General features: G+C 37.0%; 5 protein-coding genes, 1 non-coding gene and 3 pseudogenes across 6 annotated transcripts; all 9 read right to left on the bottom strand.

Moving 5' to 3' along the window:
• Positions 1-15,117: 15,117 nt before the first annotated feature.
• LOC7484324 (disease resistance protein RPV1-like) lies at positions 15,118-16,543 on the bottom strand (annotated as a pseudogene).
• A 24,642-nt stretch (positions 16,544-41,185) lies between these two features.
• LOC112323408 (TMV resistance protein N) lies at positions 41,186-42,048 on the bottom strand. Its single transcript, XM_024581528.2, has 2 exons — positions 41,832-42,048; positions 41,186-41,735 (listed from the first exon to the last, which is right to left on the bottom strand). The coding sequence occupies exon 2, from the start codon at positions 41,699-41,701 to the stop codon at positions 41,201-41,203; it is 501 nt and encodes a 166-aa protein (XP_024437296.1). The 5' UTR covers positions 41,702-41,735; positions 41,832-42,048; the 3' UTR covers positions 41,186-41,200.
• A 13,738-nt stretch (positions 42,049-55,786) lies between these two features.
• LOC127904000 (disease resistance protein RPV1-like) lies at positions 55,787-58,202 on the bottom strand. Its single transcript, XM_052445388.1, has 4 exons — positions 57,861-58,202; positions 57,347-57,754; positions 56,539-57,273; positions 55,787-56,449 (listed from the first exon to the last, which is right to left on the bottom strand). Exons 1-4 carry the CDS (start codon positions 58,200-58,202, stop codon positions 55,787-55,789), a joined length of 2,148 nt encoding a protein of 715 aa, XP_052301348.1.
• Positions 58,203-62,785: 4,583 nt separating this feature from the next.
• Positions 62,786-80,133, bottom strand: LOC7485098 (TMV resistance protein N-like). The gene is made up of 2 exons (XM_052445387.1): positions 79,637-80,133; positions 62,786-63,594 (listed from the first exon to the last, which is right to left on the bottom strand). The coding sequence occupies exons 1-2, from the start codon at positions 80,131-80,133 to the stop codon at positions 62,985-62,987; spliced, it is 1,107 nt and encodes a 368-aa protein (XP_052301347.1). The 3' UTR covers positions 62,786-62,984.
• On the bottom strand, positions 76,823-78,554 carry LOC112323404 (disease resistance protein RPV1). Its single transcript, XM_024581518.2, has 3 exons — positions 78,254-78,554; positions 77,740-78,147; positions 76,823-77,665 (listed from the first exon to the last, which is right to left on the bottom strand). The coding sequence occupies exons 1-3, from the start codon at positions 78,479-78,481 to the stop codon at positions 76,835-76,837; spliced, it is 1,467 nt and encodes a 488-aa protein (XP_024437286.2). The 5' UTR covers positions 78,482-78,554; the 3' UTR covers positions 76,823-76,834.
• Positions 80,134-85,822: 5,689 nt separating the features above from the next.
• Positions 85,823-94,869, bottom strand: LOC18102885 (uncharacterized). Its single transcript, XR_008056792.1, has 3 exons — positions 94,853-94,869; positions 94,384-94,496; positions 85,823-86,293 (listed from the first exon to the last, which is right to left on the bottom strand). It is a non-coding gene; the product is annotated as an uncharacterized LOC18102885 (transcript).
• Positions 94,870-105,801: 10,932 nt separating this feature from the next.
• LOC18102883 (disease resistance protein RPV1-like) lies at positions 105,802-115,218 on the bottom strand (annotated as a pseudogene).
• Positions 115,219-116,804: 1,586 nt separating this feature from the next.
• LOC127903999 (disease resistance protein RUN1-like) lies at positions 116,805-129,333 on the bottom strand (annotated as a pseudogene).
• Positions 129,334-130,588: 1,255 nt separating this feature from the next.
• LOC7484301 (disease resistance protein RPV1) lies at positions 130,589-134,967 on the bottom strand. The gene is made up of 6 exons (XM_024581512.2): positions 134,922-134,967; positions 134,192-134,722; positions 132,809-133,883; positions 132,295-132,702; positions 131,459-132,220; positions 130,589-131,369 (listed from the first exon to the last, which is right to left on the bottom strand). Exons 2-6 carry the CDS (start codon positions 134,395-134,397, stop codon positions 130,737-130,739), a joined length of 3,084 nt encoding a protein of 1,027 aa, XP_024437280.2. The 5' UTR covers positions 134,398-134,722; positions 134,922-134,967; the 3' UTR covers positions 130,589-130,736.
• Between the last annotated feature and the right edge of the window lie 297 nt (positions 134,968-135,264).

Raw genomic sequence — 135,264 nt, 5'->3', positions numbered from 1 at the left:
AAACACCAAAAATTGTTTTCTTGCATTTCTGGATTTTACAACATGTTTGTAAAACTCCGAAGGGTATTGGCCAATATTCCAAAAAAAATACAAAAATCTTATTTTGGGAGGAATTCATCTATTATTCACCGCTAATGTTTGGATAAAGAAATCCTTAAAGGACGAATATCCAAAATATTATTGGGAGTAATAAATCCGCACAAATCCTTGAAAGAAGCCTTGATTATAATCGAGGACATTTCAATTTTTTATTCCACGGTTTACGAGATGTGAGAGTATAAAACACTAAGACAAAAAAAAAAGGTTTTTAAAGCACCCTAGATTTCTAAATTTTTGTCCCTCCTCCTTGCGATTTACGAGTCGCAAACTCTTGAAAAACTAAGGGGAAAATGAGCTTTTAAAGCACATGGAACTTCCTTGGATTTCTATCCTAATAATTTTAGTTTGAATCAAAACCTAGAAAACTGATGGGATTAGAAAACACCAACACCATAGCAATTATAAGAAAAACCAAACACCAAGCAGCTTACCTTAGGTAGGGCGTACTAGGGGTGCTAATACCTTCCCTTTACGCAACCAGTCCCTTGCCTTTAGAATCTCTGAAAGACCAGTTAGGTTTCCTAGTGACCATAATACTAGGTGGCGACTCCTTTATTCACAAAAACAAAAGACCCCGAAATCAATCGTGGGTCGCCGCGACGCCGCGCTCTGCCGCGAGGGTGCGACACTGGATTTGTATCTTTACGGTATAAAAATACAAACCAATATTAAGTCATTTTGATAAAAATATGCAGGAAAATCAACAATATTTTCAAGGATTTTTCAAAAAAAATTTTAATTTTTTTTCGATATATATCTATATATAATGTTAGGTGGGCTGGGCTGGGCCGGCCCAACTACCTGGGCTGGACTCAGCCCCCAATAAGGGTTGGGCCGATCTCGGCCCAGCAGGGATTGGGCCAATCTCGGCCCAACAAAGTCTCCTATTTTTGTCTGGACCGGACCTGGCCCAGACAGCAGGGATGGGCCAGAATAAGTTTGCAGGACTGAATTGAAAAAAAGACTGAAATAAGGGAGTTAATTGCCGATATAAATTGGAAGAAACTTGGCTGGAATAAAAAACGGGATAGGATCAGCAAATGACAGAAAAATCTACAACCATGAATTACGTGGCTGCCGCTGTGTTTACCTTTGCCTTGCATTTCGACAACAAACGACGCCGTCATGCTTTTACACATTAATGTGCGTTTGTTTTTCCTTTCTTCAGCCGGGGAAGCCAGGCGGCGCCGTTTTAAAACAGCCCCATTTTGAATTAATGAGCTTGGTACTGTACCCCCATCTGCAACCTTTTCCCTCCTCTGCAGCCGTTTCCTGCCATTTTCTTTTTTTTCTCCTGTCCTTGCACTGCACAAAACAGTCCCCCTTTTCACGCTAGGATGGCAGCTGCGAGAGGAAACGGCATTGTACCTCCAGTGCCAGCTGGGGAAGAGGACGCGGGCAGTCACGCAGAGGGAGCCTCGCCATCATCTAATGGTTGGAATTCCATCCCTAACACAGACGGCTGGGATGAGAGGGGTTTCAGAATTAGCCTCGAAGTGTTTTGCTCGGCTATATATATGGGGCTATGCAGCGAAAAAAGAGAGAAAAGAAAAACAAAAAAAAGGGAGAGACAGAGAGAGTTTAAAGACAGAGAGAAAAAAAGAGGAGGGAGAGAAGAGTTAAAGAAACAGAGAGCTACACTAGCTGAGGTTAGAGAAGCCGAAAATCATTGAGAACAGGAGGAGATTACCTTGGGTTGGGTCTATCCTACTCTGTCGAACCGGGGTTTACAAAGACTCTAAGAGGTTTTTGGAAAAGTTCCCAACGGCAGAAAAAGAGGAAGGCTTGCTTCGGGTCATTAGAAAAAAGGCGGAAGCTTTGCCATCAGTTACGTACTCATCTTCTGCAGGATCCGCAGGTATGAGTTTGGATTTGCCTTTGCTTTAACATATGTAAAGCTGCCGGTTTGGTTTTTTTGTTTCCTTTTAAAAATCTGTTTCTACTTCTATTTCGGGACGTCATTTTTCATCAGGCAACAAAGTTGTATGTTTTCTTATTGTTACGTCCAGAACTTTGAGTCTAGATTACTATTACTGTTAGAGCTGCGTTTTTTTTGCTCTTTTGTTGTGAGTGACTGCCCACCGGTTCGTTCTCCATTTTTGCAAACAAGATCTGCAGGTATATGTCAACTTCTTCTTCTTGGTTATACTCAAACTAGGCATCTGTTGGTTTGTTTCTGTTCCAAGCCTGTTTCTCCCTTTGCTCTGAACATGCGGTCTCTGTGTGGACAAAGTTTATATGCTTGCCCACTGTTTAATCTGTCATGGCTTTGAGTTCAGCTTATTGTTTAGGTTAAAGGCGTATTTTCTTTCTTTATTCACCTACCGCGAGAAACCATGAACTTCAAAGACCCTCCCCACTTTTTTTTTCCTCTGTTCGGGTACCTCCTTGGCTTTAAGTTTATGTATGGGAGAGGGGTTGTGCTCCTAAATGTCGTCTGTCCAGAGGATAAAGAAAACACAAAGAAAGTCCTTTTTTTACTTCAAGTAATGTCGCACCCGACATCGCGGCGGCCCTAAAAAATATTTACATGGAAAGAAACAGATTTCTGGCATCTGGTTCTTTTAGGGGAAAAGGTCTTGTTTGAGGAGTCGCCACCTAGTATTATGGTCACTATGAACCCTAACTGGTCAACAGAGATTCTATGACTCGGGATTGGTTACGTAAAAAGGAAGATATTATCACCCCTTAAACGTTCTGCCTGAGGCAGACTGCATTGCTGGTTTTGTCTTAAATTGCTAAACATTTATTCGCTTATGCTATGATGATTTGTTTATAATATTCCTGACTCTGGCGCCAGTGAATATTCGAGCTCGAATAATTCCAACTCTGGCGTTGGTAAAAATTCGTAACTACGAAAAATTAGATCAATATTTTTTATTCCCTACTCTAGCACCAGTGAAAAAATAAATTGATTTTTAAGCATGCACATATTTTTTTTATTTTTCTAGCTAAATAAAATAAAATACACCGAATAAAAATAATATAAATTTAAACCGGTATTTTTATTCCTGACTCTGGCGTCAGTGAATAAACCAATAAATTTACATTATTTTTATTCATGCATACACATTTTTTATTTTTTCTACCTTTTCTACTTTTCTGTTTTTTTTTTTTTTTTTTGGCTGGGCTCGACCCAGCCAGCCCAGCCTGGTCACTGGCCCAAGCCAGTAACCCGGCTGGGCCACATGAGGCACACGTGATCCAAATCGCGCGTGCCTGGCCTTTGTTAATTAATTTAAAACAAGCGGCGAAAATGAATTAGCAAAAACGCAAGGGAAAACAGAGCAGACTTACCTGATTCTTTAGCAGAGAATTTGCACGAGGTTGCCGAAGATGACGCTTCTGTTTTCGAATTGCCTCTTACTCCTTATGCTTGTATCTCACGTTGTATTTCTTTCCTGGGTCTCTGTTTCGTCTGCTCTCGTCCGAAAAATTATTCAAGTGCTCTGTTTTTTTAAACTCTCTCTACTCCCTCTCGGTTTGTTTATGTTTTTGTCGTTTTAAGGCCAGTATTGGTAAGGGAAGGGTTCACCTCTGGTATGGGGTTCTAAAAAAAACTTAAAGACTCGGCTGGTATCTTTGTGTTTCTCTCTTTTGGTTTCTCAGTAGTTTTTTTTTTCTCTGGTCTCTCCCTGTTTTTTTCGTGTCTGGGCTTAGCTTTCCCCTTGTCTACTGGGTTTTTTCCGTCTGGGATTTTTAGCCTCTGGGTATTTTTTTCCCCTTTTCGGTCGCTCACAGTTTTTCCCTTTCTCCCTTGTTCTGTCATTACTTCTCCTTTTATAAGACCAAAATCGGTGGTAACAGCCAGCCTCATAAACGCCCTGCAACCGACCCTTTAGGCACCATCAATGATGAAACGTAAGCGGTGACTACCAACGGATGAAACGTCTCTGCCATTAATGGCGGAGCCGTTGCTGAGGAAGAAGACGGTGAACAGTCAATGCGAAACGACTCCGTTTTCCAGCTCTAAAGGTTGCTTTCAATTTAATCCTTGTAATTCTTGTACTTTTGCAATCAAGCCCCTGGTTAAAATGTAATTGGATCCTTGCATTTCCGTGCCATTTTCAAGCTGGTCCTTGGATTTTAATTTTTGCAATTTAGACCCCAATTAAACTCCAAACTTTGATATTTCTTCAATTAAGTCCCTGATTTCATCAATTTAATTAAATCCAAGTCCAATTAAGTCTAAAACTTATCAATTCTTCAATTAAGCCCCTGATTGGATTAATTAAATTAATTCCAAGCTTAATTAAGTCTCAAATCTTATCAATTCTCCAATTAAACCCTTAATTTGATTAATTAAATTAATTCCAAGCTTAATTAAGTCTCAAATCTTATCAATTCTCCAATTAAACCCTTAATTTGATTAATTAAACTAGTCAAGAATTTAATTAAATCTTTAAACTTCCAATCATGTTGCCCTTAACCCAAATTTTAATTCATTCTTCATTTATTTTATTTTTACTTGTTTTTCATCATTTTTTTAGTAAATAAAATAATTAAAATAAAAAGGTCAAAAATTGGGTTATGACAGTTGGCCCCTCTTTATTATATTTACTATGCAAAGATATTAGAAAATTTCATTTTCTTTTAGCTTTGTGTAGTAAATTTATAAAGAAAAGTAGATACAGAAAGATCCATTGTTTTTTTTTTAGTCTTGAAAACCTTGAAAACAGTAGATTGACACACGATCTTTACAGAGAGATGTAGAAATCAAGAAACAAGTCATTTGGAAGACGACTCACTTTTTGTTGTTTTTTTTGTTGTTTTTTTTTTATAAAAAATGGATCAAATTCTTTTGGGCAACCTGCCCGATAATAAAAGAAACGCAAAAAGGGTTTCGCGAGTGGTCTAATTGTTCCAGGCGACCTGCCCGACAGGAAGAATAAAACGCGAAAAGGGTTTCGCGAGTGGTCAAATTGTTCCAGGCGACCTGCCCGATAAAGAATAAAACGCGAAAAGGGTTTCGCGAGTGGTCAAATTGTTCCAGGCGACCTGCCCGATAAAGAATAAAACGCGAAAAGGGTTTCGCGAGTGGTCTAATTGTTCCAGGCGACCTGCCCGATAGGAAGAATAAAACGCGAAAAGGGTTTCGCGAGTGGTCAAATTGTTCCAGGCGACCTGCCTGATAAAGAATAAAACGCGAAAAGGGTTTCGCGAGTGGTCAAATTGTTCCAGGCGACCTGCCCGATAAAGAATAAAACGCGAAAAGGGTTTCGCGAGTGGTCTAATTGTTCCAGGCGACCTGCCCGATAAAGAATAAAACGCGAAAAGGGTTTCGCGAGTGGTCTAATTGTTCCAGGCGACCTGCCCGATAGGAAGAATAAAACGCGAAAAGGGTTTCGCGAGTGGTCAAATTGTTCCAGACGACCTGCCCGATAAAGAATAAAACGCGAAAAGGGTTTCGCGAGTGGTCTAATTGTTCCAGGCGACCTGCCCGATAAAGAATAAAACGCGAAAAGGGTTTCGCGAGTGGTCTAATTGTTCCAGGCGACCTGCCCGATAGGAAGAATAAAACGCGAAAAGGGTTTCGCGAGTGGTCTAATTGTTCCAGGCGACCTGCCCGATGAAAAATAAAACGCGAAAAGGGTTTCGCGAGTGGTCTAATTGTTCCAGGCGACCTGCCCGATAGGAAGAATAAAACGCGAAAAGGGTTTCGCGAGTGGTCAAATTGGTCCAGGCGACCTGCCCGATAGGAAGAATAAAACGCGAAAAGGGTTTCGCGAGTGGTCTAATTGTTCCAGGCGACCTGCCCGATAGGAAGAATAAAACGCGAAAAGGGTTTCGCGAGTGGTCTAATTGTTCCAGGCGACCTGCCCGATAGGAAGAATAAAACGCGAAAAGGGTTTCGCTAGTGGTCAAATTGTTCCAGGCGACCTGCCCGGTAAAGAATAAAACGCGAAAAGGGTTTCGCGAGTGGTCTAATTGTTCCAGGCGACCTGCCCGATAGGAAGAATAAAATGCGAAAAGGGTTTCGCGAGTGGTCAAATTGTTCCAGGCGACCTGCCCGATAAAGAATAAAACACGAAAAGGGTTTCGCGAGTGGTCTAATTGTTCCAGGCGACCTGCCCGATAGGAAGAATAAAACGCGAAAAGGGTTTCGCGAGTGGTCAAATTGTTCCAGGCGACCTGCCCGATGAAAAATAAAACGCGAAAAGGGTTTCGTGAGTGGTCTAATTGTTCCAGGCGACCTGCCCGATAGGAAGAGTAAAACGCGAAAAGGGTTTCGCGAGTGGTCTAATTGTTCCAGACGACCTGCCCAATGAAGAATAAGACGAGGAAATTGTTTTTTTTTTTACAAATACAAAGAAAAGGGTCTCATTGTAATGGGTGACCTACCCAAGTAAAAAGGAAAGGGTCTCATTGTGATGGGTGACCTACCCAAGTAAAAAGAAAAGGGTCTCATTGTGATCGGTGACCTACCCAAGTAAAAAAAAAAAAGGAAAATGAGGGCTCAAAGGCGCACTCAAAAGGATGGTTGAAGGCTCGAAGGCGCGCTCGAAAGGAAGCGAGGGCTCCAAAGCACGCTCGAGAAGAAGCGAGGGCTCAAAGGCACGCTCGAAGGGAAGTGAGAGCTTAAAGGCATGCTCGAGAAAAAAGCGAGGGCTCCAAGGCGCGCTTGAAGGGAAGCGAGGGCTCAAAGGCGCGCTCAAAATGAAGTGAGGGCTCAAAGGCACGTTCAGAAGAGGTGAGGGCTCGAAGGCACACTCAAAAGAGAGGTAGGGTTAGGAAACGCACTACCTTGGATGGTCAAGGGCTCAAAGGCGCACTTGAAAGGAGATGAGGGCTCGAAGGCGCGCTAAAAATGATTTTCGAAGGCTTGAAGGCGCACTTCAAAGAAGGTAGAAAAACACAGAGATTTTTCAGGTGGCCTAATTCCCATGGGCGGCCTGCCCAGGTTGAAAAATTCTCAAAAATGAAAAATTTTCAAAAGCAATTTCAATCTTTGGCCATTTCAAGTCGGCCTTCCACTTGATGGATTCCACCAGAATTTTCTCTTATGAAATTTGCAAAACTCATTGTCCAATATCTCAAAGTTTAGATGATATGCATGCATCTTTACTTGTTTTGAAATATAGGCCCCCATTTCTTCTTAGTCTTCTTGTTGCTTGACTGATGAGGACTTGCTACCTTTGATTTGGGTCCTCTTTGTCGCTTGGCTTCTAGCCCACCCGAGTTGGCCCATATAAGTCTATTTCCAGATTTGTTTACACAACTCAGCCTTTGTGGTGCCCATCGTGAGCCACTTGCTTGCTAGAGATTTTCTGTCTCGTCAAATAATTTGAGAGGATCATTCATTACTCCTCGTCTCACTGATAAAAACATTCGGTGTCATTTCCTGAAAGGATCAAACTGTCTTTCGTAAACCAAAATGCCCCCTTGTCTTGTTGTAGGAAATGTTCCTCTCTTTTTCTAGAAGAGATAGATTTTTCTTAAGCACAATATTGCCCCCTTGTACTAGTCATTGCCCCCAAGTGTGCCCTGTCAGCGATTTAGACAAATAATGGTTTTAGGAGGCCATTCTCTCATTTCTCTCCTTTTCAGTTTGGTGAAGGAATATGGGTCTAGAATGAATCTTGAAATCTTGATCTTGCATTTTAAAAACAAAAATTATTTCGATGTGAGTCTAAAACAATTTGATTTTGAAATCTTGCAACTCCTTGGTTATTTTCTTTTTTGGAAAAGAGATTATGTGCTCTTGTGTTTGGCAATGAGGTCTTCAGTGAAAATACATCATGAGGTGACCTTTTGTTTCAAAGTGAAGGGCTCGAGAAAAAGCTCGAGGTTTTATATGAGTAAAATTTGTCTCTTTTTGAACATTCATTTTTATCAAAATGAATAATAATGAGTAGTTTATTCTTGATGTCATGAATCTTATGAAAAAGTATTCTTTGCATTTTGAGAGCATTGTTTATTGTTCTAGGTTGCTTGCTTGATTGATTAGAAATGACTTCTATAGGGACGTAACGTAGGCTGTGGTTCTTGGTTATGAAAGAAAAGGATTCATAAGGCTCAAAGAGTGTTTCAGGGTTTCAAAGACTAAGGATCACTATCAACAGTTTGACTCTTGACGTCATTCATATTTTCTTTTGCCGCTCTTCTTTGATTTACTATTTTTTTCTTTTTTATTGCTTTGCTAGGGCATACTCACTTTATCTTGGATGTCACTTTTTCTAGTGATTTGAGCATGCCCCCTAGCATTTGAGTTTCTTGAGCTCTTTATGCCTTTTGGCTTTCTCACGACTTTTTCTCTCTTCTCATTGAAATTTTCTCTTGTCTCCCAGTGTGGGGTGTGATCCTAGTCGGGATTTTTTTTTTCATAAAAGAAAAATTATTTAGGCTCAAAAAAAGGGGTAGCAAGGGATGTACTTATTTCAGAACGTGAAAGGAATAACAAAGATGGCCTTTCCTCATTTCAAGCGCAAGCAGTTAAGATCAATAAACTTTGACCTCATCTAGTGTGATGGTTTGGTCTTTGCAAAGATGCATTTCATAAATCATGAGCAACGAGTTCACTACATACCATTATTCATACATTTAAAAACACATGATTCAAGAGTCATGGGGTAAAGGTGTTTATTCATTTCTTTCTCTCTTTTTTTTCAATTTTTTTGGTTTATAATTTAGTCACCTCAATGATGGAGTTGCTTGATTCACTTGTCATTCTACAAGTAGAATGTGAAAAATATCGTTTTTGAATAAACATCAAACTATTTTTGAAATCAAAACGCCAGATCAAATTTTTAAAACTCCAATAGGGAAATGGAACAAGAGATGAATTGCGTCTATGAGATCACGCGAGGCTTCAAAGGTGTATTCGTGAGTTCTTATAAGAAAACTCTCTTAATCAGATGAATAATGCTTGGTCGTGAACACGATTGAATGACAAACTCATTATTTCATTGAAGCTTAGGAAAATAAGTTCAACAACAAAGATCTTATACCAACATGAATACTGGCATGATAACACATAAAGGGGCTAAACATTTAGTGATCATTGATTGGAATTTCTGGAATCTTTCAATCACTCATTCTTCTTAACAAGGGTATCTTTTCAGCAGTTAGTTGAAGCCATATGCAGACCATTCTCGACCTAACACCACCATAGCTTTATCTTGAAGATAGTTGATTTCTGGGAGTTGGTGTGAAGAAATTAGCTATAGGGACGATAAGTGACTTGGCAACCACCTTTATTGACCTTCCCTTTTCCAGCCAAAATCGTTATTCTCAATTGGGTCAGCAATCTTACCTATCCCAATGGCTTGTTCAATCCTTTCGGCTATAACAACCAGGTCAGTGAAATGTTGCGTAGAGCTTCCAACCAGGTATTCAAAGTACGGGGCCTTGAAAGTGTTGACAAACAAGTTGATCATCTCCTTTTCCAACAAAGAAGGGTTAACCTGTGCGGCAGCCTCACGCCACCTTTGAGTGTATTCTCTTATGGACTCCTTGTTGTCCTTTTTCATAGCTTGCAAGCTTGACCGATCAGGGCCCACGTCTATATTGAACTTATATTGCCTCATGAAGGCATCAACTAAATCCTTCCATTTTTTAACCTTGGTATGATCCAATCGCATATACCAAGTAAGGGCAGTGCCACTTAAGCTGTCTTGAAAGAAATGAATCAACAATTTCTCATCATCAACCACCTCAGTCATTTTGTTGCAGTATGCCTTAAGATGAGTTATAGGGCATTGGGTTCCCGTATATTTAATAAATTCCGGCACCCTAAACTTCTTAGGAATGACTACGTTAGGTACCAAACACATATTGACAGCTTTCACTAGGTCACATAAATGGTTTCCCTCAACTACCCTTATCCTCTCTTCTAAGATAGTCCATTTTTCCAAATCCTCTTCGTTCACCATCTTGCCCTTTTGAGATTCTTTCTCGGTAGAATCAATGGTAAACGACATTCTCATGGGGTATGCTGGCTGGAAATGCATAGCTAGTTGAAATTCAGATGACACCCTATTTGCCTCCAGATTTTGTGGATCGAAATGATTTACATGCATATCTTCAGGCTGAGTTATAAGTGTTGCTTTTCCGGATTTATCTCTCAAGGCTTGCTCGAGTAGACTAGTAAGCCTTGCGACTTCTTCTTTAAGATTATCCATCTCTTTTTGATGTTGAGCTTCCAACTAGGCTCTTTCTTCGTTTTCCATTTTTCTTTTTCTCGAACGAGTGTTATAGATGAGTTTCAATGGGGAACCTATATTTCAACCTACTAATATGTAAATCATGCAATTCATGCAAAAATATTGATAAAAAAAATAATAAAAAAATGTGTATGAAATGCAAACTTGCCCTTCACGGGGTGACAACCTAGTAAGAAGATCCTAATTGTTAAGTGCATCAAGGGGTTGGTCATTATCTGGTTTCAAAGGGTCTCTCGCATGCTCAGTGATCGTCCATGAAAGGTCGATATGAGGCTTACAAGTAGTGTGAAGATAGAGGCCCTGAGTAATATCAGTTTGGCATATCGACCACTTCCAAGTAAACAATCAAGCGAGAGTTGGATGGTTTCACGAGTCTTACCCAGGCTAAAGCCATTGGGGTACCGTTACTCCCCCACTTATCCTAGGATGTAAAGTGTGTTCTCTCAAAGTGATGCATGACAACATAAACAAGGATGCATGCTAAAGCAGTAAATGCAGGAAAAATAAACAAATAAACACAACAAACAAAATAGCAATAATAAGACAAAAGACAAAGCTTAATCCTAAGGTCCCCAGTGGAGTCGCCATCCTGTCGCACCTGACATCGCGGCGGCCCTAAAAAATATTTACATGGAAAGAAACAGATTTCTGGCATCTGGTTCTTTTAGGGGAAAAGGTCTTGTTTGAGGAGTCGCCACCTAGTATTATGGTCACTAGGAACCCTAATTGGTCAACAGAGATTCTATGGCTCGGGATTGGTTACGTAAAAAGGAAGATATTATCACCCCTTAAACGTTCTGCCTGAGGCAGACTGCATTGCTGGTTTTGTCTTAAATTGCTAAACATTTATTCGCTTATGCTATGATGATTTGTTTATAATATTACTGACTCTGGCGCCAGTGAATATTCGAGCTCGAATAATTCCAACTCTGGCGTTGGTAAAAATTCGTAACTACGAAAAATTAGATCAATATTTTTTATTCTCTACTCTAGCACCAATGAAAAAATAAATTGATTTTTAAGCATGCACATATTTTTTTTATTTTTCTAGCTAAATAAAATAAAATACACCGAATAAAAATAATATAAATTTAAACCGGTATTTTTATTCTTGACTCTGGCGTCAGTGAATAAACCAATAAATTTACATTATTTTTATTCATGCATACACATTTTTTATTTTTTCTACCTTTTTTACTTTTCTGTTTTTTTTATTTTTTATTTTTTTTATTTTTTTGGGCTGGGCCCAGCTCAGCCCACATGTGCTGGGCTAGACCCAGCCAGCCCAGCCTGGTCACTGGCCCAAGCCAGTAACCCGGCTGGGCCACATGAGGCACACGTGATCCAAATCGCGCGTGCCTGGCCTTTGTTAATTAATTTAAAACAAGCGGCGAAAATGAATTAGCAAAAACGCAAGGGAAAACAGAGCAGACTTACCTGATTCTTTAGCAGAGAATTTGCACGAGGTTGCCGAAGATGACGCTTCTGTTTTCGAATTGCCTCTTACTCCTTATGCTTGTATCTCACGTTGTATTTCTTTCCTGGGTCTCTGTTTCGTCTGCTCTCGTCCGAAAAATTATTCAAGTGCTCTGTTTTTTTAAACTCTCTCTACTCCCTCTCGGTTTGTTTATGTTTTTGTCGTTTTAAGGCCAGTATTGGTAAGGGAAGGGTTCACCTCTGGTATGGGGTTCTAAAAAAAACTTAAAGACTCGGCTGGTATCTTTGTGTTTCTCTCTTTTGGTTTCTCAGTAGTTTTTTTTTTCTCTGGTCTCTCCCTGTTTTTTTCGTGTCTGGGCTTAGCTTTCCCCTTGTCTACTGGGTTTTTTCCGTCTGGGATTTTTAGCCTCTGGGTATTTTTTTCCCCTTTTCGGTCGCTCACAGTTTTTCCCTTTCTCCCTTGTTCTGTCATTACTTCTCCTTTTATAAGACCAAAATCGGTGGTAACAACCAGCCTCATAAACGCCCTGCAACCGACCCTTTAGGCACCATCAATGATGAAACGTAAGCGGTGACTGCCAACGGATGAAACGTCTCTGCCATTAATGGCGGAGCCGTTGCTGAGGAAGAAGACGGTGAACAGTCAATGCGAAACGACTCCGTTTTCCAGCTCTAAAGGTTGCTTTCAATTTAATCCTTGTAATTCTTGTACTTTTGCAATCAAGCCCCTGGTTAAAATGTAATTGGATCCTTGCATTTCCGCGCCATTTTCAAGCTGCTCCTTGGATTTTAATTTTTGCAATTTAGACCCCAATTAAACTCCAAACTTTGATATTTCTTCAATTAAGTCCCTGATTTCATCAATTTAATTAAATCCAAGTCCAATTAAGTCTAAAACTTATCAATTCTTCAATTAAGCCCCTGATTGGATTAATTAAATTAATTCCAAGCTTAATTAAGTCTCAAATCTTATCAATTCTCCAATTAAACCCTTAATTTGATTAATTAAACTAGTCAAGAATTTAATTAAATCTTTAAACTTCCAATCATGTTGCCCTTAACCCAAATTTTAATTCATTCTTTATTTATTTTATTTTTACTTGTTTTTCATCATTTTTTTTTAGTAAATAAAATAATTAAAATAAAAAGATCAAAAATTGAGTTATGACAAGTAACATTGGCATAACCGGGGAAGGTCATTATTTTTTCCCATCCATTTTCTGCCCCCAGGAGAAAGGATAGCCGACCATGATGTTTTTTTTTTTAATGGTTTTTAGTCTGTGATATACATGATATAAAGACGTGCTCCCCAGCATTTTCTTTTTGTTTTCATGAAACGATGTATGGCAGTGTCAGAGATTAGAAAAAGGGGTGGGCGGGATCAACGTTTTCTGTTATAGTTTTGTTTTTCAAACGTTTAGCTCTCATGTGTACAAGACTCACTCCTTTCTGTGGAAAATGATGGTCATGCTACGTTTAGGCTTTGAATTGATAGACATATTATGTTGTGATGAAATTTGGCTTTGGATGGCTTTCTTTTTGGTTCCTCCTGCTTTGTCTTACATGCACTGTCTAAGTTTTATGAAATACATGTGATGGTTTGTCATTTTAATTGTGTTTACTGTGATGCTCCTGTTTTGATTATAATAAAAATGTTTTTTTTTATGCGTTGCATACGTCCAGTACCCTAACATATTTTTAAATTACTTTTTTTTTCCAAAAATAGCAAATATTCGAGGTTTCAAAAAATGTGTTTTAGTATGGATTTCTTAAACACACAAATTATTTTCTTGCATCTTGGATTTTACAACATGTTTGTAAATTCCAAAGGGTGTTGACCAATATTCCAAAAATATAAAAATCTTATTTTTGGAAATTTGCTTTTATTCACTATTAATGCTTGGATAAAGAAATCCCAAAGGGGTAAATATCCAAAATATTATTAGGAATAATTTGTTATTCATTAGTAATGTTTGGATAAAGAAATCTAAAAGGGGTTAATATCCAAAATATTATTAGGAATAATTTGTTATTATTCACTATAAATGTTTGGATAAAGAAATCCCAAATGGATTAATATTCAAGATATTATTGGGAATAATTTGTCATTATTCACTGTTAATATTTGAATAAAGAAACCCCAAGTGGTAAATATCAAAATATTTTTCTAGGAATAATAAGTCATTATCCCCTAATAATATAAGGACAAATAAACCTATGAAAGGTAAATTTCCAAATATTGTTAATAGGAATACAACTTATTTATTTTTAACATAAGGGCAAATTTATGCCTAAAAATTTATTTAGAACAATTTAATTGTGTATCCTTGAAAGAAGCCTCAATTATAATTGGAGACATTTCAAATTTCGATTCCACAATTTATGAGTCATGAAAATATGAAATACTAAGGCAAAAATGAGCTTTTAAAGCACCTTGAATTTCCTTGGATTTCTATCTTAGTTTTTTTTCCTTTTCCTTGCGATTTATGAGTCGCGAACACTTGAAATACTAAGAGAAGAATGAGCTCTTAAGCACATTGAATCTCCTTAGATTTCTATCTTAGTTGTCTTTAAATTCATAAATTCTGAATTTATTTCAAATCAAGCATAGACTTCAGGAAATCTGCACCGTTTCTCTTTGGCACTCTATAGACATATCTAAAGGTATGATCCATATTAGCCAAGGATTCTTCTCCTTAAATTTTGAACCCAGGTTCGTACATCATAACAGACTTATCCTAGGGAACTGATGGGATTAGAGAACATCAACACCATAGCAATTATAGGCAAACCAAACACCAAGCAGCTTACCTTAGGTAGGGCGCACTAGGGGTGCTAAAACCTTTCCTTTACGCAACCAGTCCCTTATCTTAGAATCTCTGAAAGACCATTTAGGTTTCCTGGTGACCATAATACTAGGTGGCGACTCCCTTTTTCACCAAACAAAGACCCCGACATCAATCCCTGCAACCAGGAAGGGTCGCCGCGACGTCGAGCTCTCGAGAGGGTACGACAACCATATCAAATTCTTGGGAAAGTGCTCAAAACTTCCATAAAAATTAGTGTAGTTTAGTTGGAGAAATTTTACATCTATCATCTTTCTAAAAGCATCCGTGCTGAGGATAGGAAACAAACTTGTTTGTAATTTTCCCCTATTGGAAAAATCGGAAAGCCATTATTGAAAGAAGTTAAGCCTGCGTCGCTTTCGGCTTACCATTGAATCAGTACAAACAACTTTTGCATAATTATCTTCCATTAATGCATGCATATCAATAGTAAGGCCACGCAATTTTTCAGCATCCTGCATAATAATATTAAAAGTACATGAGAAAGGAAAGTAAATGAAAGAATATGTCAAGGCACCACAAACCATTTAAGTAGACATATAAAAAAATTGAGCTACTTACAGTAGTTCCTTTCAAAACGGTAAAAGCATCCTCGTGACGCCATATTCTTTGACATTTGGGAGATTCTTGACGAGCAATTTCCCCCTCAGAGCTCTTACTAATTGATGCATCCACAACCTTTGATCAATGTTGATTTCAACAAGACATCTATCGATGAGATTGTCAATCCCAAATCTTGCACCTTTATCGAGCCCATCCAGTATCCTAATTGCATCATCCACATCCATTGCATTGAAGAAACATGCGATATCAAGGAATAAGTTCTTCGGATAATCACCATCAAGAAAGTCGTAACTTATTTGAAGAACCTTTTGAACATCAAAATTAGGAATCACTTCCATTTGTTGTAATGCGCTTTCCCATATTTCTCTTCCTTTTCCGGACAATGAAGAGCCAATAACTCGAAGAGCTAATGGAAGTCCACTACAATGATGTACTATTCTCCAAGAGTCTTCCACAAAACCATCAGCAGGGTTAGCTTGTCCAAAGGCATTCCAACTGAAAAGCTCAAGTGATTTTTCATCATCTAGCGGTTCAACTTTGCACCGGACCCCTCAATATGATTAGCTGAAAACAGACCCTTATTTCTGGTTGTTACAATGATTTTACTTCCTTTACAAAGCCAATTTTGCATGCCAATGATTTTATTGAATTGGTCCCTTTTGTCCACATCATCTAGAACAATAAGAGTTCTTCTGCAACATAATGCATCCTTAATCTTCAGAATTCCTTCATCTTCATCATTTATCTCATCAACAGTCTTTTTTAGGATGTCAGAAAGAAGTTGCCTCTGCAGGCAAACTATATCCTTTGATCTAAAATTTGATAGGAAGCTCTTTCCTTCAAATTTATGAATATTCTGATTAAAAACACTCTTTGCTATGGTTGTCTTCCCAACTCCACCAATTCCATAGAGTATAGCAATGGCAGCATCATGGGACCCATCTTGCAACCATGAGTTGATATAATTTGCTAGAGGATCTCTTCCAATGAAATGAAGGGTACATGAAACATTTTTTTATCCAATTTCTTTGAGACCTTCTCCACAATAGATTGGACAAACTGTGCCTCGTACCTACATCAAAAAGTAAAATACAATGTGCGATAATTAGTAGGCTCTCTATAAGCAATAGAAATAAACAACATTCAGCTAAGAAATTAAAGCAAGTTGTGTGTCAATGATTTGATAGTTAAAACCAAATCGTGATTGAAAAAAAAAACAAAGAAGAAATCATGAGTATTTTATTTTATTTTATTTTTCTTATATGTTTTCTTATCAGTACATAACTGAAAGAAATTAAGAGTTCACTACCAGCATTCTAGTCTTATGCTATATGTAGTTTCATCAAGAGATACAACTTACCCATCTCCTAAATCCATTCCAGCTAAATCTGCAACTTCCTTCAAAGCAATCCCCCACCCCTTCACCCGCTCCATCTTCTCCTTGTAATGCTTTTCATGTTCCACAAATGCAGCAGCAAAGCTCCCTGTTTGATTTCTGACTTCAGATGGATCCACATCATAGAATACTGGCAAAACTATTCAGTCATCATTCCTCTTACGTTCCATGATCATTACAAGTTCATCGAGGCACCATCTCGACGAAGCATAGTCTTTGGAGAACACGATTATCGATATTTTCGATTGTTGTATTGCCTTCTGGAGCTCGAAATATATATTCTCTCCTCTCTGAATTTCATCATCATCTCTAAATGTGTGAATCCCTGCATCAACCAGGGCCTTGTAGAGGTGATCGGTCAAGTTCTTATGGGTGTCTTCACCTCTAAAACTCAAGAACACTTGATATTTATAATTAGAAAACCGGGAAGAGTAGGATTCTTGATATTTCCCAGGAGCCATTCCGATTCTAGCAAATATAAGACTTTTCCAATATCTGAACAAAAAAAAAAAGAGTTGCAGGATTAATGTCGATAGTTCAAGATCGACAGCACACCAATAAGCTGAAGTATTCATATATTATTATCTTAATTTTTCTATAAAACAATTTTCAAGTTATTTCCCAGCTATCAACTCCTCAATGCCCTCTCAGAAAAATATTTGTACATATGATAAATTAAATCTCTATGCTGAACCAGCAAAATCGGTTGATGAGTTACATTCCACAATATAACATAATACTAAAAGAGATGAGCATAGTTACCTGCAATCATCACTTTCCCTTCGCTGATGTTCTTTTATCAGTTCATCAATTTTCTGCTTTTAAATCAACCTTAAAAGTCTCTGTGGTATGGCCATTTCCGCGTTAGGACTTTTTTTTTTTTTTTAATTTGCTCAAATCATGGTGAAGTAAGAAAAAAGTTAGAAAATAAACTCCACAAGTTGATGGCTAGTGATATCCTCAAGTAAGAACTCATTTCTGTTTAAGATATCTACGGCAACCATTACTGTTTCGCTCATTTTTCTCAAATCTTTTGCTTCGTGGTTGGTATCACTGTATTCCTTTAACAATATTTTTGCAAAAGTCAGGGCTCTGAGAAGACCAAGATCCTTTATCTTAAGAAAAACAGAGTTGCAGGATTGATGTCGAGAGTTCAACATCGACAGCACACCAATAAGCTAAAGTATTCATTTATTATTATCTTACTTTATCTTTAAAACAGTTTTCAAGTTATTTCCCAGCAATCAAATCCTCCATGCCCTTTCAGAAAAATATTATGAACCAACAAAATCGGTTGATGAGATCATCAATAATTAGTTTCTGACAGTGAATTAATCGAAGTGATTCTCAGTTACAGCAGAGTTATATTCCACAATATAACATAATACTAAAAGAGATGAGAGAGAGAGAGAGAGAGAGATAGTACCTGCAATCTTCACTTTCCCTTCGCTGATGCTCTCTTATCAGTTCATCAATTTTCTGCTTTTAAGTCAAGCTTACAAGTCTCTGTGGACCTTTTTCTTTTTTAATTTGCTCAAATCATTTATCACCCGTTTAATTACTAGGGCCTGTAATTCTTGTTATAATTACCAAAAGGGACATTAGACACACACAAAACACATAATCCCTCTCATCAACTCACACGGTTCTTCTTACTTCACCCACCAGTAAGAAAAAGGCACGTGCACGATCAAGGCTCTTCATATCTGACTTGGAAAGTTTACTAGCCTGTAATTCTTGTTGCATCATTTGAATTCGATTCTAGCTTTTTCTTTCTGTTGAAAGTAAATAGACACATTTGCATTGAATTTATTTATGATTTGATGCTGTAGTTCATTTTGATTGTCTTGATATAAATATCTTTTAATGTCAATGAAAATCTGATATTTATATTAAAGTTGATTTTTAATTTTTTAATTGTTATTATTTTTTTCAATTTTGTTCATTAATATTTTATTTTATTTTTATGTAAAATTTGATCTTATTTTTCTGATTGCTATTTGTTTTCTTTTCATTATTTTTTGATTGATTATTTTATTAATTCCATCCCTCAATGTTTTATTAATTGGGAATTTAATTTTGTTATTTTTATAGGTTTACCTTCTATCAGGTTATTTTTTCTCGTTTTTTCCCTTTAACATTGGATTATTAGAGATTTGAGCTTTGTTGTTTTTTTTTCCCTACAAGGTTATTCTGGTTTTAGAATCAAGTTATGTATTTTTTTTTCCTTTTTTTTTTGGTTATTTCAATCTCAAGTCATTTTATTATTATTTTTTAATTTGATTTTTTTTCAATTTTATCCTTTAATATTTGATTGTTTAAAATTAAGATTTACATTTTTTTTATCAGGTTGTAGCATTCTCATTTGTTTTTTTTTGCTTCATTATCAAATACTATATATTTCTATAATATTGGCAAGCGTTTTTTTCCTAGTTGATCGTTGCGAATGTTTTTCTTAGTTTGATTTGTTTATCATCCTTATTTATTTATTTTTAATCGTATTATTAAATTAACTATGATTTTTTTTTTGTTATTTCAATCTCATGTCTTGAGTCGTAGTGTTAGTGGGTAAACACAAGTCTTTTTGTTTTTCCATTGTTCTTTTAGATTAGATTTTTTTTCTTGATTTTGCCCTTCAACATTGGATTATAAGAGATTTGAGCTTTGTTCTATTTTTTTTTCCTACAAGGTTATTCTGGTTTTAGGATCAAGTTATGTATTTTTTTCCCTTTATTTTGGGTTATTTTAATCTCAAGTTATTTGTTAATATTTTTTAATTTAATTTTTTTTTTCAAATTTATCCTCTAACATATAATTCCTTAGAATTGAGATTCATATTTTTTTTTATAAGGTTGTCGCATTTTTATTTGATTTTTTTGCTTCATTATCAAATACTAGGAGGATATATTAATGTAATATTGGCAAGCCTTTTTTTCTTAGTTGATCATTGGTAATTTTTTTCTTAGTTTGATTTGTTTATCATTATTATTTATTTTTTTAATTATATTATTAAATTAACCATATATTTGTTGAAGTAAATCAAATTAATAACCTGAGACTTTGATTTTTTTATATAAAAAAAAACACGAGCATCACCTTAAAAAAACATATTTTTTTTACATTGAAATAAACTTTGCCCTGGTAGTAATACAATACAGGTAAATAGTCCAAAGCCTCTGTTAAACTGATTGGAGCTCTAAACTAGGTCTGAATATATGTGTTTGATGTCCTTTGTGTGATCATCAGACAATTTATGAAAAAACTATATATATTTTTTATTACTATAGGTGTCCGGGCTAGCTTGCGTGCATCTCGACTGTTGTAACTCATTTTTGGGTCCCCGCACAAGAAAAGAGAAAATACAAAAAAATAAATAAATAAAGAATAAAAATATATATATATATCAAAAAAAGATATAGCAATGAAAAGAGGATGCGAGAGCGCCCAGAAAATGATCAAAAATTGGTTGAGGAGGTTAAAAAATACAAAGATTGAAATTTGACAGTATATCGTTGACTGATGAGAGCCTTGTTGATGAAGCAAATTTGATTTGAGGAGGAAAAGTCTAAAATCAGATATTTATGGACTCAATTTAATTTATTGAAGGTTTAATTAAATTTATTGAGGGTTTGATTGTAAGAAAAATTGATTCGAAAGTCAATTTGGGTTTTAATTAGAAGAAATTAAAGTGCTGGGGTCAAATTATAATTTTTTAAAGTTGATTTACTTAAATCAGGAGCTTAATTGCATAAATATAGAAGTTTGATGGCCAATTAGAGACTTGATTGAAGAAATCCAAAACCAAGGACCAAACTGCAAAAGCGCACCAATTGAAGGACTGACTTAAAAACTAACACACTTTGGCGCCGGTTTCCATTTAAATGAAACGGCATGTTTTGGAGACAACGACGCCGTTTCATGCATTTTCCAATATATATATATATATATAAAACAGTGTCGTTTTTAGACGGCACTGTTTCTCCTTCTTCTTCCTCGGACGCCACTCGCACCTCCTCATGATGAGAAGAAAGAGAAGTTGTGTCCCGCAAGCGACGCCTCCAATGGCCACCTCTCCCGGTGCCGTGACAGACCAAGGGAACTGCGCGCTCCATGCATGTGCAGAGATGGGACGGGGCAGGGTCGGTCACGCTCCCCCTGCCCCTATAAATACTGTCCTGAAAGATGGAGGGGGGGGGAAGAAAAGAAAAGGAAGGGACTCAAAAGAGAGGGACATACAGTTTTTTTCGAGAGAGAAAGGGGAAGAGAAAAGTAACAAAAACAACAGAAACGAAACGAAAAGAAAAAAACAGGGGAGAACAGAGGAGGAAAGGGAAGGGGAAAGAAAGAAAAAGAACTAAAGAGAGAGTAGAAAGCAGACGAAAAAGTAGAAACCAGAAGGAGAGGCAGACGCGGGGAAGAAAAAAAAGACAGGAGGAGCAAACCAACGAGGGGGAAAGAAGACACTGAGATTGTTGTCTCTGCACCTAGAAGAAGAAGGATACAGCAGCCACCGCGGGTCAGCTTGGGGGAGGAGGAAGAACGAAAAAAAGACAGAAGGTGCCTCTACACTGTGAAGAAGAAGAACACGGCAGCAAACACCGGTTGCAGCGACAGCAACAACCATCGATCGGCGCAGCAGCTCCTCACTGCACAGACACCACGTTTGGAAGAAGAATCACAGGGGTTCCCAGCCGTCGCTGCCTCCACCACAAGCAACAAGAGACAGCAACCATGCTCCCTCATTCCAGGCAACCTTCCTCCCCCTCTCCTGTCCATTTTTTGGTTCGTCTTCATTTGCATGCAGAACGTGAGCAATTCACGTTCGGCAGCAAATGAAATATAATTAGGTGGTTACTGTGTAGAGATCAGTAATCACCTAATTATAATTCACTGGTTACTGTGCTCAGCACAATAACCAACAACCAGCCTTTTGTTCTTTCGGGTTAGAATATCAGCCCAGCACACGCAGTTGGGCTGAGTCCAGCCCTGTTGCTGCGGCTGAAACATCAGCCCAGCCCTATAGAAAGGAGGCCTGATTTCATTTTAAGGCTTGATTTTGGCCCAGTTTCTTTTTGGGCTGGCCCAACCCAGTAAAAAACATTCAAAAATAATTTTAAGAAATTCAGGATTTTCCCGCTTGTTTTTTTAACGTTATTTTTATTAATATCGGTCTGTATTTTTATATCCTAAAGATACAAATTTGGTATTAAAATATCCGGTTTTAAAAAAAAACGCGTTGTTTCATTGCCCAAAACAAATTTTTTTTTTTGTTTTCATGCATACGACCAAGTCTCTCAAAGCTAAGAAATCATATTGTATTTTTATACAACAAAGAAAACTCAAAAAAATATATATTACATTTTAGCATGCATTTTGGCTTTAATAACCAGTTTATTAAAGTCATGAGAACTTAGCCAATATTTCAAAAAAAATCAAAAAAATATTTTTTTTTGTTTTAATATCTGAGATTACGAATTTATATGTAAAACATATTCTTGATATTAAAAAGATAGTTCTTTTATAGACATTAGATCGGTTAGGTTTGTACCCCATAAGATAAGAACCTCCTTACTGAGGAGGGCTTTTCTTGAACCATAAACGGACCAACATGACAAGATCTTAGATTTTTATCAGATAATAAAACAATGCACCTTACCTTAGGTAGGGCGTATTTGGGGTGCTAATACCTTCCCTTTACGCAACCAGTCTTCGTACCCAATCTCTGAAACCAGTTAGGGTTCCTAGTGACCAAAATACCAGGTGGCGACTTCCATTCTATTTTTTTCACTAATAAAAGACAAGAATTCTTTGTCTCCCCATATTTGCCAAGATAGACATACCACACCTGATAATGAGGGTGGTGGGTGATCGTCGCGACGCCGCACACGTACAACATCGACTAATCCCACAGACCCTGAAGTTAACAACCATGTAAATCTCTAGTGGCCATCATATTAGCAACCATAGGGCTCGAACCTGAAATCACAGGGGAGCAAACCTTTTAGTCTCAAGCTCTTATCACTGGACTACCTACTAGATGGTAACGGGAAATAAAAAAACAAAAAAACTACTTTTATTTGTTGTGGTCTTGGATAGAGTAGTTGCATTGAAAGAGGTGACCTCGCTCGCTGTTATGTTGTTATTTGTCACATTTCTCTCTGCAAAAGGCAGAGCAAGAACATCTAGGTTACTGTTATCCTCAAAATTTATTTATAGGCAAAATCAAAGATTACAAGATCTTTATCATAAAAAAAAAAAAAGGAATCATAACATCCATAATCTCTTTCATTCAAGGGATTACGTAACTATATAGACTTATTCTAAGTCAAACAAATATTTAGCTAAACTTAAACATAAAAATCAGAACATAAAAAATAAATACATAAATATCGATAAAAACTAGCTGATAACAGTTTCCTCCCTTTCAGTTGGCTACGATCGTAACCGTATGTATATGAATATGGAAAATAATCATGTCCATTTAAACTCTGATTCAGATGAAGCTTCTCCACATGTATTTGAGTACTTCTGCAGCATGCATGTTGCAGATGCTCCCATTGATCTCACTGCAAACCATGAATAGACATCTCCTGGTGGATTGTCACAGACACATCAAGTTAATGAAAAGCAACGTTCCTATTAGATTGATTTGGAATTGAAAGTGCATGAAGAAGACATCGGGAAAGATTTGTTGCACAGAGAATCTGATGATGGCCTTCTTAACTACTTGGATGAGGAAAAATATGATTTGGTTTGTGAGGGTGGTGCTATTTTTACACTTGTCTAAGGATGATCCCAAAGTCTTTGTTGTGGTTAAGACTGTTGAAGATGGTAGCTGGACAGAGTCACAAATCAAATTGGCCAGATTCATACAAAAGAACGATGCAAATTCTGTACACTGAGTGCCAAATTAATTTAGGTTTAAAAAACCTTTCAATATAACACCAAATCTAAGAAAAAATCAACTCAGCTCATCATTATTTTCACATTTAATTTCTTTTCAAAGAAACACATAATAATTTCGTTATCAAAATCATAACAGTCGCTGCAATAATAATTTCTAAAAATATGAGAAGCTATCTCTGCTTTAGCTGCTACATGTACATCATCACTAGTGTTTGATGAGCTGCTATCATCATCAGTTCCTTCCTCTTCATGCAGCATTCGTACACCAACCCTCTTTATTTGAACAACCGTATCATCTGAAACACTGAATTCATCACCGGTATCAAACGCAGGATCATTGGACCCAAATTTCCAATAGCTTAGCCATAACAATTCAGATTTTTCAGCCGAAATTCTATCAGAAAAATCAAGGGGTAAAAAACCCAGACTCTACCCTTGGTATTGTTTCTGATTTCAAGATAAACATGAAGATACGGATTGGATACTGGCGTAGCAGAAAACCATGTGAATAGATTAAAGCCACATATCCGGTGTGTAGCAGGTGAGGATATTTTGAATGACAAGTGCTCTTCAAACTCTTTCTGAATTAGCCCTTCCTCATAAAACTCCAACATCTCATTTTCATCATATTCAAGGACAGCATTGAATCTGTTGCCCTGAAGTTCTATCTGTTCCATCAAAGCAGAAATTATAAAATGAGCAAAGGGAAAATTTTCTAAATATCCAAGAAGTACAAAAATGTAGAGTTGAAATACAGTAGAATGGGCGAGGGAGACCTGAAATCTCCATGTCTGCATTTGAACGCTGACCATTTCCATTATTCTCAACAAGTGTGAGTCAACCTTTTGGATTAATTTTAGCTTAATCAAATCTTGGATGTGAACTAATTGATCACAATCACGAGCTATGGTAAAAGGGATCAGATTTGCAATTCTTTGCAGCGAATAACAATAGGACACGTCTAACCCAGCCAAACTGGATGGAAGCTCTAGGAGTGTTTGAAGCATTTTGCATTCCGCTAATGAAAGGTAATTGAGTGTACCAATGTCCTTAATGCTTGGTGGAAGAAAACAAATTGGAGTTCTACTAAAATTTAGTGTCATCATAGAGTATGGCAATGTAAACGAGGTAAATCTGGAATTTTTCATTTCTGAAAACCTGGAGGGAAAGAATAGCTTCAATGGAAGAGATGTAATGTAAGATGTGCTTGCAACAATTCTATCACTTTGATGCAACCTTCATCGCTGATGATGCTATAAATCCATATTCAAGCTCTCAAGTTTTGAGCAACCACACAAAACAAGCTCTTCAAGTGAATTCAATCTACTCATTTCTTTTGGAAGTTCCACAAGACTTTTATAATTCTTCATATTTAAGATCAGGAGACAAAGTAAATCACCAATAGATTCATGAATCTGGACTAAATGGATGCGGTTTTCAAGTATTATCTTTTCTAGGCCTGGGGATCCTGAGAAGTCTAGGGTTCTGATGAGGTCATGCGAGCTACGCAGATCAAGAACTTTCAAATTTGGAAGAGACTGTGAAAACAATTACATGTAGAGGTTATCAATCGAAAATAGGAGGTATAGCTATATAGAGAAAGACTAGATACATACCAGTTTGCCTTTCCAAGCCAAAATTAGACTACTTTTGGATAGATCAAGAATCACACGCTTCTCCTAGCAGAAGTGCTGTGGTATGGATCTCAAAGAGAATCCATGCCAACATAACCAAATTAAATTCTTGGGGAAGTGTTCATAACTTCCATAGAACTTCATGTAATTTATTTGAAGAAATTTTATATTTTATATCTTTCTAAAAGCATCCGCGCTTAGGATGGAAGACAAACTTCTTTGGCCACTTTGTATTTGTTCCCCTAAGAAAAACTTAGAAAGCCATTCCTGAGAGAGTTTTGTACGAAGATGACATTGTTGAAAGAAGTTTTGTACGAAATTATTTTGTGATTGATGTATTTTTAATTATTTTATTTTATTTTTCTGATTTTTCTATTGCATTCTAAATGTGATTCACTAAATTAATTATTTGAAAATTTAATGATTTGTAAAAGACCATTTTTTCGAAAAACCTATATTAAATATCATGTCAAGTTACTCAACCATCTTAAGCAACTAGCTAGCTTCCACTAACATCATTGAAAACTATATTTCTTTCAATCTAAAATTTTAAACTAGTTATTAAAATTGAAACAAATTTTACACCTTGCTGCAAAGTAATCAAGTATAAGCCCACCAATATCATAATATTTGTTTAAAGATTTAGTTGTTAATTTTTTTAAAAATTCAATGTCTTCAACAAAAAAAAAAAAAACAGACAACTAATTTAGTCATCCAATTACGACAGCAAAAATGGGCTTTCGGTACTGGTGGAAAAAGAAACTACAAGAGAAGAAGAAGAAGAAAAAGAAGAAGCAAGCAAGAGATTGTATCTACACTTGGCCTGGGATCGTTGATGGTGGATTAAAGATATTCTGACTCTACACTGTTCACCTAAAAAAAATATAAATAGAGAGAATCTGATCTTTTGATGACTTTGGAATTATAATATTTTAATAAACATAGGTATATATGTTTTCAACTTTACAAGAATGAAATCTGGGATATATGCTTGAACATAGGTATTTATGTCCATAGGGACCAAATCCTAGTAACTAAAGAGCTTGTCTTTTGGTACACAAAATTAAGGACATTATATATATATATATATATATATATATAATATCACTGCTTTAATTAATCACTAATTAATTCCAATTAAGCTAATCAAGTCCTATTAATTAGAATATTTTATTCGAAGAGAAAGTCTCGAGTTTTCTTTTCTAATCTTATTTAAAAATAAAATAAAATATTACTCTATTTCTAAATCTCTAAAAACACAGGACAAAGTTTTGTTCAATTACAAGGACTAAGATATAATTAACTGGAACTTATATGGAGGAAATGAATCCAATCCTTTAATGGATGGTATTTAATATTGTGGTAAAATTATTTTTTAAAGTTTTTTTATTTAAAAATATATTAAAATAATATATATATTTTTAAAAAATATTTATGATATCAGTATAGTGAAATGCACAAAAAAATAAGAAATTTACATAGATACATCTTAGAATTATATAATTTGGTACATAGGTATATAATTTGGTGAGCAGCAACAAGGGGATGATGATCAGCTGGAGAGAACAGCAAATGGGGATGGTAATGTCCTCATTGATAATTTTCATTAATCTGCAGAGCTCTGATTCTGGATGTTACTTTTAGTTGTCTTGAGGTAGTGTCATCTTGCAGAACATCTGTTGACTTTGTACTTTTTGATGCTTTATGTAATACTTCCTCTGTTCCTCCTTTCGCTTTCTTTACTCTGACTGTTTCTTTGATTTTGCTTTCTCTCTGGATTTTCTGCTCAGGATGAAGACGATGGTGATGAAGGCGTGAGGTGCTGCTGGTTGAATGGAAGCTCCCTCCTATGTGTTTTATCGTTTTCGTCTCTGTGTTAGGCTCGTTTGCCTTCCCTGGTTCTGTTTCTCATCATTCGTTCCTTCTCACCCCCTGTATTTTTTAGTCTTCTCCTTCGTTCCCCCCTGTTCTCTGTTTCTTTTTTTCTCTTCGTTCTTCCCTGTTCTCTGTTTTTATCTTCGTCCCTTCTGCCTCTCTTTCCTTCCTGTACTGTGTTTGCTTTGTTTTTTTTTTTTTTTTTGTTCTTTTTTTAAAAAAACCCTCCCTATAGCCAGAGAATGCCATGCGGTTACCCAGATAATAAAGAGCTTATGGGACTGTTATTGCAGAAGTTTGAAATTCTACACAAGGTCGAGCTTTTAATACCTCCATCACTGCCATCGGGCTACTCCCACCGCCTCCTCCACTCAGTTCTTAAAAAAGAAGCAAAGATGGGGTTTGTGAGGGTCTACACAAAACCACAGCTCTGTGGCGTTGGTCATGCTCTACAAGATGAGGTTGCGGTCTATTTTTCCTCAGACATACTCAGCAATTTCTTAAAGATTTAAATTTGTTTACGTGGTTACTTCTGAAGCAAATCATGAAAAACAAATATTTGGTAACAGAAAAAACTTTATTCACTATCCATGGCCATATCATTTTTTGCGTTAAAAATGCAAGATTACTGAAAGCAGCACAACGCTGCTTTCTACTGTGGAGAGTGGTTTTACTATTCTGATCGAACCAGGTTCGATTTAAAGTTAAATACATTAAACTGAGTCCGACTCAGTAAAAACAAATTAAATTAAATTTTATTTTTATTTTTCATTATGTTTTATTCAAAAAACTAATGTTTAATATTATTCAATGACATTCTATAAATTAGATGGAGATCGCTTGATGACGTAGCATTTGTAGAATTTGATCGCAATCCCAATTTTATTCCTGATTATATTTTACCTGATATTGTTGTTCGCTTAAGAAATCAAGGAAATTGTAGTCCTTGTCGGATGTATTTCATACGTAATGGAATTGTAGATAGTTTAATGAAACAATAAAAAATATTTTATATAAAGTATTATTTATTTCATGATGTAATAGCAGTAGTTAAATCTACAATATTTAAAATAAAAACCATCAATATTAATATATATATTTTTAAATTATTTTATAACCTCAATTTAAAAAGAATTCTTAACCAAACATATTAAACTACTTTTTATTCAACCACAGTTTTAACCAAACACACATAAATATCAAACCAGCCTCAATCAAAAATAATTTTTATAAACAACTTTTTTCAAATTATAACCATAAAAACTACCATAATTCAATTGCATCTTTACCGGTGGTGTCCACTAAATCTTGAACAAATTGCATCTTTTGATTTAGGATAACGAGACTTTCGAACCGAGGTCTCATAGGCAGTCAAAGTTGTTGGCTATTGTAGAAAATTTTAGGATTTCCACTTTTGTTATTGAATTTTAATTCTATCTTTTAATTTGATAATTTTCAATTAAAATTAATTTTTAAATTTCTAATTTTGATGATTATTATATTTTATTTTTACAATAAAAATATCCATATTAATTTATTGTGAAAATTTAATACAATCAAATCAATTTTTAATTAAAATGAAATATATTCAAATTATAAAATTCTTTCAACTATATTTTCGAGACATGCTCATCTATTTTTAACTGCAAGTGAACTTGTCTTGAGAGGATATATGTAGAAACAAAAAAAAAATACAAATCAAATTTCACCATATATTATTTTTATTTTATTTTTACATAAAAAAATGAAATAAAATAGATAAAATAATATGAAAAAGAAATGGTTCTTTACATATATTTTGGTCAATAAAAGAAGGTTGACATATAAAATAAAATATTTAATATATCTTATTATAATAATAAAAAATTCTATAAATAAAAATTAATCAATAAAATAATATCATATGATATTAAAAAAGAATATGAAAGCTATTATAAATATTTATAAATAAAAGATCTCTACACAGAGAAAGGAGGAAGATTACTAGAAATACAAAACTCTTCAAGATAAGGTTTTGAAGAAGAAAAAAAAAACTCTTTCAAAAGCTTTGGACCTTTTTTTCATTTTACGGTTGAAATCTAAAAAAGCAAACCTCTACTAGTTGACGTCTAATATAATACAAGTTCTAGACCTTTCTTTGCAAAATACCACCAAGCGAAATTGTCAGCACTGTGTTTACCGTATTTACCATGGAAAGCACAATAATAATTTCTAAAAATACGAGAAGCTATTTCTACTTGGCTACGTGTGCTGCATCTTCATCATCATCGCTACTGTTGTGGGCATTGATAACATCATCCTTTGATAGGATATCATCATCCTTTCTTTCCTCTTCATGCAACCACTGTACACCAATCGCCTTTACTTGAATAGCTAGATCATGTGGAAGCACTGAAATACTCACGTCATCACCATCATCAAATGTAGGATCACCGACCCCTAATTTCCCGTGCTTTAGCGATTGGATTTCACGAACCGGCCCACGCTTGTAACGAGTAGGGAGGAGATAGGCTTGACAATGCATGGATAGACCACTGGTATTGTTTCTGATTTCAATATGAAAAGCATCATAGAAACTGTACTCTGACGTCACACAAAACCTTGTGAACAGATTAAGGCCACATATCTGGTGCGTCCCAGGTGAGGATATTTTGAATGAAAATTTCTCTGTAAACTCATTCTGAACTAGCCATTTATCCTCTTCTTTCTTCTCATGAAACCACCTTAACATCTCATCTTCATCAAGTACACATACGACAAAGTTGAATATGCCATCCATAAATATTATCTGTACCACCAAAACAATGTCCATAAAATGAGCCAAAGAAGAATATTCAAATGTAGATTTCAAATACAATAAAATGGGTGAGGGAGGACCTTAAATATCGATGGCTGTATTTGAGCACTAACCGTTTCCATTATTCTGAACATGTAAGAGTCAAACAATTGGATTAATTCTTGCTTCATCCAATCTTGGAACTCGACAAATTGTTCACAACCATCGGTTTAAGTCCAAACGGTTAGATTTGCAAGTCTTTGCAGTGAATAGCAAAAGGACACATCTAACAGCCGCAAATGGGATGGAAGCTCTGGGACTGCCTGAAGCATTTTGCAATTTCTTAAATATAGGAAATCGAGTAGACCAAGATCCTTGATGCTTTCTGGAAAAGAACGCATTGTTATTCCACTTAAATCTAGTCTCGTCAAGGAGCCTGGCAGTGCAAACGAGGTAAATCTCAACATTTTCCTCGTTGAAAACCTAGAGGGAAAGAATAGCTTCAATGGAAGAGATGTAATGAATGATGTACTTGCAACAATTTCATCACTTTGAAGCAACTTGCGCCCCTGATGATGCTCTAACTCCATATTCAGGCTGTCAAGATTTGAGCAACCATCTAAAACCAGCTCCTGAAGTGAATTCAATCTACTCATTTCTTCTGGAAGCTCCATAAGACTTGTACAATTTCTTAGATTTAAGATCAATAATCTTTGTAAATCACAAATAGATTCGTGAATTTGAACCAAACGGATGCAGCCTTCAAGTATTAGCTTTTCAAGGCCTGGGAGACTCGAGAAGTCTGGGGTTCTAATAAGATCATGAGAGTGACGGAGATTGAGAACTTTCAATTTTGAAAGAAACTGTGAAAATACATGAATTTAGTTGTTATCAATTGAAAACGAGAGAAATAGCTGTAGAGAGAGACTCGATGGTATGGAATGCTCAAAATTGAGAGAGAGGGTGGATTGTAATTTTAAGACATGCAAGTCATCCCCCCCAACAAAGTCCACTCTCTCTATGGTATGGAATGCTTCCGCGTGAGGACTTTTTTGGTTTTATTTTGATCAAGACTTGGATGTTGAATATAATCACTAATCTATTTGATTATAATCTCGACAATTATTTTTATAAAATAATTGACTTAAGTTAATTGGATAACACAGTTACCCGGAATTTATTTTGAAAGTGTGGTAACGATTGCTTTTCAAAGTGTTTTTCATTCCAAAACATATTAAAATAATATTTTTTTATTTTTAAAAAATTATTTTTGACATCAGCACATCAAAATAATTTGAAAACATCAAAAATATATTAATTTGAAGAAAGAAAATATAAAAATTTTAATTTCTTTCAAAAATACTTTCAAAATACAATATCAAACACACCTATCCTCATACCAAGTCCACAACTATGCCCAAGACATGGTCATGGTTTTAAAATTGAGAGAGAAAGGGTGGATTGTAAATTTAAGACAAGTCATCCCCACAAGTCCACTCTCTCTATGGTATGGAAAGTTTCCGCGTGAGGAATTTTTTGGTTTTATTTTGATCAAGACTTGGATGCACACTGAATTTTCCATGGCTAATGTCGGAAGCAGAAGTCGGAATGTCTAGGTATGACCAGTTATGCATGGAAAATTTTGATGCCAGGAGTTGACGGCTATTGACATGGTGAAGTAAGAAAAAAGTTAGAAAATAAACTCCACAAGTTGATGGCTATTGACATCCTGAAGTTAGAAAATATTTCAATAACATAATATTAAATCCCTAAATTTTATATCGGATAATCACCATCAAGAAAGTCGTAACTTATTCGAAGAACATTTTGAACTTCAAAATTAGGAATCACTTCCATTTGTTGGAATGCGCTTTCCCATATCTCTCTTCCTTTTCCGGACAATGAAGAGCCAATAACTCGAAGAGCTAACGGAAGTCCATTACAATGATGTACTATTCTCCAAGAGTCTTCTACAAAACCATCAACAGGATAAAATTCTTTCAACTATATTTTCGAGACATGCTCACATATTTTTTACTGCAAGTGAATTTGTCTCGAGAGGATATATGTAGAAACAAAAAAAAATTATAAATCAAATTTCACCATATATTATTTTTATTTTATTTTTACATAAAAAATGAAATAAAATAGATAAAATAATATGAAAAAGAAATGGTTCTTTACATATATTTTGGTCAATAAAAGAAGGTTAACATATAAAATAAAATATTTAATATATCTTATTATAATAATGCAAGATTTTATAAATAAAAATTAATTAATAAAGTAATATCATATGATATTAAAAAAGAATATGAAAGCTATTATAAATATTTATAAATAAAAGATCTATAGACAAAGAAAGGAGGAAGATTACTAGAGATACAAAACTCTTCAAGATAAGCTTTTGAAGGGGAAAAAAAAAACTCTTTCAAAAGCTTTGGAGCTTTTTTTCATTTTACGGTTGAAATCTAGAAAAGCAAACCTCTACTAGTTGACGTCTAATATAATACAAGTTCTAGACCTTTCTTTGCAAAATACCACCAAGCGAAACTGCGAGCACTGTATTTACCGTATTTACCATGGAAAGCACAATAATAATTTCTAAAAATACGAGAAGCTATTTCTACTTTGGCTACGTGTGCATCATCATCATCATCGCTACTGTTGTGGGCATTGAGAACTTCATCCTTTGATTGGATATCATCATCATCTTCTTCTTCCTCTTCATGCAACCATTGTACACCAACGGTCCTTATTTGACTAGCTGCATCATCATCATCTTCTCCTTCCTCTTCATGCAACCACTGTACACCAATCGTCCTTACTTGAATAGTTGGACCATGTGGACGCACTGAAATACTCACGTCATCACCATTATCAAATGTAGGATCATTGCCCCCTAATTTCCTGTGCAATAGCGATTGCATTTCACGAACACCACACGCGTACCTCATATGGAAGACAAAGACTGGACAAAGCAAGGATCGACCACTGGTATTGTTTCTGATTTCAATATAAACATTAATAAAGCCACGGTATGCTGACGATGCTGACGTCACACAACTTACGAACAGATTAAAGCCACATATCTGGTGCGTCCCAGGTGAGGATATTTTGAATGAAAAGTTATCTACAAACTCATTCTTAATTAGCCATTTATCCTCTTCTTCCTCCTCATAAAACCCCCTTAACTCCTCATCTTCAAATGCATATGCGACAACGTTGAATATGCCATATAAAAATGTTATCTGTACCGCCAAAACAATGTCTATAAAATGAGCAAAATAAAAGTATTCAAATGTAGATTTCCAAATCAATAAAATGGGTGAGGGAGGACCTGAAATCTCGATGGCTGTATTTGAGCACTAATCGTTTCCATTATTCTGAACACGTGAGAGTCAAACTTCTGGATTAATTCTTGCTTCATCCGATCTTGGAACTCGACTAAGTGATCACAACCATCTCCTTCAGTCCAACTGTTTGGATTTGCAAGTCTTTGCAGTGAATAGCAAAAGGACACATCTAACGAATCTAAATGGGATGGAAGCTCTGGGAGTGCCTGAAGCATTTTGCAATTTTTTAAGTATAGGTGTCTGAGTAGACCAAGATCCTTGATGCTTTCTGGAAGAAAACAAATTGGAGTTCCACTTAAATCTAGACTCTCCAAGAAGCGTGGCAGTGAAAACGAGGTAGTTCTCAACATTTTCCTCGTTGAAAACCTAGAGGGAAAGAATAGCTTCAATGGAAGAGATGAAATTGTTGGGAAATTCCAGAACTCAAACACACACAAATTTACGTGGTTCGGCAACTTGCCTACTCCACGGAGCTACTGTCTTGTATTAATCACTCAAAGAAACAATACAAACAAATGAGGAGGAGAAAACTCTTCTCGACTCAACTCCACTCACACAAGCTCTCTCTGCTGTTCTCACTTCTCTTCTGTTCTCTTTATGTTTTTACACTCACACACGCAGCTCTTCACTGAGCTTATATGTATACAAGATGGGAGTAAAGGGGCATAAATCATGCCTTGATTTATGCCCACCGTTTGTGTCCTCCACCATGTGCCAAGTGGGAGATTAGGTATTCCCACTTGCATATGGTGGGACATTGTTTGTCTCCACTAACTAACAATCTCCCACTTGGAGACAAACAATGAAATCATCATTTATCCTTGAAGACCAACTGAAGTTTTACACAACTTCAGTTTATCAAGTGTAACTCCTTTGGTTAACATGTCAGCTGGATTCTTGCTTCCACAGACCTTTTCTAGCATCAGTTGTTTATCGTCTAGCAATTGTCGGATGAAGTGATATTTGATCTGAATATGCTTCGTCCTGGAGTGAAAAGCTGGATTCTTGGCAAGGAAGATTGCACTCTGACTGTCGCTATACAAAGTACCTTTTCCATTCAACTTGCCCAATTCCTTCAGGAAACTCTGCAACCATACTATCTCTTTTGCAGATTCTGAGACTGCAACATATTCAGCTTCTGTTGTTGAAAGAGCAACGATCTTTTGCAAGGTAGAACTCCAGGAAACAGCAGTACCTCCTAGAGTATAAACATATCCTGTAGTGCTCTTTCTGCTATCAATATCTCCTGCTAGATCAGCATCTACAAAACCTTCAAGTTTCAAACCACCAGCTGTGAAACTAAGACAAGTTTCCGATGAACCTTTTAAGTACCTCATGATCCATTTGACCGCCTCCCAATGCTGCTTTCCAGGATTGCTCATATATCGGCTTACAACTCCCACTGCATGGGCAATGTCTGGTCTGGTACAGACCATAGCATACATCAAAGAGCCGATAGCTGAGGCGTATGGAATCTTATCCATGTATCCACTTTCTAGCTCAGTTTTTGGTGACTGATCTTTGCTGAGCTTGAAATGATTCCCCAGTGGTGTACTTACTGGTTTAGTATTATCCATACTAAACCTGCTGAGAACCTTCTTGACATACTCTGTTTGTGAAAGCTTTAGTACGCCTTTGTCTTTATCTCTGAAGATTCTCATGCCAAGTATTTGTTTAGCAGCTCCCAGATCCTTCATTTCAAACTGTTTTGACAACTGCTGTTTCAGCTTATCAATCTCCTCAATGCTGGATCCTGCAATCAACATATCATCTACATATAATAGTAGAATGATGTAGGAGTTGTCAAAATGTTTTGGAGCTTGCTTCAAACCGTATAGGCTTTTCTGTAGCTTGCAGACTTGATTCTCCTTTCCTTGCATTGCAAACCCCTCTGGCTGTTGCATATAAATATCTTCCTCCAAGTCACCATGAAGGAATGCTGTTTTTACATCTAACTGTTCAAGATGTAAATTTTCTGCAGCTACTATCCCCAGAACAACTCTGATTGCTGTGAGCTTCACAACTGGAGAAAATATCTCAGAGTAGTCAATGCCTTTCTTTTGTTGAAACCCTTTGACAACAAGTCTTGCCTTGAACCGTTTACTTCCGTCATGCTCAGTCTTCACTCTGTAAACCCACTTGTTTTGTAAAGCCTTCTTTCCTTCAGGCAGTGTGGTTAGCTCCCAAGTCTTGTTCTTCAGCAACGAACTCATCTCATCCTTCATGGCTAACTCCCACTTGCTTGAGTTTCCATCTTGTAAGGATTCTTCATAAGTTAGCGGTTCACCACCATCTGTCAACAAAATGTAATTCAGTAAAAGTGTGAACCGTTGCGGGGGCTTTATCGTCCTCGAAGACCTGCGAACAGCTGGTTCAATTTGCTCCGCTTCTTCTTGTGTAGTAGCGGGTACAGATATGCTTGAGTCTTCTTGTAAAGGCTCTTGATTGTTGTTCTGCTCAGTAACATCGGGAAGGCCTTCTAATCTTATGAATTCAGATCTTTGTGGACTTGTATCTGAATCAGTCATATCTGTTTCTGCACTTGATCTGTCTTTGTACAAAACTTTCTCATTGAAGATCACGTTCCTGCTTCTGATAATCTTTCTGTTCTGATCATCCCAGAACCGAAATCCAAATTCTTCATCTCCATAACCAATGAAGAAACATTTCTTGGATTTGGCTTCTAGCTTGTTGCGAGCATCAGAATCTATATGCACATAGGAAACACACCCAAAGACCTTTAAATGAGAGAGTTGTACCTCTTTTCCTCTCCATACTTCCTCGGGCAATCTGAACTCCAAAGGAACTGATGGTCCACGGTTGATCAAGTAAACTGCAGTATGAACTGCATCAGCCCAGAATGTTTGAGGTAGCCCTGAATGCAACCTCATGCTTCTAGCTCGTTCATTGATGGTCCGGTTCATTCGTTCAGCAATGCCATTCTGTTGCGGTGTGCCTGGAACGGTCTTTTCCATTCTGATACCATTAACAGCACAATACTCTTTGAAACCTCCATCAATGTATTCTCCTCCGTTATCGGATCTCAAGCATTTCAACTTCAGACCTGATTCAGTCTCAACCATAGCCTTCCACTTCTTGAATGTTTCAAACACATCAGATTTATTTTTCAGAAAGTAAACCCATACCTTCCTGCTGAAATCATCAATGAAAGTCACGTAATACCGAGAACCTCCAAGAGATGCTACTGGAGACGGTCCCCATAAATCTGTGTGTACCAGCTCTAGCTTTCTTGGTCTTAAGGTCCTGCCAACCTTCAAGAAACTGAGCTTTTTCTGTTTTCCAAGAACACAGCTTTCACAAATGTCTAGATCGACATTTTTTAATTCTGCCAGCTTTCCCTTCGACTGAAGTATCTTCATCCCCTTTTGACTCATATGGCCGAGTCTACAGTGCCATAGATGTGCTTGATTTTCTGCTTCAGTAGAGGCAATAATGTCTGCAAATCTTGTGGTCATATACAGGGTGCCGGTTTTCTTTCCACGAGCCAAAACCATTGCTCCCTTTGATACCTTCCACATACCTCCAGAAAAAAGGATTGAATGACCACTATCATCAAGTTGTCCGACCGAGATCAGCTTCTTCTTTAGATCAGGAACATGCCTTACATTTTGCAAGTTCCATATAGATCCATTCATTGTCTTGATTTGTACATCTCCTAAACCCACAATATCCAATGGTTGTCCATCGGCCAGATAGACTACACCGTGATCTCCAGCAATATAGTTTTGCATCATTTCATGGTGTGGTGTACAGTGAAATGAAGCACCAGAATCAAGAACCCAATCATCAACAGGACTATGCACAGTAAGAATCAAAGCATCTTGCACCTCATTTGTGGTAGCGTTTGCAGAGTCAGCTTCAGGTTTTTTCGGTTTTGTGCAATTCCTCATGAAATGACCAGGTTTGCCACAATTCCAACATTCAACCTGCTTTCTGGGTCCAAACTTGCTTTTACTTCTATATCTTGATTTTGATCTGCCTCTGGATAAGCCTCTATCATGTCTCCTCCCTCGAGTGTTGATGTTGAGAGCTGATCCTGAGCTTGAACTTTCACCCGAGTCTTTCCTTCGCACTTCTTCAGCCAAAATCAAGTCTCGAATGTCATCATACTTCAGTTTGGATTTTCCAGCTGAATTGCTCACGGCTGTCCTCATGCCTTCCCAACTGCTTGGAAGTGAAGCTAGCAAAATGAGTGCACGAATCTCATCATCAAACTCAATCTCAACAGATGATAATTGATTTGTGATGGTATTAAAGTTATTGAGGTGTTGTGTCACAGAAGTGTTTTCGACCATCTTCAAGTTGAACAACTTTTTCATCAGGTGCACTTTATTATTTGCTGATGGCTTCTCATACATCCCAGACAAGGCTTCCATCAATCTTGCAGTGGATCTTTCTTTCGTAACATTGTGAGCAACTCTTCTTGATAAGGATAACCGGACAATGCCCAGAACTTGTCTATCAAGAAGTAGCCAATCTTCTTCTTGCATATTTTCTGGTTTGCTCCCCAACAAGGGAAGATGAAGTTTCTTCCCATATAGATAATCCTCAATTTGCATTTTCCAGTATCCAAAATCTGTCCCGTCAAATTTTTCAATTCCAGCTGCTTTTATTTCATCTGCCATTTTTACTACTTCTTCTATTCGAATTTCCCAAATCTGACCTTACAGATGTGTCCGGAACAGCCGAAAACCTTGGAAATGACACTGAGATCACCCCAATCGGACTTCGGATGGCTCAGCTTTTAGCAATCAAAGTTTTGGATTAACGGACGGTGCAGATGCAGCCGCGTGTCAACCAGAGTACCGCCTGCGTCGCACCGGATCAAAACCTCAGTAGCGGTTCTGATGAAGCCACGTGTCAGCAGATTAGGTCCTGCGTCACACCGTATCAAAACTCAGTAACGGTTATGATGAAGCCACGTGTCAGCAGATGATGGCCTGAGTCACACTGGATCAATACTCAATAGTGGTCCTGATTTAACCACGTGTCAACTGATTAGATCCTGCGTCGTACTGGATCAAAACCCCTCAACGGTTATGATGTAGCCACGTGTCAGAATATCAGCTTCTGCGACACATCGGAACAAAACTCAGAGATGACGTGGCAGGTGACGTGGCAGGTGACGCGGACGTTGACCGTACGGATGTGATGACGTGGCGGGTCAGCCCGACCCGTTTTGCAGAATCCGGGCGAAGATGGAGCGTGGCGGGCGTACGGCGCGTTGGTGCGCGTGGGCAGTCTGGACGTCGGCGCGTGTGGGCGCGTGCGGGCATGCAGGACGTCGGTTCTTCGCCGGGTTTTCAACAGTGGATTCGTCCGGTTGTCCTCTACACGATGGTATGTTCAAAAACACGTTTGGAGAACTTTGATTTTTGAGTTTGGATCAAACACCCTCTTTGTCAAGAACAAGCTCTGATACCAGTTGTTGGGAAATTCCAGAACTCAAACACACACAAATTTACGTGGTTCGGCAACTTGCCTACTCCACGGAGCTACTGTCTTGTATTAATCACTCAAAGAAACAATACAAACAAAGGAGGAGGAGAAAACTCTTCTCGACTCAACTCCACTCACACAAGCTCTCTCTGCTGTTCTCACTTCTCTTCTGTTCTCTCTATGTTTTTACACTCACACACGCAGCTCTTCACTGAGCTTATATGTATACAAGATGGGAGTAAAGGGGCATAAATCATGCCTTGATTTATGCCCACCGTTTGTGTCCTCCACCATGTGCCAAGTGGGAGATTAGGTATTCCCACTTGCATATGGTGGGACATTGTTTGTCTCCACTAACTAACAGAAATGAATGATGTACTTGCAACAATTCCATCACTTTGAAGCAACTTGCGCCCTTGATGATGCTCTAACTCCATATTCAGGCTGTTAAGATTTGAGCAACCATCTAAAACCAGCTCTTGAAGTGAATTCAATCTACTCATTTCTTCTGGAAGCTCCATAAGACTTGTACAATTTCTTAGATTTAAGATCAACAATCTTTGTAAATCACCAATAGATTCGTGAATTTGAACCAAACTGATGCAGTCTTCAAGTATTAGCTTTTCAAGGGCTGGGAGACCCGAGAAGTCTGGGGTTCTAATTAGATTACGAGAGTGACGAAGATCAAGAATTTTCAATTTTGAAAGAAACTGTGAAAATACATGAATTTAGTTGTTATCAATTGAAAACGAGAGAGATAGCTATAGAGACTTGATACATACCGGTTTGCCCTTCCAAGCATCAACTAGACAACTTCTGGATAGATCAAGAACCACCAGCTTCTCCAAGCATACGTGATTTGGTATGGAGCTCCAAGACAATCCATGCCAACATAACCATATCAAATTCTTGGGAAAGTGCTCAAAACTTCCATGAAAATTAGTGTAGTTTAGTTGGAGAAATTTTACATCTGGCATCTTTCTAAAAGCATCCGTGTTGAGGATGGGAAACAAACTTGTTTGGCCAGTTTGTAATTTTCCCCCATCGAAAAAATCGGAAAGCCATTGTTGAAAGAAGTTAAGCCTGCGGCGCTTGCGACAAACCATTGAATCAGTACAGACAACTTCTGCATAATGATATTCCATTAATGCATGCATATCAATGGTAAGGCCACGCAATTTTTCAGCATCCTGCATAACAATATTAAAAGTACATGAGAAAGGAAAGTAGATGAATGAATATGTCAAGGCACCACAAACCATTTAAGTAGACATTTAAAAAAATTCAGCTACTTACAGTAGTTCCTTTCAAAACTGTAAAAGCATCCCCTTGATGCCATATTCTTTGACATTTGGGTGATTCTTGACGAGCAATTTCCCTTCCCATATCTATTACTAGTTGATGCATCCACAACCTTTGATCATTGTTGATTTCAACAAGACATCTATCGATGAGATTGTCAATCCCAAATCTTGCACCTTTATCGAGCCCATCCAGTATCCTAACTGCATCATCCACATCCATTCCATTGAAGAAACATGTGATATCAAGGAATAAGATCTTCGGATAATCACCATCAAGAAAGTCGTAACTTATTCGAAGAACCTTTTGAACTTCAAAATTAGGAATCACTTCCATTTGTTGGAATGCGCTTTCCCATATCTCTCTTCCTTTTCCGGACAATGAAGAGCCAATAACTCGAAGAGCTAATGGAAGTCCATTACAATGATGTACTATTCTCCAAGAGTCTTCTACAAAACCATCAACAGGGTCAGCTTGTCCAAAGGCATTCCAACTGAAAAGCTCAAGTGATTTTTCATCATCTAGCGGTTCAACTTTGCACCGGACCCCTTCAATATCATTAGTTGAAAACAGACCCTTATTTCTGGTTGTTACAATGATTTTACTTCCTTTACAAAGCCAATTTTGCATGCCAATGATTTTATTGAATTGGTCCCTTTTGTCCACATCATCTAGAACAATAAGAGTTCTTCTGCAACATATTGCATCCTTAATTTTCAGAATTCCTTCATCTTCATCATTTATCTCAACAGTCTTGTTTAGGATGTCAAAAAGAAGTTGGGTCTATTGGCAAACTATATCCTTTGACCTAAAATTTGATAGAAAGCTCTTTCCTTCAAATTTATAAAAGTTCTGGTTAAAAACACTCTTAGCTATGGCTGTCTTTCCAACTCCACCAATTCCATAGAGTAAAGCAATGGCAGCACCATGGGATCCATCTTGCAACCATGAGTTGATATATTGTACCAGAGGATCTCTTCCAATGAAATGAAGGGGAACATTAAATATTTTTGGATCCAAATTCTTTGAGACATTCTCCACAATAGATTGGACAAACTGTGCCTCGTACCTACATCAAAAGGTAAAATACAACGTAGGATAATTAGTAGCCTCTCTATAAAGGATTGAAATAAACAACATTTAGATAAGAAATTAAAGCAGGTTGCGTGTCAATGATTGATTGATAGTTAATTTTGTAGGTGCGTTATCACCGCTATTAAAACCAAATCAAGATTGGAAAAAAAAAAAAACAACGAAGAAATCATAAGTATTTTATTTTATTTTTTTTATATGTTTTCTTATCGGTATACTTAACTGAAAGAAATTTAGAGTTCACGACCAGCATTCTAGTCTTATGCTATGTATAGTTTCATAAAGAGATACAACTTACCTGTCTCCTAAAACCATTCCAGCTAAATCAGCCACTTCCTTCAAAGCAATTCTCCACCCATTCACCCGCTCCATCTCCTCGTTGAAGCTCTTTTCATGTTCCACAAATGCTGCAGCGAAGCTCCCTGTTTGACGTCCGACTTGGGATGGATCCACATCATAGAAAACTGGGAAAACTATGGAGCCGGTAGTCCTCCTACGTTCCATGATCATTACGAGTTCATCGAGGCACCATCTCGACCAAGCATAGTTTTTGGAGAACACGATTATCGCTATTTTTGATTGCTGTATTGCCTTCTGGAGCTCCAGCTCTATATTCTTTCCTCTCCGAATTTCATCATCATCTCTAAATGCGTGAATCCCTGCATCAACCAGGGCCTTGTAGAGGTGATCGGTAAAGTTCTTGCGGGTGTCTTCACCTCTAAAACTCAAGAACACTTGATATTTACAATAAGAAAACCGTGAAGAGTAGGATTCTTGATATTTCCCAGCAGCCATTTCGAGTCTAGCGAAGATAAGACTTTTCAAAGATCTGAACAAAAAAAAAAAGGAGTTGCGGGATTCAAGTCGATAGTTCAAGATCGATAGCACACCAATAAGCTGAAGTATTCATATATTATTATCTTACTTTTTTCTGTAAAACAGTTTTCAAGTTATTTCCCGGCAATCAAATCCTCCATGCCCTTTCAGAAAAATATTTGTACATCTGATAAATCTCTATGCTGAACCAACAAAATCGGTTGATGAGATCATCTATGATTAGTTTCTAACAGTGAATTAATTTAAGTGATTCTCACTTACAGCAGAGTTACATTCCACAATATAACATAATACTAAAAGAGATAAGAGAGAGAGAGTACCTTTATGCTTTTATCAGTTCATCAATTTTCACTTTCCCTTCGCTGATGTTCTCTTATCAGTTCATCAATTTTATGCTTTTAGGTTGTGATCGAAAGTGTTGTTATTTTTTAAAGGGATATTTTTTTAGAAATAATTAAAATAATATTTTTTTTATTTTAAATATATTATTTTTAATATAAGCTTATTAAAATAATTTAAAAATATTTTTAAAAAATTTAAAATAAAAAATTTTAAAATTTTTAAAAATACAAGTTATACTACGTTGCCAGACAATTCTTGTATAAACCTTACAAGTCTGGGGTCTGGGCCATTTCCGCGTTAGGACCATTTTTTTTTATTCTAATTGTCTCAAAATTCAAATCATTTATCACGCGTAGAGTATAATTACCAAAAGGGATATTAGAGACACTCGTACAAACACAATTAGGATATGTTTGGTATTACAGGTTGAAAGTATTTTAAAAAAAAATTAAATTTTTTTTTTAAATTAATATATTTTTGATGTTTTCAAATCATTTTAATGTGCTAATATTAAAAATAATTTTTAAAAATTAAAAAAATATTATTTTAATATGTTTTGGAATGAAAAACAATTTAAAAAAGTAATTACTACCATACTCTTAAATATGCTTCTAAAATAAATTCCGGGTAACTGCGTTATCCAATTAACTTAAGTCAGTTATTTTATAAAAATAAAATTATTTTACCTTTTGTTTTAAAAATAATTATTTGATATTGATCCTATTGGGAGTTAGCAAGGTTTAGTTAAATTAATATTTTTTTATTTAAATTTAAATTTTATTTATAAAAAATATAATTCACGAGTTTTTTATATCCAAATTCCATCGAATTCATAGCTGCCATTGCCAATGATTCAAAGACGCGGAACTCTGCTGTCTTGTTAAAACGAAACGTCTCCGATAGATCCTCAGACCAAGTCTACAACTGGGCCCAAGACATGGGCGAATGGTTTTAAAATTGAGAGAGAAAGGGTGGATTGTAATTTTAAGACAAGTCATCCCTACAAGTCCTCTCTCTCTATGGTATGGACCATTTCCGCGTGAGGAATTTTCCATGGCTAATTAATGCCGGAAGCAGAAAGTCGGAATGTCTAGGCATGACCAGTCATGCCATTAATTTCTCCTAGTTTTCCATTACGTCTATATTCCAATCAGTTTCTCCTCACATGCTTTTATAAATGGTTTTTTTTTTTTTTCATAAAACATCGTTAGTAGACCAATCAACAACAGGTCAATTAATTTTATAAAAAATATTGTCTTCGGTTTAGACCAAAACGTATTGTATCAAATGTCTTTCAAGTAGTTGAGCAAAGAAATCTGATCATACTAAAAACAAATGGGGATTGCTTTCAATTTACTCCTAACATTTAGGACTAATGCAACTTTTCTTTTTTAGTCGTTTCACTACTAGAAGAAAACTAGCAAATAGCTATGAAAATACCTACGAAAAATATTCCACCAATAAGATAGAAAATTTATGCTATTTATTTCTGACATAGATAGCGATGAAATATGTAATATCAAAAAAATTTGATAGAATAAAAAAAAAATAATAAAAATTCCATTTAAAATTTCACTCAGAAGGTACTCAACGAGCTCGTATCGTAAGTAAATATCTATCTTTCAGGTGTTTATTCTTGATCGACACCTAACAATTCATGGTCGTCAGAAGCATTGCTACAAGAACTAGCAGTGATCATGTTCATATGACACGCGATTGACTTTCCTCTTGACATCTACACAAATTAAAAAATTAAAATGTCATAAACCATTCCTATTTAAAAAAAAAATTAGCAACACCTCCTCTATACAAGAGAAAATAATTTAAATTGAATTGCTACAAACCAATTGATTTTATTCAATTTGTTTCCCTATCATGGAGTGAAGAGTTCACTCAACTTATATTTTACCTAGTTTTAAGATTATTTTTTTTAAATTGTTTTCTATTAATACATATATTTAATAGGCAGCCTTTATTATGTTTCAAATTGTATGTTAATTAGCCAATTGCATGTAAATAAGTTTAATTCTAAACTAATTACCTAAAAAAAATTTGAATAAGTGAAAGTCAATTTTGGTTCCTATTTCTTGTTATTTCACAAACAAACCCTCAATTGGTCACAATCTTTAATAATCTTTTCAATTATGCCACTTGATTTCTTTGATTGAGCACTTAGTATCTTTTACAGCATGGTCATTGGTCTTGATATTCTTTAATTTCATCCTCAATTGCCTTTTTATACTTTTAATTATTTTGATTTCACCCTTGATTAAATTAATTTGCCTCTCAAAACTTCAACACCCATTCATTTTAGTCTTTGAACCTTTAATTATTGCAATCTTGACACAAATTGATTCTCAAACTTTTTTTTTTCTTCAATTAAGTCCCTAGTTGCATTAATTAACATAAACCAAATTTCAATTAAGTCCCTAGACTTATTGATTCTTCTAATTTCTAACAAATTGACTTCTAAACTTTATTTCTAGAAAGAAAGAGTGGGAGGTTTGGTTGGCGAGATAAATAGCAGAAGAGGAAGAGAGAGAAAGAAAAAAGAGAGAAGTTGTAACGCAAGCACATGATTTTCATATTATACAATAAAACATCCACCACATAAACAACTTAATAAGTTATCGATTACATATTCAACTTCCTATCACTGAAAAGTTCTCTGCGATAATTCTGATAAAGCAGGGTCACGATGAGGATTCGTTTGAAGAGGGGTGATAATGAGAAATACAGCTGTTGAGATTATTCAGCCTGACTAACTTTTCTCTACATTTAGACCACCTGGGGGTTATGGTTTTGTTTCCAGCAAAATCCTTCTCGATTGGGGAGGATGTTAGGCCTATTGTAGGCAGATCACTTAGTACTCGCCGCATAATTGCTCGCCAAGCATGCTATAACGTGAATTGTTTATCCAGGTGTTGTGGACTGAAGCTGCCGAATCTGAGTCATATTATCATGCATTGCAAGGTGGTCTGGCGGGTGTGGTGGTGTGTTTTGGAATCTTTGCTTGAGGCGAGTATTTGGGTATGGAGTTGGAATATGATGTCTTATTGTTTAGGCATAATAATTTAGCAAGCAAAGTCCCATACACAATAAATGGAAGAAAGATTATGTGGATAGCTGGATGATGTGGAAGCACTGAAATACTCACGTCATCACCATTATCAAATGTAGGATCATCGACCCCTATTTTGCAGTGGCTTAGCGATTGGAATTCAGCAATCCCATGATCGTAATCTGTAGGAAAGACAAAGGCTGGACAAAACAAGTATCGGCCACTGATATTGTTTCTGATTTCAAGATAAACATAATCATAGCGACCGTATTCTGACATGACAGAAAATTAACCTTGTGAATAGCTTAAAGCCACATATCCGGTGCGCAGCGGGTGAGGATATTTGGAATGACAGGTACTCTTCAAACTCTTTCTGAAGTCATTGCAAACACAAATAGAAAACAAGACCTTGATCTTCCTGCAATAAGGTATATCAGTTGAAAGTTCTTTGTATCATGTTGATCATTGCCTGAGCCAATTGGATTGTTTTCTAACTCGTTTTATATGTGTTCTTAGACTTGTTTGGGATTGTAATAGCGGTTGCAGTTCAAAGTGTTTTTCATTTAGAAATACATTAAAATAATATTTTTTTATTTTTTAAAAAATCATTTTTGAGATTAGCACATCAAAACGATCTGAAAACATAAAAAAATAATTTTTAGCAAAACAAAATTGAATTTTAAGAAAACACAATTTCAACCATATTTCCAAACGCACTCTTAGTTTGTTTAATGCAATGATTACTTTTTGCCTACCTGATAGGAGGAATCACATGGAAATAGCTGCCAGTATGCTAAGCACCTAACAAAATGAGGGGAAGGAGTCAAGGATTTCTAGGTGTGTGTGAGATATCTTATTATTCAAGGAATCCTAGATGCTGTCGGAGTTAAGGATCGTTAATAAGGATGTTTTAGTGTATTGTAGATTCTTATTTAAGACTCGTATCATTTGTTAATGTCATGTGAATTATTAGAAATATGAAAAGTGTATGTATAACCCCATAAAAAAGTTTTTTTAGGGGACTGCATCATGCCACCTGTTGGGGATTTCGGCTCCCCTATGCGCGGACCGGTGGTGTACTGATAGTTGCTCATAGGAGGCTAAGCACACTGAGACAATATTTAACGTGGTTCGGCAAATTGCCTACATCCACGGGAGAGGATCAATATTATTAGAGATAGAGAAAGGATACAATACAAATACATGGAGGAGGAGGATCACTTCACTCAAACTCTACTCCCAGCTCTCATTGCTGCACTTGCAGCAGCTGCAATGGCAGCAAGGCTGCTGCCATTGCAGCTCTCTCTTTCTCTCTACTCTCTTGCACTCACTCACCACACTTTCTGCTCTCAACTTTGCTCTCTCTCTCGGTGCCTATTTATAGGCAAGAATGGTGCCACAGCTCCAGCTCTTCTTCAACAAAGGTGGCTGCACATGGGTTGCACCATTTTATCAATGGTTGGTGCAACAACCATTGTAGCCTTTTGACAATGGCTTCCCTCTTTCTTAAGGTAGGCTGCAACTGTTATTGCCCATTAATGGCAATATCCCAACAATCACCCCCTTTGATATTTATATGGGCAATTGTCCTCTTACTTCTTCAGCACAAGCTTGCATCATGCAACTCTTCCAAGCTTATCATTCTGAGAGCATCTGTGGCCAAGTTTACAGGTACTCGCCAAACCTTTCAATCACCAGAGTTACCAAAGCACACCTTTTCTCACACAAAAGGATCACAACAACTAGATGGTCTGCCACTTCACTTCTGAAGAGTGTTAACGCTTGTCTCTGGGACACACTGCATTCCCCTTCGAGCGTATCAACCATGCTCGGTCCGGAATGAATCATCAAGCCTTACACCAAGGCTTACAACACCCCCTCAAACAGAAATTTCCATTTCCAAGTGCGACAGTCATTATCTGAGTATCTCAATATGATCACGAGCTCAACACTCTTCCAAGAGTCTACTCATCTAGGAGTTGCGTCTACCCTCTGTTCCACCCTAGGAACCACGCCTTACTTCTCCATGAGTCTCTCGCTCTTAGTCTCAAGAGTCCAGGTAGCTTTCCACCTTTACCTATGGGGATAGCCCATTAAAGTTTGATCCATATATGTCTTGATACTTTGAGTATTACAATGCCTTCACCGAGCTCACCACCTTGACAAGAGTCAACTTGTTCCCGGAACCTGCGCATGCCTACTGCTCATTCCTAGCAGTCGCGTCTTAATGCTCCACAAGTCACCCACTTATTGTCCAAGGAAAATGTCTTTTAACTCATTGATCTTTAGCATGGGGGCAATATCCATAAAAGTCAATCCTGCATTTGTCTTCATACTCATCATAGCCACTTCATTGGCTATACACCTGTCCACTCATATCTAGCCATCACATTGGCTCTGGGGCGTTCTGAACTGGGCTCATATCTTGGCCCACACATCTTCTCCTCAGGTGTCTCCGCTCGTCGTCATGCGGCGATCTGAAATGGGGCTCCTATCACGACCCTCACACCTTCTCTAAGGTGTCTTCGCCTGTTGTCATGGGGCGGTCTGATCCGGGGCTCCTATCACGACCCACACACCTTCTCTAAGGTGTCTTCGCCCGTTGTCATGGGGCGGTCTGATCCGGGCTTTCTACCATCGAGAAAAAACAGTCACCAAATCTTTCTTTGGAGAAATCACCACTCCATCAGATCCTTGAACATACGGAACCCAATTGTTCCCTTGTGTCGTCGTCTTGCTAGTCTTCAACCATTTCATTTCAAACTGCTATATATACGAAAATAGTTGTGATGGCACAATCACGGCCCACACACCTTCTTTAAGGTGTCTTCGCCCGTTGTCGTGGGGCGGTCTGATATGGGCTCCTATCATGGCCCACACACCTTCCATCTAAGGTGTCTTCACCTTTCATAGGTGGTCGCATCCTCCTTTAGTTGAGATGCTTCAAAGTGGCTCCAAAAGTCTCTACCACCATGTGGACTATGGAAGAGATAACTGCCACTGATTATATAGAAAAAGAAACTTACGGTATACTCCTTGCAATCCTCCACCTCGATTTCTATGTTTGGAGCTTCTGTGCCTTTCTGCTTGACAGCTCCACCTACACCAACTCTTTTTGGTGTCTTCGCCTTTCATAGTAGACGGTCGCCTTTTATCGCAGGCATTTGCACCTCCTCAATTAGGTGCTTCTACAACAGCTCTCTTTCCATCCTTGCATGCATTGGAAAGGTCTTCGCCTTTTGTCTTCATCAAGAGCACAAGAGACTTCCTGTTGTCCAACTTCTACATAGTCTATACTCTGAGCTTCATCTGGGAACTCTTCTTCTCCTTGCACCTGTTGTCTCATTACAGTACCTCGTTGAATCACGGGTACTCCTGCACAATCTCCGTGTGCCCTCGTGCAATTTATGTTCTCCAGATTTCTCCATATTCCTTGCTTATGTTTGATAGCAGCTCATCCTGTCACAACATCTGTCCAAGTCAAAATAGGGTGTCAATCTTTATTCCCTTGTATTTCTCTTCCATTATCAGGGTCTTCATCAATTCTACCCTCGAGAAATCACAGTCACCGAATCTAACTTTTTTGGAGAAATCATCACTCCATCAGATCCTTGAACATACGAAACCCAACTGTTCCCTTGTGCCGTCATCCTGCTAGTCTTCAACCGTTTCATTACAAACTGCTATATATACGAAAATAGTACCGTATGGATAATCCTTCCACTAAGCAAGTTCCCAGGAAAGATTGGAGGGGTCACACTGGTCCCGCTTAAAACCCAATCTCCTAGCCAGAACTTCTTAGGCCATATCTATCCATCATACTGTCTTTCCGTATATACAACCATTTGCTAGCTTTGTTGCGGCTTTCCTTTACAAGTGATCTGGAATATACTGGTTTAATACATGATTTCTCAACATCTGGCGAGACTACCAGTTCTTAGATTCGTCAAGATTGGTCTTAATCAGTTTCCACTCTACACCTCTAATTGTTCACATGATCGGGTGTCTAGAGTGTCCCAATTTTGCCTTCCATCAAGGCAACTGAAAAAATTCTCCCCACTTAACAATTCAGCACATGTAATTGGGTAAACATGTGCACCCACCATGAGACAGTAACAGAGAAGTGATCAAATTGTTTAATGACCGTCTTGATTTGTTAATCAGTTGGGTGATTTTGGCTTCTCTTACCATGAGCACCGTTGTCCTCTCAGTACTGTCTCTTTAATTTGAACTGATTTTGGCCATACGAGGAGATCATTATGTTAAGTTGCGTCTTCATTTGTTCTTTCCTTTTCCTCGGTACTCATGTTTGCTCTTGCTGTATTCAGCATGTCTAGAAGAGAGATTACAAATGTGTGTCAACAAGCAGAGCGATCATGAGCATCAAAGGTAACCAACTAACCATCTTTGTCGAGGAATCACCGACAGATAATTCGAGGACAAGCAAGTAAAAAGGGAGAACAAGGTAGTCTTCCACTTCTGGCAGGATACACCGAAAGCGTCACGAATCAAAGGAAGGCTCTAGCTAGTTTTGCAAAACAGAAAATTCAAGGTTCTATTATGAGCCCGTAGAAGCCTCAATTGGATACATGTTACAAAGATTGACAAAGGAATTATAATTTCAATGTTATATAACACAAACCATAGGTATATCTCTGCATGTAAGGTTATTATCAACAGTCATATCTAGATGTATAGCATGTAAACGAGTCCTAATAATTCAGCATAAGCCCAATTTCGGGTTTAGCTGTAGGAATTATGTACTTTGGATTTTCAAAGCAGTAGTTAGGATACCACATGTTCTTTATACCACAGAACCAAACATCATGCAGGAAGCAGTGGATGTAAATCTCTTTATTGCTTCACCAGGGTTACGATCTAACATGTTTTTATATCAACCTTTATTTTTTAAAAAATCAAATTATATTTTTTTGTCATTTATTATTTTCTATTCTTTGATTTGTTATTCTTCACCCGACAAGAGATTAGGTGATATTGAAATAACTACAACATTATATATTTAATTTGAAATTTAGACTAAAAAATCAAATCGAGAGTTTTTAAATTTGATCTATTGAACTAGTTTCATGATAAAAAATTCCTCACAACTAGGATATTATTTTTTTATATTCAAAATAATTTTGATCCAAGTCATAGCTTAGCGTGGGAAATAACCTAGTTATTAAATAATAATCTTTTACTAAGACGGTAAGTAGATTTCATGTAGCTATCATACTCAAAATTCAAATTCAAAAAATTTTCTTGTAAATAAACTTTTATGATATACATCAATCTATATATGCATATAAATGGTTTGTTGAAGACGTGATTGAAGAAAGAATTAATATCGGTATATGAAAATTATAGTGTCGGAATTATTTTATCATTAAAACTAAGAATTAACCTCAATCACGCTATGATTTTTCTTAATTTCTTAAAACTGATGCAAATAGTCTAAATGAACTTAATTTATCTTATGAAAACAAAAGTTATTAAACTCGACCTTACCTATGATTCGGGCCAACGCATTGGTCACAGGTTATGCGATTAACACAAATCAATCTAAAATAATATCATTTCAAAATTAAAATATATATATATATATATATCATTTTGATATTAAAAAAATACAAAGAAGCTAGAGTTTGACCGTGTTGATTGTGACACATATGAGAGCGAATGATAATAGGGTTTGTTTATACATCAAAACCCTTAAAAATATTCAATTTTTATTCATCAAAATTTCCACTCGCCAAAATCTATTACAACCCTTTATATATAAATACTAAATAACCCTATTAATATTGAATAAGAAAATAAAAATAGAAAAATTATTCCATTCAAATTATAAATAAAAAAAACTAGAAAAACCAATGAGAGCGAGTATTTTAATATTGACTAGGAAGCTAAAAATTAAAAAAAAAATTACAAAGACATATATATATATATATATATATATATATATATATATATATATATATATTCCTAAAAAACTCTTCCATCAGTCTTTCGGGGTTGAAAAGAACTTATCTTTGTGTTCAAACCTCGGTCAACAATCATCCTCCATGAATATCCTTTGTGTAACACAATATTTTTTTAGTGTCACCTCATTATAGATCCCTAATACAATACTTTTATCTTAGTCATCTCTTCCTAAATCTCTAACACAACTTTTATGTGGGTTACCCCATCATTGGTCCTACCACTAGGATTTTCAATAACAACAACCAAAGTATATAGAAACATCACATTAATTCCTTAATGTATTTTTTTCTACGGGAAACCTTATCATCCCCTCCTACACAACTACGTCTTGTTCTGCAACCTGTTTTAGCCATGGTTATTCAACAACACATAGCAATTAACCATAAGAAATCATTGAGCTCTGATACAGGTCATCTACGACATCCAACCAAAACCACCATGAATCATTAGACTCTAATATTAACTAACATAGACAGGTACAGAGAATAATAGGTTTTGTTATAAGTTAAAACCCTCAAAGACCCAGAACACCATAATTATTGAGAGACGTCCAAAATATTTATTTTTTCATCTAAGTCTCCACTAATCAAAAGTTATTACAACCCTTTATATAGAAATACTAAAAAAACCATATTAGCATTAAATATAAAAATAGAAATAGAAAAAAATATTTCATTCAAATAGAAAAACTAGAAAAGCCTGATAATATTTAATAGGAAAATAGAAATAGAAAAAAATAAAATTAACTAAGAAAAATATTTATTTTTCTAAAAAAAAATTCATGTTAGTCTTCTCATGTTGGAAGAAACTTGTCTTTTAAGTTCGGACCTTGATTAGCAATCGTTCTCCACAAATATCTTTTATGTGTAGGTCATCACATTTGGATCCTTAACACAATAATTTTATATAAACCATCTCATTTGGAGTTCTTAACACAACACCAGTATACAGATCATCTCATCATGAGTCTCTAACATAATTCTTTTATATGAATCATCTTGTTATAGGTCTTACCACTAAGATTCTCAATAACAACTGACGCTAATAGAAACAACACATTATTTTCTAAATATTGTTTTTCCTCATGAGAACCTCAGCATATTCTCTTACATAAGTACGGAGGTGAATTTGTTAGTTTATAATTTCTTGAGTGGCATGATAAGATGAGATGATAAACAAGTAGTCACTAACAGTGGTTCAATCTAAGTGATCATCAACAAAGAAAACAAGACAGCAGCTGGAACCAAAGTAAACAGGAGATAAGAAAGAGAGAGTACCTGCAAGTTTCCCTTTCCCTTCTCTCTTAAGTTGTGGTTGTTGTTCGGTATCAGTAATCTAAGCAGTTCTGCTCCAAAATTTTAAGACAACCCTTCAAGTCTATGCGGCACGATCATAGTTTTAAAACCTGGACCAACCCGGCAGGTCAACTCGGGACCTAGCTGACCCGGGCCTGGAACCAGTCCGAGTCTAAGTAAAAATGCGCCGAGGAGTTGGCCCGACAAAATCCGATCGACTTAAAGAGTCAACCCGGAACCCAGTCGACCCAGGTAAACCCGGCTAAGGCCCGACTACCTTCCTTTTTTTTTTGTTCTTTATAGATTCAAGTGGTTGTGCTGTTTGTTGCTTTATAACTCAGCGACCGTATTGTTGGTTTTCTTCATTTATCTTATAACTTAGTTACAATTCTCTCAAGCCTTTATAAGAATAGATTAGAGGGGAGGGGAGCGAGCAGCATGGTGGAAAGAGACTGTCGAGTATTTGTGTGTAAAAAAGCTGAGAGGTGGAGGAGAAGGGTCATGGTGGAGAGACTATCAGTTTAAAGTGGTGGCTGGTCGCTCGGGTTTTTTTGTGAATTGCTGGTAAAGGCCACTATGGGGAGAGGATTTGGGTGGCGTGAGAAGGGCAATAGATGTTGTGATTTAGTGATAAAAGGACTGTAATCGATAGAGAATGTAGAGTGGTGGTGGTGGAGCTGCTACGTGGCTGTTGTGAAAACTGCTGTTATTGACTAGGTTTGCAATTGTTGAGGTCGGGGGATGGTGGATTGTTGAATTCCAGCTAGGAAAGGGGCTCTGCTGGATTTATTTGGGAGTGACATATAGAGATAAGACCATGCAAGAAAGGATGATGGATTTTAGCTTTAAGTCTTTTCGTGTAAGACATGACAGTGACCAAACATGGACATTGTAAATTTTTTTTATTAATTTTTTTTTATTGACCCGGGTTAATTTGAGTTAATTTATCTAACCCGTAACTTGATTATTAGACCAAATCGATCACCGATCAGGTTAGGTTTTAAAACTATGAGCACAATATTATAAATAAAATATTTTATTATATAGGAATGCGAGGTATAGTTACCAAAAGGGACATTAGACACCCGCATGATCCAACTCATCCACTCTCGCTGTGCGCCTGCTCTGGTCGTATCTCTATCCTCTCGCATCCAAAACCAGCATCAATACCACCCACCAATAAGAAAAAGGCACGTGGAGGATCATGATTCTGAATCAGCTACTGGGTCGGCTACCGACTGGTGTTCCGTTTTGAGCCATTGAGTATTGCTGTGGAGTGGAGGGACATTGAAGCTGCACAATGTTTGGTGTCTTTGGCTATAGAGTGTGGGTTTAGGGAATCAGGGATTGCAAGTGCTGATGGCAAGAGGGTTACTGAGTGGGGTTTCTATAAGAATGGAGGTTCCATGGTGTGATAGTAATAGGATTCTGTTGTCAAAAGAGTATGTGAGGTTTCCCGTTGACTTGGCTCATCGGAAAATTGGAAGAGAACTCAAGCGTTTTTTAGTTGTTTTAGAGAAAACATCAAATGGGCTTGTGGAATTCACAGTCTTGGAAAATGGTTAGTAGCAACAAGGGGATGATGATCAGCTGGAGAGAACAGCAAATGGGGATGGTAATGTCCTCATTGATAATTTTCATTAATTTGCAGAGCTCTGATTCTGGATATTACTTTAGTTGTCTTGAGGTAGTGTCATCTTGCAGAACATCTGTTGACTTCGTACTTTTTGATGCTTTATGTAATACTTCCTCTGTTCCTCCTTTCGCTTTCTTTACTCTGACTGGTTCTTTCCTTTTGCTTTCTCTCTGGGTTTTCTGCTCAGGATGAAGACGATGGTGATGAAGGCGTGAGGTGCTGCTGGTTGAATGGAAGCTCCCTCCTCTGTGTTTTCTCGTTTTCGTCTCTGTGTTAGGCTCGTTTGTCTTCCCTGGTTCTGTTTCTCATCACTCGTTCCTTCTCACCCCCTGTATTTTTTAGTCTTCTCCTTCGTTCCCCCATGTTCTCTGTTTTTATCTTCGTCCCTTCTTGCTCTTCTGTTTCTCATCATTCCTCCTTATTCTTTTTTTGTACAAAAAAACCCTCCCTATAGCAAGAGAATGCCATGCGGTTACCCAGATAATAAAGAGCTTATAGGACTGTTATTGCAGAAGTTTGAAATTCTACAGAAGGTAACCTTGTGTATGTGCAACAACACAGGTCGAGCTTTTAATACCTCCATCACTGCCATCGGGCCACTCCCACCGCCTCCTCCACTCAGTTCTTAAAAAAGAAGCAAAGATGGGTTTGTGAGGGTCTACACAAAACCATAGCTCTGTGGCGTTGGTCATTCTCTACAAGATGAGGTTGCGGTCTATTTCTCCTCAGACATACTCAGCAATTTCTTGAAGATTTAAACCTGGAATACTTTTAGCACTTGATCTTGCATCAGGAGAATGGGTTGGGAAAATCAACAGAGCATGCCATGATATAGCTACAACAGCCACCCATTAAAAAGTCCAAGTGGTTAGAACTTTGTGGCTCTCGCGTCTCCTAGAACAACTGTTGCTGTCAAAAACCAGGGAAATGAAAACACATTCCAAGATCCTCATAATGTTGATAAAAAAAGGGTCATAATGTTTGAGGTCATAGGTGCCAGTGCAGTGCTGGTGTATGAAAACTGATTCAATTGCATCGATCATTAATCGAAATCATGAACAGATTGCGTCTTTTGATTCAGGATAACAAGACTTTCAAACCAAGATCTCAAAGTAACTGTTTTTTTTATGAAAAGAAAGAGTCTCATAGAAAATTTTACGATTTCCACTTTTGTTATTGAATTTTAATTCTATTTTTTAATTTGATAATTTTCAATCAAAATTAATTTTTAAATTTCTAATTTTGATGATTATTATATTTTATTTTTACAATAAAAATATCTATATTAATTTATTGTGAAAATTCAATAAAATCAATTCAATTTTTAATTAAAATAAAATAGATTCAAATTATAAAATCCTCTTAGTCAAACATGCTTATTTATTTTTTATTAAAAGTAAACGTGTTACGAGAGGATATATATAGAAACAAAAAAAATTTTCTAATTAAATTTTATCATGTGTTATTTTTATTTTATTTTTACATAAAAAGATGAAATAAAATAGATAAAATAACATGAAAAAAAATGAACATTTACATATATTTTGGTCAATAAAAGGTTAACATATAAAATAAGATATTTAATATGTCTTATTATAAATACAAATTAATAAAATAATATCATATTACATTTTTGAATATGAAAGCCCTTACAAATATTTATAAATAAAATATCTCATGCTAGACAAAGAAAGGAGGAAGATTACTAGAGATACAAAACCCCCTTACGGTTGAAATAATACACCCTTCTTTGCAAAATTCCAATAAGTGAAATTGCGAGCACTGTATTTACCATGGTAACCACAATAATAATTTCTAAAAATACGAGAAGCTATTTCTACTTTGGGTATGTGTGCTGCATCATCATCATCATCGCTACTGTTGTGGGCATTGATAACTTCATCCTTTGATTGGATATCATCATCCTTTCCTTCCTCTTCATGCAACCATTGTACACCAACGGTCCTTATTTGAATAGCTGACGTGACAACCATTGAAATTGTCACGTCATCACCACTATCAAATGTAGGATCATCGCCCCCTAATTTCCAGTGGCTTAGCGATTGGATTGCACGAACCTCATCCTCGAAACGCATATCAAAGACATGGACTTGACGACGCAAGGACTGGCCACTGGTATTGTTTCTGATTTCAATATAAACATAACTAAAGCCACGGTATGCTGACGTCACACAACTTAAGAACAGATTAAAGCCACATATCCGGTGCGCAAGAGGTGATGAGGATATTTTGAATGAAAAGTTCTCTACAAACTCATTCTCAATTAGCCATTTATCCTCTTCTTCCTCCTCATCAAACCTCCTTAACATCTCATCTTCATCAAATACAAATACGACAACGTTGAATATGCCATCCATAAATATTATCTGTACCACCAAAACAATGTCTATAAAATGAGAAAAAGAAAAGTATTCTAATGTAGATTTCCAAAACAATAAAATGGATGAGGGAGGACCTGAAATCTCGATATCTGTATTTGAGCACTAACAGTTTCCATTATTCTGAACACGCGAGACTCAAACTTTTGGATTAATTCTTGCTTTATCCGATCTTGGAACTTGACTAAGTGATCTGGATTTGCAGGTCTTTGCAGTGAATAGCAAAAGGACATATCTAACGAATCTAAATAGGATGGAAGCACTGGGAGTCCCTGAAGCATTTTGCAATTTTTTAAGTATAGGTGTCTGAGTAGACCAAGATCCTTGATGCTTTCCGGAAGAAAACGAATTGAAGTTCCACTTAAATCTAGACTCTCCAAGAAGCGTGGCAGTGAAAACGAGGTAAATCTCAACATTTTTCTCGTTGAAAACCTAGAGGGAAAGAATAGCTTCAATGAAAGAGATGAAATGAATGATGTACTTGCAACAATTCCATCACTTTGAAGCAACTTGCGTCCCTGATGATGCTCTAGCTCCATATTCAGGCTGTTAAGATTTGAGCAACCATCTAAAACCAGCTCTTGAAGTGAATTCAATCTACTCATTTCTTCTGGAAGCTCCATAAGACTTGTACAATTTCTTAGATTTAAGATCAACAATCTTTGTAAATCACCAATAGATTCGTGAATTTGAACCAAACGGATGCAGTCTTCAAGTATTAGCTTTTCAAGGGCTGGGAGACCCGAGAAGTCTGGGGTTCTAATGAGATCACGAGAGTGACGGAGATCAAGAATTTTCAATTTTGGAAGAAACTGTGAAAATACATGAATTTAGTTGTTATCAATTGAAAACGAGAGAGATAGCTATAAAGAGACTTGATCATACCGGTTTGCCCTTCCAAGCATCAACTAGACAGCTTCTGGATAGATCAAGAACCACCAGCTTCTCCAAGCATATGTGATTTGGTATGGAGCTCCAAGACAATCCATGCCAACATAACCATATCAAATTCTTGGGAAAGTGCTCAAAACTTCCATGAAATTTAGTGTAGTTTAGTTGGAGAAATTTTATATCTGGCATCTTTCTAAAAGCATCCGTGCTGAGGATGGGAAACAAACTTGTTTGGCCAGTTTGTAATTTCCCCCCATCGGAAAAATCGGAAAGCCATTGTTGAATGAAGTTAAGCCTGCGGCGCTTGCGACAAACCATTGAATCAGTACAGACAACTTCTGCATAATGATCTTCCATTAATGCATGCATATCAATGGTAAGGCCACGCAATTTTTCAGCATCCTGCATAAGAATATTAAAAGTACATGAGAAAGGAAAGTAGATGAATGAATATGTCAAGGCACCACAAACCATTTAAGTAGACATTTAAAAAAATTCAACTACTTACAGTAGTTCCTTTCAAAACTGTAAAAGCATCCCCATGATGCCATATTCTTTGACATTTGGGTGATTCTTGACGAGCAATTTCCCTACCCATATCTCTTACTAGTTGATGCATCCACAACCTTCGATCACTGTTGATTTCAACAAGACATCTATCGATGAGATTGTCAATCCCAAATCTTGCACCTTTATCGAGCCCATCCAGTATCCTAACTGCATCATCCACATCCATTCCATTGAAGAAACATGCGATATCAAGGAATAAGTTCTTCGGATAATCACCATCAAGAAAGTCGTAACTTATTTGAAGAACCTTTTGAACATCAAAATTAGGAATCATTTCCATTTGTTTTAATGCGCTTTCCCATATTTCTCTTCCTTTTCCGGACAATGAAGAGCCAATAACTCCAAGAGCTAATGGAAGTCCATTACAATGATGTACTATTCTCCAAGAGTCTTCCACAAAACCATCAACAGGGTTAGCTTGTCCAAAGGCATTCCAACTGAAAAGTGTTAGTTATTAAACTTATTTATCAAGATTAGTATTGAAGAGTCACAATTATTAGTATTGAAGAGTTGCATCTATTAGTATTGAAGATCACAATTATTAGTATTGAAGAGTTACAACTATTAGTATTGAAGAGTCGCAACTATTAATGTCTATATATTGTATGAATCTCATAATGAAAAAGGAGTGAGAGTACCATTTTCATATGTATTGTATTCTACCAAATTAGAGAGTGTGCAGCCTAAACCCTTCAATATCTGTTCTCTATTTCTGCCAAATTTCCAACAAAATTGGTATCAGAGCCCGAGAGACAACATGACTTCCAACAACAACAATTCCCAATTTCATGTTCCTCGCCTTACCAAACAAAACTATGATTTGTGGTGCATCCAATACAAAGCACTACTTAGATCACAAGAGTTATGGGAGCTGGTTGAAGATGGTTATACTGAACCAAGAGAAGACGCTGTGATGAGCAATGCAGAGAGACAAGTACTGAGAGAATCAAGAAAGAAAGACAACAAGGCGTTATTCACAATTTATCAAGGGCTTGATGAAGCAACCCTTGAGATGGTGGCACCAGCAAAGACATCAAAGGAAGCATGGGAAATGCTTAGTAAAACTTATAGTGGAGTTGAAAAAACAAAAAGAGTTCGGCTACAATCTCAGAGAGGAGATTTTGAGAAGCTGAACAAAGAAGGCAATGAGACAATCTCAGATTACTTTACAAAAGTAATCACTTTGGTTCACCAGATGAGAAGGAATGGTGAAAATATTGATGATGTTCGTGTGATGGAGAAAATTTTGAGATCACTGGATTCAAAGTTTGACCATGTGGTTGTAGCAATTGAAGAATCAAAAGATTTAGAAGAGTTGATAGTAGAAGAGTTAATGGGATCACTGCAAGCCCATGAGCAGAAAATTGACAGAAGAGGAGAAGGAAGAACACTTGAACATGCTCTGCAGACACAGATAACTTTGAAGAATTCCAATGAATCCAACAGAGGAGCATTCCAGAGAGGCAGATTTTTTCATAGAAGAGGAAGAGGAGGAAGATCATATAGAAATCAAGAATTTCATGGTGCACGAAATCAGAATTTCAATGGCAGAGGCAGAGGCAGATTCAGAGGAAGAAGTCGTGGAGGATACTCAAACTGGAGAAATAACAATACAGGCGTGCAATGTTATAATTGCAAGGAATATGGTCATTTCGCCTCTGACTGTTCACAATACAGATTTGAAGACAAAGTTGTTAATTTTGCTGAGAAGGTAAGTGATTCAGAAGAACCTGCACTGCTGCTGGCATGTGGAAAATTTGATGATAGCAGATCTAGTACCTGGTATCTAGACACAGGAGCATCAAATCATATGTGTGGCATGAAGGAAGCATTTGCAGATATTGATGAGAGTTACAAAGGAAAAATCACTTTTGGAGATCTTTCTCAAATACCTGTTGAAGGAAGAGGCCGAATTCTTATACAACTCAAGAATGGTGAGCAGAAATTCATAACAGAAGTATTTTACGTTCCAGACATGAAGAGTAACATCTTAAGTCTGGGACAATTTCTGGAGCAAGATTTTGAAGTGCAGATGAAGAATAAGAACTTGAAGATTTTTGATGAATCTGGAGCTTTAATTGCCTCAGTCAAGATGACCAAAAACAGGATGTTTCCTCTTGACGTAAATGTGTGTATGTCAAACTGTTTCAAGGCAGAAAGTTCAAATCTGACGAACTTGTGGCATTTGCGTTATGGACATCTGAATTGTGGATCATTAATGATGATGGAGAAACACAGGATGGTTCTGGGAATACCACAGCTCGAACACACAAACGATTTGTGTGAAGTGTGTGTGATGGGAAAGCAGCACCGAAAATCCTTCCCAAAGAAGAGTTCTAGAGCATCTCAGCCTCTGGAATTGGTGTATTCAGATGTGTGTAGGCCAATTACACCTACAACAATAGGGGGAAACAGGTATTTCCTTACATTCACTGATGATTTTAGTGGAAAAACATGGGTATATGTGTTGAAAGAAAAAAAAGAAGTGCTGAGCAAGTTTAAGGAATTTAAAAATCTAGTAGAAAAGCAAAGTGAATGCAAGCTGAAAAATCTGAGAACTGATAGGGGAGGAGAGTATGTGTCTCATGCTTTTGATTATTATTGTAAAGAGAATGGTATAGCACATCAGCTCACAATGCCACAGACTCCACAACAGAATGGAGTATCGGAGAGGAAAAATAGGACTATTATGAACATGGTTAGATGTATGTTAAAAGAAAAGAATTGTCCTAAAGAATTTTGGGGAGATGCAGTTGTGTGTGCTGTGTATTTGTTGAACAGATTTACAACAAAGAGGTTGCATATGCTTACACCAGAAGAAGCCTGGAGCATGAAGAAACCGAGAGTTGATCACTTAAGGATTTTTGGCAGCACAGCTTATGCCAAAATTCAAGATGAAAAACGAACCAAGCTTGAAGATAAAAGTCAGAAATGCATACTGCTAGGATATGGAGAAAATTCGTATGGTTACAAATTGTTCAATCCAGTAACAAAAAAGGTGATCATGTCAAGAGATGTGAGATTTGATGAAGAGCAAGAATGGAACTGGAGTACTGAGGAACAACTGCAGAAATTGGTTGTAGAAGAAGAACAAATGCAGAATGATGAAGAAGAAATCATAATCAATCCAGCCCCATCAACTAGCAGCCCCGCTAGTCCTTCAAGTTCAGCAAGAAAAACAAAGAGCATACAAGAAGTCTATGACGCGACAGAGAGAATGAACCTTGATGATGTCAACATGTTGTGTTTGTTTTCAGGAAATGATCCCATAACATTTGAAGAAGCATATCAGGAAGACAAGTGGAAGAAAGCAATGAAGGAGGAGATCAATTCCATTCAGAAGAACAATACATGGGAGCTGACAACACTTCCTGAAGGTCACAATGCAATCGGAGTAAAATGGATCTTCAAGACAAAGAAGAATGCTGAAGGAGAAATTGAAAAACATAAAGCCAGATTAGTTGCAAAAGGGTACAAGCAACGCTATGGAGTAGATTATGAAGATGTTTTTGCTCCAGTAGCAAGAATGGAAACTGTGAGATTGGTGATTTCATTGGCTGCTCAGAAACAATGGAAGATATTTCAGATGGACGTAAAATCAGCATTCTTGAATGGCAATCTTGAAGAGGAAGTATATGTTGAGCAACCAGCTGGTTTTGTAGTAAAAGAAGAAGAAGAAAAGGTGTGCAGATTGAAGAAAGCCCTTTACGGACTCAAACAAGCACCAAGAGCATGGAACTCAAGAATTGATGGCTATCTTTCTCAGAAGGGGTTTACAAAATGCCCGTATGAACATGCATTATATGTGAAGAAAAACTTGCATGATAGAATAATGTTTGTTTGCTTATACGTGGATGATATTCTGTTCACAGGGAATGATCCTACAATGATTCAAGATTTCAAGCAATCCATGGTAAAGGAATTTGAGATGACAGACTTAGGTCTTCTAGCATATTTTCTGGGATTAGAAGTGAAGCAATGCAGTAATGGAATTTTCGTTTCTCAAGCCAAGTATGCAACAGAAGTGTTAAAGAAATTTGCTATGGAAGATTGTGATCCAGCAGACAATCCAGTTGAGTATGGAACGAGGTTAACTAAAGAAGGAGAAGGAGATTTAGTTAATCCTACATATTACAAAAGTATTGTGGGGTGTTTGCGTTATCTAACTTGTACTAGACCAGACATTCTGTTTGGAGTTGGTTTGGTTAGCAGATACATGGAGAGACCAAGGAGTTCACATTTGAAGGCAGCAAAGAGGATCCTTCGGTTTATTAAAGGAACATTAAACTATGGATTATGTTATTCATCATCACAGAATTTCAAAATCACAGGTTATAGTGATAGTGATTGGGCAGGAAGCTTGGAAGACAGGAAAAGCACAACTGAATTCATATTTTTCATGGGAGAAACAACATTCACATGGACATCCAAGAAACAATCTATTGTTGCATTATCCACATGTGAAGCAGAATACATTGCTGCTGCATCATGCGTGTGTCATGCAATATGGCTAAGGAAATTGATGGAAGATCTGCAACAGAAACAGAGTGAAGCCACAAGAATTTTCGTTGATAACAAGTCTGCTATAGCTCTTGCAAAGAATCCAGTGCATCATGAACGTTCAAAGCATATTGATACTCGATTTCATTTTATTAGAGAGCACATAAAAGAAGGCGATGTGGAGTTAGTTCATGTCAACACTCATGAACAGATTGCTGATATTTTTACAAAGCCATTGAAGACTGAAGTTTTTTGTTATCTGCAGAAGAAGCTTGGAATCGTGAAGATTGATGAAACAAGTTTAAGAGGGGTGAATGTTAGTTATTAAACTTATTTATCAAGATTAGTATTGAAGAGTCACAATTATTAGTATTGAAGAGTTGCATCTATTAGTATTGAAGATCACAATTATTAGTATTGAAGAGTTACAACTATTAGTATTGAAGAGTCGCAACTATTAATGTCTATATATTGTATGAATCTCATAATGAAAAAGGAGTGAGAGTACCATTTTCATATGTATTGTATTCTACCAAATTAGAGAGTGTGCAGCCTAAACCCTTCAATTTCTGTTCTCTATTTCTGCCAAATTTCCAACAAAAAGCTCAAGTGATTTTTCATCATCTAGCAGTTCAACTTTGTACCGGATCCACTGAATATCATTAGCTGAAAACAGACCCTTATTTCTGGTTGTTACAATGATTTTACTTCCTTTACAAAGCAAATTTTGCATGACAATGATTTTATTGAATTGGTCCCTTTTGTCCACATCATCTAGAATAATAAGAGTTCTTCTGCAACATAATGCATCCTTAATCTTCAGAATTCCTTCATCTTCATCATTTATCTCGACAGTCTTGTTTAGGATGTCGAAAAGAAGTTGCCTCTGTAGGCAAACTATATCCTTTGACCTAAAATTTGATAGAAAGCTCTTTCCTTCAAATTTATAATAGTTCTGGTTAAAAACACTCTTAGCTATGGCTGTCTTTCCAACTCCACCAATTCCATAGAGTAAAGCAATGGCAGCACCATGGGATCCATCTTGCAACAATGAGTTGATATCTTGTACTCGAGCATCTCTTCCAATGAAATGAAGGGGGACATAAAATATTTTTGGATCCAAATTCTTTGAGACATTCTCCACAATAGATTGGACAAACGGTGCCTCGTACCTACATCAAAAAGTAAAATACAACGTGGGATAATTAGTAGCCTCTCTATAAAGGATAGAAATAAACAACATTTAACTAAGAAATTAAACCGGGTTGCGTGTCCATGATTGATAGTTAAATTTGTAGGTGTGTTATGATCACCACCTATTAAAACCAAATCATGATCGAAAAAGAAGAAGAAGAAGAAGAAATTATAAGTATTTTATTTTATTTTTCTTATATGTTTTCTTATCAGTACACTTAACCGAAAGAAATCAAGAGTTCACGACCAGCATTCTAGTCTTATGCAATGTATAGTTTCATCAAGAGATATAACTTACCCATCTCCTAAATCCATTCCAGCTAAATTTGCAACTTCCTTCAAAGCAATCCTCCACCCATTCACCCGCTCCATCTCCTCCTTGTAGTGCTTTTCATGTTCCACAAATGCTGCAGCGAAGCTCCCAGTTTGATTTCTGACTTCAGATGGATCTACATGATAGAATACTGGGAAAACTATGCAGTCAGCATTCCTCTTACGTTCCATGATCATTACAAGTTCATCGAGGCACCATCTCGACCAAGCATAGTTTTTGGAGAACACGATTATCGCTATTTTTGATTGTTGTATTGCCTTCTGGAGCTCCAGCTCTATATTCTTTCCTCTCCGAATTTCATCATCATCTCTAAATGTGTGAAACCCTGCATCAACCAGGGCCTTGTAGAGGTGATCGGTAAAGTTCTTGCGGGTGTCTTCACCTCTAAAACTCAAGAACACTTGATATTTACAATTAGAAAATCGTGAAGAGTAGGATTCTTGATATTTCCCAGCAGCCATTTCGAGTCTAGCAAAGATAAGACTTTTCAAAGATCTGAACAAAATAAAACGAGTTGCAGGATTGATGTCGAGAGTTCAAGATCGACAGCACACCAATAAGCTGAAGTATTCATATATTATTATCTTACTTTATCTTTAAAACAGTTTTCAAGTTATTTCCCAGCAATCAAATCCTCCATGCCCTTTCAGAAAAATATCTGTACATTCCACAATATGATAAATCTCTATGCTGAACCAACAAAATCGGTTGATGAGATCATCAATAATTAGTTTCTAACAGTGAATTAATTTAAGTGATTCTCACTTACAGCAGAGTTACATTCCACAATATAACATAATACTAAAAGAGATAAGAGAGAGAGAGTACCTGCAATCTTCACTTTCCCTTCGCTGATGTTCTCTTATCAGTTCATCAATTTTATGCTTTCAAGTCAGCCTTACAAGTCGTTGTGGTATGGACCATTTCCCGCGTGAGGACCCTTTTTTTATTTAATTTGCTCAAATCATTTATCACGCGTTTACTAGGGCCTGTAATTCTTGCTATAATTACCAAAAGGGACATTAGACACACACACAACACATAATCCCTCCCATCAACTCACACGGTTCTTCTTACTTCACCCACCAGTAAGATAAAGGCACGTGGAGGATAAGGCTCTTCATATCTGACTTGGAAAGTTTACCGGGCCCTGTAATTCTTGTTGCATCATTTGAATATGTTGAAAGTAAAGTAGATTTATGAAGAATTAATTGAAAAACAAAGCAATTGGTTAAATTAAATAAATTAGTCAACCAGTATAATTTTTAGATTAGTATTTCATTTAAATAATTTAATTTCTTGTTTATTTAGAATTTAAGATTTATGGAATTTGAGGTCTTTAATAGTTTGTTCTCGGATATAAAAAACTCCTGAATCAGATTTTTTATAAATAAAATTTAAATTTAAATTTAAATAAAAAAAATATTAATTTAACTAAGTCTTGCTAACTCCGAATGAAATTCAATCAGATCAACATCAAATAATTTATTTTAAAACAAAAAATAAAATAATTGACTTAAGATCATGTTTGTTTTTGTGTTTCAAAAGCATTTCTGAAAAAATTTGAATTTTTTTTTCTTTTTTTCCTTGCTTTAAATTAATATTGTTTTAGTGTTTCAAATCATTTTGATGCGCTGATATCAAAAATAATTTTTTAAAAATAAAAAAAAAATATCATTTTGAGGCATTTCCAAATGAAAAACACTTTAAAAAGCAACTACAACCACATTCCCAAATAGTTATTTAAGTTAATTGGATAACGCAATTACCTGAAATTTATTTTAGGAGCGTGTTTGAGAGTGTGGTAGCGGTTGTTTTTCAAAGTGTTTTTCATTCCAAAACACATTAAAATAATTTTTTTTTTATTTTTAAAAATTATTTTTGACATTAGCACATCAAAATGATACAAAAACATAAAAAACATATTAATTTAAAGTAAAATTTTAATTATTATTTTTTTATTTTTTTATTTTAAATTAATATGTTTTTTATATTTTCAAATTATTTTGATATACTAAAATACTTTCAAATCATAATACCAAACACACCCTTATGTAATCAGAACTAGTCTACAACTGGGCCCAAGACATGGGCGAATGGTTTTAAAATTGAGAGAGAAAGGGTGGATTGTAATTTTAAGACAAGTCATCCCTACAAGTCCACTCTCTCTCTATGGTATGGAACGTTTCCGCGTGAGGAATTTTCCATGGCTAATATCGGAAGCAGAAAGTCGGAAAATTTTGGTGCCGGGAGTTACGGCTATTGACATCGTGAAGTAAGAAAAAAGTTAGAAAATAAATTCCAGAAGTTGATGGCTATTGACATCCTGAAGTAAGAATCAAGTTAGAAAAATCTAATTAAGAGGAGAAGTTGATGGCTATTGACATCATTTCGGCCAAAAATTCTATCGAAAAATTAAGGGGTAAGAAACCCAGACTCGGTGAATAGATCAAAGCCACATATCCGGTGCGCAGCGGGTGAGGATATTTTGAATTGCAAGTACTCTACATACTCTTTCTAAAGTAGCTACTCCTGTTCTTCCTCCTCGTGAAACCACCTAAACATCTCATTTTCATCATATTCAAGGACAACATTGAATCTGTTGCCCTAAAGTTCTATCTGTTCCATCAAAGCAGAATTTATAAAATGAGCAAAGGGAAAAGTTTCTAGATATACAAGAACAAAAATGTAGAGTTGAAATAAAGCAGAACTTATAAAATAAGCAACAGAGATCAAGAACTTATAAAAATGTAGAGAAAATTTGTTTCGTGCTGAGGACAAGAAACAAACTTGTTTGGTCAATTTGTACTTGTTCCCCCAAGAAAAACTCAGAAAGCCACTATTGAGAGAGGAATGTAGGAAGAAGACATTGTTGAAAGAAGTTAAGCCTGCAGCGGTTGCAGGCGAACCATTGAATCAGTACAGACAACTTCTGTACGGATTCATGCATATACAGGGTAAGGCCACACAATTTTTCAGCATCATGCTTCCAAAATATTGAAAATAAATGAGAAAAGAAAGTAAAAGCATGAACATTTTAAGACACCTAAATACCATGAAGATAGGAAAACAGAACCAGTTACTCTTACACTTGTTTCTTTCAAAACTGTAAAAGCTTCCATGTGATGCCATATTCTTTGACATTTGGGTGATTCTTGACGAGCAATTTCCCTTCCCATGTCTCTTACGAGTTGATGCATTTATAAATTTTTATTATTTTATTTTAACAATTTCTACAAGACATCAATCGATGAGATAGTCAATCCTAAATCTTGCATCTATACCGAACCCATCAAGTGTCCTAGCTGCATAATCCTCATCCATTCCATTGAAGAAATAAGCAATATCAAGGAATAAGTTCTTCTGATAATCATCATCAGGAGAGTTCTAACTTTTTGCAAGAACCTTTTGAACTTGACAATTTGGAATCACTTCCATTTCATGTAATGCGCTTTCCCATACTTTTCTGCTTTTACTAAAAAATGAAGCACCAATAGCACAAAGGGCTAATGGAAGTCCATTACAATGATGTACTATTCTCCAAGATTCCTCAATAAAATCTTCAACTGGGTAAGCTTGTCCACAGGCATGCCAACTCAAAAGATTAAGTGATTTTTTGTTATCTAGAGGTTCATCTTTGCACTTGACACACTCACCATCAGCTACAATCAAAGCCTTATTTCTAGTTCTTACAATGATTTACTTCCTTGGCGAAGCCAATTTCGCGTGCCAACAATTGCATTGAAGTGGTCCCATTTGTCCACATCATCAAGAACAATAAGATTTCTTCTGCAACATAACGCGTCTTTAATATAATCCCTTCATCAACATCATGTATGTCATCAGCATTGTTTAGGATATCTGAAAGAAGTTGCCTCTGTAGGCAAACTACAACATTGGATTCTTTTGACTATTCTCTAACATTTGATAGAAAGATCCTACCTTCAAACTTATGAAACTGCTGGTTATAAACACTATTTGCTATGGTTGTCTTCCCTACTCCACCAATCCCATAGAGTATATCAAAGGCAGAACTGTGGGAGCCATATTCTTGCAACCATAAGTTGATATGTTTTTTACTAGAGGATCTCTTCCAATGAAATGAAGGGGGATATGAAATATTTTACGATCCAATTTCTTTGAGACCTTGTCGACAATAGATTGGACAAGCTGTGCCTCATGCCTGCATCAAAAAGAAAAATGCAATATATGATAATTAGTAGTCTCTCTATAAAGTTTCAAAATCTTAGTATCTTGGAAAAAAGAAATTAAACCAGGCTGTGCGTCAATGATTGAAACCGAAAATGGAATAATGTAGAAATCATTGCTTTTTTCAAGTAACTAAGAACAAAAATATCTGAAAATGAGAAAAAAAAGTTTCTTTTATTTTTATTTTTCTTTAATGTTCACTGAGTTGGGAGTGGTACAGTTTTTTTCTAAATTGGAGAGGTAATATCAGTCATTGTCTAAATGCTTTACTACAAACCTGAAAAAATTAAGAGTTCACTACCAGCATTCTAGTCTTATGATATTTGTAATTTCATTCAGAAATACAACTTACCCATTTCCTAAAACCATTCCTCCTAAATCTGCAATTTTCTACAAAGCAATCCTCCACCAATTCACTCGCTCCATCTCCTCCTTGAAACGCTTTTCATGATCCAATATTAATGCTACAGCGACTTCAGATGGATCCACATCATAGAATACTGGCAAAACTATGCAGTCAGCATTCCTCTTACACTCCATGATCATTACAAGTTCATCGAAGCACCACATCGACGAAGCATAATCTTTGGAGAACACAATTATCGATATTTTTTTATTGTTGTATTGCCTGTCGGAGCTGACTTGATATTTTCTCCTCTCCCAATTTCATCATCGTCTCTAAATGTGTGAATCCCTGCTTGAACAAGGGCTGTGAAGAGCGATCAGTAAAGTACTTGTGGGTGTCCTTGCCCCTGAACCCAAGAACACTTGATATTTGCAAGGAGAAGACCGTGAAGACGAGGGTTCTTGATGTTTCCCAGCAGCCATTTTGAATCTAGCAACGAAAACAATTTCAAATATCTGACAAATGAGAAAAAAAAGCTTGCAGGATCAACTGTCGATAATTCAAGATTCTGTAACACACCAATTAGCTGAAGTATTTAAATATTATTATCTTACTTCTTCGTTAAAGCATTTTTTTCAAGTTATTTCCCAGAAATCAACTCCCCGGGCCATTTCAGATAAATATTTGTACATATTTTATCAGCACTTGCTACCAGCATTTACAAGCACACAAGGATGCCCATCTGGAAGCCTAAATTATTTGCAAAAGCACACATCTTGCAATCCTAACAACATCCAAGAAAGTGAATTTAGTAGTTTATAACTCACAGTAAAAGCACACATATGGAATGGGTACACAACTTATCTGTGTAAATTAATTACCATTGTAATGTTTATTATCAAATCAGATCAATTATAATAGTATTATTGAATAGACTAAAAATACGTTACCTAAAAAGAACTTACATATTACAAAATTCATGATGAAATATCTGTTGAAAGTTAAGCTGGTTACTTGTTTTTAAAGCTTCAGAAGTAAAGCCTGAGGTTATAACGAGAAGAATGAAGAATGAAGTAATGGAAGAAGTTTCTGTTAAAAGCAGTTACAGCAGTTAAAAAAACAGTTAAAGCAGTTATAGCAGTTTTTTCTGTTAATTTCTGTTACAAACCGTTTCTTACATGTGTAAGAATCGTAGCCCTCAATTGATGAATGGTTGAGATGAATTGATTCCTAAAATCTAGGATTCTGTTATTAATTACATGTAATGTGTATAAAAGCAGGATTCTTGCATTGGAAAAGACACAGAAAATATATACAAGAATTTCTTCTCATCTTCTCTGCAAAACTCTTCTACAAACTCTTCTTTAGAAACCTGAAAATCAAACATGGTATCAGAGCTCTAAAACTAATTCCTAAGAGGGGCGTAAACTGTGAAAACAGATTGATTAAACTGTTGCTTACTCAAAATGGTAGGATCAAGCTCTGCTGGAGGAGATCTAAGAACTCCACAGTTCAATGGCACAAATTATGATTTTTGGGCTGTAAAAATGGAGACAACCCTCATAGCATTCGATCTATAGGACATAATAGAAGATGGAATACAATCTAAACAATCACTTGAGGCTGCAGATGGATCAGGAAATGAAGAGAGTGATGCTGAGCAAACCACTTTGCAAACATCCACTACCTCCAGAGAAAACAAAATTAAGAATGCAAAGGCATTAAGCCTCATACAAGGAGCATTAACAGATGACCTTTTCCCACGCATAAGAAACGAGAAGACTGCAAAAGGAGCTTGGGACATTTTGAGCAGAGAATTCAGAGGAGATAAAAAGGTTAGAGCTGTGAAACTTCAAGCAATTAGAGCAGATTTTGGATACATGAGAATGTCAGAAGGTGAAAGTTTAGATGGTTATCTAGCAAAATTCTTTGCAACTGTGAATAATCTGAAATCATTAGGAGAAGATGTATCAGAAACCAGAATTGTGCAAAAATTGCAAATGAGTTTAAGCAGAAGATATAAGTCCATCGTGTCTATCATTGAAGAGACACGAGACCTTGATGTTCTAAGAGCAGAAGAGGTCATTGCATCTGTCAAAGTTTATGATAAGAGGGAGGATCTGCATGAAGAAAGGGACAAGTTAACAGGAACAGAAAAAACCTTTAGCAGTTTAAAGGTTGGAAACAATCAAGCCTACAGCTCACATAAGGGTTTCCAAGGCAGATCTACTAAAAAATGGCAATCACAAGACAGGAGGGGATCAAATTGGACTCCAAACAGAAACCTGAATAGCTACAACAATTCAAGCTGGAATAACACTGTTGAGGGGAGCAGTCAAGCAGGTGTAAAACCACAGTGTCAGGTCTGCCAGAAGCATCATCATGGATTGTGCAGGCACAAAGGAAAACCAAGATGTGGAAGATGCAATCGATTTGGCCATATTTCAAAGGACTGTGATAGTCACAGTCACAAACAATTAGCCAACTATGCAAAGGAAGAAGGAGTAACCACAGGAACCATGTTCTATGCTTGTCATTCTGCAAGTCTGCAAGACATAAATATATGGTTCGTGGACAGTGCCTGCAGGAACCATATGACATCTCAAGAATCTGAACTAATCAACATTGATAGAACTGTAACCTGCAAAGTAAAGATGGGCTCTGGAGATCTTGTGTAAGCAACTGGAAAAGGCACACTGGTGGTGAAGACTCAGCATGGGAAGAGATACATACAAGAGGTGCTGCTTGTTCCAGGATTGGATGAAAACCTATTAAGTGTAAGCCAGATGATGGAGCATGGTTATTACATCCTGTTTGGAGGTAACAAAGCAATGATATTTGATGATGAAAGCCTCAACAATATTGTAGCAATAGTAACCATGGGAGGAAATCGATGCTTTCCCCTTTCACTTGAGTCCATGACACCTGCAGCAAGGAAAGCATCAGTGATTGAAGATTCCTGGATATGGCATAGAAGACTGGGACACTTGAACTTTGCTAGCATGAAAAAGATGCAGCAGAAGGAGATGGTATGTGGACTTCCTGTATTGACAGAAGTGGAAGATGTGTGTGCAGGCTGTGCTTCAAGAAAACATCACAGGGAGAAATTTAACAAAGAACAAACGTGGAGAGCAAGCTATCCACTGGAGCTGATACACACAGACCTGTGTGGACCAATTCAGAACGAATCAGTTGGGGGGAACAAATACTTCATCACATTCAATGACGACTACTCAAGAATGTGCTGGGTATACTTCCTCCGAAATAAATCTGATACACTTAATGTGTTCAAGAAATTTAAAGCTCTTGTTGAACTGCAAAGTGGGTATAAATTGAAGAAGTTGAGGAGTGACAGAGCTGGTGAATATACCTCAAATGAGTTTCAAGAATTCTGTGTAAAACAAGAAATGGAGAGGCAGCTGACAATTGCATACTCTCCTCAACAGAATGGAGTTGCAGAGAGGAGAAACAGGACAATCTGTGAGATGGCAAAGTCCATGTTGATAGAGAAAGAAATGCCAGTGAGATTCTGGGCAGAAGCTGTGAGTACAACCGTTTATCTTCAAAACAGATGTTACACAACATCAGTTATGGAAAAAACACCATTTGAAGCCTTCACAAGAAGAAAGCCAGGAGTCAAGCACCTGAAAGTGTTCGGGTGTTTATGCTACACACATATCCCATCATCCCTAAGGCAGAAATGGGATAGCAAAGCTGGAAAAGGAGTCTTTGTTGGATATGGCAGTTGTGAAAAGGGATATAGAGTGTATGATCTGAAATCTGAGAAGATTGTACTCTCAAGAAGTGTGATCTTCAGTGAGGATAAGTCATGGAATTGGGGAAGAAATCGGATGAATCAAATGCAAATGCCTCTCAACCTTGAAGGAGATGAAGCTGAAGGTGAAAATCCTGAAGAACATTCTGCTGCAATCCAACCCGATAATGTTGAATGTTCTTATCCAAACTCTACAGTTGAAGAGTTAGTTGAGAATACTGACAGTGATAACAGTCAACAATCAACACCTAGCTCTACTCCAGTAAAGTTAAAAATCCTTGGAAGATATATATGCAAGGTGCCACATGTGCATCATAGAACCTGAGAATTATCAAGAAGCAGCTGGAGATAAAGCCTGGCAGGAGGCTATGAAGGAAGAACTGGAAATGATAGAGAAGAACAATACTTGGGAATTGGTGGAGAGACCGACTGACAAACTTGTTATAGGAGTGAAATGGGTGTACAAAACCAAACTTCATCTTGATGGAACAATACAGAAACACAAGGCTCGACTTGTGGCAAAAGGATATGCACAGAAATCTGGAATTGACTACAATGAAACCTTTGCACCAGTAGCAAGGTTAGATACAATTCGAACTCTTATTGCACTTGCAGCACAAAAGGGTTGGAAGTTGTTCCAATTGAATGTTAAGTCAGCATTCCTAAATGGTGTGCTTGAAGAAGATGTATATGTAGAGCAGCCTGAGGGGTTTGAAGTAAAGAATGCAGGACACAAAATCTACAAACTCAGGAAGGCTTTGTATGGATTAAAATAGGCACCAAGGGCCTGGTACAGTGAGATTGATGCGTACCTCTCCATGTGCAAATTCAAAAAGAGCACAAGTGAAGCTACTTTGTATACAAGGTCTGATCATGAAGGTAATTTGATCATTGTCTCAATCTATGTTGATGACATTGTATATACTGGTAGTAGCGAGAGGATGCTGAGTGAGTTCAAAAAGGAAATGATGCAGAGATATGAGATGACTGATCTTGGACTTCTTCACCATTTTCTTGGCATGGGAATACTGCAAACCGATCAAGGAGTATTCATTCATCAAAGCAAGTATGTCAAATCCTTGCTTAGTAAGTTTGGGCTTGAGGACTGCAAACCAGTCTCTATTCCTTTGGCCACTGGTGAGAAACTAAAGAAGGTGGATGGGAGTGAGTTGGCTGATGAAGGTCTTTACAGAAAAATAGTAGGAAGTTTACTATATTTGACAGCAACAAGACCTGATTTGATGTATGCTACCAGTTTGCTGTCACGGTTCATGAATGGACCTACCAAAATTCATATGGGAGTTGCAAAACGGGTTCTAAGATATGTGCAAGGAACTCTCAGCTATGGCATTGAATACGTTAGAGATCAGTCAGCAACTCTTATTGGATTTTGTGATGCAGATTGGGCAGGAAGTGAAGATGACAGCAGGAGCACCTCTGGTTATGCATTCAGTTTTGGAAGTGGAGCATTCTCTTGGGCTTCTTTGAAACAGAACACAGTGGCATTATCAACTGCAGAAGCTGAGTATGTCTCAGCATCTGAAGCAACAGCTCAGGCAATTTGGTTAAGATTTGTTCTTGATGATTTTGGTGAAATGCAAGCCGAAGCAACACCTTTGTTCTGTGATAACATGTCAGCAATTTCAATGGCCAAGAATCCTATTTTTCATCAAAGAACCAGACACATAAATAGAAAATATCATTTCATAAGAGAAGCTCTGCAAGAGGGAGTGATAAATATGCAATTCTGCAGAAGTGAAGAGCAACTTGCAGACATCTTCACGAAAGCATTGCCTAAAGACAGATTCAAGCAACTAAGATTGAATCTTGGAGTTAAACCAGTAAGCAGCTTAGGAGAGGCTGTTGAAAGTTAAGGTGGTTACTTGTTTTTAAAGCTTCAGAAGTAAAGCCTGAGGTTATAAACAGAAGAATGAAGAATGAAGTAATGGAAGAAGTTTCTGTTAAAAGCAGTTACAACAGTTAAAAAAACAGTTAAAGCAGTTATAGCAGTTATAGCAGTTTTTTCTGTTAATTTCTGTTACAAACTGTTTCTTACATGTGTAAGAATCGTAGCCCTCAATTGATGAATGGTTGAGATGAATTGATTCCTAAAATCTAGGATTCTGTTATTAATTACATGTAATGTGTATAAAAGCAGGATTCTTGCATTGGAAAAGACACAAAAAATATATACAAGAATTTCTTCTCATCTTCTCTGCAAAACTCCTCTACAAACTCTTCTTTAGAAACCTGAAAATCAAACAATATCTTGGTTTAAGATACTAGAAAAATTGATGTACCCAAACTTTTACATATTATACAATGGTGAAATAGGTAAATTTTACTAAGTGTAAATCTTGTCTGGCTCGGTATAAACCCAATGGCTTCAAAATCATCCTGAATGGATGAGTATGACTTGGTGAGAAAGTTGAGACTTGGTGCAAATCTTGTTCTAGAGCTACAAAGATCAGTCAATCAACTGTACGATGAGTTTACAGAACATGTATAAGATTACTCGCTTCTGGATGAGGAAAGTTTCATAGAATATAGATTTGATTGATTACCAACGGTGGAAAAAAAATCACTCAGAATTTATTTCTGCATGAATCAATACTGAAAAGACATCCTTGTTGCATATTCGTGAGCTAACTGGCATGAGCTTTTATGGGTGGTATTTACCGAATGTTTGGTGTCCTGATAAAATGGGCTTTCTCATTATTCAGAATGATGGATATGAACTGGATAAGAAAGTGGTAGTCATTGCAGACACAAGTAGAAAACAAGACCATGATCCTGCTGCAACCAGGTATATCAGTTGAAAGTTCTCTGTATCATGTTGATCATTGCCTGAGCCTATTGGATTGTTTTCTAACTCGTTTTATATGTGTTCTTAGTCTGTTTGATTAATTCAATGATTACTTTTTGCCTACCTGATCGGAGGAATCACCAGGAAATAGCTACCCAGTATGCTAAGCACCTAACAAAATGAGGGGAAAGAGTTAACGATTTACTATCTCATTGTTCGAGGAATCCTAGATGATGTCGGAATAAAGGATCGTCAATAAGGATGTTTTAGCGTGTTGTAGATTCTTATCCAAAACTTGTATCATTTGTTAATGTCATGTGAATCGCTAAAAACATGTAAATTGTATGGCTAAGCCAATAAAGAAAGTTTTTTAAGGGGACTGCATCATGCCACCAGGAGACAGTAACAGAGAAATAATGCAAATTATTTCATGACCGTCTTGATTTGTTAATCAGTTGGGTGATTTTGGCTTCTCTTACCATGAGCACCATTGTCCTCTCAGTAGGACTGTCTCTTTAATTTGAACTGATTTTGGCCCATACGAGGAGATCATTATGTTAAGTCGCGTCTTCATTTGTTCTTTCCTTTTCCTCGGCACTCATGTTTTATAAGAATGGAGGTTCCATGGAGTGATAGTAATGGGATTCTGTTGTCAAAAGAGTGTGTGAGGTTTCCCGTTGACTTGGCTCGTCAGAAAATTGGAAGAGAACTCGAGCGTTTTTTAGTTGTTTAAGAGAAAACAGCAAATGGGCTCGTCAGATAAAAAATTACCAATTAAATTTTATCATGTGTTATTTTTATTTTATTTTTTATATAAAAAAATGAAATAAAATAGATAAAATAACATGAAAATTGGAAGGTTAACTTATATTTAATATGTCTTATTATAAATAAAAATTAATAAAATAATATCATATTACATTTTTGAATATGAAGGCCCTTATAAATATTTATAAATAAAAGATCTCATGCTATTTTCATGATAAGCTTTTCAAGAAAAAAGAAAAAACTATTTCAAAAGCTTTCCAGCTTTTTTGATTTTACGGTTGAAATCTAAAAAAGCAAACCTCTACTTAATGAAACCTAAAATAATTCAAGTTGTAGACCCTTCTTTGCAAAATTCCAAAAAGTGAAATTGCGAGCCCTGCGTTTACCATGGAAAGCACAATTATAATTTCTAACTATATGAGAAGCTATTTCTACTTCGGCTACGTGTGCTGCATCATCATCATCGCTACTGTTGTGGGCATTGATATCTTCATCCTTTCCTTCCTCTTCATGCAACCATTGTACACCAACGGTCCTTATTTGGATAGCTGGACCACGTGGACGCACTGAAATACTCACGTCATCACCATTATCAAATGCAGGATCATTGCCCCCTAATTTCGTGTGCAATAACGATTGGACTTCCCGAACACCACGCGCGTACCTCATAGGGAAGACAAAGAATTGACAAAGCAAGGATTGACCACTCGTATTGTTTCTGATTTCAATATAAACATTACTAAAGCCACGGTATGCTGACGTCACACCAAGCCCTGTGAATAAATTAAAGCCACATATCCGGTGCGCAGGAGGTGAGGATATTTTGAATGAAAAGTTATCTACAAACTCATTCTGAATTAGCCATTTATCCTCTTCTCCCTCTGCACAAAACAAATTGGAGAACATCTCATCTTCAAATGCATAGACGACAACGTTGAATATGCCATCCATAAATGTTATCTGTACCACCAAAACAAAGTTTATAAAATGAGTAAAAGAAAAGTATTAAAATGTAGATTTCCAAAACAATAAAATGGGTGAAGGAGGACCTGAAATCTCGATGGCTGTATTTGAGCACTAACCGTTTCCATTATTCTGAACATTTGAGAGTCTACCTTTTGAATTAATTCTTGCTTTATCCGATCTTGGAACTCGACTAAGTGATCACAACCATCTCCTTCAGTCCAACTCTTTGGATTTGCAAGTCCTTGCAGTGAATAGCAAAAGGACACATCTAACAAATCCAAAAGGAATGGAAGCTCTGGGAGTGCCTGAAGCATTTTGCAATTTCTTAAATATAGGGCTCTGAGTAGACCAAGATCCTTGATGCTTTCTGGAAGAAAACAAATTGGAGTTCCACTTAAATCTAGACTCTCCAAGAAGCGTGGCAGTGAAAACAAGGTAAATCTCAACATTTTCCTCGTTGAAAACCTAAAGGGAAAGAATAGCTTCAATGGAAGAGATGAAATGAATGATGTACTTGCAACAATTCCATCACTTTGAAGCAACTTGCGCCCTTGATGATGCTCTAACTCCATATTCAGGTTATTAAGATTTGAACAACCATTTAAAACCAGCTCTTGAAGTGAATTCAATCTACTCATTTCTTCTGGAAGCTCCATAAGACTTGTACAATTTCTTAGATTTAAGATCAACAATCTTTGTAAATCACCAATAGATTCGTGAAATTGAACCAAACGGATGCAGTCTTCAAGTATTAGTTTTTCAAGGGCTGGGAGACCCGAGAAGTCTGGGGTTCTAATGAGATCACGAGAGTGACGGAGATCAAGAATTTTCAATTTTGGAAGAAACTGTGAAAATACATGAATTTAGTTGTTATCAATTGAAAACGAGAGAGATAGCTATAGAGAGACTTGATACATACCGGTTTGCCCTTCCAAGCATCAACTAGACAACTTCTGGATAGATCAAGAACCACCAGCTTCTCCAAGCATACGTGATTTGGTATGGAGCTCCAAGACAATCCATGCCAACATAACCATATCAAATTCTTGGGAAAGTGCTCAAAACTTCCATGAAAATTAGTGTAGTTTAGTTGAAGAAATTTTACATCTGGCATCTTTCTAAAAGCATCCGTGCTGAGGATGGGAAACAAACTTGTTTGGCCAGTTTGTAATTTTCCCCCATCGAAAAAATCGGAAAGCCATTGTTGAAAGAAGTTAAGCCTGCGGCGCTTGCGACAAACCATTGAATCAGTACAGACAACTTCTGCATAACGATATTCCATTAATGCATGCATATCAATGGTAAGGCCACGCAATTTTTCAGCATCCTGCATAACAATATTAAAAGTACATGAGAAAGGAAAGTAGATGAATGAATATGTCAAGGCACCACAAACCATTTAAGTAGACATTTAAAAAAATTGAGCTACTTACAGTAGTTCCTTTCAAAACTGTAAAAGCATCCTCATGATGCCATATTCTTTGACATTTGGGTGATTCTTGACGAGCAACTTCCCTACCCATATCTCTTACTAGTTGATGCATCCACAACCTTTGATCACTGTTGATTTCAACAAGACATCTATCGATGAGATTGTCAATCCCAAATCTTGCACCTTTATCGAGCCCATCCAGTATCCTAACTGCATCATCCACATCCATTCCATTGAAGAAACATGCGATATCAAGGAATAAGTTCTTCGGATAATCACCATCAAGAAAGTCGTAACTTATTCGAAGAACCTTTTGAACTTCAAAATTAAGAATCACTTCCATTTGTTGTAATGCGCTTTCCCATATTTCTCTTCCTTTTCCGGACAATGAAGAGCCAATAACTCGAAGAGCTAATGGAAGTCCATTACAATGATATACTATTCTCCAAGAGTCTTCCACAAAACCATCAACAGGGTTAGCTTGTCCAAAGGCATTCCAACTGAAAAGCTCAAGTGATTTTTCATCATCTAGCAGTTCAACTTTGTACCGGATCCACTGAATATCATTAGCTGAAAACAAACCCTTATTTCTGGTTGTTACAATGATTTTACTTCCTTTACAAAGCCAATTTTGCATGACAATGATTTTATTGAATTGGTCCCTTTTGTCCACATCATCTAGAACAATAAGAGTTCTTCTGCAACATAATGCACCCTTAATCTTCAGAATTCCTTCATCAGGATCATTTATCTCAACAGTCTTGTTTAGGATGTCGAAAAGAAGTTGCCTCTGTAGGCAAACTATATCCTTTGACCTAAAATTTGAGAGAAAGCTCTTTCCTTCAAATTTATAATAGTTCTGGTTAAAAACACTCTTAGCTATGGCTGTCTTTCCAACTCCACCTATTCCATAGAGTAAAGCAATGGCAGCACCATGGGATCCATCTTGCAACCATGAGTTGATATCTTGTACTAAAGCATCTCTTCCGATGAAATGAAGGGGGACATAAAATATTTTTGGATCCAAATTCTTTAAGACATTCTCCACAATAGATTGGACAAACTGTGCCTCGTACCTGCATCAAAAAGTAAAATACAAGGTGGGATAATCAGTAGCCTCTCTATAAAGGATAGAAATAAACAACAGTTGCGTGTCCATGAATGATAGTTAAATTTGTAGGTGCGTTATCACCACCTATTAAAACCAAATCATGATCGGAAAAGAAGAAGAAGAAGAAGAAGAAGAAGAAATCATAAGTATTTTATTTTATTTTTCTTGTATGTTTTCTTATCAGTACACTTAACTGAAAGAAATTAATTAAAAGTTCACGGCCAGCATTCTAGTCTTATGCTATGTATAGTTTCATCAAGAGATATAACTTACCCATCTCCTAAATCCATTCCAGCTAAATTTGCAACTTCCTTCAAAGCAATCCTCCACCCATTCACCCGCTCCATCTTCTCCTTGTAGTGCTTTTCATGTTCCACAAATGCTGCAGCAAAGCTCCCAGTTTGATTTCTGACTTCAGATGGATCCACATGATAGAATACTGGGAAAACTATGCATTCAGCATTCCTCTTACGTTCCATGATCTTTACGAGTTCATCGAGGCACCATTTCGACCAAGCATAGTTTTTGGAGAACACGATTATCGCTATTTTTGATTGTTTTATTGCCTTCTGGAGCTCCAGCCTTATATTCTTTCCTCTCCGAATTTCATCATCATCTCTAAATGTGTGAAACCCTGCATGAATCAGGGCCTTGTAGAGGTGGTCGGTAAAGTTCTTGCGGGTGTCTTCACCTCTAAAACTCAAGAACACTTGATATTTACAATTAGAAAACCGTGAAGAGTAGGATTCTTGATATTTCCCAGCAGCCATTTCGAGTCTAGCAAAGATAAGACTTTTCAAAAATCTGAACAAAATAAAACGAGTCTAGCAGAGATTAATGTCGATAGTTCAAGATCGACAGCACACCAATAAGCTGAAGTGTTCATATATTATTATCTTACTTTATCTTTAAAACAATTTTCAAGTTATTTCCCATCAATCAAATCCTCCATGCCCTTTCAGAAAAATATCTGTACACATGATAAATTAATCTCTATGCTGAACCAACAAAATCGGTTGATGAGATCATCAATAATTAGTTTCTAATAGTGAATTAATTTAAGTGATTCTCAGTTACAGCAGAGTTACATTCCACAATATAACATAATACTAAAAGAGATAAGAGAGAGAGAGTACCTGAAATCTTCACTTTCCCTTCGCTGATGTTCTCTTATCAGTTCATCAATTTTCTGCTTTTAAATCAACCTTAAAAGTCTCTGTGGTACGGACCATATCCGCGTTAGGACCTTTTTTTTTTTTTAATTTGCTCAAAATTGAGAGAGAAAAGGTGGATTGTAATTTTAAGACAAGTCATCCCCACAAGTCCACTCTCTCTATGGTATGGAATGTTTCCGCGTGAGGACTTTTTTGGTTTTATTCTGATCAAGACTTGGATGTTGAATATAATCACTAATTCCGAGTTGACGGCTATTGACATCGTAAGAAAAAAGTTAGAAAATAAACTCCACAAGTTGATGGGAATTGATGGCCACTATTGACATCCTGAAGTAAGAAAGTCGGACTGAATTTTCCATGGCACACTGAATTTTCCTGAAGTAAGAATCAAGTTAGAAAAATCTAATTAAGAGGAGAAGTTGATTTTCCTGAAGTAAAAATCTAATTTTCCTGAAGTAAGAATCTAATTAGAAAAATCTAATTAACATCATTTATGTTTCTCTCTCTTTTCTCAAATCTTTTGCTTCGTGGTTGGTATTACTGTATTCCTTTAACAATTTTTTTGTGAAGTAAATTATTATTTAGTTAATCCCTTTATTTTAATAACATAATATTAAATCCCTAAATTTTATATCTGTTTGCCATTAATTTCTCCTAGTTTTCTATTACGTCTAATTGCCTTTTTCTAAAATATCTCCTGTATATTCCAACAGGTAAATTAATTTTAAAAAAATTATTGTCTTTTAAAACGTATTGTATCAAATGTCTTTCAAGTAGAAACTAATTATTCCTAACATTTAGGACTAATACAACTTTTCTTTTTTAGTCGTTTCACTACTATAAAACTAGCAAATAGCTATGAAAATACCTACAAAAAATATTCCACCAATAAGATAGAAAAATTATGCCATTTATTTTTTATATCTGTTTGCCATTAATTTCTCCTAGTTTTCTATTACGTCTAATTGCCTTTTTCTAAAATATCTCCTGTATATTCCAACAGGTATATATTAAAATTGAGAGAGAAAGGGTGGATTGTAATTTTAAGACAAGTCATCCCTACAAGTCCACTCTCTCTATGGTATGGAACGTTTCCGCGTTAGGAATTTTCCATGGCTAATATCGGAAGCAGAAAGTCGGAATGTCTAGGCTTGACCAGTTATGCATGGAAAATTTTGGTGCCAGGAATTGATGGCTATATTGACATGGTGAAGTAAGAAAGAAGTTAGAAAACAAATTCCACAAGTTGATGGCTAGTGACATCCTGAAGTAAGAATTAAGTTTGAATGACAAGTACTCTACATTCTCTTTCTAAAGTAGCTACTCCTGTTCTTCCTCCTCGTGAAACCACCTTAATATCTCATTTTCATCACATTCAAGGACAACATTGAATCTGTTGCCCTAAAGTTGTATCTGTTCCATCAAAGCAGAATTTATAAAATGAGCAAAGGGAAAAGTTTCTAGATATACAAGAACAAAAATGTAGAGTTGAAATAAATCAGAACTTATAAAATGAGCAACGGGGATCAAGAATTTTAAATTTTGGAAGAGACTGTGAAACCACTTGAAATCAGTTGTTGTCCATTGAAAATAAGAGAGATAGCTGTATAGAGAGATAGCTGTATAGAGAGAAATACGCAAATTTTATTAAGTATAAATCTTGTAGGCTAGGTATAAACCCAATAGCTTCAAAAGCATGTTACTGAAAGGGAATAGACTGAAAGAAAATTTATATATTACAAAATTCATAATGAAATCTCTTGGTCTAAGATACTAAAAAGTTGATGTGCCCAAACTTTTATATATTGTGAAATACGCAAATTTTATGAAGTATAAATCTTGTAGGCTTGGTATAAACCCAATAGCTTCAAAATCATTCTAATGGATATGAGTATGGTTGAGACTTAGTGAGAAAGTTGAGACTTGGTGCAAATCTTGTTCTAGAGCCACAGATCAGTCAATTAACTATACGATGAGTTACAGAACATGTATAAGATTACTCGCTTCTGGATGAGGAAAGTTGCATAGATTATAGATTTGATTGATTACCAATGGTGGAAAAAAAATCACTCAGAATTTATTTCTGTATGAGTCAATACTGAAAAGACATATTTGTTGCATATTCGTGAGCTAACTGGCATGAGCTTTTATGGGTGGTATATATTTACTGAATGTGTGGTGTCCTTGATAAAATAGGCTTTCTCATTATTCAGAATGATGGATTTGAACTGGATAAGAAAGTCGTAGTCATTGCAGACACAAGTAGAAAACAAGACCATGATCCTGCTGCAACCAGGTACATCAGTTGAAAGTTCTCTGTATCATGTTGATCATTGCCTGAGCCAATTGGATTGTTTTCTAACTCGTTTTATATGTGTTCTTAGTCTGTTTGATTCAATGATTACTTTTTACCTACCTGTTCGGAGGAATCACCAGGAAATAGCTACCCACTACCCAGTATGCCAAGCACCAAACAAAATGAGGGGAAAGAGTTAAGGATTTACTATCTCATTGTTCGAGGAGTCCTAGATGATGTCGAAGTAAAGGATCATTAACAAGGATGTTTTAGCATGTTGTAGATTCTTATCCAAAACTTGTAGCATTTGTTAATGTCATGTGAATCGCTAAAAACATGTAAATTGTATGGCTAAGCCAATAAAAAAAGTTTTTTAAGGGGACTGCATCATGCCACCAGGAGACAGTAACAGAGAAATAATGCAAATTATTTCATGACCGTCTTGATTTGTTAATCAGTTGGGTGATTTTGGCTTCTCTTACCATGAGCACCATTGTCCTCTCAGTAGTACTGTCTCTTTAATTTGAACTGATTTTGGCCCATACGAGGAGATCATTATGTTAAGTTCGTCTTCATTTGTTCTTTCCTTTTCCTCAGCACTCATGTTTGCTCTTGCTGTATTCAGCATGTCTAGAAGAGATATTACAAATGTGTGTCAACAAGCAGAGCGATCATGAGCATCAAAGGTAACCCATCTTTGTCGAGGAATCACCGACAGATAATTCAAGGACAAGCAAGTAATTAAAAAGGGAGAACAAGATAGTCTTCCACTTCATGAGCTATAGTATTGGAATAATTCAAAACTTTCATGAAAGAAACTTTCAAAAATTGATCTTGTAAATAAACTTTCATGATATACATCAATCTATATATGTATATAAATGGTTTGTTGAAGATCGGATTGAAGAAAGAATTAATATCGGTAAATGAAAACTATAGTATTGGAATAATTTTATCATTAAAACTATAACTTAACCTCAATCACGCTATGATTTTTCTTAATTTCTTAAAATTGATGCAAATAGTCTAAATGAACTTAATTTCATCTCATGAAAAGAAAAGTTATTAAACTCGATTTTATCCATGAAAATTAATATATATATATATATAAATATATATATATTTTTTAAAAGCTAGAGTTTGACCATGTTGATTGTGACATACTTAAAAAATTGATGTCGTACTTAAAAATAAGCAAGAAGCAGCACCAACTTGTTAAGAGCCTGAAGCAATCCCGGTAAAAAAAAAAAAAACAATCTAAACCTCTTAACTGTGCGTTAGGCGACCTTGATAATTTGCATGTACAACCATATAAAGAATTTGTGAAAGAGGAACATAAGAAGTTGCAGGAGCATTGGATACAATTGGCAAACGAAGATCGTTCTGCAGCATATGCAGGCTGTGCAAACAAACATGGAGGATGTGCTGGAATAATAATGGAGCAAGAAACAAAGAATTCGACATTTCTGACTCTATGGCAATTTTTCAGAATCATGCTTCCAAAATATTAAAAGTATATGAGAAAAGAAAGTAAAAGCATGAACTTTTTAAGATGCTTAAATACACAGTAGATATGTAAACAAAACTAGATACTTACACTTGTTTCTTTCAATACTGTAAAGGCTTCCATGTGATGCCATATTCTTTGACATTTGGGTGATTCTTGACGAGCAATTTCCCTTTCCATATCTCATATCTCTTACGAGTTGATGCATCCATAACTTTTTATCATTTTTTATTTTAACAATTTCTACCAGACATCTATCGATGAGATTTTCAATCCTAAATCTTGCACCTATACTAAGTCCATCTAGTATCCTAACTGCATAATTGTAATCCGTTCCATTGAAGAAACAAGCAATATCAAGGAATAAGTTCTTCTGATAATCATCAACAAGAGAGTCGTAACTTGTTGCAAGAACTTGAATATTCAGAATCACCTCCATTTCATGCAATGCACTTTCCCATACTTCACTACTTTTTCTGGACAATGAGGAACCAATAACACGTAGGGCCAATGGAAGTCCATTACAATGACGTACTATTCCCCAAGAGTCTAAAAAATCTTCAACCGGGCAAGCTTGTCCTAAGGCATGCCAACTGAAAAGCTCAAGTGATTTTTTGTTATCTAGAGGTTCAACTTTGCACTTGACACATTCACCATCAGCTACAATCGAAGCCTTATTTCTAGTTGTTACAATGATTTTACTTCCTTGGAAAAGCCAATTTTGCATGCCAACAATTGCATTGAACTGGTACCATTTGTCCACGTCATCGAGAACAATAAGAGTTCTTCTGCAACACAATGCATCCTTAATCTTTATAATCCCTTCATCGACATCATGTGTCTCATCAGCAGTCTTGTTTAGGATATCAGAAAGAAGTTGCCTCTGTAGGCTCCTGCCTTTAAATTTATGAAAGTTCTGGTTATAAACAGTCTTTGCTATGGCTGTCTTCCCAACTCCACCAATCCCATAGAGTATAGCAATAGCAGCACCATGAGTGCCATCTTGCAACCATGAGTTGATATATTTTACCAGATGATCTCTTCCAATGAAATGAAGGGGGACATGAAATATTTAACGATCCAGTTTCTTTAATATTTTACCAGATGATTGGACAAGCTGTGCCTCATACCTGCATCAGAAAGAAAAATGCAATGTATGATAATTAGTAGTCTCTCCGTAAAGTTTAAAAATCTTAGTATCCTGGAAAAAAGAAATTAAACCAGGCTGCGCGTCAATGATTGATTGCTATTTTTGTAGCTATGTTATCACCACATATTAAAACCAAAAAATGGAATAATGTAGAAATCTTTGCCTTTTCAGGTAGTCAAGGAAAAAAAAAAGAGTAAAAAGTATCTTTTATTTTTATTTTCCTAGTATGTTCTCTGAGTTGGGAGTGTCACAGTTTCACTAAATTGTAGTGGTATTATCAGTTATCGTCTCAATGCTTAACTACAAACCTGAAAAAATTAAGAGTTCAGAACCAGCATTCTATTATTATGTTATGTGTAGTTTCATCAAGAAATACAACTTACCCATCTCCTAAAACCATTCCTCCTAAATCTGCAACTTCCTACAAAGCAATCCTCCACCCATTCACTTGCTCCATCTCCTTCTTGAAGCGCTTTTCATGATCCATAAATGCTGCAGCAAAGCTCCCTGTTTGATTTCTGACTTCAGACGGATCCACGTCATAGAAGACCGGCAAAATTATGCAGTCAGTATTGCTCTTACGTTCCATGATCATTACAAGTTCATTCAGGCACCACCGCGACGAATCATACGCTTTGGAGAACACGATTATCGATATTTTTTTATTGTTGTATTGCCTGTTGGAGCTCTGACTTGATATTTTCTCCTCTCCCAATTTCATCATCGTCTCTAAATGTGTGAATCCCTGCTTGAACCAGGGCTGTGTAGAGGTGATCGGTAAAGTTCTTGCGGGTGTCTTCACCTCTAAAAGTCAAGAACACTTGATATTTACAATTAGAGAACAGTTAAAATGAGTATTCTTGATATTTCCCAGAAGCCATTTCGAGACTAGCAAAAAAAAAAAAGAAGTTGCATGATGAATGTCGATAATTCAAGATCGATAGCACAGCAATTAGCTGAAGTATTTATATATGGTTATCTAACTTTTTCTTGAAAACATTTTTTAAGTTATTTCCCAGCAATCAACTCCCCCAAGCCCTTTCAGAGAAATATCTGTACATATTTAACCGCACTTGCTACCACGCATTTAGAAGCACGGATGGAGCAGGAAAAGAAAGTCATTAAGGATCCCCATCTGGCTATGTAAGCCTTAATTATTTACAAAGCACACATCTTGTAATCCTTACAAAGCCCACGGAGGTGAATTTGTTAGTTTATAATTTTTTGAGTGGCATGATAAGATGAGATGATGAACAAGTAGTCACTAACAGTGGTTTAATCTAAGTGATCATCAACAAAGAAAACAAGACAGCAGCTGGAACCAAAGTAAACAGGAGATAAGAAAGAGAGAGTACCTGCAAGTTTCCCTTTCCCTTCTCTATTCAGTTGTGGCTGCTGTTCTGGATCAGTAATCTAATAAGTGGTTCTGCTCCAAACTTTTAAGGCAACCCTTCAAGTCTATGTGGCACAATACTATAAATAAAATATTTTATTATATATATCACACCCGACATCGCGGCGACCTTAAAAAACTAAATAAATTTTAGAAAAAACGGAATTCTGGCATTCTGTTCTTTGATGGGGAACGGTCTTGTTTAAGAAGTCGCCACCTAGTATTACGGTTACTAGGAACCCTAACTAGTCAACAGAAATTCTATAGTCCGAGACTGATTACGTAAAAGGAAAGATATTATCACCCCTTAAACATCCTGCCTAAGGCAGGCTGCATTGTTAATATTTGTCATTAATTGCTAACATTTTTGTTGTTTTATACTATGATTGTTTGCGTGTAATATTCATGACTCTGGCGCCAGTGAATATTCAACTACGGATATTTCCAACTCTGGCGCTGGTAAATATTACGTAGGTATCAGAATAAATAAATTTAAATCATTATTTTTTATATTCCTGACTCTGGCGTCAGTGAATAAATAAATAAAAATCAATTTATTTTTTACACATATGTATTATTTTTATTTTTTATGTAGCTAAATAAAAGCAAAATAAAATAAAATAAAATAAATTTACATTAGTATTTTTTATTCCTGACTCTGGCGTCAGTGAATATACCAAATAATTTTATTTTATTTTGTCTTAAGTTTTTTTTTTTGCACACACATTTTTTATATAACCAAATAAAATACAATAAAATAAATTTGAATTGGTATTTTTATTATTACGTCGTCAATGAATAAATAAAAAAACAATAAATACATTTTTATATATTTTTTTTACATACACAATTTTTATTATATATTTTTTAAATTTTGTTTATCTTTTTATCTTTTTATTTTTTTATTTTTGGGCGGGGCCCAGCTCAGCCCACATGGGCTGGGCTGAGCCCGGCTGGGCAAATAACACGCGTGAGCTGGTTCACGCGTGTCTAAGTATTCAGTGAATTAAAATTCACATGAACAGTATGGCATGAATTAAAACTGAAAAGCGAGAGGAGATGAAGAGAAACTTACCTGTGGGCTGCTGCTCCTGAAGATGAAGACGTGATGAAAGATTCGTCGGCTAAGCTCCTTTCTCTTCCCTTCTCTTTTGTTCTTGCTTTTCTCTGATTGGTTTCTTCCTGCCTGTCCCTGCTTTCTGTGAATTTTGTTTTGACTGATTCTGGGTCTTTCTTTGTCTGCAGGGACGAAGGCAATGGCAGAGCTGATTCTTCTCGGTGCTGCCCCTCCCTTTTTCTTTCTCTCTGTGAATTTGTGTTTTTTCACTCTGTATTTCTGCTCTGTTTGTTTTAGCTCTGGATTTTTGCTTGCGTTTTCTGCCTTTTTTTTTCTCTGTTTTTGGGTTGATTTTTTTGTGTGCAGATTGTCTGCAGAGATGAAGGCAATGGCGATGAAAACTCTCTATGTATGCTGGATTTCTTTCCTCTCCTTCTCTCTGTGTATTATTTCTTTGCTCTGGGTTTTTTTTGCTCTGTTTTCTCTGCTTTTTTTCTCTGTTTTTGGGTTCATTTTTCGGTTCATCTTTTTTTCCTCTCCTTAATTCTGGGTTTTCTTCTCCCTTTTATAGAGAAGCTTGCCCTTCCACCAGTCCTGCCTTTGCAGGACTGTTATGGAATCCACGAACGAGATAGTGGGCAAGAGACGTGGTCCATGATCGGATTTGTTGCAGATTATCAGCTCCCCTGCTGAATCGGGAGCTCCCCTGTTGAATCGGGATGGAGAAGACGCACGGCTGTTCCTTAGCAACGGTGCCGTTTTGGCAGAAAATGGGAATTTTCAATTTGACCCCTGCCTCTGGAAATTTAACAATTTGATCCCAACAATCTTTTAATTTTACCCTTGGATTAATTTCAATTAAGTCCCTGAATTTATTTAATTAATTAAATCAAAGTTTAATTAAGTCCTCAAACTCATTAATTTTTCAATTAAACTTTTGATTAAAATAATCTAAATTTTAATTGAATCAATTCTTCAATTAAGCCATTAATTTAATTAATTAAACTAGTCAAGTGTTTAATTAAATCTTTAAATTTTTAATTATGTTGTACTTAATTTAAATTTTAATTATTTTATTTTTACTTGTTTTTTATTAATTTTTTTAAAAATAAAATAATTAAAATAAAAAGGTTAAAAATTAGGTTATGAAAATATAGGAATCTCAGGCATAGTTACCAAAAGGGACATTAGACACCCGCATAATCCAACTCATCCACCCTCGCTGTGCGCCTGCTCTGGCCGGATCTCCATCCTCTCGCATCCAAAACCAGCATCAACACCACCCACCAATAAGAAAAAGGCACGTGGAGGATCATGACTCTGAATCAGCTACTGGGTCGGCTACCGACTGGTGTTCCGTTTTGAGCCATTGAGTATTGCTGTGGAGTGGAGGGACATTGAAGCTGCACAATGTTTTGTGTCTTTGGCTATAAAGTGTGGGTTTAGGGAATCAGGGATTACAAGTGCTGATGGCAAGAGGTTTATTGAGTGGGGGTTCTATAAGAATGGAGGTTCCATGGTGTGATAGTAATAGGATTCTGTTGTCAAAAGAGTATGTGAGGTTTTCCGTTGACTTGGCTCATCGGAAAATTGGAAGAGAACTCGAACGTTTTTTAGTTGTTTAAGAGAAAACAGCAAATGGGTTGCCTCTTGGAAAATGGTTAGCAGTCTATTTCTCCTCAGACATACTCAGCAATTTCTTGAAGATTTAAACCTGCTTTCAGCACTTGATCTTGCATCAAGAGAATGGGTTGGGCAAATCAACAGAGCATGCCATGATATAGCTCCAACAGCCAACCATTAAAAAGTCCAAGTGGTTAGAACTTTGTGGCTTTCACGTCTCCTAAAACAACTGTTGCTGTCAAAAACCAGGGAAATGAAAACACATTCCAAGATCCTCATAATGTTGATAAAAAAAGGGTTTTAATGTTTAAGGTCATGGGTGACAGTACAGTGCTGGTTTATGAAAGACTAATTCAATTGCATCTTTACCGGTGCATGCACTAAAAAATCTATGTTAATTTAATATGAAAATTTAATATAATTAAAGTAATTTTTAATTAAAATAAAATATATTTAAATTATAAAACCCTCTTAATCATATTTTTAAAACATATCTACTTATTTTTTATTACAAGTGAACTTATCTGGAAATGGTATATGTTGAAAAATAAATTACCAATCAAATTTCACTATATAGAAACAAAAAAAAATTAACAATTAAATTTTACCATGTATTATTTTTATATATAAAGATAAAATAAAACAGATAAAATAACATGAAAATAAAATGGATCTTTACATATATTTTGATCAATAAAAGGTTGACAAGTAAAATAAAATATTTAATATATTTTATTATAAATACAAGATTTTATAAATAAAAATTAATTAATAAAATAATAATATATTAAAGCGGGAAAAAAAAGTGAAAGGCATTACAAATATTTATTAATAAAAGATCTCATGCTATACAAAGAAAGAAGGAAGATTACTAGAGATACAAAACTATTTTCCTGATAAGCTTTTCAAAAGCTTTCCGCTTTTGTTATTGAATTTTAATTCTATCTTTTAATTTGATAATTTTCAATTAAAATTAATTTTAAAATTTTATACCACAATGGATATTGCCATCATTGGATTTACAATAGAAACCACAATAATAATTTCTAAAAATACGAGAAGCTATTTCTACTTTGGCTACGTGTGCTGCATCATCATCATCATCATCATCCTTTCCTTCCTCTTGATCATGCAACCATTGTACTCCAATCGTCCTTATTTGGATAGCTGGTTTTTTTCGACACACTGAAATACTCACTTCATCACCATTATCAAATGTAGGATCATCGCCCCCTAATTTCCTGTGCATAAACGATTGGATTTCACGAACACCACGCTTGTAACTCACAGGGAGGAGATAGGCTTGACAACGCAAGTATCGACCACTGGTATTGTTTCTGATTATAATATAAAAAGGATCTAAGAGAGTGTACTCTGACGTCATACAAAACCTTGTGAACAGAGTATAGCCCCATATCCGGTGCGCAGGAGGTGAGGATATTTTGAATGAAAAGTTATCTACAAACTCATTCTGAATTAGCCATTTATCCTCTTCTTCCTCCTCATGAAACCACCTTAACTTCTCATCTTCATCAAATACAGATGCGGCAACGTTGAATATGCCATCCATAAATGTTATCTGTACCACCAAAACAATGCCTATAAAATGAGCAAAAGAAAAGTATTCAAATGTAGATTTCCAAAACAATAAAATGGGCGAGGGAGGACCTGAAATCCCGATGTCTGTATTTGAGCACAAACCGTTTCTATTATTCTGAACATGTGAGAGTCATACTTTTGCAATAATTCTTGCTTTATCCGATCTTGGAACTCGACTAAGTGATCACAACCATCTCCTTCAGTCCAACTGTTTGGATTTGGAAGTCTTTGCAGTGAATAGCAAAAGGACACATCTAACGAATCCAAATGGGATGGAAGCTCTGGGAGTGCTTGAAGCATTTTGCAATTTCTTAAATATAGGTGTCTGAGTAGACCAAGATCCTTGATGCTTTCTGGAAGAAAACGAATTGGAGTTCCACTTAAATCTAGACTCTCCAAGAAGCGTGGCAGTGAAAACAAGGTAAATCTCAACATTTTCCTCGTTGAAAACCTAGAGGGAAAGAATAGCTTCAATGGAAGAGATGAAATGAATGATGTACTTGCAACAATTCCATCACTTTGAAGCAACTTGCGCCCCTGATGATGCTCTAACTCCATATTCAGGCTGTTAAGATTTGAGCAACCATCTAAAACCAGCTCTTGAAGTGAATTCAATCTACTCATTTCTTCTGGAAGCTCCATAAGACTTGTACAATTTCTTAGATTTAAGATCAACAATCTTTGTAAATCACCAATAGATTCGTGAATTTGAACCAAACGGATGCAGTCTTCAAGTATTAGCTTTTCAAGGGCTGGGAGACCCGAGAAGTCTGGGGTTCTAATGAGATCACGAGAGTGACGGAGATCAAGAATTTTCAATTTTGGAAGAAACTGTGAAAATACATGAATTTAGTTGTTATCAATTGAAAACGAGAGAGATAGCTATAGAGAGACTTGATACATACCGGTTTGCCCTTCCAAGCATCAACTAGACAACTTCTGGATAGATCAAGAACCACCAGCTTCTCCAAGCATACGTGATTTGGTATGGAGCTCCAAGACAATCCATGCCAACATAACCATATCAAATTCTTGGGAAAGTGCTCAAAACTTCCATGAAAATTAGTGTAGTTTAGTTGAAGAAATTTTACATCTGGCATCTTTCTAAAAGCATCCGTGCTGAGGATGGGAAACAAACTTGTTTGGCCAGTTTGTAATTTTCCCCCATCGAAAAAATCGGAAAGCCATTGTTGAAAGAAGTTAAGCCTGCGGCGCTTGCGACAAACCATTGAATCAGTACAGACAACTTCTGCATAACGATATTCCATTAATGCATGCATATCAATGGTAAGGCCACGCAATTTTTCAGCATCCTGCATAACAATATTAAAAGTACATGAGAAAGGAAAGTAGATGAATGAATATGTCAAGGCACCACAAACCATTTAAGTAGACATTTAAAAAAATTGAGCTACTTACAGTAGTTCCTTTCAAAACTGTAAAAGCATCCTCATGATGCCATATTCTTTGACATTTGGGTGATTCTTGACGAGCAACTTCCCTACCCATATCTCTTACTAGTTGATGCATCCACAACCTTTGATCACTGTTGATTTCAACAAGACATCTATCGATGAGATTGTCAATCCCAAATCTTGCACCTTTATCGAGCCCATCCAGTATCCTAACTGCATCATCCACATCCATTCCATTGAAGAAACATGCGATATCAAGGAATAAGTTCTTCGGATAATCACCATCAAGAAAGTCGTAACTTATTCGAAGAACCTTTTGAACTTCAAAATTAAGAATCACTTCCATTTGTTGTAATGCGCTTTCCCATATTTCTCTTCCTTTTCCGGACAATGAAGAGCCAATAACTCGAAGAGCTAATGGAAGTCCATTACAATGATATACTATTCTCCAAGAGTCTTCCACAAAACCATCAACAGGGTTAGCTTGTCCAAAGGCATTCCAACTGAAAAGCTCAAGTGATTTTTCATCATCTAGCAGTTCAACTTTGTACCGGATCCACTGAATATCATTAGCTGAAAACAAACCCTTATTTCTGGTTGTTACAATGATTTTACTTCCTTTACAAAGCCAATTTTGCATGACAATGATTTTATTGAATTGGTCCCTTTTGTCCACATCATCTAGAACAATAAGAGTTCTTCTGCAACATAATGCACCCTTAATCTTCAGAATTCCTTCATCAGGATCATTTATCTCAACAGTCTTGTTTAGGATGTCGAAAAGAAGTTGCCTCTGTAGGCAAACTATATCCTTTGACCTAAAATTTGAGAGAAAGCTCTTTCCTTCAAATTTATAATAGTTCTGGTTAAAAACACTCTTAGCTATGGCTGTCTTTCCAACTCCACCTATTCCATAGAGTAAAGCAATGGCAGCACCATGGGATCCATCTTGCAACCATGAGTTGATATCTTGTACTAAAGCATCTCTTCCGATGAAATGAAGGGGGACATAAAATATTTTTGGATCCAAATTCTTTAAGACATTCTCCACAATAGATTGGACAAACTGTGCCTCGTACCTGCATCAAAAAGTAAAATACAAGGTGGGATAATCAGTAGCCTCTCTATAAAGGATAGAAATAAACAACAGTTGCGTGTCCATGAATGATAGTTAAATTTGTAGGTGCGTTATCACCACCTATTAAAACCAAATCATGATCGGAAAAGAAGAAGAAGAAGAAGAAGAAGAAGAAATCATAAGTATTTTATTTTATTTTTCTTGTATGTTTTCTTATCAGTACACTTAACTGAAAGAAATTAATTAAAAGTTCACGGCCAGCATTCTAGTCTTATGCTATGTATAGTTTCATCAAGAGATATAACTTACCCATCTCCTAAATCCATTCCAGCTAAATTTGCAACTTCCTTCAAAGCAATCCTCCACCCATTCACCCGCTCCATCTTCTCCTTGTAGTGCTTTTCATGTTCCACAAATGCTGCAGCAAAGCTCCCAGTTTGATTTCTGACTTCAGATGGATCCACATGATAGAATACTGGGAAAACTATGCATTCAGCATTCCTCTTACGTTCCATGATCTTTACGAGTTCATCGAGGCACCATTTCGACCAAGCATAGTTTTTGGAGAACACGATTATCGCTATTTTTGATTGTTTTATTGCCTTCTGGAGCTCCAGCCTTATATTCTTTCCTCTCCGAATTTCATCATCATCTCTAAATGTGTGAAACCCTGCATGAATCAGGGCCTTGTAGAGGTGGTCGGTAAAGTTCTTGCGGGTGTCTTCACCTCTAAAACTCAAGAACACTTGATATTTACAATTAGAAAACCGTGAAGAGTAGGATTCTTGATACTTCCCAGCAGCCATTTCGAGTCTAGCAAAGATAAGACTTTTCAAAGATCTGAACAAAAAAAAACAGAGTTGCAGGATTGATGTCGATAGTTCAAGATCGACACAGCACACCAATAAGCTGAAGCATTCATATATTATTATCTTACTTTTTCTTTAAAACAATTTTCAAGTTATTTCCCTGCAATCAAATCCTCCATGCCCTTTCAGAAAAATATCTGTACATATGATAAATCTCTATGCTGAACCACCAAAATCGGTTGATAAGATCATCAATAATTAGTTTCTAACAGTGAATTAATCGAAGTGATTCTCAGTTACAGCAGAGTTACATTCCACAATATAACATAATACTAAAAGAGATACGAGAGAGAGAGAGAGAGAGAGAGAGAGAGAGAGAGAGAGTACCTGCAATCTTCACTTTCCCTTCGCTGATGTTTTCTTATCAGTTCATCAATTTTCTGCTTTTAATAAGTCAGCCTTACAAGTCTCTGTGGTATCGGCCATTTCCGCGTGAGGACCCTTTTTTTATTTATTGCTCAAATTTAATTATTAATCTTTTAATTATTATTTTATTTATTTATTTAATTAATCTTGTTTTTCAAATTTATCCATCAATATTTTATTTTATTTTTATGTAAAATTTGATCTTTATTTTTCTGATTGTTATTTATTTTATTTTATATTATTTTTTGATTGATTATTTTATCAATTCTATCCCTCAATATTTTATTGATTGAGAATTTAATTTTGTTATTTTTATAGGTTTACCTTCTATGAGGTTAGTTACAGTCTCATAATCTGGATCACAAGTTTTGAAGATTAACTCGAGTTGATATTATTTTTTTAGATTCTTTTTTAAAACTGAATTTCTTAAAAAAAAAATTATCTTTTAACATTGAGTTAGTTGGAAATTAAATTTCATGATTTGTTTTTGTTATTTTAATCTCATAATGTTAGTGGGTTAACATAAATATGAGAATATGCTTGAGAATTGTAATAATGTGAGAATATGCCATTTTTTTAAGGCATTTTAATCTCATAGTACAATTTTCTCTTGATTACCTATGAATATCTATATTCATTCCAAATAATTTTTGCCAAGAAGGTTTAATATGATTAACAAGGGAGTTTATTTCTTATATAAGTATTATTGAAGGTTTGAGTTTCAAAAAGAATGGTGGTTAGAGAATGATTTCTTGTAAATAAACATGTTTGAATGTTGGGAGCTTATGAGTGCAACAACTAGACATTTACCATTACGACTAAAAGAAGATCAATTATTAAAATTGTAAACATAACTTTAGTTTAATTATAAGTTTGTGAGCTTTCAATATTGTGAGGGGACTTGTTCTGGACAAATAGTCGAGAGAGCTGCAAGAAAATAATATCAGAAGTAAACTAGAGATGAACGAACGATGGACCCATAATGTAATATGAAATTAGCTTTTTGAGCATTGTTTTTCCTAATTGCCTTTTGAGTTGTAAGTAGTGGTTCTTCTTCCTATCCTTTGAATTAATTTATTATAATAAAATCGGGTTAACTTGGTGGCCAAAAAGTCAATTTATTATATTTGACTGGTCTTGGACAAATTGTCGAGAGAGCTGCAAAAAAATAATATCAGAAGTAAACTAGAGATGAACGAACGATGGACCCATAATGTAATATGAATTTAGCTTTTTGAGCATTGTTTTTCTAATTGCCTGTTGAATTGTAAGTAGTGGATGCTTCATGCCTTGTTGTCTTTTTTTCTTCTTCAAGGTTCTTCTTCCTATCCTTTCCTTTATACAATAAAGGTGAGAGTCAACTTCTTTAGAGTTCTTGAAGTTAATAATCATGTAAACTTCTAGTGAATGTCTGAGCTAGTTTATGCATACCTCGACTAATTATTCGAGACCCTGAAGTTAATGACCATGTAAACTTCCAGTAATTCTGAGATTTGTGAGACTCAAACTGATAGCTTTTGGAGAGCAAACATAAAATTTGATTAGTTAAACTACACCCCCATATAGTTTTTTAATTGCCTTTTGAATTGTAAGTAATGGATGTTTCATGCCTTGTTGTCTTTTTTATTTTTTATTTTTCCTTCAAGGTTCTTCTTCCCATCCCTTTCTTTATAAAATGAAGGTGGGAGTCACCTTCTTTAGGAGGCAGGAGGGGGCAAATAAACATGACAGTTATAATTATCTGGGAACTTGACAAATCAATTATTTAGAGTCTAACCTTGATTTTTACATTGATAAAACCAAGTTCGAGTAACTAGTTAGATCGAACCATTATAATAGACTCGGGCTAACCCGTTGGCCAAATAACCCGAGCCCTTTACTCAGGTCAGATACCATGTCGGATCCGAATAATACACAAATAATTTCTCTTCGTTAAATTCTTTCAAATAACCCGAGCCCTTTACCCAGGTCAGATGCCATGTCGGATCCGAAGAATACACAAATAATTTCTCTTCGTTAAATTCTTTCTTGGCCAATGTTTTAGTAATATAGCCATGCTTCTTCGTGAGTGTGGCTCACCAAGCTCGAATTAATGATCGTGTGGATTGTCACCTTCAGAACCAGCTACTAAATACCAGTTACTTTCTGATTGTTTTGTGGCCTTCACTGATAAATGCAAGAAATGTAAGATTGGAAGCAAAGCCCTCAAGTTTCTGTCATCTGAGTTTGCCATTAAGCCTTTCAGCTGCTACACCTTTTATAATTATAATTATAACTATATATATAAAAAAAACTCTAAAAGGCCTCGGTGTTTAACCGTGCCATGAGAGGAGATGCACGAACAATGCATCTTCTTCTTCTTCTTCTTTTTTTACTCCTTGGAATTTTTTACACTTTGGTCCCTCAATTTCTTTGTTTTCTAATTTGGTCCTACAAAATTTGTGATTGATCTTGGTTTTTTTCTTTTCATGCGTGCGTATGGGGATCTCGTAGTGTTGAGAAAATGTTGCATCTCTGGTTAATTCTCAGTTTTGCAAAAGAAAATTCAATTTAATTAATTTACAATAATTAAAGCTTCAAAGACCAAATATAAATCTTAAAGAAATGCGAAGTTTTTTTTTTCAAAATCAAGGTCTGATTTGCATGGTTAGCCAAGAAGTTCATGTACCTTTTTTTATTTTGGTCTCTCAACTTTCTTTTTCAATTTTACCCTTTTGCATTGACTTTATTTATGATTTGATTTGGTAGTTTTTTTTTATTGTCTTGATACAAAGATCTTGGAATGTCAATGAAAATTTGATATTTATATCAAATTTAGTTTTTTTTATTTTTTTTTTTATCATTTTCTTAATTGATTTTGTTTATCAATTTTGTCCATCAACATTTTATTTTATTTTATTTTTATGTAAAATTTGATTCTTATTTTTCTGATTACTATTTATTTTGTTTCTCACTATTTTTTGATTGATTATTTTTTCAATTCTATCTCTCAATATTTTAATAATTGGGGATTTGATTTTGTTATTTTTGTGGGTTTATCTTCTATGAGGTTAGTTACAGTCTCATGATTCGGGCCACAAGTTTTGAAAATTAGCTCAAGTTGACTTTATTTTTTAGGTCATTTTTAAAAATTAATATTTTTTTTAAAAGTCATTTTTAACATTGGGTTGGTTGGAAGTTGAATTTCATGATTTTTTTTTTCTTTTTTTTGGGTTATTTCAATCTCATATCTTGAGTCGTGAGGTTAGTGGGTAAACACATGTCTTTTTGTTTTTCTAGATTGGATTTTTTCTCTTGATTTTGCCCTTTAACATTAGATTATTTGAGATTTGAGCTTTGTTGTTTTATTCATTTTTCTTTCTACAAAGTTATCTTAGTCTCAGGATCAGGTTATGTATTTGGCAAGCTGACTTGGATGGACTCAGGTTATTTTTTTTGTTCTTTTTAAATTTTATCATTTAACATTTGATTACTTAGAATTGAGATTCATTTTTTTTATATATAAACTTGTCACATTTTCATTTGATTTTTTTGCTTCATTATCAAATACTATGAGGATATATTTCTGTAATATTAGCAATCGTTCCTTTGTTTACTTGATCGTTGTGAATTTCTTTTCTTAGTTTGATTTGTTTACTGTTGCTGTCTATTTTTTAAATTATATTATTAAATTAACCGTGTTTATTAAATCAAGTCAAGTTAATAATATAAATTTTTAATTTTTTTAAAAAAAAACACTAGCTTCACCTTAATTTTTTTTTCAATTAAAAATACTTGGTACAGGTTAATAATCTAGTTACAGCTAATCACGTGGCCACAAAGCCCCACTGGGATTCATATTCCATAAGATTGCTCCAATATTCATTGGATGGTGTGTGGTAGGCTAGACATGTGAAGCTCATTAATTGATTATGTCGATGGTTGTGCCTTTTGAAGGCCCGTCAGGCTTGTTCTCCTGTTCAGATCTTAGCAAAAAATATTGAGTGATCGATCTACATGAGCAATTTTGTTTGTTGCGTTGGCCATGTTTCTTATTTGTCATGCTGTAAGGGGCATTGGAAACCTTTTTATACACATGAATTACTCGCTTCAGGATGAGGAAAGTCTCATAGCTTGTGGATTTGATTGATTCCCAATGGAGAAAGAAAATCACTCAGAAATTATTTCTGTACGAGTCAATACGGAAAAGACATGCCTGTTGCATATGGAGAAAGTGAACGATTGTTGGGAAAAGTTTTCTCACTTGCAAGAGATAACTTGGAGGCCATCGTGCAAGAGATAAACCCACTTCCTTTCAGTATGCTCAAACCTTGGATTCTTCAAATAGAATCTTTCCACAATTCAATCTCAAGAAGGCCATCGTTACGCACTCATCATGGTGCTTTGGAGGCCAGAGGTAATTTTCACTTCTTGACCTTCTCCATATGCTCTACAAAACTTCCTTTCCGGGATCCTTGCTCCTTGGTTGCAGAGGAGAAAGCATCTAGCAGTGATAATGAGAACTCTCCTGCAACAAAGGGTGGAGAGTTTCAAAAGAGGATTTGTGATAAAGGCTCCATGAAGGAGAAACGTGGAAAGCCAGTGGTTGCTTCAGATAGACCTGGAAAAGGGAACAAGCTACACAAGCACAATATCCACCATAGCGACGGTGCCAAATATATGTCATACTTGAAGATAAGCAAGAAGCAGCACCAACTTGTTAAGAGCCTGAAGCAATCCCAGTAAAAAAAAATTCAATCTAAACCTCTTAACTGTGCGTTAGGTGACCTTGATAATTTGCATGTACAACCATTTAAAGAATTTGTGAAAGAGGAACATAAGAAGTTGCTGGAGCATTGGATACAATTGGCAAACGAAGATCGTTCTGCAGCATATATATGCAGGCTGTTGTTTCAGGATCAGATTGATTAAGGTGCAAACAAACATGGAGGATGTGCGGGAACAAAACCATGAGATCGTGCTGGAATAATAATGGAGCAAGAAACAAAGAAATCGACATTTCTGACTCTATGGCATTTCTGGTTTTAATTATCTCCCCACAGGATCAGTCTCTGCAGCTTATTTCTGTTGTTCAAATGGTATTTAGAGAACTTAACTTAAACAAATAACAAAGGGCAGAGCAAGAACATCTAGGTTACTGTCATCCCTCAAATTTATTTATAGGCAAAATAAAAAATTACAAGATCTTTATCATAAAAAAAGAATCATAACAACCATAATTCCTTTCATCTAAGGGATTACATAACTACATAGACTTATTCTAAGTCAAAAAAATATCTAGCTAAACTCAAGTCTAAAAATCAGAACATAAAAAAAAAATACCATAACAAATAGATAAATATGGCTAGAAACTATCTGATAACAATTTCCTCCCTTTCTGTTGGCTACGATCCTAACCCTATGTATATGAATATGGAGAATAATGATGTCCATTTAAACTCTGATTCAGATGAAGCTTCTCCACATTCTGATTCAGACATCAACTGGTGGATTGTCACAGACACATCAAGTTAATGAAGAGCAACGTTCCTATTCGATTGATTTGGAATTGAAAGTGCATGAAGAAGACTTCGGGAAAGATTTGATGCACGGACAATCTGATGATGGCCTTCTTAACTACTTCGATGAGGCAAAATATGATTTGGTTTGTGAGGGTGGTGTTATTTTTACACTTGGCTAAGGACACTGAGTCACAAATCAAATTGGCCTGCTTCATACAACAAAATGATGCAAATTCATAGCTGTACACTGAGTGCCAAATTATTTTAGGTTTAAAAATTCACATTTAATTTCTTTTCAAAAAAACATATGATAATTTCGTTATCAAAATCATAACGGTCACTGCAATAATAATTTCTAAAAATATGAGAAGCTATTTCTGCTTTAGCTCCTACATGTACATCATCACTAGTGTTTGATGAGCTGCTATCATCATCAGTTCCTTCCTCTTCATGCAACATTCGTACACCAACCCTCTTTATTTGAACTGTCAAGATATCAAATGCTCTACTTCAACCACCTCTGCTTCAGCCACCTGTCAAAGAGAATAGAGAATATAATGGTTAGCAAGTTTGTTAATATGGTTAGGCAGTTAATGAATTCTGTTACAGTTGAGTAGAAAACGTAACCAAGCTTCTCATCTTCTGTTGATATAAAATGAATGTAACAGTGCTGGGAACGTATCAAGTGAATAAAACACATAGACATTTTCTTCTTCCTCTGCATTACAACAGCATCTTTCCCTACTTCTATTTTGCTTCTTGTTCATCTCTGTAACAATTCTTGCTAGCTTTCATGGTATCAGAGCTTAGGATTGTTAGTATCTTGTGAGCTTGTGATTTCTCTGCTTCTAATCTCTGTTTCTGGCGTTATTATCACCATATTCAACCAAAAATTTCATAATAATGATCTGCCTATCATCTGTTTGATATATTGTCAAACTGAAAGACTTCTCTTCAAACACTCTTCTTAAACCTGTGATTCTCTTCCTCTTCTATCGCTTGAACTTCAAAAATGGTAACAACTTCTCAACTACAGATCATCCAATCTCCCATTACCTCTTTACTTCCTACAGTTTCAACAACAGTAACCGTTAAATTGGATGACACAAATTACCTCATATGGAACTTTCAAATGCAAATTCTACTGGAGAGTCATGGTATTTTAGGATTTGTTGATGGATCAACAAAGTGTCCACATCGGTTTGATGCAGCCTCTGATGTTGAAGGTGCTGAAACTGATGATTACAAAATTTGGAAAATGCATGACCGGGCATTGATGCAGTTGATTATTGCTACCCTCTCTTCAATTGCAATCTCTTACGTTATTGGATGTGTTAGCTCTCATGACATGTGGATTCAACTGAAGGATAGATTTTCCACAATCTCTAAGGCACGGATTTTTCAGATGAAAAGTGAGCTTTAAACCATCAAGAAGGGCTCCGATACTGTGACTCAATATTTGCAGAAAATCAAAGATGCTCGGGATCATCTTTCTGCAGCAGGGGTTTATTTTGAAGATGATGACATTGTCATCTTAGCTCTCAATGGTCTTCCTTCTGATTATAACACCTTTTGGTGTATGGTTCGCGGCCGAGACAACGTGTTATCTCTTAAAGATTTTCGGTCTCAATTGCTGGCTGAAGAAGCTACTCTTGAGCAAACTTATTCTGCTGCTTCGTTTGTTCCTGCAATGATGGCTCAACATCAAGTATCTCCTGGCAAAGCTCTTGTTCTTGATGAAGGTAACTCTCATTCTCATCCTTCAAGCTCCAAGTCTGCTCCACCTCCTGGTTTCCATGGAGGATTTAATGGTCATAACAATGGATTTCATGGTTCCAATGGTGGATACTTTGGCAATCGGGGGTCTCACTTTAAGGGACGTGGCAGAGGACGTCATCAGTATCAGTTCAGTCCACGTCCTTATCAGGTTCCACCTACGTCTCACCCTGGTATTCTTGGTCCTGGCATTGACATTCCTACATGTCAAATTTGCACTAAGAAAGGTCATGTAGCTGCTGATTGTTATCAGCGTCACACTCTGCCTCCTAATTCTGCCTCTTCCATTCAATGTCAAATTTGTTGGAAATTTGGGCACACTGCTGTTCAGTGTTATCATCGAGGTAATTTCAGCTATCAAGGCCGGCCTCCCTCCAGTAATCTTAGTGCTATGCATGCTGCGTTCCCACCTCCTTCTCCTCCAGAACAATTTTGGGTGGCTGATACTGGCGCCACCACACATATGACCTCTGATTTGGCTCAACTTAATCTGGCTGCACCTTTCTCAGGAGCTGATACTGTTACCACTGCAGGAGGTTCAGGTTTGACCATTTCTAATATTGGTTTCTCTACTCTGGATGTTCCTCATTGCTCCTTACAATTAAAGCAAGTTTTGCATGTGCCAAAACTCTCTCAACACTTGTTATCGGTTCATAAGCTGTGCAAAGATAACAACTGCCGTTTTATTTGTGATGCTTTTGGTTTTTGGATTCAGGATAAAATCACGGGGAATGTTCTCCTCAATGGACTGTGTAGAGCTGGGTTATATCCTATTCCTTTCTCTTTTTCGTTTCCTTCACAGTCTCTCTTTCCAAATAATCTGGTTTGTTATCTTGGTAAACAGGTCAACACAAGTCTTTGGCACAAGCGTTTTGGTCATCCTTCTAACACAGTCACCTCTGCCATGTTAAAACAATCCCAGATTTCTTTCACCTCAGACACATCCAAATTTGTTTGTACCACTTGTTTAGAAGGTAAACTTGCCAAACTTCCTTTTCCTTATCCGGCAGTTAAATCTGTTAAACCTTTAGAGGTCATTCATAATGATGTTTGGGGGCCTTCTCCCACTGTATATGTTGAAGGTTTTAGATATTATGTTAGCTTCATTGATGAATGTACTCGACTTACTTGGATTTTTCCAATGATCAATAAAGGAGAGGTTTATTCCATTTTTGTTTACTTTCATACCTTCTTAGTTACTCAATTCTCTACTACTCTTCGAGTCTTTCAGAGTGATGGGGGTGGTGAGTATCTTAGTAATAAATTCAAACATTACCTCCTTACCAAGGGTATTATCCATCAAATGTCTTGTCCCTACACTCCGGAACAAAATGGCCTTGCTGAGCGTAAACATCGGCATATTTTAGAAACAACCATCACTCTATTACAAACTGCCCATTTACCTCCAAAATTTTGGTTTCATGCTTGTGCTACTTCCATTTATTTGATTAATAGAATGCCCTGTCAAATTCTTCAACACAACTCACCATATTTCCTGCTCTATGGTTCTCCACCGGTTGTTCATCATTTGCGAATTTTTGGTTGTGCTTGTTTTCCTTTACTCAAGCCTTATAATTCTAACAAGCTTCAGCCTAAGACTTCCACTTGTATTTTTTTGGGGTATGCAGGTCAGTATAAGGGGTATATTTGTTTTTCTATTTGCACAAATCGTTTCTTTGTCACTAGACATGTTCTATTTGATGAATCCATGTTTCCTTACTCACATGTGCTTCTTGTATCCCCTTCCACTTCCTCATCCCCTTGTCTACATCCCACTATGTTCCCTCTTATTTCTCCTCCTACTCCAGCGGCTGCATCTCAGCCTCTACTGTCTTCCAGTTCCTCTTCTCAGTCTGCACTATCTCACAGTTCCTCCTCACAGCCTCCACTGTCTCCGCCTCTGCCCATTCTGTCATCTACACAGTCCCCTCTCCCTGTTGATCCTGACTTCTAGCCTGAGAATCTATGTGTGGTCTTACCTCTTTCACCACTAAATCTTCATCCCATGACCACCAGGTCTAAGAATGGTATCTCCAAAAGAAGGGCTTACTCTGCCTCTGTACAGTTTGTTGCTTCTTCTCAGGTTGAACCCCATTCTTTCAAGGCTGCTTCCACCATTCCTGAATGGCAGTCTGCTATGCGGGAGGAGCTTGATGCTCTTCATGCCCAAGGTACTTGGGACTTGGTGCCTCTCCCACCTGCCAAGAATCTTGTTGGCTGTAAATGGGTCTACATAATCAAAAAGAATACGGATGGTTCTATCGCTAGGCATAAAGCTCGGTTGGTGGCCAAGGGTTTCAGTCAAGAGGAGGGTATTGACTATAATGAAACCTTTAGTCCTGTCGTGAAACCTACTACGGTTCGTTTGGTCCTTGCTCTTGCAGCTCAGTTTAACTGGTCTTTACGACAGCTTGACGTTACCAATGCCTTTTTGCATGGTCTTCTGCATGAGGAGGTTTATATGACTCAGCCCCAAGGTTTTGTGAGTAAGCTTCATCCTTCTGACTTTGTTTGCAGACTCAAGAAGTCATTATATGGCCTTAAACAGGCTCCCCGTGCCTGGAATGAACGCTTTACCAGTTTTTTACCAAGTTTGGGGTTTCAAGCATCTCCTGCCGATCCCTCTTTGTTTGTTCAACATTCTTCTCTTGGTGTTGTGATTTTGCTACTCTATGTTGATGATATCATACTTACTGGTAGTCATGCTTCTCTTCTTTCTTCAGTCACTGATGCCTTGACTCAAGAATTTGATATGAAGGATCTCGGCAGGTTGCATTATTTTTTGGGACTGCAGATCTCTTATCTCCCTTCCGGTTTGTTTGTGTCCCAGACAGGTTACATCACTGACTTACTTGGTAGAGTTGATTTACAACATTCCAAATCTTGTGATACTCCTTGTCTTCCTCATCATCATTTGCTTAAAGATGATGGACAACCCTACTCTCATCCTCAACAGTATCGCAGCATCGTTGGCGCCTTGCAGTATCTAACGTTCACAAGGCCTGATATTGCCTTCTCTGTGAACCAGGCTTGCCAATTTATGCATAATCCCATGCATTCTCATGTTGTTGCTGTCAAACGGATCTTGCGGTATCTTAAAGGTACCCTTGATGTTGGTCTTCATTTTCAGGCTGGTCCTCTTAATCTCCAAGCTTATAGTAATGCTGACTGGGCCGGTGATCCCAATGATCGACGTTCTGTCTCTGGCTCTATTGTCTTCCTCGGCTCCAGTCCTATTTCTTGGGCTTTTAAGAAACAACATACTGTTTCTCGATCCTCTACTGAGGCTGAGTATCGCGCTCTCGCGATTGCTGCTGCTGAACTTGCCTAGATTCGTCAGCTTCTCTGTGACATTCACATTCCTTTACATATCCCTTCGATCATTCATTGTGATAATATCTCTGCTATTTCCCTTGCTTCCAATCCTGTTTTCCATTCCAGAATGAAGCATCTCCAAATTGATTATCATTTTGTTCGCGAACGTGTTATCAAAGGTGATTTGTTGGTTCAACATGTCCCTTCTGCTGATCAATTTGCCGATATTCTCACTAAAGGCCTTTCCACTCCTTTATTTCGGCATCACTGTTCCAATCTTATGCTTGGTTCCTCCAAGCATATGATTGCGGGGGAATGTCAAGATATCAAATGCTCTGCTTCAGCCACCTCTGCTTCAGCCACCTGTCAAAGAGAATTGAGAATATAATGGTTAGCAAGTTTGTTAATATGGTTAGGCAGTTAATGAATTCTGTTACAGTTGAGTAGAAAACGTAACCAAGCTTCTCATCTTCTGTTGATATAAAATGAATGTAACAGTGCTGGGAACGTATCAAGTGAATAAAACACATAGACATTTTCTTCTTCCTCTGCATTACAGCAGCATCTTTCCCTACTTCTATTTTGCTTCTTGTTCATCTCTGTAACAATTCTTGCTAGCTTTCATGAACAACCGGATCATCTGTAAACACTGAAACACTGAATTCATCACCGGTATCAAACACAGGATCATTGGACCCAAATTTCCAATAGCTTAGCCATAACAATTCAGATTTTTCAGCCGAAAATTCTATCGGAAAAATTGAGGGGTAAAAAACCCAGACTCTACCCTTGGTATTGTTCCTGATTTCAAGATAAACATGAAGATACGGATTGGATACTAGCGTAGCAGAAAACCATGTGAATAGATTAAAGCCACATATCCGGTGTGTAGCAGGTGAGGATATTTTGAATGACAAGTGCTCTTCAAACTCTTTCTGAATTAGCCCTTCCTCCTCATAAAACTCCAACATCTCATTTTCATCATATTCAAGGACAACATTGAATCTGTTGCCCTGAAGTTCTATCTGTTCCATCAAAGCAGAAATTACAAAATGAGCAAAGGGAAAATTTTCTAAATATCGAAGAAGTACAAAAATGTAGAGTTGAAATACAGTAAAATGGGCGACGGAGGACCTGAAATCTCCACGTCTGCATTTGAACGCTGACCATTTCCATTATTCTCAACAAGTGTGGGTCAACCTTTTGGATTAATTCTAGCTTAATCCAATCTTGGATGTGAACTAATTGATCACAGTCACGAGCTATGGTAAAAGGGATCAGATTTGCAATTCTTTGCAGCGAATAACAATAGGACACGTCTAACCCAACCAAATTGGATGGAATCTCTAGGAGTGTTTGAAGCATTTTGCATTCCGCTAATGAAAGGTAATTGAGTGTACCAATGTCCTTAATGCTTGATGGAAGAAAACAAATTGGATTTCTACTTAAATTAGTGTCGTCAAAGAGTGTGGCAATGTGAACGAGGTAAATCTGGAATTTTTCATTTCTGAAAACCTGGAGGGAAAGAATAGCTTCAATGGAAGAGATGTAATGTAAGATGTGCTTGCAACAATTCTATCACTTTGATGCAACCTGCGTCCCTGATGATGCTCTAAATCCATATTCAAGCTCTCAAGTTTTGAGCAACCACACAAAACAAGCTCTTCAAGTGAATTCAATCTACTCATTTCTTCTGGAAGTTCCACAAGACTTTTACAGTTCTTCATATTTAAGATCACGAGACAATGTAAATCACCAATAGATTCATGAATCTGGACTAAATGGATGCAGTTTTCAAGTATTATCTTTTCCAGGCCTGGGGATCCTGAGAAGTCTCGGGTTCTAATGAGGTCATGCGAGCTATGCAGATCAAGAATTCTCAAATTTGGAAGAGACTGCAAAAACAATTACATTTAGTTGTCAAATAGGAGGTATAGCTATATAGAGAGAGGCTAGATACATACCAGTTTGCCTTTCCAAGAATCAATTAGACTACCTTTGGATAGATCAAGAACCACAAGCTTCTCCAAGCAGAAGTGTTGTGGTATGGATCTCAAAGAGAATCCATGCCAACATAATCATATTAAATTCTTGGGGAGGTGTTCATAACTTCCATAGAACTTCATGTAATTTAGTTGGGGAAATTTTACATTTTGCATCTTTCTAAAAGCATCCGTGCTGAAGATGGAAGACAAACTTGTTCTGCCAATTTGTACATGTTCCCCCAAGAAAAACTCAGAAAGCCATTCCTGAGAGAGGAATGTACGATGACGACATTGTTGAAAGAAGTTAACCCTGCGGCGCTTGCAGCTAGCCATTGAATCAGTACAGCAACTTCTGTACTATTATATTTTATTAATGCATGCATATCCGGGGTAAGGCCACACAATTTTTCAGCATCATCCTTCCAAAATATTAAAAATATATGAGAAAAGAAAGTAAAAGCATGAATTTTTTAAGATGCCTTAATACAATGTAGATATGAAATCAAAACTAGATACTTACACTTGTTTCTTTCAATACTGTAAAGGCTTCCATGTGATGCCATATTCTTTGACATTTGGGTGATTCTTGACGGGCAATTTCCCTTTCCATATCTCATATCTCTTATGAGTTGATGCATCCATAACTTTTTATCATTTTTTATACAATTTCTACCAGACATCTATCGATGAGATTGTCAATCCTAAATCTTGCACCTATACTAAGTCCATCTAGTATCCTAACTGCATAATTGCAATCCGTTCCATTGAAGAAACAAGCAATATCAAGGAATAAGTTCATTTGATAATCATCAACAAGAGAGTCGTAACTTGTTGCAAGAACCTTTTGAACTTGAAAATTCAGAATCACCTCCATCTCATGCAATGCACTTTCCCATACTTCACTACATTTTCTGGACAATGAGGAACCAATAACACGTAGGGCCAATGGAAATCCATTACAGTGACGTACTATTCTCCAAGAGTCCTCTAAAAAATCTTCAACCGGGCAAGCTTGTCTAAAGGCATGCCAACTGGAAAGCTCAAGTGATTTTTTGTTATCTAGAGGTTCAACTTTGCACTTGACACACTCACCATCAGCTACAATCGAAGCCTTATTTCTAGTTGTTACAATGATTTTACTTCCTTGGAAAAGCCAATCTTGCATGCCAACAATTGCTTTGAATTGGTACCATTTGTCCACATCATCGAGAACAATAAGAGTTCTTCTGCAACATAATGCATCCTTAATCTTTATAATCCCTTCATCGACATCATGTATCTCATCAGCAGTCTTGTTTAGGATATCAGAAAGAAGTTGCCTCTGTAGACAAACTACCCCATTGGATTCTTTTGATCTTTCTCTAACATTTGATAGAAAGCTCCTGCCTTTAAATTTATGAAAGTTCTGGTTATAAACAATCTTTGATGTGGCTGTCTTCCCAACTCCACCAATCCCATAGAGTATAGCAATAGCAGCACCATGGGTGCCATCTCGCAACCATGAGTTGATATATTTTACCAGATGATCTCTTCCAATGAAATGAAGGGGTACATGAAATATTTAACGATCCAGTTTCTTTAATATTTTACCAGATGATTGGACAAGCTGTGCCTCATACCTGCATCAGAAAGAAAAATGCAATGTATGATAATTAGTAGTCTCTCCGTAAAGTTTAAAAATCTTAGTATCCTGGAAAAAAGAAATTAAACCAGGCTGCGCGTCAATGATTGATTGCTATTTTTGTAGCTATGTTATCACCACATATTAAAACCAAAAAATGGAATAATGTAGAAATCTTTGCCTTTTCAGGTAGTCAAGGAAAAAAAAATGAGAAAAAAGTATCTTTTATTTTTATTTTCCTAGTATGTTCTTTGAGTTGGGAGTGTTATAGTTTCACTAAATTGTAGTGGTATTATCAGTTATCGTCTCAATGCTTAACTACAAACCTGAAAAAATTAAGAGTTCAGAACCAACGTTCTATTGTTTGATTTTGAGATTTCTAAAGAAGAATTTGTAGAAGAGTTTTGTAGAGAAGATGAGAAGAAATTCTTGTAGTTCGGTTTCTCTTAATTTTCCAATGCAGGAATCCTGCTTTTATACACATTACATGTAGTTAATAACTGAATCCTAGATTTTAGGAATCAATTCATCTCAACCTTTCATCAATAATTGAGGGCTACGATTCTTACACATGTAAGAATCGGTTTGTAACAGAAATTAACAGAAAAAACTGCTATAACTACTATAACTGCTTTAACTGTTTTCTTTAACTGCTGTAACTGCTTTTAACAGAACCTTCTTCCATTACTTCATTCTTCATTCTTCTCGTTATAACTTCAGGATTTACTTCTGAAGCTTTAAAGACAAGTAACCAGCTTAACTTTCAACAGCCTCTCCTAAGCTGCTTACTGGTTTAACTCCAAGATTCAATCTTAGTTGCTTGAATCTGTCTTTGGGCAAAGCTTTCGTGAAGATGTCTGCAAGTTGCTCTTCACTTCTGCAAAATTTCATATTTATCACTCCCTCTTGCAGAGCTTCTCTTATGAAATGATACTTCCTGTTTATGTGTCTTGTTCTTTGATGAAAAACAGGATTCTTGGCCATTGAAATTGCTGACATGTTATCACAGAACAAAGGTGTTGCTTCAGCTTGCATTTCACCAAAATCATCAAGAACAAATCTTAGCCAAATTGCCTGAGCTGTTGCTTCAGATGCTGAGACATACTCAGCTTCTGCAGTTGATAATGCTACTGTGTTCTGTTTCACAGAAGCCCAAGAGAATGCTCCACTTCCAAAACTGAATGCATAACCAGAGGTACTCCTGCTGTCATCTTCACTTCCTGCCCAATCTGCATCACAAAATCCAATAAGAGTTGTTGACTGGTTTCTCACATATTCAATGCCATAGCTGAGAGTTCCTTGCACATATCTTAGAACCCTTTTTGCAGCTCCCATATGAATTTTGGTAGGTCCATTCATGAACCGTGACAGCAAACTGGTAGCATACATCAGATCAGGTCTTGTTGCTGTCAAATATAGTAAACTTCCTACTATTTTTCTGTAAAGACCTTCATCAGCCAACTCACTCCCATCCACCTTCTTCAATTTCTCACCAGTGGCCAAAGGGATAGAGACTGGTTTGCAGTCTTCAAGTCCAAACTTGCTAAGCAAGGATTTGGCATACTTGCTTTGATGAATGAATACTCCTTGATCGGTTTGCAGTATTCCCATGCCAAGAAAATGGTGAAGAAGTCCAAGATCAGTCATCTCATATCTCTGCATCATTTCCCTTTTGAACTCACTCAGCATCCTCTCACTACTACCAGTATACACGATGTCATCAACATAGATTGAGACAATGATCAAATTACCTTCACGATCTGACCTTGTATACAAGGTAGCTTCACTTGTGCTCCTTTTGAATTTACACATGGAGAGGTACGCATCAATCTCACTGTACCAGGCCCTTGGTGCCTGCTTTAATCCATATAAAGCCTTCCTGAGTTTGTAGATTTTGTGTCCTGCATTCTTTACTTCAAACCCTTCAGGCTGCTCTACATATACATCTTCTTCAAGCACACCATTTAGAAATGCTGACTTGACATCCAGCTGAAACAACTTCCATCCCTTCTGTGCTGCAAGTGCAATGAGAGTCCGGATTGTGTCCAGCCTTGCTACTGGTGCAAAAGTTTCATTGTAATCAATTCCGGATTTCTGTGCATATCCTTTTGCTACAAGGCGAGCCTTGTGTTTCTGTACTGTTCCATCAAGATGAAGCTTGGTTTTGTACACCCATTTCACTCCTATCACAGGTTTATCAGTTGGTCTCTCCACCAATTCCCAAGTATTGTTCTTCTCTATCATTTCCAGTTCTTCCTTCATAGCCTCCTGCCAGGCTTTATCTCCAGCTGCTTCTTGATAATTCTCAGGTTCTATGATGCACATGTGGCACCTTGCATATATATCTTCCAAGGATTTCAACTTTATTGGAGTAGAGCTAGGTGTTGATTGTTGACTGTTATCACTGTCAGTATTCTCAACTAACTCTTCAACTATAGAGTTTGGATAAGGACATTCAACATTATCGGGTTGGATTGCAGCAGAATGTTCTTCAGGGTTTTCACCTTCAGCTTCATCTCCTTCAAGGTTGAGAGGCATTTGCATTTGATTCATCTGATTTCTTCCCCAATTCCATGACTTATCCTCAGTGAAAATCACACTTCTTGAGAGTACAATCTTTTCAGATTTCAGATCATACACTCTATATCCCTTTTTCACGACTGCCATATCCAACAAAGACTCCTTTTCCAGCTTTGCTATCCCATTTCTGCCTTAAGGATGATGGGATATGTGTGTAACATAAACACCCGAACACTTTCAGGTGCTTGACTCCTGGCTTTCTTCCTGTGAAGGCTTCAAATGGTGTTTTTTCCATAACTGATGTTGTATAACATCTGTTTTGAAGATAAACAGTTGTACTCACAGCTTCTGCCCAGAATCTCACTGGCATTTCTTTCTCTATTAACATGGATCTTGCCATCTCACAGATTGTCCTGATTCTCCTCTCTGCAACTCCATTCTGTTGAGGAGAGTATGCAATTGTCAGCTGCCTCTCCATTCCTTGTTTTACACAGAATTCTTGAAACTCATTTGAGGTATATTCACCACCTTTGTCACTCCTCAACTTCTTTAATTTATACCCACTTTGCAGTTCAACAAGAGCTTTAAATTTCTTGAACACACTAAATGTATCAAATTTATTTCGGAGGAAGTATACCCAGCACATTCTTGAGTAGTCGTCAATGAATGTGATGAAGTATCTGTTCCCCCCAACTGATTCGTTCTGCATTGGTCCACACAGGTCTGTGTGTATCAGCTCCAGTGGATAGCTTGCTCTCCACGTTTGTTCTTTGTTAAATTTCTCCCTGTGATGTTTCCCTGAAGCACAGCCTGCACACACATCTTCCACTTCTGTCAATACAGGAAGTCCACATACCATCTCCTTCTGCTGCATCCTTTTCATGCTAGCAAAGTTCAAGTGTCCCAGTCTTCTATGCCATATCCAGGAATCTTCAATCACTGATGCTTTCCTTGCTGCAGGTGTCATAGACTCAAGTGAAAGGGGAAAGCAGCGATTTCCTCCCATGGTTACTATTGCTACAATATTGTTGAGGCTTTCATCATCAAATATCACTGCTTTGTTACCTCCAAACAAGATATAATAACCGTGCTCCATCATCTGGCCTACACTCAACAAGTTTTCATCCAATCCTGGAACAAGCAGCACCTCTTGTATGTATCTCTTTCCATGCTGAGTCTTCACCACAAGTGTGCCTTTTCCAGTTGCTTGCACAAGGTCTCCAGAGCCCATCTTTACTTTGCAGGTTACAGTTCTATCAATGTTGATTAGTTCAGATTCTTGAGATGTCATATGGTTGCTGCAGGCACTGTCCACAAACCATATATTTCTGTCTTGCAGACTTGCAGAATGACAAGCATAGAACATGGTTCTTGTGGTTACTCCTTCTTCCTTTGCATAGTTGGCTAATTGTTTGTGACTGTGACTATCACAGTCCTTTGCAATATGGCCAAATCGATTGCATCTTCCACATCTTGGTTTTCCTTTATGCCTGCACAATCCAAAATGATGCTTCTGGCATACCTGACACTGTGGTTTCACACCTGCTTGACTGCTCCCCCCAGTAGTGTTATTCCAGCTTGTATTGTTATAGCTGTTCAGGTTTCTGGTTGGAGTCCAATTTGATCCCCTCCTGTCTTGTGATTGCCATTTTTGAGTAGATCTGCCTTGGAAGCCCTTATGTGAGCTGTAGGCTTGATTGCTTCCAACCTTTAAACTGCTAAAGGCTTTTTCTGTTCCTGTTAACTTGTCCCTTTCATCATGCAAATCCTCCCTCTTATCATTGACTTTGACAGACGCAATGACCTCTTCTGCTCTTAGAACATCAAGGTCTCGTGTCTCTTCAATGATAGACACGATGGACTTATATCTTCTACTTAAACTCATCAGCAATTTTTGCACAATTCTGGTTTCTGATACATTTTCTCCTAATGATTTCAGATTATTCACAGTTGCAAAGAATTTTGCTAGATAGCCGTCTAAACTTTCACCTTCTGACATTCTCATGTATTCAAAATCAGCTCTAATTGCTTGAAGTTTCACAGCTCTAACCTTTTTATCTCCTCTGAATTCTCTGCTCAAAATGTCCCAAGCTCCTTTTGCAGTCTTCTCGTTTCTTATGCGTGGGAAGAGTTCATCTGTCAATGCTCCTTGTATGAGGCTTAATGCCTTTGCATTCTTAATTTTGTTTTCTCTGGAGGTAGTGGATGTTTGCAAAGTGGTTTGCTCAGCATCACTCTCTTCATTGCCTGATCCATCTGCAACCTCAGGTGATTGTTTAGGTTGTAATCCATCTTCTATCACGTCCCATAGATCAAATGCTATGAGGATTGTCTCCATTTTTACAGCCCAAAAATCATAATTTGTGCCATTAAACTGTGGAGTTCTTAGATCTCCTCCAGTAGAGCTTGATCCTACCATTTTTGAGTAAGCAACAGTTTAATCAAGCTGTTTTCACAGTTTACGCCCCTCTTAGGAATCAGTTTTCAAGCTCTGATACCATGTTTGATTTTGAGATTTCTAAAGAAGAATTTGTAGAAGAGTTTTGTAGAGAAGATGAGAAGAAATTCTTGTAGTTCGGTTTCTCTTAATTTTCCAATGCAGGAATCCTGCTTTTATACACATTACATGTAGTTAATAACTGAATCCTAGATTTTAGGAATCAATTCATCTCAACCTTTCATCAATAATTGAGGGCTACGATTCTTACACATGTAAGAATCGGTTTGTAACAGAAATTAACAGAAAAAACTGCTATAACTACTATAACTGCTTTAACTGTTTTCTTTAACTGCTGTAACTGCTTTTAACAGAACCTTCTTCCATTACTTCATTCTTCATTCTTCTCGTTATAACTTCAGGATTTACTTCTGAAGCTTTAAAGACAAGTAACCAGCTTAACTTTCAACATCTATTATTATGTTATGTGTGGTTTCATCAAGAAATACAACTTCCCCATCTCCTAAAACCATTCCTCCTAAATCTGCAACTTCCTACAAAGCAATCCTCCACCCATTCACTTGCTCCATCTCCTTCTTGAAGCGCTTTTCATGATCCATAAATGCTGCAGCAAAGCTCCCTGTTTGATTTCTGACTTCAGACGGATCTATTAAATAATATTTATATAGTCTTATTTATTAAGGGTAGAATAGTACTTTCAGTTTAACCTATATATACTTTATTTGTATTTAGGTTAAGACTATGCATTCATAATATATAGATTATTCAGAATTCTAGCCTCTTTTTTATATTTGATCTCAGGATCCACATCATAGAAGACCGGCAAAATTATGCAGTCAGTATTGCTCTAACGTTCCATGATCATTACAAGTTCATCCAGGCACCACCGCGACGAATCATATGCTTTGGAGAACACGATTATCGAAATTTTTTATTGTTGTATTGCCTGTTGGAGCTCTGACTTGATATTTTCTCCTCTCCCAATTTCATCATCGTCTCTAAATGTGTGAATCCCTGCTTGAACCAGGGCTGTGTAGAGGTGATCGGTAAAGTTCTTGCGGGTATCTTCACCTCTAAAAGTCAAGAACACTTGATATTTACAATTAGAGAACCGTGAAAATGAGGATTCTTGATATTTCCCAGAAGCCATTTCGAGACTAGCAAAAAAAAAAAGAAGTTGCACGATGAATGTCGATAATTCAAGATCGATAGCACAGCAATTAGCTGAAGTATTTATATATGGTTATCTAACTTTTTCTTGAAAACATTTTTTAAGTTATTTCCCAGCAATCAACTCCCCCAAGCCCTTTCAGAGAAATATCTGTACACATTTTAACCGCACTTCCTACCACGCATTTAGAAGCACGGATGGAGCAGGAAAAGAAAGTCATTAAGGATCCCCATCTGGCTATGTAAGCCTTAATTATTTACAAAGCACACATCTTTTAATCCTTACAAAGCCCACGGAGGTGAATTTGTTAGTTTATAATTTTTTGAGTGGCATGATAAGATGAGATGATGAACAAGTAGTCACTAACAGTGGTTTAATCTAAGTGATCATCAACAAAGAAAACAAGACAGCAGCTGGAACCAAAGTAAACAGGAGATAAGAAAGAGAGAGTACCTGCAAGTTTCCCTTTCCCTTCTCTCTTCAGTTGTGGCTGCTGTTCTGGATCAGTAATCTAATAAGTGGTTCTGCTCCAAACTTTTAAGACAACCCTTCAAGTCTATGTGGCACCATATTATAAATAAAATATTTTATTATATAGGAATGCCAGGCATAGTTACCAAAAGGGACATTAGACACCCGCATAATCCAACTCATCCACCCTCGCTGTGCGCCTGCTCTGGCCGGATCTCCATCCTCTCGCATCCAAAACCAGCATCAACACCACCCACCAATAAGAAAAAGGCACGTGGAGGATCATGACTCTGAATCAGCTACTGGGTCGGCTACCGACTGGTGTTCCGTTTTGAGCCATTGAGGATTGCTGTGGAGTGGAGGGACATTGAAGCTGCACAATGTTTGGTGTCTTCGGCTATAAAGTGTGGGTTTAGGGAATCAGGGATTACAAGTGCTGATGGCAAGAGGTTTATTGAGTGGGGGTTCTATAAGAATGGAGGTTCCATGGTGTGATAGTAATAGGATTCTGTTGTCAAAAGAGTATGTGAGGTTTTCCGTTGACTTGGCTCATCGGAAAATTGGAAGAGAACTCGAACGTTTTTTAGTTGTTTAAGAGAAAACATCAAATGGGTTTGTGGAGTTCACAGTCTTGGAAAATGGTGAGCAGCAACAAGGGGATGATGATCAGCTGTTGAGAACAGCAAATGGGGATGGTAATGTCCTCATTGATAATTCTCATTAATTTGCAGAGCTCTGATTCTGGATGTTACTTTAGTTGTCTTGAGGTATTGTCATCTTGCAGAACATCTGTTGACTTTGTACTTTTTGATGCTTTATGTAATACTTCCTCTGTTCCTCCTTTCGCTTTCTTTACTCTGACTGTTTCTTTCCTTTGCAGAACATCTACTGGGTTGGGCAAATCAACAGAGCATGCCATGATATAGCTCCAACAGCCAACCATTAAAAAGTCCAAGTGGTTAGAACTTTGTGGCTTTCGCGTCTCCTAGAACAACTGTTGCTTACTATTTCATGATAAGCCCTTCTTTGCAAAAATCCAAAAAGTGAAATTGCCATGGAAAGCACAATTATAATTTCTAACTATATGAGAAGTCATTAAGGATCCCCATCTGGCATCTTTTTAAAAGTATCAGTGCTCAGGATGGGAAACAAACTTGTTTGACCCGTTTGTAATTTTCTCCCATCGGAAAAATTAGAAAGCCATTGATGAAAGAAGTTAAGCCTGCTGAGAACCATTGAATCAGCACAGACAACTTCTGCATAATTATCTTCCATTAATGCATGCATATCAATGGTAAGGCCACGCAAATTTTCAGCATCCTACATAATAATATTAAAAGTACATGAGAAAGGAAAGTAAAGCAATGAATATGTCAAGGCACCACAAACCATTTAAGCAGACAAAAAAAAAAATTGAGCTACTTACAGTAGTTCCTTTCAAAACTCTAAAAGCATCCTCGTGACGCCATATTCTTTGACATTTGGGTGATTCTTGATGAGCAATTTCCCTTCCCATATCTCTTACGAGTTGATGTATCCACAACCTTTTATCATTGTTCATTTCAACAAGACATCTATAGATGAGATTGTCAATCCCAAATCTTGCACCTTTATCGAGTCCATCCAGTATCCTAACTGCATCATCCACATCCATTCCATTGAAGAAACATGCGATATTAAGGAATAAGTTCTTCGGATAATCACCATCAAGAAAATCGTAACAAAATTCATGATGAAATATCTTGGTTTAAGATACTAGAAAAATTGATGTACCCAAACTTTTACATATTATACAATGGTGAAATAGGTAAATTTTGTTGGTGGGAGAAACCACTAGTGGTGGCTCTGATACCAATTGTTGGGGATTTCTGCTCCCCCTGCGGAACGGTGGTGTTCATGATCATTGCTCAAAGGAGGCTAAGCACACTGACACAATATTTAACGTGGTTCGGCAAATCGCCTACATCCACGGGAGAGATCAATATTATTAGAGATAGAGAAAGAATACAACACACGGAGGAGGATCACATCCACTCAACTCCCATCTCTCATTGCTACATAGGGCAGCAGCTGCATAAGGCAGCAGGGCTGCTGGTGGCAGCCCTTCTCTTTCTTTCTCTCTTCTTCTCTCTTTTGTTCTTGCTCTCTCTCATTTTATGCTGCACTCTTGGTGTCTATTTATAGGCTTCAATGACAGCTCCTCTTGCTCCTTTGTCAACAGTGGTGGCTGCCAAACTTTGACATTAGACAATGGTTGTTGGCTGCCACCAACAACCCACCATTGTAGCCTCCTTCTTTGACAATGTCAAGGGGCTGCAAATGCTGCACCAACAGCCCTCTTTGACTCTCACATGGCAGCCATCTTCTTTGACAATGGCAGCCACATAATTGGCAATATTCCAACAATCACCCCCTTTGCCATTTATGTGGGCAATTTGTCCTCTTGCTTCTTCATCACACGCTTTCCTGCAGCTCTTCCAAGCTTACCATTCTGAGAACATCTTTGGCCAAGTTTACAGGTACTTGCCAAACCTTTCAATCACCAGAGTCACCAAAGCACACCTTTTCTCACACAAAAGGATCACTACAATCAGATGGTCTGTCACATCACATCTGAAGAGTGTTAACGCTTGTCTCTGGGATAACATTCCCCTTCGAGCGTATCAACCATGCTCAATCAGGAATGATTTATCAAGCCTCACATCAAGGCTTACAACACCCCCTCAAATGGAAATATCTATTTCCGAGTGCGACAGTCATTATTTGAGTATTTCAATGTGATCACGAGCTCACCACTCTTCCAAGAGTCTACTCATCCCGGAGTTGCGTCTGCCCTCTGTTCCATTCTAAGAACCACGCCTTACTTCTCCGTGAGTCTCTCGCTCTTAGTTCTAAGAGTCCAGGTAGCTCTCCACCTTTAACCATGGGGGCAGCCCATTAAAGGTTGATCCATATCTGTCTTCATACTCTGAGTATTACAATGCCATTATCGAGCTCACTACCTTGAGTCAACTTGTTCCCGGAACCTACGCATGTCCTCTGCTCATTCCTAGCAGTCGCGTCTTAATGCTCCACAAGTCATCCACTTATTGTCCAAGACAAATGTTATCTAACTCATTGATCTTTAGCCTAGGGGCATGAAAGTCAATCCTGTATTTGTATTCATACTCATCATAGCCACTTCATTGGCTATCCACACACCTGTCCACTCATATCTAGCCATTACATCGGCTTTGGGGCATTCTGAACTGGGCTCCTTTCATGGCCCTCACACCTTCTCTAAGGTGTCTTCGCCCGTTGTTATAGGGCGGTCTGAACTTGGGCTCATATTGTGGCCCTCACACCTTCTCTAAGGTGTCTTCGGCTTTCATAGGCGGTCACATCCTCCTTCAGTTGGGATGTATCAAAGTGGCTCCAAAAGTCTCTACCACCATGTGGACTATGGGAGAGATAACTGCCACTAATTACATAGAAAGAGAAACTTGCGGTATACTCCTCGCAATCCTCCACCTCGATTTCTATGTTTGGAGCTTCTGTGCCTTTCTGCTTGACAGCTCCACCTACACCAACTCTCTTTGGTGTCTTCGCCTTTCATCATAGGCGGTCGCCTTTTATCACAGGCGTTTGCACCCCCTCAATTAGGTGCCTCTGCAACAGCTCTCTTTCCATCCTTGTATGTATTGGAAAGGTCTTCGCCTGTTGTCTTCATCAAGAGCATAAGAGACTTCCTGTTGTACAACCTTCACACATAGTCTCTGCTCTGAGCTTCATCTGGGAACACTTCTTCTCCTTGCACCTGTTGTCTCATTACAGTACCTCGTTGGATCACGGGTACTCTTGCACAATCTCCGTGTGCCCTCGTGCAATTTCTGTTCTCCAGATTTCTCCCTATTCCTTGCTTATGTTTGACAGCAGCTCATCCTGTCACAACACCTGTTCAAGTCAAAATAGGGTGCCAATCTTTATCTCCTTGCTGTATTTCTCTTCCATTATCAGGGTCTTCATCAATTCTACCCTCGAGAAATCACAGTCACTGAATCTAACTTCTTTGGAGAAATCACCACTCCATCAGATCTTTAAACATACGGAACTCAACTGTTCCCTTGTGCCGTCGTCTTGCTAGTCTTCAACCGTTTCATTTCAAACTGCTATATATACGAAAATAGTATCGTATGGATAATCCTTCAACTAAGCAAGTTCCCAGGAAAGATTGGAGGGGTCACACTGGTCCCGCTTAAAACCCAATCTCCTAGACAAAACTTCTTACGCCATATTTATCCATCGTACTGTCTTTCTGTATATACAACCATTTGCTAGCTTTGTTGCGGCTTTCCTTTACAAGTGATCTGGGTATCCTGGTTTTATACCTGATTTCTCAACATCTGGCAAGACTACCAGTGCTTAGATTCGTCAAGATTGGTCTTCATCAATTTCAACTCTTCACCTCAAATCGTCCACTTGATCGGGTGTCCAGAGTATCCCAATTTTGCCTTCATTCGGCAAATAAAAAATCTCCCCATTTAGCAGTTCAACACATGTAATTGGGTAAACATGTGCACCTTCTTCTTCATCATCACCATCGACCACCATGATGACCTTCAGATGCCTCCTGATCGGGCAATCTCCTTTTGTTAATTCACCACCACCATTTCTGGTCACAATCTCAATGATCGGACCGTACCATTGCATCCGGAACGATCAAATTAGCTAGAAACAAGTCTGAAATCATCCAAATCGCATTTCAGACGGCTAAGATTTGATCAAAACAATTCTGGCTTGATGAGCGGCTCAGATTCAATCTCAAATTCGGTTGCACGTAGGATCAGCTACATTGGATCCTATCCCTCGGCTCGCGGCTCGGCTCCAACTCAGCTCGGCTTGTGTATGATGACGTGGCTGGTGGGTCCCACTATGCTGACGTGTCAGCTGACTGGTCGCTTACATGGCATGCCAACTGGGCATGCTGACGTCACAATTATGTCATGCTGATGTCATCCTTATCCGGGTCAGTCTTGTGGGTCGGGTTATCTGGTATTCGGGTCGGATCTGCCATTCGGGTGAAGAAGACGCGTGGCTCGCGTGTGGCGCGTTGGTGCGCGTGGGCATCCTCCTCTCCGGCGCGTGTTGGCGCGTGCGGGCATGTCCCACATCAGAATTTTGCGCCGTTTTCACCAGTGGCTTCATCTCTTCCTCCTCTACACAGTGGTATGGTCAAAACACAATTTTGACAACATTCATTTTTGAGCAAAAATCAAACACCACTTTAAACCATAAGCTCTGATACCAATTTGTTGGTGGGAGAAACCACTAGTGGTGGCTCTGATACCAATTGTTGGGGATTTCTGCTCCCCCTGCGGAACGGTGGTGTTCATGATCATTGCTCAAAGGAGGCTAAGCACACTGACACAATATTTAACGTGGTTCGGCAAATCGCCTACATCCACGGGAGAGATCAATATTATTAGAGATAGAGAAAGAATACAACACACGGAGGAGGATCACATCCACTCAACTCCCATCTCTCATTGCTACATAGGGCAGCAGCTGCATAAGGCAGCAGGGCTGCTGGTGGCAGCCCTTCTCTTTCTTTCTCTCTTCTTCTCTCTTTTGTTCTTGCTCTCTCTCATTTTATGCTGCACTCTTGGTGTCTATTTATAGGCTTCAATGACAGCTCCTCTTGCTCCTTTGTCAACAGTGGTGGCTGCCAAACTTTGACATTAGACAATGGTTGTTGGCTGCCACCAACAACCCACCATTGTAGCCTCCTTCTTTGACAATGTCAAGGGGCTGCAAATGCTGCACCAACAGCCCTCTTTGACTCTCACATGGCAGCCATCTTCTTTGACAATGGCAGCCACATAATTGGCAATATTCCAACAAATTTTACTAAGTGTAAATCTTGCACCTATACTAAGTCCATCTAGTATCCTAACTGCATAATTGTAATCCGTTCCATTGAAGAAACAAGCAATATCAAGGAATAAGTTCTTCTGATAATCATCAACAAGAGAGTCGTAACTTGTTGCAAGAACTTGAATATTCAGAATCACCTCCATTTCATGCAATGCACTTTCCCATACTTCACTACTTTTTCTGGACAATGAGGAACCAATAACACGTAGGGCCAATGGAAGTCCATTACAATGACGTACTATTCTCCAAGAGTCCTCTAAAAAATCTTCAACCGGGCAAGCTTGTCCAAAGGCATGCCAACTGAAAAGCTCAAGTGATTTTTTGTTACTAGAGGTTCAACTTTGCACTTGACACGCTCACCATCAGCTACAATCGAAGCCTTATTTCTAGTTGTTACAGTGATTTTACTTCCTTGGAAAAGCCAATTTTGCATGCAGACAATTGCATTGAACTGGTACCATTTGTCCACGTCATCGAGAACAATAAGAATTCTTCTGCAACACAATGCATCCTTAATCTTTATAATCCCTTAATCTGTTGGGTCATTCAAGCAATCAAACACACACAAATTTACGTGGTTCGGCAACTTGTCTACTCCACTGAGCTACTGGTTTGTATTAATCAAGCTTAGTAACAATACAAACAATAAAACAAGGAGGAGGAGAAAAACTTCTCTACTCAACTCAACTCTCTCTAGCTCACTCTCTCTGTGTTTTCTTCTTCTCTGCGTTCTTCACACTCTAACTCTCCAGCTCTTCACTAAGCATACATATATATTAAGCTAGGAGTGAAGGGCATAAATCATGCCATGATTTATGCCCACCGTTTGTGTCCTCCACCATGTGTCAAGTGGGAGATTAGGTATTCCCACTTGCATATGGTGGGACATTGTTTGTCTCCACTAACTAACAATCTCCCACTTGGAGACAAACAATGAAATCATCTTTTATCCTTGAAGACCAACTGAAGTTTTGCACAACTTCAGTTTATCAAGTGTAACTCCTTTGGTTAACATGTCAGCTGGATTCTTGCTTCCACAGACCTTTTCTAGCATCAGTTGCTCATCGTCTAGCAATTGTCGGATGAAGTGATATTTGATCTGAATATGCTTAGTCCTGGAGTGAAATGCTGGATTCTTGGCAAGGAAGATTGCACTCTGACTATCGCTATACAAAGTACCATTTCCGTTCATCTTGCCCAATTCTTTCAGGAAACTTTGCAACCATACGATCTCTTTTGCAGATTCTGAGACTGCAACATATTCAGCTTCTGTTGTTGAAAGAGCGACGATCTTTTGCAAGGTAGAACTCCAGGAAACAGCAGTACCTCCTAGAGTATATACATATCCTGTAGTGCTCTTTCTGCTATCAACATCTCCTGCTAGATCAGCGTCTACAAAACCTTCAAGTTTCAAACCACCAGCTGTGAAGGTAAGACATGTCTCCGATGAACCTTTTAAGTACCTTATGATCCATTTCACCGCCTCCCAATGTTGCTTTCCAGGATTGCTCATATATCGGCTTACAACTCCCACTGCATGGGCAATGTCTGGTCTGGTACAGACCATAGCATACATCAAAGAGCCGATAGCTGAGGCGTATGGAATCTTATCCATGTATCCACATTCTAGCTCAGTTTTTGGTGACTGGTCTTTGCTGAGCTTGAAATGATTCCCCAGAGGTGTACTTACTGGTTTAGCATTATCCATACTAAACCTGCTGAGAACCTTCTTGATATACTCTGTTTGTGAGAGCTTTAGTATGCCTTTCTCTTTATCTCTGATGATTCTCATGCCAAGTATTTGTTTAGCAGCTCCCAGATCCTTCATTTCAAACTGTTTTGACAATTGTTGTTTCAGCTTGTCAATCTCCTCAATGCTGGATCATGCAATCAACATATCATCCACATATAATAGTAGAATGATATAGGAGTTGTCAAAATATTTGACATAGCAATAATGATCAGCCTGGCATCTTGTGTATCCCGAACTACACATGAAGTTGTCAAACTTCTTGTACCACTGTCTTGGAGCTTGCTTCAAGCCGTATAGGCTTTTCTTTAGCTTGCAGACTTGTTTCTCCTTTCCTTGTATTGCAAACCCCTCTGGTTGTTGCATGTAAATGTCTTCCTCCAATTCACCATGAAGAAATGTTGTTTTTACATCTAATTGTTCAAGATGTAAATTCTCTGCTGCTACTATCCCCAGAACAACTCTGATTGTTGTGAGCTTCACAACTGGAGAAAATATCTCAGAGTAGTCAATCCCTTTCTTTTGTTGAAACCCTTTTACAACAAGTCTTGCCTTGAACCGTTTGCTTTCGTCATGCTCAGTCTTTACTCTGTAAACCCACTTGTTTTGCAAAGCCTTCTTTCCTTCAGGTAGTGTGGTCAGCCCCCAGGTCTTGTTCTTCAGCAACGAACTCATCTCATCCTTCATGGCTAACTCCCATTTGCTTGAGTTTCCATCTTGTAAGGATTCTTCATAACTTAGCGGCTCACCACCATCTGTCAGCAAAATATAATTCAGTAGAAGTGTGAACCGTTGTAGGGGCTTTACAGTCCTTGAAGACCTGCGAACATAAACAATTGGTTCACTTGGCTCTGCATCGTCTTGTGTAGTGGTGGGTACAGATGTGCTTGAATCTTCTTGTAAAGACTCTTGAGTTTTGTTCTGCTCGGTAACATCGGGAAGCCCTTCTAATCTTATGAATTCAGATTTTTGTGAACTTGTATCTGAATCAACCATGTCTGTTTCTACACTTGATCTGTCTTTGTACAAAACTTTATCATTGAAGATCACGTTCCTGCTTCTGATAATCTTTCTGTTCTGATCATCCCAGAACCGAAATCCAAATTCTTCATCTCCATAGCCAATGAAGAAACATTTCTTGGATTTGGCATCTAGCTTGTTGCGAGCATCAGAATCTATATGCACATAGGAAACACACCCAAAGACCTTTAAATGAGAGAGTTGTACCTCTTTTCCTCTCCATACTTCCTCGGGCAATCTGAACTCCAAAGGAACTGATGGTCCACGGTTGATCAAGTAAACTGCAGTATGAACTGCATCGGCCCAAAATGTCTAAGGTAACCCAGAATGCAACCTCATGCTTCTAGCTCGTTCATTGATGGTCCTGTTCATCCGTTCAGCAGTGCCATTCTGTTGCGGTGTGCCTGGAACGGTCTTTTCCATTCTGATACCATTAACAGCACAATACTCTTTGAAACCTCCATCAATGTATTCTCCTCCATTATCGGATCTCAAGCATTTCAACTTCAGACCTGATTCAGTCTCAACCATAGCCTTCCACTTCTTGAATGTTTCAAACACATCAGATTTATTTTTCAGAAAGTATACCCATACCTTTCTGCTAAAATCATCAATGAAAGTCACGTAATACAGAGAACCTCCAAGAGATGCTACTAGAGACGGTCCCCATAAATCTGTGTGTACCAGTTCTAGCTTTCTTGGTCTTAAGGTCCTGCCAACCTTTAATAAACTGAGCTTCTTCTGTTTTCTAAGAACACAGCTTTCACAAATGTCTAGATCAACATTTTTAAGCTCTGGCAGCTTTCCCTTCGATTGAAGTATCTTCATCCCCTTTTGACTCATATGGCCGAGTCTACAGTGCCATAGTTGTGCTTGATTTTCTGCTTCAGTAGAGGCAATAATGTCTGCAAATCTTGTGGTCATATACAGGGTGCCAGTTTTCTTTCCACGAGCTAAAACCATTGCTCCCTTTGAGATCTTCCACATACCTCCAGAAAAAAGAATTGAATGACCACTGTCATCAAGTTGTCCGACTAAGATCAACTTCTTCTTTAGTCCAGGAACATGCCTTACATTTTGCAAGTTCCATGTAGATCCATTCATTGTCTTGATTTGCACATCTCTTATACCCACAATCTCCATTGGTTGTCCATCGGCCAGATAGACTACACCGTGATCTCCAGCAACATAATTTTACATCATCTCATGGAGTGGTGTACAGTGGAATGAAGCACCAGAATCAAGAATCCAATCATCAATTGGACTTTGTACAGCAAGAATCAAAGCGTCTTGCACCTCATCTGTGGTAGCGTTTGCAGAGTCAGCTTCAGTTTTTTTCGGTTTTGTGCAATTCCTCATGAAATGACCAGGTTTGCCACAATTCCAACATTCAACCTGCTTTCTGGGTCCGAACTTGCTTTTACTTCTGTATCTTGATTTGGATCTGCCTCTGGATAAGCCTCTATCCTGTCTCCTCCCTCGAGTGTTAATGTTGAGAGCTGATCCTGAACTTGAACTTTCACCTGAGTCTTTCCTTCGCACTTCTTCAGCTAAAATCAAGTCTCGGATGTCATCATATTTCAGTTTGGATTTTCCAGCTGAGTTGCTCACGGCCGTCCTCATACCTTCCCAACTGCTTGGAAGTGAAGCTAGCAAAATGAGTGCACGGATCTCATCATCAAACTCAATCTCAACAGATGACAATTGATTTGTGATGGTATTGAAGTTGTTAAGATGTTGTGTAACAGAGGTGCTTTATGTCATCTTCAAGTTGAACAACTTCTTCATCAGGTGCACTTTGTTATTTGCTGAGGGCTTCTCATACATCCCAGACAAGGCTTCCATCAATTTTGCAGTGGATTTTTCTTTTGTAACATTGTGAGCAACTCTTCTTGAAAAGGATAGCCGGATAATGCCCAAAACATGTCTATCAAGAATTTGCCAATCTTCTTCTGGCATATTCTCTGGTTTGCTCCCCAGCAGAGGAAGATGAAGTTTCTTCCCATATAAATAGTCTTCAATTTGCATTTTTCAATATCCAAAATCAGTTCCATCAAATTTTTCAATTCTCGCGGCCTTTATTTCATCTGCCATTTTTAATATGTCTCGGATTTGAATCTGTCAAATCTGACTTTACAGATCAGTCCGGAACAGCCCAAAATATTGGAAACGACACTGAGATCACCCAAATCGGACTTCGGATGGCTTAGATTTTAACAGTCAAAGTTTTAGGTCAACAGACGGTGCAGATGAAGCCGCGTGTCAGGCCAAAATAGTGTCTGCGAAGCACTAAATCAAAACCCAAATCGATGACGTGGCAGGATGACGTGGCCCACTGTTTGCTGACATGGGAAATGCACGCACGCTTTTGTCTGACGTGTCAGGTGCTGGCGTGTCTGCTGACTGGTATGATGACGTGGCGGATGACTGTGCAGAATTGCTGGCGTGGCTGCTGACTGGCTGCTTACATGGCGGGTCACCCCGGTTCAGTTGCAGACAATCGAGCGAAGACGACGCGTGGAAAGCGTGGGCAATGCTGTCGTCGGCGCGTGTCGGCGCGTGCGGGCATGCAGGACGTCAGTTCTTAGCCGGGTTTTCACCAGTGAATTCGTATCTTCTTCCTCTACACGATGGTAATGTCAAAAACATGTTTTGAGAACTTTGATTTTTGAGTTTGGATCAAACACCCTCTTTTTCAAGAACAAGCTCTGATACCAGTTGTTGGGTCATTCAAGCAATCAAACACGCACAAATTTACGTGGTTCGGCAACTTGCCTACTCCACGGAGCTACTGGTTTGTATTAATCAAGCTTAGTAACAATACAAACAATAAAACAAGGAGGAGGAGAAAAACTTCTCTACTCAACTCAACTCTCTCTAGCTCACTCTCTCTGTGTTTTCTTCTTTTCTGCGTTCTTCACACTCTAACTCTCCAGCTCTTCACTGAGCATACATATATATTAAGCTAGGAGTGAAGCGCATAAATCATGCCATGATTTATGCCCACCGTTTGTGTCCTCCACCATGTGTCAAGTGGGAGATCAGGTATTCCCACTTGCATATGGTGGGACATTGTTTGTCTCCACTAACTAACATCATCGACATCATGTGTCTTATCAGCAGTCTTGTTTAGGATATCAGAAAGAAGTTGCCTCTGTAGACAAACTACCCCATTGGATTCTTTTGACCTTTCTCTAACATTTGATGGAAAGCTCCTGCCTTTAAATTTATGAAAGTTCTGGTTATAAACAGTCTTTGCTATGGCTGTCTTCCCAACTCCACCAATCCCATAGAGTATAGCAATAGCAGCACCATGAGTGCCATCTTGCAACCATGAGTTGATATATTTTACCAGATGATCTCTTCCAATGAAATGAAGGGGGACATGAAATAATTAACAATCCAGTTTCTTTAATATTTTACCAGATGATTGGACAAGCTGTGCCTCATACCTGCATCAGAAAGAAAAATGCAATGTATGATAATTAGTAGTCTCTTCGTAAAGTTTAAAAATCTTAGTATCCTCGAAAAAAGAAATTAAATCAGGCTGCGCGTCAATGATTGATTGCTATTTTTGTAGTGATGTTATCACCACATATTAAAACCAAAAATGGAATAATGTAGAAATCTTTGTTTTTTCAGGTAGTCAAGGAAAAAAAAAAGAGAAAAAAGAATTTTATTTTCCTTGTATGTTCTCTGAGTTGGGATTGTTATAGTTTCACTAAATTGTAGTGGTATTATCAGTTATCGTCTAAATGCTTAACTACAAACCTGAAAAAATTAAGAGTTCAGAACCAGCATTCTACTAGTATGTTATGTGTAGTTTCATCAAGAAATACAACTTACCCATCTCCTAAAACGATTCCTCCTAAATCTGCAACTTCCTTCAAAGCAATCCTCCACCCATTCACTTGCTCCATCTCCTTCTTGAAGCGCTTTTCATGATCCACAAATGCTGCAGCAAAGCTCCCTGTTTGATTTCTGACTTCAGACGGATCCACATCATAGAAGACCGGCAAAATTATGCAGTCAGTATTCCTCTTACGTTCCATGATCATTACAAGTTCATCCAGGCACCACCGCGACGAAGCATATGCTTTGGAGAACACGATTATCAATATTTTTTATTGTTGTATTGCCTGTTGGAGCTCTGACTTGATACTTTCTCCTCTCCCAATTTCATCATCGTCTCTAAATGTGTGAATCCCTGCTTGAACCAGGGCTGTGTAGAGGTGATCGGTAAAGTTCTTGCGGGTGTCTTCACCTCTAAAACTCAAGAACACTTGATATTTACAATTAGAGAACCGTGAAAATGAGGATTCTTGATATTTCCCAGAAGCCATTTCGAGACTAGCAAAAAAAAAAAAAAAAGTTGCAGGATGAATGTCGATAATTCAAGATCGATAGCACAGCAATTAGCTGAAGTATTTATATATGGTTATCTAATTTTTTCTTGAAAACATTTTTGAAGTTATTTCCCAGCAATCAACTCCCCCAAGCCCTTTCAGAGAAATATCTGTACACATTTTAACCGCACTTCCTACCACGCATTTAGAAGCAAAGATGGAGCAGGAAAGCAACGTCATTAAGGATCCCCATCAGGCTATGTAAGCCTTAATCCTTACAAAGCCCACATCTTGTAATCCTTACAAAGCCCACGGAGGTGAATTTGTTAGTTTATAATTTTTTGAGTGGCATGATAAAATGAGATGATGAACTAGTAGTCACTAACAGTGGTTTAATCTAAGTGATCATCAACAAAGAAAACAAGACAGCAGCTGGAACCGAAGTAAACAGGAGATAAGAAAGAGAGAGTACCTGCAAGTTTCCCTTTCCCTTCTCTCTTCAGTTGTGGCTGCTGTTCTGGATCAGTAATCTAATAAGTGGTTCTGCTCCAAACTTTTAAGGCAACCCTTCAAGTCTATGTGGCACCATATTATAAATAAAATATTTTATTATATAGGAATGCCAGGCATAGTTACCAAAAGGGACATTAGACACCCGCATAATCCAACTCATCCACCCTCGCTGTGCGCCTGCTCTGGCCGGATCTCCATCCTCTCGCATCCAAAACCAGCATCAACACCACCCACCAATAAGAAAAAGGCACGTGGAGGATCATGACTCTGAATCAGCTACTGGGTTGGCTACCGACTGGTGTTCCGTTTTGAGCCATTGAGTATTGCTGTGGAGTGGAGGGACATTGAAGCTGCACAATGTTTTGTGTCTTTGGCTATAAAGTGTGGGTTTAGGGAATCAGGGATTACAAGTGCTGATGGCAAGAGGTTTATTGAGTGGGGGTTCTATAAGAATGGAGGTTCCATGGTGTGATAGTAATAGGATTCTGTTGTCAAAAGAGTATGTGAGGTTGCCCGTTGACTTGGTTCATCGGAAAATTGGAAGAGAACTCGAGCGTTTTTTAGTTGTTTAAGAGAAAACAGCAAATGGGTTGCCTCTTGGAAAATGGTTAGCAGTCTATTTCTCCTCAGACATACTCAGCAATTTCTTGAAGATTTAAACCTGCTTTCAGCACTTGATCTTGCATGCCATGATATAGCTCCAACAGCCAACCATTAAAAAGTCCAAGTGGTTAGAACTTTGTGGCTTTCGCGTCTCCTAGAACAACTGTTATTGACAAAAACCAGGGAAATGAAAACAAATTCCAAGATCCTCATAATGTTGATAAAAAAAGGGTTTTACTGTTTAAGGTCATGGGTGACAGTACAGTGCTGGTTTATGAAAGACTAATTCAATTGCATCTTTACCGGTGCATGCACTAAAAAATCTATGTTAATTTATTATGAAAATTTAATATAATTAAAGTAATTTTTAATTAAAATAAAATATATTTAAATTATAAAACCCTCTTAATCATATTTTTAAAACATATCTACTTATTTTTTATTACAAGTGAACTTATCTGGAAAGGGTATATGTTGAAAAATAAATTACCAATCAAATTTCACTATATAGAAACAAAAAAAAATTAACAATTAAATTTTACCATGTATTATTTTTATATAAAAAGATAAAATAAAACAGATAAAATAACATGAAAATAAAATGGATCTTTACATATATTTTGATCAATAAAAGGTTGACAAGTAAAATAAAATATTTAATATATTTTATTATAAATACAAGATTTTATAAATAAAAATTAATTAATAAAATAATAATATATTAAAGCGGGAAAAAAAAGTGAAAGGCATTACAAATATTTATTAATAAAAGATCTCATGCTATACAAAGAAAGAAGGAAGATTACTAGAGATACAAAACTATTTTCCTGATAAGCTTTTCAAAAGCTTTCCGCTTTTGTTATTGAATTTTAATTCTATCTTTTAAATTCGATCGATATTGCCATCATTGGATTTACAATAGAAACCACAATAATAATTTCTAAAAATACGAGAAGCTATTTCTACTTTGGCTACGTGTGCTGCATCATCATCATCATCGCTACTGTTGTGGGCATTGATAACTTCATCCTTTGATTGGATGTCATCATCCTTTCCTTCCTCTTCATGCAACCATTGTACTCCAATCGTCCTTATTTGGATAGCTGGTTTTTTTCGACGCACTGAAATACTCACTTCATCACCATTATCAAATGTAGGATCATCGCCCCCTAATTTCCTGTGCATAAACGATTGGAATTCACGAACACCACGCTTGTAACTCACAGGGAGGAGATAGGCTTGACAACGCAAGTATCGACCACTGGTATTGTTTCTGATTATAATATAAAAAGGATCTAAGAGAGCGTACTCTGACGTCATACAAAACCTTGTGAACAGAGTATAGCCCCATATCCGGTGCGCAGGAGGTGAGGATATTTTGAATGAAAAGTTATCTACAAACTCATTCTGAATTAGCCATTTATCCTCTTCTTCCTCCTCATAAAACCCCCTTAACATCTCATCTTTATCAAATACATATACGGCAACGTTGAATATGCCATCCATAAATGTTATCTGTACCACCAAAACAATGTCTATAAAATGAGCAAAAGAAAAGTATTCAAATGTAGATTTCCAAAACAATAAAATGGGTGAGGGAGGACCTTAAATTTCGATGTCTGTGTTTGAGCACAAACCGTTTCTATTATTCTGAACATGTGAGAGTCCAAATTTTGCATTAATTCTTGCTTTATCCGATCTTGGAACTCGACTAAGTGATCACAACCATCTCCTTCAGTCCAACTGTTTGGATTTGGAAGTCTTTGCAGTGAATAGCAAAAGGACACATCTAACGAATCCAAATGGGATGGAAGCTCTGGGAGTGCTTGAAGCATTTTGCAATTTCTTAAATATAGGTGTCTGAGTAGACCAAGATCCTTGATGCTTTCTGGAAGAAAACGAATTGGAGTTCCACTTAAATCTAGACTCTCCAAGAAGCGTGGCAGTGAAAACGAGGTAAATCTCAACATTTTCCTAGTTGAAAACCTAGAGGGAGAGAATAGCTTCAATGGAAGAGATGTAATGAATGATGTACTTCCAACAATTCCATCACTTTGAAGCAACTTGCGCCCCTGATGATGCTCTAACTCCATATTCAGGCTGTTAAGATTTGAGCAACCATCTAAAACCAGCTCTTGAAGTGAATTCAATCTACTCATTTCTTCTGGAAGCTCCATAAGACTTGTACAATTTCTTAGATTTAAGATCAACAATCTTTGTAAATCACCAATAGATTCGTGAATTTGAACCAAACAGATGCAGTCTTCAAGTATTAGCTTTTCAAGGGCTGGGAGACCCGAGAAGTCTGGGGTTCTAATGAGATCACGAGAGTGACGGATATCAAGAATTTTCAATTTTGGAAGAAACTGTGAAAATACATGAATTTAGTTGTTATCAATTGAAAACGAGAGAGATAGCTATAAAGAGACTTGATACATACCGGTTTGCCCTTCCAAGCATCAACTAGACAGCTTCTGGATAGATCAAGAACCACCAGCTTCTCCAAGCATATGTGATTTGGTATGGAGCTCCAAGACAATCCATGCCAACATAACCATATCAAATTCTTGGGAAAGTGCTCAAAACTTCCATGAAAATTAGTGTAGTTTAGTTGGAGAAATTTTACATCTGACATATTTCTAAAAGCATCCGTGCTGAGGATGGGAAACAAACTTGTTTGGCCAGTTTGTAATTTTCCCCCATCGAAAAAATCGGGAAGCCATTGTTGAAAGAAGTTAAGCCTGCGGCGCTTGCGACAAACCATTGAATCAGTACAGACAACTTCTGCATAATGATATTCCATTAATGCATGCATATCAATGGTAAGGCCACGCAATTTTTCAGCATCCTGCATAATATTATTAAAAGTACATGAGAAAGGAAAGTAGATGAATGAATATGTCAAGGCACCACAAACCATTTAAGTAGACATTTAAAAAAATTGAGCTATTTACAGTAGTTCCTTTCAAAACTGTAAAAGCATCCCCATGATGCCATATTCTTTGACATTTGGGTGATTCTTGACGAGCAATTTCCCTACCCATATCTCTTACTAGTTGATGCATCCACAACCTTTGATCACTGTTGATTTCAACAAGACATCTATCGATGAGATTGTCAATCCCAAATCTTGCACCTTTATCGAGCCCATCCATTATCCTAACTGCATCATCCACATCCATTCCATTGAAGAAACATGCGATATCAAGGAATAAGTTCTTCGGATAATCACCATCAAGAAAGTCGTAACTTATTTGAAGAACCTTTTGAACATCAAAATTAGGAATCATTTTCATTTGTTTTAATGCGCTTTCCCATATTTCTCTTCCTTTTCCGGACAATGAAGAGCCAATAACTCCAAGAGCTAATGGAAGTCCATTACAATGATGTACTATTCTCCAAGAGTCTTCCACAAAACCATCAACAGGGTTAGCTTGTCCAAAGGCATTCCAACTGAAAAGCTCAAGTGATTTTTCATCATCTAGCAGTTCAACTTTGTACCGGATCCACTGAATATCATTAACTGAAAACATACCCTTATTTCTGGTTGTTACAATGATTTTACTTCCTTTACAAAGCCAATTTTGCATGACAATGATTTTATTGAATTGGTCCCTTTTGTCCACATCATCTAGAACAATAAGAGTTCTTCTGCAACATAATGCATCCTTAATCTTCAGAATTCCTTCATCAGGATCATTTATCTCAACAGTCTTGTTTAGGATGTCGAAAAGAAGTTGCCTCTGTAGGCAAACTATATCCTTTGACCTAAAATTTGAGAGAAAGCTCTTTCCTTCAAATTTATAATAGTTCTGGTTAAAAACACTCTTAGCTATGGCTGTCTTTCCAACTCCACCAATTCCATAGAGTAAAGCAATGGCAGGACCATGGGATCCATGTTCCAACCATGAGTTGATATCTTGTACCAGAGCATCTCTTCCAATGAAATGAAGGGGGACATAAAATATTTTTGGATCCAAATTCTTTGAGACATTCTCCACAATAGATTGGACAAACTGTGCCTCGTACCTACATCAAAAAATAAAATACAACGTGGGATAATTAGTAGCCTCTCTATAAAGGATAGAAATAAACAACATTTAGCTAAGAAATTAAACCGGGTTGCGTGTCCATGATTGATAGTTAAATTTGTAGGTGCGTTATCACCACCTATTAAAACCAAATCATGATCGAAAAAGAAGAAGAAGAAGAAATCATAAGTATTTTTTTTTCTTGGATGTTTTCTTATCAGTACACTTGACTGAAAGAAATTAAGAGTTCACGACCAGCACTCTAGTCTTATGCTATGTATAGTTTCATCAAGAGATATAACTTACCCATCTCCTAAATCCATTCCAGCTAAATTTGCAACTTCCTTCAAAGCAATCCTCCACCCATTCACCCGCTCCATCTCCTCCTTGTAGTGCTTTTCATGTTCCACAAATGCTGCAGCGAAGCTCCCAGTTTGATTTCTGACTTCAGATGGATCCACATGATAGAATACTGGGAAAACTATGCAGTCAGCATTCCTATTACGTTCCATGATCTTTACAAGTTCATCGAGGCACCATCTCGACCAAGCATAGTTTTTGGAGAACACGATTATCGCTATTTTTTATTGTTGTATTGCCTTCTGGAGCTCCAGCTGTATATTCTTTCCTCTCCGAATTTCATCATCATCTCTAAATGTGTGAAACCCTGCATCAACCAGGGCCTTGTAGAGGTGATCGGTAAAGTTCTTGCGGGTGTCTTCACCTCTAAAACTCAAGAACACTTGATATTTACAATAAGAAAACCGTGAAGAGTAGGATTCTTGATATTTCCCAGCAGCCATTTCGAGTCTAGCAAAGATAAGACTTTTCAAAGATCTGAACAAAATAAAACAGTTTTCAAGATTGACAGCACACCAATAAGCTGAAGTGTTCATATATTATTATCTTATTTTTTCTTTAAAATATCTGTACACATGATAAATCTCTATGCTGAACCAACAAAATCGGATGATGAGATTATCAATAACTAGTTTCTAACAGTGAATTAATTTAAGTGATAAGAGAGAGAGAGTACCTGCAATCTTCACTTTCCCTTCGCTGATGTTCTCTTATCAGTTCATCAATTTTCTGCTTTTAAGTCAGGCTTACAAGTCGCTGTGGTATGGGCCATTTCCCGCGTGAGGACCCTTTTTCTTTTTTTAATTTGCTCAAATCATTTATCACGCGTTTACTAGGGTCTTTAATTCTTGTTATAATCACCAAAAGGGACATTAGACACACACACAACACATAATCCCTCTCGTCAACTCACACGGCTCCTCATATCTGACTTGGAAAGTTTTCTAGGGCCTGTAATTCTTTCTGTTGAAAGTAAAGTAGATTTATGAAGAATTAGTTAAATTAGTTTAACGGTTGAG

Source organism: Populus trichocarpa, chromosome 11, assembly GCF_000002775.5.
Source record: "Populus trichocarpa isolate Nisqually-1 chromosome 11, P.trichocarpa_v4.1, whole genome shotgun sequence".
NCBI classification, from domain to species: Eukaryota; Viridiplantae; Streptophyta; class Magnoliopsida; order Malpighiales; family Salicaceae; genus Populus; species Populus trichocarpa.
Note: the sequence above shows the minus strand (reverse complement) of the source record. Positions and strands in the feature narration are given on the sequence as shown.

Excerpts from the sequence above, each read along its gene's own strand:
- LOC112323408 (XM_024581528.2), bottom strand. The coding sequence starts at position 41,701 with ATGGCTGCTGGGAAATATCAAGAATCCTACTCTTCACGGTTTTCTTAT.
- LOC127904000 (XM_052445388.1), bottom strand. The coding sequence starts at position 58,202 with ATGGAAATGATTCCTAATTTTGATGTTCAAAAGGTTCTTCAAATAAGT. Across the intron at positions 57,755-57,860 it reads CAGTTTTGAAAGGAACTACT|GATGCTGAAAAATTGCGTGG; the intron begins GTAAGTAGTTGA and ends ATTCTTATGCAG. Across the intron at positions 56,450-56,538 it reads TACAGATATCGAGATTTCAG|ATAATATTTATGGATGGCAT; the intron begins GTCCTCCCTCAT and ends TTGGTGGTACAG.
- LOC112323404 (XM_024581518.2), bottom strand. The coding sequence starts at position 78,481 with ATGGATGTGGATGATGCAGTTAGGATACTGGATGGGCTCGATAAAGGT. Across the intron at positions 78,148-78,253 it reads CAGTTTTGAAAGGAACTACT|GATGCTGAAAAATTGCGTGG; the intron begins GTAAGTAGCTCA and ends ATTGTTATGCAG. Across the intron at positions 77,666-77,739 it reads ATGCTTGGAAGGGCAAACCG|TTTCTTCCAAAATTGAAAAT; the intron begins GTATGTATCAAG and ends GTATTTTCACAG.
- LOC7485098 (XM_052445387.1), bottom strand. The coding sequence starts at position 80,133 with ATGGCTGCTGGGAAATATCAAGAATCCTACTCTTCACGGTTTTCTAAT. Across the intron at positions 63,595-79,636 it reads GGAATGGATTTAGGAGATGG|GTACGAGGCACCGTTTGTCC; the intron begins GTAAGTTATATC and ends TTTTTGATGTAG.
- LOC7484301 (XM_024581512.2), bottom strand. The coding sequence starts at position 134,397 with ATGGAACGTAATAGGAATGCTGACTGCATAGTTTTCCCAGTATTCTAT. Across the intron at positions 132,703-132,808 it reads CAGTTTTGAAAGGAACTACT|GATGCTGAAAAATTGCGTGG; the intron begins GTAAATAGCTCA and ends AATATTATGCAG. Across the intron at positions 131,370-131,458 it reads CACAGACATCGAAATTTAAG|ATAACATTTATGGATGGCAT; the intron begins GTCCTCCCTCAC and ends TTGGTGGTACAG.